This window comes from Neopsephotus bourkii, unplaced genomic scaffold, assembly GCF_033783945.1.
Source record: "Neopsephotus bourkii isolate Nb327-2 ecotype Australia unplaced genomic scaffold, CSIRO-AGI_Nbou_v1 NB_668, whole genome shotgun sequence".
Lineage (NCBI taxonomy): Eukaryota > Metazoa > Chordata > Aves > Psittaciformes > Psittacidae > Neopsephotus > Neopsephotus bourkii.
This window is the reverse complement of record NW_026901167.1, coordinates 748,824-883,402: the sequence shown is the minus strand read 5'-3', so window position 1 is coordinate 883,402 and position 134,579 is coordinate 748,824. Positions and strand designations below refer to the sequence as shown.

Sequence of the window (134,579 nt, the reverse complement as noted above, 5' to 3'; positions counted from 1 at the left end):
GCGTTTGCACCCTGGAGTACCTCCTCCATCGCTCATCTCAGCCTGCGTGGGGTGCAGGTTTTCACTCAGTGTTAAAGGTTCCAGTTTAGCAGACCTTGGGTTACCTGAGCTGGTATCCTCTCCTCCGTTCCTCTAACTCTTTTATCCAAAGGTAACTTTATTATCACAAAACATAAAGAAGACTGGAGCAGCTCCATGTAATGATTTTTTTTCCTTTAAAGCAGTACCATGTGGTAGTAAGCGGCTCTTCTGATCATTGTGTGTTTTCAGTTGTTCACTCCTAACATCCTCTAACAGCTTTCTTTTAAAGACAGGTTGAAGTTGTGCTCATGTTTACTAGCTCTTCACCTCCTACTGCAAGTATCCTGGGGGTTCTGGTTGCCTAGCCAGCAGACAAGAGGCAGGGAAACAGCGTTCAGCTGGTGAGCCTGTACTTCTCCATTCCTACAGGTATTTTTAGGACTAGCCAGCCTGTGAGACAGCTTTTCCATCCGCTCTCAAGCAGTGGCCTTGTTTCTCTGGAAGATGCAGTTCAAGCACTGGGATTATACCAGTGAAATTCAAGAAGGAAATGAAATCCAGCAACAGCAAATCTCTGTGGCGGTGTTATGTGAGTGAAGTGACCTAAGGAAAGGCATTACTGTAAACCTGCCCTCATTTTTCTCCTAAAAACAACTTCTTCATCTGTAGACTTAAACACTTTGAGAGAAATCGACATAGAAAATACCTTGGAATGATACAAAGGGAGATTCATTCCTTCAAAACCCAATGTGGAAGCTGTACGTCACCATGATAGGCCTCCCATGCCTGACGTTGGATTCTTACAAGGGAGTTTATTTACAGAGGGTCAGATACACTGTGCATGCCTCGCTTTAAAAGAGGCTGGTTGCATGCATCGAGTTGCATGTAATAGGCTATTTTTGCAGTGGTGCTGGTAAGAGGAGACAGCTTTCTTCCATAGAGTTAATGGCTATTTAATTTTCTTTCCTAATTCCAGACACTCACTTGCTGATAGTGCCGAGGAGGGGCTGAGGTTTTAACTACTGACCTTCTTAGGATGTAAACCTGCTCTTTTGACGTAATGCAGTTGGCTGACAAATCAGCTGCAGAAAACTGGTGCCTTTCATTGTCTGGAATCTTCTATCTCAGAAACCAGTTCATGCAAGTACAAGCAGTGAGAGTTTTCCTTTACCTCACCATTATTTGAGCTGAACAAGTTGAAATTAGCATCAGAATATTAGAAGGGAAGAAACCTTGCAGTGAGCTGGATGTGAGTCTTCATAAGAAGAGGTGAAGGTAAAGGAGCAATGGTAATTCATCTGAATGCACACAGCCCAGTCTCCCACATGGAGCACAAAAGGAACATTGTTTAAGAAGCAGTAAATGCTCCACAACCATGTTAAGGAGAATCTTAATGGAGACAACTCGTGGCAAGACAAATCGCTGCGTTGGATCTGGTGGAACATGCATTGAACAAACACAGCACAAGCCTCAAATGACACCCTTCACTCCAGTGTACAACTGGGACAACCAGGAGAGGTTACACTGGTGTCAGGACTTGCCTTTCCTGCATGGAGACCATGACCCCAGAGGCAGTGGCTGCGTTACTGAGCACACGTCCAGTCTGTGTGACAGATGAACCTCTGCACAACAGGAGTGCTCCTCAGCAAGGGCCCTGGAGACAGCACAGCTCCACGGACACACATGGATGTGTGGATGGAATCGGGAAAGCCACACATGCTTTGCTTTAACTTAGATTTTTGAGCCTTTACCTAAGGTTGGACTAACTTGGCACAGTCAAACTGGAATGTTGGCTCTTTCCTGTAAGGAGCATTGTTTAACAATCTGAACTAACAAATGGAGTGCTTATTCCTGCCGTGGGCAGAAGGACTGTGTGAGACTTTGCAGTCTGGATACCTGTATATATCCATTTCCTGACCCTCACTTAAGCAGGTATCTTCACTGCTCAGCACTATTTTTTTCCCTTGTAAGCATGAAGGAGTTTTCAAGCAAGCCCAGAGTCCTGCAGCTCCAGGCCTGGTCACTGATGGCAAATACCTGTTAGGTGCTGCTGTGCCCCGTTTGTCTGCACGGTGCATTTACAAGTGGGTTAAGGGTATTCTTGCCCTGGTTTAACCATCATCACAAAGTGATGGGCATCCTTCAGATTGAAAGCCACCCAAGCTGTTACTGTGCTGTGCTTGGCTTGGCAGTGGTCAAGCAGTTGTGTATCTTCCTTTATGGGAAACTCACTATAAATCAACCTATTTTTATGCCTTTCTCCCCCTACCCCCGAAGGTTTCTGCAGGTTCTGCCTCTAACCTGGCTGCCTGAAATGGCAGCAATGCAGGGGCTGGAGTTTTTCTTTTCTGTTGCTTAATATCCACCAAGAAACTTCTGCTGTAAAAATAGGAGTGGCAATTGACTTGGCTAACAAACCAACAATGATATCAGCTAAACTGCTTCCTACCAGCAACATGGCAACATCACACCTTCAGCAAACGGACTCTCGAGTGCTTGACTTAAAGAACATGCAGCCTAGTTAAGCTGAAAACAAGGCCAAAGACACTTGAGATCTGGCAGAAAGGAGGTTTGGCAGGGATCTGAAGGAAGGATGTTAGTCACTGGGTTTAAAAGGAGCTGCTGCTTTCAGGTCTGCAGAAACAGGCTGAAGTCTGTCTTAAGTGGAAAAGGAAGAAAGTGGAGAAGAATAATGCCGTGGGATTTAGCAAAAATCTTGTGGCCTGGAGCAGTTCTTCAGCTGTGCTTGTAAATGTGAATCTTGTGATCATTTCAAGGGAGGGAAGGCTAAACTGAACAGGTTGGACTTGCCTGACATTCTCCATTCCAGTTCAGCTGCAGCCTGATGTGTGGTTTCATCCTTCAAAGTAGACCCTTGCCATGGCTTCAGCAGTGGTGTTTGGGACTGTCTCTTGGTAGTGGGAACCCTGTTGTCCATCAAGCAAGGGAGCACAGGTAGGGGCTGTCGGTAGTGCTGGTTGGACAGGCAGCCGCCGCTTGCATGTGCTGAAAGCTGGTTCAGCTTCATCTGATCCACTTCAGAGCCTTCACATTAGAACTGTGTGAGATGCTCCTCAGGTAGAGCAAATCTGGTAACTCAAGAGTTCAGAAGCAGAACGTGCCAAGGAGGGAGTTAAACTTAGTGCAGCTTCGAGCTGAGCTCACCCAGTGGAAGAACATTGGTGCATGTGCCTTGCCTGGGTTGGCAGCCCCACGGGTGTGCCAGGAATGGTGACTGCTGGTGCCTTGTAAAGAAAACAGCATCACTTCTTACTTAGCATGAGCTGGGAAGCTACTGAAGAAGCTGCTGTGCATTAAGTTCTGAGCTTGGGCTGAAGCTCTGAATTCATGGTGAAGCCCAGAACAGCTTGGCCTGGGCAAGGCAGTGGAGTGGAAACCTCTGATCATGCCTGTGCTGAAGATTTATGTGTGTTTTTGAGAGCTTGAGGAAGCTTCATCTTCACATCTGCAGATGGAATTTCATGGCTGTTTCCTAGTCCTGGATCAGCTCCAGCAGCAGTAGAAGTAGCCGGATCCTTGGCATTTATATACGCTTGCTGTCGTCCCAGTCACTGTCACTCTGCTAATGCAGTCTTGCATAACAGCCCTTAAAATACTGGGCACCTCTGGCTATTTGCTGTATCCCAACGCTCCATCCCCACTGCTGAGCAGCTGGGAGGAAGGGATGAAGCTATTTGTGAAGCAGCCTCACGGTGGGTGCCCATTTAAAATACTTAAAGGCTCACAGAGAACGGGAGGTTTATAAAGCATCACAAGGGCAAGGCTCTGTTTGCACAGTGAGGTGGTTTCTGGTCATTTTCTCCCAAAGTGTGTGCATATTTTAAGGTTATATTAGTAAATATTTAATACAGAATATATCAAAGAGAGGTTCAGCCTGTTGTGAAGGACGGAGGTGGAGGGTTTCCGCTCTTGCTTCATCATGCAGCTGTGACCTCAGCTTGCACAGTCCTTGCAGAGAAGGACGCTGGGCTCTGGAGCCATTTGTGACAATAGGCAACTGCTTCCTGCTAGCTGGAGCTGGGCTTTTGCTGGCTGTGTGGACAGGCACATTCCATCTCTTGAGGTGCTGGTGGTGTGAGCAGCTGCTGTCTGGGGGCAACTTGTAAAGCTTAGGAACGTGGCAGTATATGTGGGTTTGGGTATAGACTGCTGAAGGTGTTCCAGTGAGTGTTTGCTGCTGTAGGAGCTCATCTCTTGCTAGTGGGTGCTTCAGGAGTCAAGGGTGCTTTCGTGAGCAGGACACAAACACAAACGAGCCCTCTTCCCCAAGACTGGAAAGTGATAAAACCACTAAAAAAAGGGCATTTTGCTGACTGCAGATGGTTACGATGCAGCTGCTCAGCAGTGACATCCCATAGCAAAATAGCTGTTTCCCAGTCTATGCAGCATATTAAACCCCTCCATGCACAGCTGGCACGTTTAGCTGTGCTGCTGATGTTGGAGGGACTGATCTGAGAGCAGCCTGGATCCCGTTTGCTTGCACAACGTGCAAATGAGGTTGTTCCAATTCACCTGCACTTGGTTCCTTTGGAAGACGGACAAAGCTATCTTGAGGACTGTGGCACTCCTCTGGGAGAGCCTTTAACGATGGATGGAGGGACTTACCCAAGGTCATGCAGTGTGTTGCTGGCAAAGATGGTTATGAAACCCATGCCCCAATTCGGACTTTAACACTGAATTATCTCCCTTGGTGCTGGAAATCCCACCTAAACTCTCTTGTGTGTGTGGTGGGCTCTTGTGTTCCCTGAGCAGCCTGGCTCTGGGGCATGAGGCTCCCTATGACTTGTTTCCATGCAGGGGTGGCTGAAGTGGGTGCCTTTGGCTGGAAGTGGAGCTGGAGAGAGCAGGAGCTTGGAAAGAGGGAAGTGGTAGGGCTGTAGTGAAGTTGCCTTAAGCGGGTAAGCACTTGTAGTGGTACTGCCTTGTCTTTACAATGGGGTTCTGGCTTCTGACCTGAGCTGCTGCAGCACCTTTCCTTTCTTAGCTGTGTAAAAGTGCATTTAAATGGCATCTTGGATACAGGGCTCCTGCCTCCACACACAAGGAGTGGGCAGAGCATAGAAGCTGCTATCCAAAGTGATTGCCAGTGGAAAGGGAGATGGTTGGGGGACTGATGAGCGCTGGAAGAGGCTGTTTCAAGTGTGTGACGTTCAGACCCTCCTGTGGGAGCGTTGCTGGAAAACAGGGATCTGAACGTGTGGCACTTGCAGTGCTGCAGCAGCAGCATGGGGCTGGCAGGGAGCTGGATGCAGGCTGGGCGTGCTGGGGCTCAGCTGCCATGGATGATGCTCAGGGAGCTGCTGCTGTGCTCAGGTCAAACGGGGTGAGAGCAGCTCCTGGGAACTGGCTCTGGATTCCCCTGCGGGAAGGCGGCTGCTGGTGAGTCACAGAACCCCAGCCTGGTTTGGGTTGGAAGGGAGCTTAAAGCTCCTCCAGCTCCAACCCCTGCCACGGGCAGGGACCCCTTCCACTGGAGCAGCTTGCTCCAAGCCCCTGTGTCCAACCTGGCCTTGAGCACTGCCAGGGATGGGGCAGCCACAGCTTCTCTGGGCACCCTGTGCCAGCGCCTCAGCACCCTCACAGGGAAGAGCTTCTGCCTAAGAGCTCAGCTCAGTCTCCCCTCGGGCAGGTTCAAGCCATTCCCCTTGCCCTGTCCCTACATCCCTTGTCCCAAGCCCCTCTCCAGGTTTCCTGCAGCCCCTTTAGGCACTGGAGCTGCTCTAAGGTCTCCCCTTCAGGAGCCTTCTCTTCTCCAGGCTGCCCCAGCCCAGCTCTCTCAGCCTGGCTCCAGAGCAGAGCTGCTCCAGCCCTCGCAGCATCTCCATGGCCTCCTCTGCACTCGCTCCAACAGCTCCAGGTCCCTCTTGTGCTGCTGCCCCAGAGCTGGATCAGGGCTGCAGGGGGGGGGTCTCCCCAGAGCACAGCAGAGGGGCAGGATCCCCTCCCTGAGCTCTGCTCACGCTCTGGGGGTGCACCCAGCACATGGTTGTTGTCTTTCTGCCTCCTGTGACCTTGCCTGGCCGGCCCTCAGCTGCTCCAAGCTCACTCCAGAAACACCCTGGGGAAGGAGGGGGAATTTTTTCCTTCCCTGTTGTTTCTCTCCCAAGTGCCTCCGGCAGATCCCGGGGAAACTGGTTCATCCAGCTCCAGCCCCAGCATGGAGCGCTCTGCCCAGCAGCAAGGGCTACACTGCGGGTACGAACTGGGACCAAACAGCCTGGTGGGGGGCTCTGTGCGTGTCCCAGGATCACCAGCATAGGGTGAGCCATTGGTCTGATGAGCCAAATGTCACCTTTGTAGTGGTTTTCTCTCTCTTTTCCTTGGAAAATGGCCTGCAGTCCATGACACAGCACAGCCTGGGTCCCTGCCAGCGCGCCCTGGGGCTGTGTTCCGGCTCCTGCTGCCTCCCTGCTCTCCTGCTTGCCTTCCTCGGCTGGAGAAGAGATTAAGTTAGCGAAGGGAAATGAATTCGCTGCCATTTTAAGGATGTAGCTTTTGTTGCACTTGATCGCTGAGACCAACCCGGGGCTGGTGTGAAAAGGCTTTGTACCTGCTCCCACAACACACTGACTTTCACTGTGGTTCTCCCCCAGGTGACTGCAGCTTCAAGGTGGACCTCAAGGCCAAACCCAAGGAGCGCTTTGCCTTCGCTGCCCGTGCTGGCCCTGGAAAGCTGGTACCAAAGGTTCTTGTTGCTTGTTTAACCTTCAAAATCACCTTTCCTCACCCTTCCCCTGTGCAGGCAGCGTGCCAGGGCCAGCAGGGAGCGAGCCACAGCTTCCCTGCCCTGCCAAGGCTGGGGGCTGAGGGATGGGGGAGCTCCCCATTGGTGCTGCAGGGGAGCCTCGGCCTTCCCCAGTGCCCTGGGGGCAAGCTGCTGCCTTTGGGCTCCAAGGAGGAGCAGAAACTGCTGCTCTTGAAGGGGGAGGGCTGTGTCCAGTTGGAAATATCCCCATAAGATGTGGTGGTGGAGATGGGAAAGGCAAGGGAACCTGGAGCATGGGAAGCGAGTGATGAGGAAGCCAGAGTTAGAAACAAATGGCCATTCCCTGCTTTCTCCAGGGAGGAGGCTGTGTTGGTGCTCCAGAGCACTGGGATGGGTCCATAAGCCACCAGCTATCCCAAGAAGCTTGAATCTAGCACTGGGCAGCAGTGGGAAGGAAGCACATGGGCCTGACAAAACTAATGCAGATTAAGGCAACAAATACAAGTTATCAGCACGTGTATTTTCTGTTACTGAATGCAGTAGAAGCATCCCAGCCTGGAGCCACAGTGGTTCGAGGCACCAGGGTCCTGCATGCTGCTGGGTGAGGCTGCAGGCTTCCTCTTCAAGCAGCTCTTGGCACAAGTGGTGTTTTGCTGCTGAAGAAGGAAGGGAAGCTCCTCTGAAGACCTGCACGTTGCATGGTGAGCACGAGGGAGCTCTGGTGCTGGGGAAGGTGCCCTTTGCCCTAAAACACTGATTTTGGGGGGGGGGTTGCACCCTCATGTTCAGTGCTGGGTGCTGCTGGAGTGCGGTGAGCACAGGGTGAAGGGTGCAGTCATGCTGTAAAGCAGCAAACTTCCCTAGTTCTTTGCTCACTTTTCAACCTCCCCCAGTGGAAAAGCAGAGCAGGGAGTGAAAAGTGATCTTGCTTCACAGACTTTAACCATTTCCAGCCCTCTGGGTAGGCTGAGAGCTTCCCCCAGCACCTGCTGCATTACTGCACCTTGCAGGAGCCTGTCCCCTGGGTTGGCAGGGGATAAGCACTTGATAGAAAAGCTTAATGCTTAATGCTTAAATGGAAGGCAAAATATGTCAGATCCGTTGACTAAGAATCTTAAAGACACACAGATCCCCAGTAACACTTCCCTCCTAAATGTTTTGCTTCCCTATTTGTAGGGATTTGATTCCTCTCCCTGATCTTTACCTCCCAGTAATGAACACAGTTGCTTCATGTCAGTCCTTGGGGGTCACTTTTAAGCACTGAGTCACCAGGGGTTTGCTGCTGCAGCAGGCTCCAGGCTGCTCAGAAATAACCACAACAACTCCCAGCCACTTCAAGGATATCCATTTTTATTGGGCATTGTGAGATCCATAGGAAAAAATAGCTTGTACAGCTCTGTGATAGAACCATTGCTGCTGGAGAGTCAGGTACGTGTCACGAGAAGAGACCTGATGCAGCCAACAGGACCTGTGCTGAGGTGCAGCTGATGTTCTCCACTCGCCCTGTCCCACAGCAGCCTTACAGTAGCACAAATGGGGCTTCTTAGATATGAAGGGTGAGCCCTGCCCCAAGAGACCCTTTGCCAACAGCTCCTGCCAACCTCAGCATCAGCCTGGTACGGTGGTACCTGACCTTCTGCTCGCTTCTCCTGCAGCTGATTCCTTTCTCTGTGCCTCCCAAGGTCACCTGGCCAATGCTCAGCCCCTTCCTCCATGCAGGGGCAGCAGCAAGCAGCCCTCTTCCCCAAGGAGAGAGCTGTCTACGGCAGAGCTGACCTGATACTTGCTATTTTTGAGGCCTTTGGTGACAGCAGCTGGTTTGTGACAACCAGGACACCTTAGGAAGTAACCCGGCAGCTCAGCCACTTTCAGGTGGCAGAGTAACCCTTTCTAACCAAAGCCAAATGCTCCAGAGTGACTGTGGAGCAGCAGCTGCAGGTGTTGCTCTAGCACTGGGGCACCCACTCCATAGGACGGGCAGAGTCAGAACAAGAGCCTTCAGTTTATGCAGTATTTTTGTTAAGCCTTTTGCCATTGACAGTTCTTAACAGGTTAAAAAGCAGAACCAGATGTTAGACAAAAAGCAGCAGCGAGACAGCCTCAGAGCAGGCGCAATTCTCACTTCCCCATCAGTATCTTGAGCCACCCTCCCTTCGCCATGCCAGGTAGGTGGAATGCCAGACCAAGAGAGATTGTAGCATCAATTCAGCCCTAAGGTGAGGTGAGAACTGAGGTGTCAGTAAGAGTTAAGGGCTGTGTTATCTGTCCTACTATGTGAAATCAAGACAGGAATCAACAAAAGGGCTCAGCTGGGTAAAGAAATCAGACTGAAAGGCTCTGTTGGCAGAGAAGGGGGTGGCTGTACCACAACTTGATTACCTGTACCAGTGCCAACAGCCAGACCTGGCTGCTGGTCCCTACCCCTGGGCCACAGCCAGAATGGGTATTTCTTATTGATACTTAAGTACAGCTCATAGAAGATGACTTGGGACTTGTATCTGGTGCCAACAAAGGATTCAGCTGTCTGATAAACACCCCTGTATTCACAAGCAGAGAGAAGAGCATTACAGTGGGCAATCAATCAAGCCAAGATTATCTTGTGTGTCTAGACATCTGTATATATCATGATATATGGTAGATTATCTATGTGATCAGATGTCAGCTGCCTCCCCCAAATCAACAGCCTCATCCCGGGCAGCTTGAGGCAGCACAGGCCAGTTTACACTTAACTGAAGGAGGGCAATAAGGAAAGACTGCCAGGATGGATAAAAAGCCCCAAAACCTTCACACAGCTTTCTCAGCATCATAGAAAAATAAAGATGAAGCAATCTCTTTGACTCCCCCTGCCCGCAGCGTGCAGGGCTCGCAGAGCAGGAGATGCTGCCCCTTTTCCTGCTGTTCACACAGCGTTTCTGAAGGCCTTCCACAAAAAACTGCAGTGCAAGCAGAGCAAACAGCCAGCACTCCACCATTCCCTCTTGTCAAAGAGCAGTAAATGCAGTGCAAACCAGCGTGCTTTTTTCTTTAACTGGAGTTAAATCAGCTGCAACTTGATTTAATAGAGGGCAATGGGAAGGTGGGTCGAGTGATTTACACCGCGTGGCCAATTCACAATGGAGTCGTTCTCATTAACCAGTGTACAAAGGTCATTAGTTTATATATATATACTTTATAAAGTCTGGAAGATCAATATAAATACTGCTCCAGAAATTAAAAAAAGTGTTTACATCCCCGACTTGAATATTACATCTCAGTGTCCTGGGTTCACCATCAGCAGCTGGGAAAGCCTCAGCGGCGCAGAGCTTCCAGCTTCCGGAATTTCAGTGCTGAGCTGGATGACAAAGCATCTTGGTTTGAAGAGGAATTCACTGTGTCTGGGGACTGGAACAATACTCTACCACGGTGATTAAATACATAAAAAGATGGATGGTTCCTTAATGTGTCAAACGTCCTTCAAAATATAAAGGTAGAGAGGCAGTGTTAATACTCTTTGAGACTCTTGCTTTCTTGTTATGTTTCCTTAAACAAAAACACAGAGGGAAATACAAAGGCAAGCATGAAGAACTAGTTCTACATTGAAACTAGATGATCTTAAGGTCCTTTCCAACCCTTCCTATTCTATTCTAAATACTCACTGCAGAGGTTGGACAAGCTTCACCTTCCTTAGGTTCTGGGGCAGCAGCACCAAACATGCCAGCTTCAGTTCAGCTGCCCCTTGTGTTAACACCTTGATGCTTACTGGGAGCTTTTCCTCCCTGTCTGTGCCTGAGGCTATGGGGTTTAGGTAAACGCTATGAAATACAAGACTGGCAACTTGTTGGCTTCCCATCCTCCCCTGTGCTCTTGGCAACAGCCAGACAGGCCATGTCTGCCCATCCAATTCCAAAATCTCCATCCAAAACCCCTTATTTTCCTCAAGTCTTTCAGAGATTCTGCCTTGAATTCAGTGTGAGGTACAAATAACTCAAACTCTTGTAAAGAAGCAAAGGTAGAGGGAGCCAAGCATATTGCCCATAGCCTGAGACCACCTCAGGACAGCCGCTTGTGGCTGCTGGGCTCTGACTTCCCATGCAGGCATTGCATTCCTCTTCCAACTCTGCCCAGCAGAAGTGTGGCTGAGGGTTAGGGAGGTGATTTAAGCTTTTCTGGTTATCTAACTCTGATATTAAAGACACAGCTGGCTTTCCCAGGTGTGACTGTTCACAGCATGCACTGAAGAAGACCCAAGCAGCAAAGCTCTTTGAGTGCTCAGAGAGCAGCAGATACATGTGGTTCATGAAGAGAAGAAATGAAAACATACTTATTTTTTAGCTCTGAAGTGGCATCCATGTCTTTAAACTCTCCTGCGATGTGTGCTATCCCATAGCACGTAACTGCAAAGGCTAACAGGGTCTGAAGAACTATCTGTAACAGAGGGAAGCACAACACAACACATACTTTAAAGTCTCTTTTCCTACATTACTTTCTATTATTAACTGTTTACCCCCCAAATAGCTCATCCCATGCTTTAGAGAGGTGGAAATCTGAGTAGGAATATCTGAGTAGAATCTCAGCAGGGCAACTGAGGCACAGGAAGGTGAGAAACCCCCATCTATTTAGTGTGGCAAAACAGTGATGGAGCCAAGAAGAGCTTCAGCTGCCTGACAACTGGATTGCACTGCATGAGCCGAATGGATTCACAGGGCTCCTCAGTGAGCTCCTTAGAACAAACCCCTGGTTCTTGTATACTTAAGGATCTAAATGCTCTCTCTGAGAGGTGAGCTGGCTGCCAGCACATGCTGTGCAGTGGTGGCAGCTGCTGCTCCGTCCTAATGCCATGCCCAGCTGTGGGTATTTGATCCCCTTCCCTTTCTGATCAAGCAAAACTGGAACAGAAACTAATTGAAATGGGATTTAAACCCCCAAGAAACTGAAGCAAATGAAAACGACCCCACCCTCCCCCTTCCTGAAGCAGGTTGTGCAGGCACACAGCCACGCTGGGTAAATGTCAGCCAGCAGAAGCCAGAGGGAGGAGGATGTTTATGCTGCAAAGCAAGAGATGGAGGCCAGAGCTCTCTGGGCTGAGTTCAGGGAATCCCTGGACAAGCTGCTTCAGGGGGATGCTAAAGAAGGGGAGCGAGGTCTGTACCTGGGTTTGCTCTGACAGAACACACCGCTGGGAGTCAGGGTGGAAACAGGGTTCTTACTGACAGGGGGAGCTCAAGTGAAAGCGCGGGTTAAAACCTGCTTTACCTTGTATTCATGCTTATCACGTTAAAATAACAAAGCAACTGAGGGAGGCTGCACAATCCACCCAGCACCTTACCAACGTTGTCACGGCTGAAACTTACATCTATGGGCAACGTTTCGTCTTCCTTTTCTGTTAACCTCATGTAGGAGCGATCTACAAAACGGAAACACGCACACGTCAAGCGCTCTGTGTAGAGCACACAGCAACACGGAGCGCACGGGGACCCGCTGCGGGGCTGCCACACGCCTCAGCCCCCACCGCCCCGGAGCAATGCTCCCATCCCCAACCCGAGCGCTCCCGGCCCCGCTGCCAGCAGGGGAACGGCACCGGGGGGGGGGGGGCGCATGGAAGGGGTGAAGCCGCCATCGGGCTCCGGGTTGCCCTTCACTTTCCCTTCCGTTCCCGTTCCCACCGCTGCGGGCCTGCCCGGGCCGAACCCCGCGCTGTGCCGGTGCGCTCCCGGCGGGGCCCAGCTCCGCTCTCCGTGATGATGGTGCCGCCGCGGCCCGGCCCGTGCCCCGTGCCCGCCGCTCACTCACGCTGCGCCGCCGAGAAGGCCGCGTGTGCGAGCGCGAAGAGGCCGAGCCCCACCAGCCCCTTCCACACCGAGCCCGCCGCCATCGCCGCCGCCGCCGCCGCCAGGGGCGTCCCCCCCCCCGGCGCACGCTGATGGCGTCAGCAAAGGGGCGGGGACAGGCCTCGCCCGAGGGGCGTGGCTTGTGCGGCAAGGGGCGTGGCTTCACCACCGCTTTCCCACGCTGGACTGAGGACATTGAGTCAATCCCGGAGTGGTTTGGGACGAAGGGACCTTAAAGCTCCTCCAGCTCCAACCTCTGTCACGGGCAGGGACCCCTTCCACTGGAGCAGCTTGCTCCAAGCCCCTGTGTCCAACCTGGCCTTGAGCACTGCCAGGGATGGGGCAGCCACAGCTTCTCTGGGCACCCTCACAGGGAAGAGCTTCTTCCTTGTCTCCAACCTGAACTCCTCCTGTTTCAGTCTGAACCCATCACCCCTTGTCCTGTCACTACAGTCCCTGATGAAGGCCCCTCTCCAGCATCCTTGTAGCCCCCTTCAGACACTGGAAGCTGCTCTGAGGTCTCCATGCAGCTTCTCTTCTCCAGGCTGAACAGCCCCAATGTTCTCAGCCTGTCTCCATACGGGAGCTGCTCCAGCCCCTGAGCATCCTCGTGGCCTCCTCTGGACTTGCTCCATCAAACCCAAGGGGTTGGGGTGACCTCGGGAGCCAGGCTTGGTCCCAAGGGGAAGGGGACCAGCAGCGCCGGGCCAGGCTGGTCCTTCCCAGCTGAAAGCAGAGCACAGGATGCCAGGGACAATTCCCTCTCTCTGCATGCAGGAACAAGGGCGCCAGGGGACACACAGGTCGGGAGCCTGACCCCAGGCCAGCGCCAGCCATCCCAGGCCCCCCATGCCCCGAGGTGCGCGGATAAGGGCCACAGAAGCAATTCCTTGAGGGTATCTCCTACAGATCCCCTTCCAGCTGATCCCTGCGGCGCTCACTGCAGCCCTCACCCCGCCCCCCGGGGGCACGAACCCCCCTTGCTCACCCTGACCCCACCTCGGGGCATGGGGTGCGCTCCGGCCCCTTTGCACCCCCTTTCCCCCGCGCAGCCGCCGCCCTTGTCCCTTTCCGCGCTCTCCCGCATCCTCCCCTCCTCTCCCCGCTGCCCCCGTCCCGCCGGCTCCGCTCTCCCGCCCCAACCCCGTCCCTATCCGGGCTCCCGGCAGCGCTGTCCCCGCCCCGCAGCGCCTGCGCCCAGCGCCGCTTCCTGGTGGTGGCGGCAGGGCCGGGGCCGGTGGCCGGTACCGGGGCGATGGCGGGGCCGGGGCCGGTGCTGGCGGCGGTGGCTGCGGCGGGGCTGTGGGCGCGGGGAGCGGCGGGCGGGGAGGTGGCGGCGGCGGCGGCGAGACCCGGGGCGCTGGAGGAGGAGATCGTGTCGGAGAAGGCGGCGGAGGAGAGCCACCGGCAGGACAGCGCCAACCTGCTCGTCTTCATCCTGCTGCTCACCCTCACCATCCTCACCATATGGCTCTTCAAGCACCGCCGCGCCCGCTTCCTGCACGAGACCGGGCTCGCCATGATCTACGGTGAGGGGCGCCGGGCACCCCCATCCCGCACCCACCCCCCCGTCCCCATCCCCTATCCGTGGGTATCGCTTGCTCGGAGCCGGTCCCCACCCGCCGCGTCCGTGGCACCGCCGCGGGTCCCTTCTCCGGTGGCCTCTTGCCGCGGGGGCGCGTTCCGTGGGCACCCTCCTGTGTGGGTGCAGGGGACACCCGTGTTCCCTCCCGGCTGCATCCCGTGCTCAGCGTTACCCGGGGCTGCAGCACTGGTGAAGCTGATGGCATCCGGGGCTACCATGGGCCAAGTGGCCCCGCAGCCGTGTCCCTGAGCACCGCTCCGGGGCTGGGAGCGAGGACCTGGGGCAGCACAGACCAGGCTTTGCCCTGTATCTGCACGCTGGGGCTGGAGGTTGTGTTTCCACCTTGTGCTTGGAGTGCTTGCGTTACCAAAAGGTGTCCATGAAGAGTGGGGAGGCCGTTTGGGGAGATGCTGTCACCCATTGCTGTGGGGGACCCCTATGTCCTGCTGCTCAGGGAGGGACCTGCGCGCATGAGCTCCTACTTTCGGGGTCCCTGCTGTGACGGGGTGAGGTGCTCCCACAAGAAGGGGAGCGGGTCTGTAACTGGTTGTGTTTTGAGGATGAGCTGGGACTTACTGGGGTGATGTGGCCTGAAGTTACTGCATGGAGATGCTGTATGTGGCTCTGTCCTGGTTATCCTGCATGGCTTGGAGTTCAACCAGAGCAGAGCTGGGGCTTGCAATGGGGCAGTGATTAACCCAACCACGGATCCTCCTTCAGACAAGATGTGTTGAGTTTGGGGTTGAGAAGGTGCCATTGCCGAGCGCTGTGGTCAGTGCCTGTTCTCTGTGCCCTGGCTCATTGGTGGTGACCAGACCCAGAGCAGTGATGTGACCGAGTCCCCTGCCCAGCAGGGAGCTTTGCTCCCAGGGCATTGACCCGCTGGGCCGTTGGCTTTTATGACCCTCAGTTCCAGTTAACTGGAAGAGTCCTTCCCAGTGGCGGGGAGGAGACGCCTGTGTCAGCCCAGAGGCACAGCGCAGCGCTCTGCCCTCATGGACTCCTGCAAGCCACCGCTGAGGCAGTGCTGGCCTCCAGCCCAGGGCAAGGGTTGTCACCTCCCCAGGATGGGAGCACGTGCTTCCAGGATGGGAGCTCTTCCTTCTCCTTCTGCCCTGGAGCTTATGGGCACACGGCCCTTCTGTTCCTTTCATGCTTCCAAACTTGTTCTTCCCCTGGCCTTTTCTTCCTCTTGGTGCTCTGTTCGCCCTGACCCACCTGGGTGCTCCCCTTGCTCTCAGGCTGTTTGGGTCTCCTGCTGATCCCTAAACCCCATCTTTGCTGCCTGCTCTTTTGCAGCCTGTGCTCAGGGAATTGCTGGGGAAATGGAACGTCACCCAGCTGCTCATGCAGAAAATCCCCAGCCTTTCCCCCTCCTGCCACCGCTTTTGGCATCTGCTTCTCGGGTTGTAACAGCTGCCATAGGAAAAGGGATGTGTCATTTACCAAGCAGGGCTGAGCTGCTGTTGTGTTGGAGTGACAACTTAAAAGCTGCAGGGAGCAAAGCAGGTGCTGCTGCTGCTTCGCTGTCCCTCATGCCTGGTGATGCTTTGGTTCCCCCTCTGATGCTCTGATCCCTCTATGATGCTCTGGTCCCCTTGGTGATGCATTGGTCCCCTCTGTGATGCTCTGGTACCCCTGTGATGCTCTGATCCCTCTATGATGCTCTGGCCCCCTTGGTGATGCTCTGGTCCCCCTGTGATGCTCTGGTCCCCTCTGTGATGCTCTGGTCCCTCTGTGATGCTCTGGTCCCCCTGTGATGCTCTGGTCCCTCTGTGATGCTCTGGTCCCCCTGTGATGCTCTGGTCCCTCTGTGATGCTCTGGTCCCCTTGATGATGCTCTGGTCCCCCTGTAATGCTCTGGTCCCTCTGTGGTGCTCTGGTCCCCTCTGTAGTGCTCTGGTCCCCTGGTGATGCTCTGGTCCCTCTGTGGTGCTCTGGTCCCTCTGTGGTGCTCTGGTCCCCTCTGTGGTGCTCTGGTCCCCTCTGTGGTGCTCTGGTCCCCCTGTAATGCTCTGGTCCCTCTGTGGTGCTCTGGTCCCCCTGTGATGCTCTGGTCCCTCTGTGGTGCTCTGGTCCCCTCTGTGGTGCTCTGGTCCCCTCTGTGATGCTCTGGTCCCCTCTGTGATGCTCTGGTCCCTCTGTGGTGCTCTGGTCCCCTCTGTGATGCTCTGGTCCCTCTGTGGTGCTCTGGTCCCCCTGTGATGCTCTGGTCCCCCTGTGATGCTCTGGTCCCCCTGTGATGCTCTGGTCCACCTGTGATGCTCTGGTCCCTCTGTGATGCTCTGGTCCCCCTGTGATGCTCTGGTCCACCTGTGATGCTCTGGTCCCTCTGTGGTGCTCTGGTCCCCTCTGTGATGCTCTGGTCCCTCTGTGGTGCTCTGGTCCCCTCTGTGATACTCTGGTCCCCCTGTAATGCTCTGGTCCCCTCTGTGGTGCTCTGGTCCCCTCTGTGATGCTCTGATCCCTCTGTGATGCTCTGATCCCTCTGTGATGCTCTGGTCCCCTCTATGATGCTCTGGTCCCCCTGTGATGCTCTGGTCCCTCTGTGGTGCTCTGGTCCCCTCTGTGGTGCTCTGGTCCCCTCTGTGATGCTCTGGTCCCCTCTATGATGCTCTGGTCCCCCTGCTCTCAGGCCCAGGGCAGTGCTGCAGCAGGGAAGCTTCAAACCAGACCCTGAAATCTGGGCAAGAGAAGCAATGTGTAAAAGCTTGGCTTTTTCTAATTAACCCCCCCCCGAATAACAAACCAAACCAACAAAACTAAGTCAAATGGAACTTCTGCACACATCTTCCTGCCAAACCCCACCAGAGTTCCCTTGGTGGCTGTGCTTTTAAGTGAAAAGCTCCTGCTCCAGGTGGGTTTGTAGCTTATAAATCACCCTGTCAGCTCAGGGTTGATGCTCAAGAGCTGTATGGAAGCCAGAGTCATTACACAGGGACAGACAATAGGTGTTTAGCAGCCCCAGAGCTCCATCTGGGTGTTTAAAACAAGGCCCTCACCACTGAAGATGATTAATTGAACCATTGTGTTTCAGTTCTCGTTGGGCTCTGGCCGTGGATGTGGCAGGAGCTTCTCTAGAAGCTGTTCCCTTGTTCCCACTCGCCCCCTGGCTCGCACATGTCTCCATTGCTCCTCATCAGCATGAGTTCAGCTGCTCGCTGTTTTCCTTTCCTCTCAGTGTCCATATTAATGCTCGCCTGGGGATGCTGTGTGCTTCCACTGCTGTTAAGTGCCTGCATGGCAATGTATTAGCGTTCATTTAAAACCTTCCCTCGGAAACGTCCAGCAGCACCTAAAAAGTCAAAAAGAAAGCCCATGGGCTCTGGTTGTTTCTAATGGGGCTGGGAGGAGCGCAATGGGAACGCGCCCTTTGCATGAAAGACCTCAATTAACTGAGCAGCTTTGCCTTTAGCTTCCCTGCTCCCTGCAACTTCGGGCTGGCAGCGTCCTCCGTGTCAGGTTCCCTGCATCAGCTCCGTGCTGCTTCTGGCTGCAGGAGCGTGTCCGTGCTGGCAGGGAGGGTCAGGGCTCACTGCTGGGGCTGCCCTGCCGGCGCCTGGAGAGCTGGAACCGTTCCCCAATGGTTCCTTACCCGCTCCCCTGGGCTTGGGCCAGGCAGCCTGAGCCCAGCGCTGGGGTTGGTGGCTGGAAAACCTTGGCATCCGAGTGGGGTTTGTTTCAGGTGCCTCCAGCGAGCATCGTTAGATGGGAGGGTTGGGTAGGGGATGCTGTGGGGCAGGTCTCTAGCCTGCCGTGGCGGGGGCATCTGCATGGTGACAGAATGAGCTGTGTGTTACAGGGAAGGGAACGTGTCTGATGTGGGGAGCCCCAAGCACAGGGCTCTCAGCAGATGTTGTAGCTCTCAGTCCCTTGTCTCTTACCCCACTCCAAGCCAGGGTGGGAATTTGGCTGCACCCGGAGCATGGCTGGGAGCAGCTGCCTGGGTGAGTGAGACACTGAGGACCAGCAGGGGTGCTATCAGGTGTAGCTCTGCTTTGGGATGGGGATGAGGGTGAATCAGGATCTCTTCTGAATTCCCAGCAGAAACATCCATGTCCATTGTCCCTCCTTGCTCCTACAGGGCCTCTCATCTCACAGTGCTGAGCCTGGGCAGTAAAGGGGTTGCTGGGTGGGTTTCCATCTGGGAACAGGCTCCAGCAGCTTCCTGTGTGAAAGGAACACAAACCCAGCTCTTCCAAAAGGCTTTAGAAGGCAAAGGGCGATGGGTTCAAACTGAACCAGGGGAAGTTCAGGTTGGAGATAAGGCAGAAGCTCTTCCCTGTGAGGGTGCTGAGGCGCTGGCACAGGGTGCCCAGAGAAGCTGTGGCTGCCCCATCCCTGGCAGTGCTCAAGGCCAGGTTGGACACAGGGGCTTGGAGCAAGCTGCTCCAGTGGAAGGGGTCCCTGCCTGTGGCAGGGTTGGGGCTGGAGGAGCTTTGAGGTCCCTTCAACCCAAACCAGTCTGGGTCCTGTGATTCCAAACCACCGCAGGCAGCGCTGGAGGGGCAGAGCCGGGTGCGCCTGGTGCTGCCTGCTCCATAGGAGCAGAGGAGCAGTTCTAAGGGCAGAAGGCAAACTGGGGGTGGGCGGTTGGGAGCTGGCTGCAGGAGATGCTGCATGGCCCCGGGGCTCCTGCCCAGGCTCTGCTCCTGGGGGATGGCGGCAGAGGAAGAGTTTGATGTTCCCTTCAGGCAGCGAAAGCCCGGAGCATGAAGAAGCAGGAGCAGCCTGGCAGGCAATGGGGAAGCCTTCTCAGGGCTGTGGGCTCTGTTTGGTCCCCACGTGTCTGAAGGCTTCTCAGGAACCCATGGTTCAGAGGTGGGCTCAAGATAGGGTTTCTGTGGTGCCTTCATCAAGGGGTTTCCAAACCCGTCTGTGCTGAAGCTTACCTGGAAAGGTGCCTTGTGGAGCATCCCTGCTGCCCAGCCTGCCCGTGTCAGGGAGCACAAGAGGCGGGTGAGGAGCAGCCTGCACCGTGTGGATGCCATCAGTGTGGATGGGAGAGCTCCCAGCTCCCCAGCCTGCTGGGAAAGTGCTCTCTGGAATATCCCAGGATACTCCTGCCCAGCAGTGGAGCTGGATGCTGGGGCTGCCCTGCGGCTGCTGCTCATGGTGCAGAGCTGATGCTCCCAGGGGGTAAGCAGCAGACCCGGGTGCTTGGCCTGGGTTGGGGAGCTAACATGGGTTTTACAGAGCAGGGATGGCTGCTGTGTGCTGGGGAAGCTCCTCGGTGCAGGAGGAGGAGGGATGGTGCTGCAGCATCTTCCGAAGGATGCTCGCTCTCCTCAAAGTGTTCGTTGTGTTCCTGGGTATAATTTTTAATCCTTTACCAAAATATAATGGTATTATGTATTTCTGTTTTCTATATTATATGTAATATAAGGGTATAATGTATTTCTGTAGTGGCAAAACGTGATGCTGGCAGGTTCTAAGCGCAACATGCATAGCTTAGACACACGTAAGCGGTGCCATGCCTGGTTCCCCACATGTGTGCCAGCAATGCCCTAAGAAAACCAGTGTGCCCACTGTGTCTGCAATTTGTCTCCTCTATGTCTGACTCATTGCTGGGGAACCAGAACCCATCAGGACCAGGCCATGGCCTGTGTTAGAAGGTCTGCACGAGCGTTTGCAGGTCCCTGGAGAGGACACCCAGGGTTTTATAGAACCATGGAATCAACCAGGATGGAAAAACCCTTTAAGCTCCTCCAGTCCAACCCTTACCCCAGCCCTGCCAAGGCCACCCCTAACCCATGGCACTGAGGGCTTTGTCTACATGGTTTGGGAACACTCGCAGGGCCGGTGCCTGCTGCCCTGCCCTGGGCAGCCTGTTCCAATGCCTGAGCACCCTCTGGGGCAGGAATTGTTCCTCAGCTCCATCTAACCCTGCCCTGGTGCAGCTTGAGGCCGGTTCCTCTTGCCCCTATCAGAGCCTGGTCCCTGCGACCTCAAGGAGACCATGGCAGGTCTCACGGACACGTGTCCCTCTGCAGGGGTCCTGGTCGGCGTGGTCCTGCGCTACGGCATCCACGTGCCCAGCGATGTGAACAACGTGACACTGAGCTGCCAGGTACAGACCAGCCCGGCCACGCTGCTGGTGAACGTCAGCGGGAAGTACTACGAGTACACCCTCAAAGGGGAGATCAGCGCCCAGGAGCTCAATAACGTCCAGGACAATGAGATGCTGAGAAAGGTGAGGGAGCCGAGCCATGGTCACCTCTGCGGGGACGCGTCCTGTAGCTGCTGCGTGACGTGGTTGTTTTCTCTCTGTGTGTATTTCACTTCGATCAGATTAGCATCAGCTTATAATTAGAACACAAGGTAATGAAACCCCAGTTTCAGCTGATCTTAAGCTGGTTCAGCTCTGCACTGTGTCTCCAAAAGATCCCAGAGGCATCCTCAGAGTTGATCCGCCAGCATCTCCTCCGGTGGGGGCGCAGGCTTTCCTCCGTGTGCTTTATGTGACATCCTTATCTGTGTGTTGCCTTGCAAAGCGTTTGACTGTTGGGTTTTTTTTCCTCTCTTAACAGGTGACTTTTGATCCTGAAGTGTTCTTCAACATTTTGCTTCCCCCAATTATATTTTATGCAGGCTACAGCTTGAAAAGGGTACGTGCCTTTGCAGCTCCTGTGTTTTCAGTTCCTCTGCCTCCAGAGCATTCTTCATACTTGAGTGTGCTTTACTGCTTGCTCAGCAGGCTGTGGAGATGGGGATGGTTTTCCTTGGTGCATGTGGGATTGTAGGAAGCAGGGCTGAGAGTGCCCCAGTCAGTCTTGTCCATCCCTGGGAAGGGTCAATGACTTCAACCTCTCCCAGTGCGGGTTTGGCACGGGTTTGGAGGTCAGCTCTGTCCCATTTCAGCCTCTGAAGCACATCAGAGGGTGGGGATTCAGCAGCTCTCTGGAATGCTGATTTGGAAACAGAGGAGAATGATCCTGCTTAGCTTGCGGGGGAAGGAAGGAGGAATGCTGCTGGGTTAGGAAATCAGTTCCCAGGACTTAGAACAGCACCTTATTAAATACCCAGGTGTAGGAAGATGATGCATTCATGTTTATTAATGCTGCATCAACATCTGCTGGTCTGGCAGTGTACACTGATGGGCACCATTCAGCTCATGGTGTCTGAGCAAGGTCCAGGTAGCTGCCGAGCCATGTGGTGCCTGTGCAGGCTTGAAGGAGGCTGTTAGCAAACGGAACTCTTCCTTTTAATCCTCCTTCTAGAGGCACTTCTTCAGAAACCTGGGATCCATCCTGGCTTACGCCTTCCTTGGCACTGCGATTTCCTGCCTGGTGATCGGGTGAGTAACTGGAGCTGCTCTGGTTCTTGTGGAGGGCTCTGGAGGCTTCCAGAGCTCTGGCTGCTAATCCCAGCCCTGAAGGATCACACAGGCTCCCTGCCCCTGCTGCTCAGCAGCAGCCAACAGAGCCATTCACCGGCCTGCTGTGGGCACAGGGTGATTGCTGTCTAGTTGCATAGCGCTTTCTCAGCATCCCATCCAGAGCAGTTACACACCTGGCAAGGGAAGTTTCACACGTCTTGAATCAGGAGCTTCAACCTGTTGAGAGCAGAGCCCTAACAAGCATGAGACACAGGCACAGAGGGCAGGATCATAAACCCATGTCCTGTCCTTACTTGCTGGAAGCAGGTGCCTGGTGAGCACAGATGGGGTGCCAGGTTATTCATCCCTGTGTGCAGAGGGAGCTGGAGGGTTCCTGCTCCGAACAGCAGCACGCAGGCAGGCGGAGGGAGTTTTCCATGGGGAGTCCAATGGATTCAAGCAGACTCAGCATCTGCATTAACTGTTCCTCGCTGAGGGTTTCGGGCATCCCAAAGTCAGGCCAAGGTCACCCCATTGAAACGTGCTCACTGAGACACTGCAAAGAGATCGGGAGACCCCATGAGCATGGGCGCTCCTCTTCCCAAGCCATGCCATGCTCATGGAGCACTTTCCACCTTGGTTCCTCAGGGAGACCATGTACGTGGTCCAGTGTGCGACCCAGCACTTGCCTCCCACACCATGGCCCTGGGGTTTCACCACACTCAGCTCAGTTCATCGGTGCCCTGGCACTTGGATAACTTTAGGGGTTAATCTGGCAAATTGAGGGGAATTGAGTCCATTGGGATGTCGTTTTAATGCACTGCAGGGATGAGTAATTGCCTCTTGTAATCACCAGCTCTGTCGTGTATGGCTGCGTGGCGCTGATGAAAGTCACTGGGCAGCTCGGGGGAGACTTCTACTTCACTGACTGCCTCCTCTTCGGTGCCATTGTATCAGCTACTGACCCAGGTATGTTAGATGGGGTTCTTTTCCCCTCATTTTACCTACATTTTGATCTGGTTTGAGTTGGGGTGAAGAGGGGCACCTGCAAGTGGCCTCCTTCTGAATTTTGGAGTTCAATGGATGTGTGACATTTAGAGGTCACGTTTGTCTCCATGCCTTTTGATTTCCTTCCAAGTACATGGAATAGACCTTCCAAACCTCTGCTGTCCCAGATCTTTGTTTGCAGTGAAGTCCTGGCCAGTCTCTTGACTTCACTGGGTGTTGGCACAGGTCCACCCTGTCTCTGCCATCCTGTGCCAGCAGCGGATGCAGCACGAGCACATGTGTCATGTTCAGTTGGCAGTTTTAGTTGGTTTAGGGGTAATCATAGACTGGATTTGGGTTGCAAAGCATAGAGCACCTCTTGGGTGTGATGGTGCTGTGGTAGACCTGATGGCAGATGGGCAGAGGCTGGGCAAGGACTGCAGGTAGAAGTAATGCTTGGAAGTGCTGCAGATGAGATGTTGGCATGGTATCCCTTCTTCAGGCTTCACAATAGGAACGTGAAGATGCCACAGGTAAAAATGGAACATTTCCCTGTGCATAAATGTGTTAAACCCCCTCCAGCGTGCACAGCTGAGCACCTGGATGCTATTTTAAAGGCCTTTGATTGGAATTAGCTCAGCCCTCTGCAGCAGCCTGGGCTGTGCATGATGCACCACGTGTTACATCTCGCTTGCTCTAGATGTTGTGATGCTTTTGCAAGGCTGAGGCACCAAACTTGCTGCGTTTTGGTTCCCTTCTTGGAGCTGCTGGATCACGGAAGGGCTTGAGGGTTCTGTGGTCTCTGCCGTGTGGCTGTAAATCACAAGACACCCTCTAATGCCTGGCTTCCTCCAGTTGGGTCTGAAATGTTCATACATCTGTGCTGGCTTTTCCACTGTGTCAACCTGTGCCGAATCCAAGGATTTCCTTTGGAGTATCAGAGATGGAAGGAGAAGACAGGCATCACCCTGGACAAGCCTGCATCCTCCTGGCAGGGTGGAGGAAGGCTCTCCCTTATGCACCATGCCAAAGGCATCATGAAAGCTGGGTGGCTTGTGTTAGCGTGGTACTGTGGCCCAGTCCACAAGCTCAGACCTTCAGCAAGCTCAGAGCAGAGTCTGCTTGTGTCTGCCTGCTGAAGACTCAATAGACCCAATGGCCAGGATGTGTTTAAAAGGAGCAGGAGGGAAATGATAAAGCAAATCCTCATGTGAAAGGGCGGAAGGAAGACTGGTGGAGGGAGCAGGAGGGGTGGCTGGCACCGTCGCAGCAGTGGCACAGATGTGCAGGAAGGCAGCTTTCTAAACCAGGGCGTTTTGTCTTTGATTGCACCAAAATAACGGCGCCTTTTTGAATGTCTCTCTTGTTCTTCTGTTTGTCAGTGACTGTTCTTGCCATATTCCATGAGCTCCAGGTTGATGTTGAGCTGTATGCCCTGCTCTTTGGCGAGAGCGTCCTCAATGATGCCGTTGCCATAGTGCTGTCTTCGTAAGTGTGCTCTGCTTTTACCTTCAGTTGTTATCCATGGTACGTGTCAGGTGCTGGGGGACCTCCTGAATAGGTGTTTGCAAGAGCAGCTTCCCATTTGGAGTGTCCCCAAAAGCTGTAGTGACCTCTTGACCACATTGGAGACTGCAGCTTGGGATTGCGGGCTGCCCTTACAGCTTCTCCCTGCATGATGGATAGTTTTGGTTTGCTTTTATGCCTGGTTGACCCAGTCAAGAGGAAGTTTTTCTGTCCCTCTGAAATGGGATAAGCATCACATCTGCTTTTAAGCCCCACTGAAACTCCTTGCTGATGGCTTTGCTCCTCCCTGCCTGCCTTCCCATCCAAATACCTGCATTGGGTGAGGTGGGAATGCTTTCCTTCCTCTCCCTGCTTTCTGTGCATCAAGAAGATGGTATTTCTTACCGAGTGAATGCCCTGCACTGAACACATGCTGCCTTTCTAAAGAGTGTTTGCTGTTCTTTAACATTGTCTGTCCTCTGCATGCAGGACGTATTTGATCTGCATTTTCACCATGTAGCCATCATGGCAATTTGTTTGGCACGGTATGATATCTGCAGTGGTGACAGGTCCACGTATAGCTCAGACTAATGCAGGAAATAGCCCTGGAATACTTGTCACTGCAGCGTGCTGCTTGTGTGGGTTTCCCTAAGGTGGAGGCAGCAAGGAGCATCTCGTGAGCTGCGTGTCCCCAGTTGTAGGCACAGAACTGAGTGCTTCTGGTGAGGTTTCTGGAGCTGTTTGTATTGCTCACTCTGGGCTTTATGCTGGATGTGTCCCCACTGGGATGAGGGTAAATGCTGCACAGCCAGGTCGTGTTAGAAAGTGATCCCAAGTGAGGAAGGGTTGGGGCCTTCCAGCCTGTGCTGGGAGGTTCTGGGTGGGTTTAGCATCAGTGTGGCGCATCTCCGCACATGGAGGTGACCGCATCACCTCTCGCGCTGTTTCAGTACCAGCTTTGTAGCTGTTGCTCTGGTTTCCTGCCTTCCTCTTCCCACAAGCTGAGTTCCATCCACCCCCTGCCTGAAATAAGGTAATTTGCAGCTCTGAGCTGCAGGCAGCAGTTGTTTTGCTGCAAGGCTTTAGTGCAGCCCAGCCCAGCAGCATGCTGACCCCTCCAGGGCTCCTCGCCAGTTAACCAGTGCCTGTTTCAGAGCTTGCCATGGGCTTTGTCTTTGGGGTCACTGTAAGCAGCATAGGGCAGCCCCATCAGCACGGAGGGTATTGGTCAATGCAGGTGTCTCAGGGGCAGCCGGAGTCACTTGGGCACAAGCACATCTTGGGTGCAAGGAGGGGATGCATCCTCTAAGAGCAGCCCCTGTGGCAAGGGAGGAGCTAGGACTGCTCCAGGAGCTGGGTGCCCACAGGGCTCCTCTCCTCCCTGCTTCCAGTCCTGGACAAACGTTCCTGTATTTGGGGAGCAGGATCCGCTGCTGGTTCCTGCCTCGTGCTGGTCTGGGGGCTGGTTGCAGGGTGAAGAGGAATTGAACACAGAACCGAAAGCCAGCAGGGAGCGAGGTGCTGGGGATGCGGTTTGGGAGCAGGGAGGTGAATGCAGCTGCAGGGTCTCTACCTGATTCTTCCCAAGGGAGGTTTCAAAGGGGCTGAATGCCATGGGCAGAGACAGGGGGCATAAAGCTGGCAATGATGTCTTATGAGTGATGCAGAAAGCAGAACCAGAAGGACAACTGCTAAGAGGTAAAAACACAAAGCCAGCATCCAAACAGTCGGTTACGAGGGGAAATGAAACCAGTCTGGGTTTATAAGAACAAAACCCCAAGCCCCAGAAGAAGAACATGTTGGTGAATGGGAAGTGTCAGATGGGATTGACAAACGCAGTTAAATCACAGTGTACATCTTGCAGTGTCAGAGACAATGCAGGAGAAGGAACGGTGTTAAAAGCAGGGAAGTTGAGCAAGGGAAGTGACCCCTGACGTTGGTATGTAGTTAAAGGAGAGAGCTGCAGGATGTGTGCTTGAGGCAGTAGCTTTCCTTTCCAGCAGAACTCAGGAGGTTAAACAGCAAAGGTTTAAAGTTCACATCCAAGAGTCTGAACGGAGCTGGCTGAGGGATGGCGGACTGGAAGTTAATGTTTTCTGCAAGCTTACATCCAAGAAAGGGGTGTGAGGGGTCCATAGAATGGTTTGGGATGGAAAGGACCTGAAGCTCATCCAGTTCCAACCCCATTTAGGAGATGGATAAAGGCCCCCCTGTATCTCAGCCCTTCCAAGTAAAACAGTGGGAGGGCTCAGCTCACCTTAGCTAGGAGGGAGCAAACCCATTTGCCATCCCACCACGAAGGCCTTTAGAAGCTTGGTGGGTGAAATGAGCGTGCTGCTGTTGTGAACCAGCCCTGTGCCCTTTGACTTCCTGCCCTGCAGTGTTTCACTTCAGAGCTCAGCACAGTGCCACATGAATGCAGTGCACGTTAAATGTGGTAAAGCAGAGTAAGTTATAGCTCTCCAGGGGATATTCACACCAGCCACCTCTGTGGAGTCAATGGAGGCTTCCCACTGGAGTGCTTTGTGGTTGCAGAGTGCCTGCCTTTATAGAGCTGGTGCCAAACCCCCAAAATCCCATCATAAATGATGGACTGTCACTTAAGCAAATGCATTTGGAGGAGATTGTGCGAGAGATGGGCTTTGGTTTGATGCTCTCTAATGCCTAGAGTGAGCAAGTGCAGAGCTGTGCCTAGGAGGGGCGGCTGAACAGCAGAAAGCTGGTCAGGAGCAAAGGGGATCCCCAATTCCCTGGGATAGGGTGGGAATGCTGCTGCTGCATGTTGCGATCCCAGAGGAATTGCGGTGTGGGACTTGGGTTTTGTCTCCCTGGTTTCTCAGGCTCGATGTTGGCTTATGTAGCTCTGTGGAGGTGCCTCCCCATCCACACTAAGGGCTGTTCTGTTCCTGTGTGTGCTTTCCCTCCCTCTTGTAGCTCAATAGTTGCGTACCAGCCGGCGGGTGACAACAGCCACACATTCGATGTCACAGCGATGTTCAAGTCCATCGGGATCTTCCTGGGGATATTCAGTGGCTCTTTTGCAATGGGAGCAGCTACCGGAGTCGTGACAGCTTTAATATCCTTTTGCTGTGTTTCCCCAAGTGCTTCCAAAGCTGCTTCTGTTGCTGTGCTGCATCTCACCCAGATGCAGCGCTGCATTGCCTTAATCCATCAAAGGCAGTGCCGTAGCTTCCTTAGGGGCAAGCTGTGTACTGCTGCTGTGATGCACAAGCGGATTTGATGTGCTTCTAGCCTGCAGTTCCTCTCCAAACTGTCCTTAACCATCTGCAACGTCACCAAGTTCACCAAACTTCGGGAGTTCCCATTGCTGGAGACGGGCTTGTTCTTCTTGATGTCCTGGAGCACGTTCCTGCTGGCTGAAGCGTGCGGCTTTACAGGCAAGCTCCAGCACAGCCCTGTGTCCGGGATGGAGATCTGCAGGGATGATGGGGCTGTTGAGTTCTGCTTCTCCCACCATTGATGGCAGCCGGAGCTCTCCCTCTGCTTTATTTATTCTGGGGTTATTGCATTAAATCCCCTGTGCCTTTCCTGATGAGGAGTCTAACGCGATGCTCTGCTCCCCAGGTGTGGTGGCTGTCCTCTTCTGCGGGATCACACAGGCCCATTATACCTATAACAACTTATCTACAGAGTCCCAGCACAGAACTAAGCAGGTGAGAGCTCTTTAGCCTCTCTGAGTATCCAATATCTTTTCCTCCCCTCTAGCCACAATGAGGTGCATCTGTCTTGCTACAGATGGGTTTTATAAGGAAGCAGTATTTACTGCGTGATGGATGGGCTCCTGTGTGTTCCTTGTTAAACCTCGGGTGTCTCACTCGCTTTCTATTTGGTTTTCTCTTTCAGTTGTTTGAGCTGCTGAACTTCTTGGCAGAAAACTTCATCTTCTCCTACATGGGACTCGCACTGTTCACCTTCCAGAACCACGTCTTTAACCCTACCTTCGTGGTGGGGGCTTTCGTATCCTTTGGAGCCCATTGCATAAGATGTAAATAGGAAAGGGAGAGGTTCCTCATTCCCAGGTTGTGTTTTTCTCTCCGATGTGTGGGGTTTTCCTCAGTCAGCCTGGCTTTATGTTTACAAGGGGATTTCTCCCATGGAGTGGTGCCTGTGCTGCTCACTTGAAGGAGATGGAGATTCTTCTCCCAGCTTTGCTTTTCATCCCGCTGTCTTCCCTCCCTTCAGATCAGCTGCTGCAGGGACTCCTGTTCGGTGTGAACATGGTCCGAAGCTCCAGGCTTTGTCATGCACCAGGAGTGGCTTTGAGGATGGGGACTGCCCATTGTAGCCATTTATTTCCTGTTAATGCCTTGGTTAACCCTGAAAAAAACTGCCTGGTTTTGGTCAAATAGCACAGTTAGGGCTACGATAGTGATGCTGTGAGGAAGGATTTCCCCTTCTACAAGCTGATGTGAATGGAAACAAGCTCTCAGCGCTGGTATGTCTCAGAAAACCAAGGATTTTGAAGGAGTGTTTTCCATATCTCAGGGAAGCCAGTTCAGGTGTGCAGGATTACTTGCACCCTTCACCTGCGCTGAGGTTTATGGTGCTGCGTGTGACGCTGTTATCTTTGCCAGTGCTGGCGCATGAGGCTTGCAGCGGGGTCTGCTGGGTTCCCCTGGGAGCCTGGGGGATGGAGGGAGTGAAGAACATGGGGAATGCCATTTGGGTGGTTAGGCTGAAATGGTGTCCTCTTGAGCAGGAACTGACTCACTGCTGAGCGAGCTCATTCATGAGAGGGATCGTGAAATGCATCTCTTATGCAAATGAATGATGCTCAGGACAGCACATGAAAGCTGGAAGCGTTTTCCATATTATTCAGAACTGCTCTGAATACTGGCTCCAAGATTATTTTTGCCATCTGGGTGCTGGTATTAAAGGAGACAGCTTCAGAGATAAAAAGCAATATAAAGGGGCTGGTGCTTCTCGTATCTCACGGGCTATGGGAACAGAATGAGTCTCAGATTCTCTTTTTTGTCCTTCTCAACTGCTGCTGCTTTCATTTTGCTGAATAATCTTTGGGAATGAGACTTGGCTTCAAGCTTCAAACCCAGCTGTGAAGTGTGGGGTGCCAGGGGCTGTCAGAGGAGCTGTGCTAGCAGTGATGGCCTGAGCTTCACCGAGGACACATAATTCTTGGGGTGGAAAAAGGAGCTGGCAGGGGGAAGCAGACAGTGGGGAATGGTGTTTTTATTCTCCTCTCACTCCTCTATCCTGTCCTCTCATCGGTCCCTTGTTTCTTCATGCTTGTCTCCATGTGATGTTCCTGACTGTGTGTGCTTTGCTGTGGGGAGGCAGCAGCACGCTCTGCCCACTCTGCTGTAGCACTCAGAGCAGGGTGGTTATCTTTGCAGCCAGAGGACCAGGGTATCTGAGGCTCCCCAGCGTTTCCGCCCGCTCTGTGTGCAGAGGTGGGTTGTGATGGGAGGCACAGGAAGAGCAATTTCCTTAATGTGTGCAAATACAGCTTGCTATCTTCCTAGGAAGAGCTGCCAATATTTACCCACTGTCGTTTTTATTGAATCTGGGGAGAAGAAATAAGATTGGAACGAATTTACAGCACATGATGATGTTTGCTGGTACGTTAGCGCATCCCTGCCTCCGACCGCGTGGCCCATCTGCACTTCCTTGCCCCTGAGCCCCTGGCAATAGTCCTTGTTCAACTCTTAAGTCTCTTACAGGCAGTGTCTGGAGGAGAGGTTGGTCAGGAAAGGGCTCCCTTTGGCTGGGTGGTGGGAATACCTTGTTGTGAGGTGTAGGAGTGAGCTCTTCATGCCTTGCGCTTCAGTGCACAGCATGGGGTATGAGGAGGGGTTGCCTTTCTGGGCTGGTGGTAACCCCAGCTTCACAGGGAATGCTTACGCTTAAATCATCACTGAAAGTGCTGTGGTCTCCTCCAGTGATGGATGTCACTGAATCGTGGAATGGTTTGGGTAGGAAGGGACCGTAAAGCTCATCCAGTCCCAACACTGTGCCAAGGCAGGGACCCCTTCCACTGGAGCAGCTTGCTCCAAGCCCCTGTGTCCAACCTGGCCTTGAGCACTGCCAGGGATGGGGCAGCCACAGCTTCTCTGGGCACCCTGTGCCAGCGCCTCAGCACCCTCACAGGGAAGAGCTTCTGCCTAAGAGCTCAGCTCAGTCTCCCCTCGGGCAGGTTCAAGCCATTCCCCTTGCCCTGTCCCTACATCCCTTGTCCCAAGCCCCATCAGAGGGGTAGGACCACTTGTGGGGCAGCACTGATGTAAACCCTGGGTGGGGACGGCTGCGATGGGGGCTGCTGTCAGTGCTGTGGGGCTCACACAGCTCCTCCACCATCCCTTCGCTGGCAGGGCTGCGAGGAGCCATGGCATTCGCCTTGGCCATCCGCGACACGGCCACGTACGCCCGGCAGATGATGTTCAGCACAACGCTCCTCATCGTCTTCTTCACTGTGTGGGTGTTCGGCGGGGGCACCACAGCCATGCTGTCCTGCCTGAACATCCGGTGAGTCAGGGGCTCTCTTGCTGCAGCACATCCTCTCCCTCGTCCCGCTCTCACATTAAGATGCTCAGTTCAAAGAGACGGGAGGAAGGACGCGATCCTCCTCTTGGGACCGCAGTGGGTACCCACCTGGCATCGCCTGTGCTAACCCTGTGCTTGTCTCCTCCGCAGAGTCGGTGTGGATGCAGACCAGGAGAACGTGGTGAGTGCAGTGCTGCTGGGCAGCAATTGGCAGGGGTTACATCCAACCGGTCCCTGCTCCGCTCCCTTCACCTGTAGGAGACTTTTTAGCCCCTCTGGGGAAGGAGTTTGCAGTCAGTGGGAGTGAGGATGTTTCTGTGCTCTCTCTGGTTATAATGAGCCTTTCCTTTAGTCACTTGGAAGGGAGGGCAGAGAAGCAACCCTGGACTTCTTAGTGCACATTACTGCTGGGAGCAATGCTGCCACATTGCAGGGAGAGACTGCACTAGATTCAGCCCTTCTCTGGCTGGGTTGGAAATAAACACCAAAATACGCCTGCCATGGAGGCTCTCTGCCTCATCCCGGTACCCAGAGCAGTACAGAAACACCATTTACTGCCTCGTTTCATGTAGCATCTTCTGCCCCACTTGTAAGCTTCCCCCCCCCTGTTTCCTATGGGTAGCTATGTGGCAGTTCAGGAACCACCAGCCACGCTGAGATAAATGCTGGAGCATCAGGAGTTTCCCTGCAGCCTGGTCATGCTGTGGCTCTGCTCGATGCCAGCGTGGGTTCTGCACCTTGGAGGTGCCTTTTACTCAGTCAGAGCCATTTATTGAGCTTTTCACCTCCTGGGCAGAAAGCATCAAATGCTGAAGGCAGCCCAGAGCCATGAATCTGAAAGCCAGATTTCTGTGGGATGTGTAATTGTGTTCCCAGTGCCCTCCAAGCAGTTCTGCATTCTTTACTCTCACTAAAAGGAAGGCAGAGGTCCCCATCACACGCAGTGATTTGCATACAGAAATCTCAGGCGAGGTTTGATGGAGATTGGACCTGTCAGTCACTATGGAACGTGAAGCCTGGATGCAGCCCCTGGCTCTGAGGCACTTTAAACCTCAGGGCCAGGACCTGGAAGGCTCTAGCAGAAAGAATGCTTTGATACCACGTCCCTAAGGCTGCTCTGTGCTGCTAAGTGCAGCGTGTGCTGGAAGCACCGCAGCCTGTTGTGGTGTGAGCATCCTTATGCTCTCTGCAGCCCATGGGTCTCTTCTGAAGGGGTGATGGAAGGTGTGTGTCTTCCTCCATCCCCCCGGGATAACCTGGAGCCTCCTGGCCCTGCTGGAGGCTGTGGCACGTTTCCCTGCTGCTCTTTAACGTTTGACTCTCCTGCAGGGCGTCCCAGAGAGCGAGAGGAGGAGCACCAAGGCAGAAAGCGCCTGGCTCTTCCGCATGTGGTACAACTTCGATCACAAGTATCCTTGTGTGCCCCAGCAGCTCTGCTGGCCTGGAGCATGGCTCGCTCCCTGCTCAGCGGAGGAGCCAGCCTTTGCTTTCCTCGTGGCTGTGGCTGTGAGAAACGGCCATTTCCATCCACCTTTAGTGGGGATGCAGCGGCAGCTCAGTGTCTGCAAGGCTGGAAGCACAGGGACCCTCGATCCTGGTGGCAGGTGGGCAGGAAGGGCAGGGGTCTTCTCTTGCTGGATCAGTTCCCTCTTCCCTTTCAAATGCTTCACCATCAATTAGTGGCGGAGTGATTTGCCACAATGAGAGGCATGGGACAAGTGATGCTGCGAGGCCTTTTCTTACCAGGGCTGTGTCTGGTCCACTCATGTCCCACTGTGGTTATATTCACACTGCTCATTCCTATGGTTTTTGTGCTTCCAGGGACTTCTTTTTCTCTCCTTCCTGTGATTTCCTGGAGACACAGAGTCCCTCCCTGCTGCCCCTGCATCCCACCCCTCGACTCGCCAACATCGCCCTATTCCTCTTTCTTCCTTAACCCCCTCTGTAGCTATCTGAAGCCTCTGCTGACACACAGCGGGCCCCCGCTGACCACCACACTGCCAGGGTGCTGTGGGCCCATTGCCCGGTGCCTGACGAGTCCACAGGCGTACGAAGTGAGTCTCTTGGTGTCCTTTCCGCCATGGGTGGGTGCACTTTGGCATGTTCGTGTTTCAGCGTAGCTTTTGGGTGCTGCTCTACAGCCTCGAGCTGAGAGCCTTGGTAGGGAGATCAGACTGGTGCTGAGGGATGAGCTAATACATAGAAACATGGAATGGTTTGGGTTGAAGGGACCTCAAAGCTCCTCCAGCTCCAACCCCTGCCACGGGCAGGGACCCCTTCCACTGGAGCAGCTTGCTCCAAGCCCCTGTGTCCAACCTGGCCTTGAGCACTGCCAGGGATGGGGCAGCCACAGCTTCTCTGGGCACCCTGTGCCAGCGCCTCAGCACCCTCACAGGGAAGAGCTTCTGCCTAAGAGCTCAGCTCAGTCTCCCCTCGGGCAGGTTCAAGCCATTCCCCTTGGCCTGTCCCTACATCCCTTGTCCCAAGCCCCTCCCCAGTAGGTTCCCTTTAGGTTCCCTTTAACCAGCACTTCCCCCCTGTTTGTTGCCCAGAATCAGGAGCAGCTGAAGGATGATGACTCAGACCTCATTTTGAACGACGGGGACATCAGTCTGACCTATGGGGACTCCACTGTCAACACCGACTCGGTGGCATCCAGCGGCACATCCCGGCGCTTCGTGGGGAACAGCTCGGAGGATGCTCTGGATCGGGAGCTGGCTTTTGGGGACCATGAACTCGTAATCCGAGGGACGCGCCTGGTCCTTCCCATGGACGATTCAGAGCCCCCATCAAACGTCCTGGATAACGCAAGGCACGGTCCAGCATAAGGTTGCTTGGTTTGATTGACAGTAATAGTTGCATATATGATCAAGAAATATGTACTACCTAAAGTCTAATGCATGTCTCGAAATGTCTAAGCTGTATAAATATTATTTATATGGTGTCAGAAGAATATAAATATTCTCTGCCAAGCACTTGTAAAGAACAAGCTGCAAATTTAAGTTAAAACTGTGTTGACTGCACTGTGTAGGGTGGAACTGTTTTAGCGTAAGAGTCTTTTGCACACAGTGAGCTTCTTTAATGTGTGGTTTGACAAAGGGTTTAGTTCCCAGCGGGGTGAGTAAAGGAGCTGACTCCCTGCTCACGCTTTGAGGCGGGGAGAGGTGAGCGGTGGAAGTTGCTTTCTGTTCAGATGAGGATTGTTACCTTTTATTTTGGTCTCAGATCTATGGGTCGTCGTGTTTGATGTTTGAGCCAGAAATAAGCCACGCGCCCTCTCACCGAGCAGAGCCGGTGCTAAACTTGTTATAACCTTGTTCACTTTGTGGGAGCCTGAGCTGGGATGTGGAAACCTCCTGCTTTCTGGTGCGCTGCTGCCCAAGCCCTGCTCTGTTTAGCAGGCTAATGGCACGCACTGGCCAAAGCTGATAGCAAGGGCTGTGGCTGCTCGGATGGGAGCAGGAGGGAGGGATGGTTTGTTCCTGTAGTGGTGTAGAGGAGATCCCACAGGTTTTAGGGCTGAGCCCATCTTTCAGCTGGGGCTCAAGCCACCACCAGCTCCTCAACTGGCAACGCCATTCCACGTTTTGGGAAGTGACCGTGTCTTTGTGTGCGCCACTCTCTCCTCCTGCAGTCACAGATGGAGCTGAGATGTGCAGGGCTGCGCCCCGGGGCCGTGGAGCTTGGCCAGCCTCAAACACAAGCTTTACAGCTACAGATTGACGTGGTACCTCCGGTCCTCTGCAGAGGCATTCACTGAGCATCGAGGTGGTACTTGAAGGGGAGTTGCCCATCCGTCCTCCTGTAGAGTCCAAACCCATTGCACTTTGTGTCCTAACTCCTTAGCATGCTGCCTGTCTGCAGGGCCCACCCCGTCTCGCTCGTGTCTCTTACCATTGAATGAGAAATGTTTGCAAGTTGATGGCTTTGGGTTTGAGTTTGCGTTTCAATTCTTCTTTACCAAGGAAGAGCACAGAACAATTGGCGATTCCACGCTCGTGTTAAAGGATTTACTCTGTCGCTATGGGAAGTGGCTAAAGGTGCAGTGAAATTAACCCTGACATCCTTCTTTTCCTCCTGCCAAGGGGGAATCACAGCAGTTTCCTGTATGTAACGTTGTTGTCTGGTTTAGCTCCAGTTTGGCTATACAAACCAGTCAGGGTTACCTGTGCACTACAGGCCTGTTGTGGAGTTAACCCTCTCCAGAGGGCTTCAACAGAGCTGTTTAAAAAGAGATGAGATGGAGAAGAGCCGGGTGAGTCTGAGCACTCCCATTAGGTTTCCTTGGAACAAACTGCACCTCTCAGGATGCGACCTTGAGACCTCACAGCAGTGTCCCCATGGCTGTTTTCCCCAGCACCACCTGAGAGCTGGAGGAGACAGGAAGTTTCAAGTGTGTGTGTATATATATACATATACACACTTGAAATGTATATATATGTATATATACACACACTATATATATATATAGTTGAGAAAAGAAACTTTCACTTTCTGTTTGCTTTTTCATTTTCTCAGGTCTCAGTAACATTGCCTTAAATTGACGGACGTGAAACTGAATGATTTTGGCAGTTTAACCCCAAGAAAATGCTTTCTTTTTCCTTCTGAACAAAACATCTCAGTGTTGCCATAGGACTCCTCTAAGAAGGGGGGAGGCTCTGTTAATATATAGATAGGACATCTTCCTTGCACCGGTAAGCGCAGTCTCGCTGTTAACGTAGCTGTTGGATTAGTGCTAGCCTCTTTGTTTCCTACTATGCAGGAATTCCATAAAGTGTGCGTTTTCTATGATGTCTGTAACTTAACTTCATGTGTTTAAAAAAAAAAAACACCCCAAAAGTGAAAAAAAAACCCCAAAAGTAAAGAAAACCACAGTAGGTACCTGTTGCCTTTAGGTTCACTGCATCACTTCGACATCCTGTTCCTTGTTCGGTTTGCCTTTTCACAGAGGTATGCTAAAGAACTACCTCTTGGTTTTTCCTGTAGCATCTGGCTGTGAATTCCATTTACAAAGCTGGTGCAGGATGGTTCTGCTCTGGTTCTGTGAACTTCAGATCCATAGAAGCAGGACTGTTGTGAATAGTCCTGGTGCAGGAATGCATCTAAGCTGAAATTCAGGAATGATTTAATAAATGACTTGGATTCCTCCTCAGCTGGGTGTTTCCTTTCTCCTGCTGCAGCAGAGAGCACTCGAGTGCCTGGTTTCCAGAGGCACTGATGGGTTATGCTGCAGGTGAAGTTAAGGGTACCCTGAACACCTTTTGCCAAATGGATAAGACAGCCCCGAGGAGGCAGTAACAGCACCCACAAAGAAGGTGCCCTTCTGTAAATTGAGTTTTCATGGCTTTTTGCACATGAAAAAGCATTGTAGGTAAAGTTCTGATTTGTCCTGGTACTGTCGATGTGTGTGCTAATGGCATTAACTCCGTAGTTGTGGTGTTTGTGCAGCTGATGTGTGATAGCTGATGATCACTCCTGGACCTTCTGTTTACACTGACTAAATCCTTTCCTGTTGCGTTGTACTGTGAAAGAAGGATTATGGGCTATAAAAGATGATGATGAGTGTTATTTTTTTTCTGGAATTGTGTGTACAGTTTCATTAATTCCCACGGAAATAAATCTGTAGCAAAGTGATGACGTGCTGCTTGGCCTTCTCAGCTGTTTGTCCATGTCCAACGGGTAAGGCACAACATAGGGTGTTTGCAAGCTCGAGGATGCTGAGCTCTCGTGGGCTTTCATGTCCTGTGTTCTTGTTGAATTTGCAGGTGATTCCAGCCCCATCTGAACCATACTTTTGATGCTGTGTGCTGTCAGAGCAGCTGAAGAGGTTAGTTGTTCAAATGCTTTACAATCCTTCAACATAGAAGGCACCTAAACCTGGTTTTGAGGCCTGTGATTCATAAAGGACAACCTTTGGCTTTTGGATGGTGTAAAAGTACCGTTGTTCATGGCTCTGTATCACTGCAGGAGGATAGCCCCTGAAGCCTCCTGAAACACTTGTCTCCCATCCATAGCAGCAGACAGTGAGGGGATTCAGTTCTGCTTTCCAAAGGGACCGTGGTCCTCATGTGGGAAGCTGAGTCCTGAGCTCTCAGGCTGGGCTTTGCCAAAGCCTTGACTGCAGCTCACAAAGGTACCATGAGGCTATGAGCGAGGGCTCGTGCAGCATCCTGCTGGTCATGGGTGCTCTGTGCTACTGAAGTCACAGGAGTGGGACAAGAGACAACGGTGTTATACTGTTAAATGATGCTAATCACAGACCTCTAAACCCTGGCAATCAGGGTAAACACCGTTAATCCCGCTGCACACACACTGTGCCTCGTACTGGGGCATGTAACTAAACCAAACGTAGTTTAGCAATGCCTTTTAACCTCTTCAACCTCACAAGCCCTCAAAAGAAGTGCATCACAGCCTTGGCAAATGAATTTTTGTCCTGAAATAAGGTATGATTCTGGCCCTTGGGCCCACCGTTGCTGAGGTGCTTTCTCCAGCATCCAAAAGGTAATTGGGACCAGAGGATGCAGGCAGGTATTCTCCGGGATGGGCTTGCTGTACCCATGTCATTTCAGCCATGGTAAAAGGATTCTGGATAGGTGCACTGGGAGAAGGAATGAGGCAGATCCCTGCATACCCTGGGGGGGGATGCGCTGCAGGTTGGTGGGTAGAGCCCCCACTTGCTGACTTGTCCCCATTACATCAGTTCAGCTGAGGTTGAGCTGACGAGGGACAGCTTCCAGTCAAGCTATCACACTGTGTGGCTCATGTGGGGATCACCAGTGCTGGGAAATGGGAGAGTGCTGGGTACCTACAGCCCCCCAAAAGCACAGGGCTGTTTCTAAAGTGATGCTGTATCCTCACACCCAAGGCATGGACAGCATTTGGCTGCTCTCTGCCTTTGTGCCATGCTGGGGAAGCATTTATGGAAGGGGAACTAAAGAAGAAGCAAGCTTTTGATTCCTCTTCCTTACCTCATGCAATGAGCTCTTGTCCTTGCTAGCTCCTCTAGGTGGCAATATTGGAGAGGACAGTAGTTGTCCATCACCACCGTGTCCCTGCAGGCCCTGTGTCCACCATCCAGAGGCCTTCTCCATCCCCTCCATGGTCGCTATGCCTTATGCACCATCCATCCCAAGGCTTTACCTGCAGAAAGGAGAAGAGACCCTGCTGCCCCACCTACTGCTCTTCCACCCCGAGCCCCTTTGCAGCCTGGAGGCAGTTGAGGTGATCTTGTGCCAAAGACTGTACATAGGGATCAAAGAAGAGATTGGGTTGGAAGGAGCCTTCAAAGATCATCTAACCAAGGTGCGTCTGGATGACCGCAGCTGTGGTGCTGCAGCTCAAGAGAGCAGAAAACAGGAGACATGCAGAATACATGAACAGGAATTGGGGGCTATATTCTGTATTCTTTTGCCTTTTGCAGCATCTAGATGCAAACTAATGAAGCAAAGGTCCCATCCGTGCAACGAAAATGAGGACTGAGCAACAAGAAAACAAAGGACATCTCCCCTGTGTTTCCCTTGAAGGCCAGCTGCTTGTTGGTGTTCTTTCCCCACTGTTAGGCTTTCAGAGTCAGGAGTTTAAGGTTAATGGTCACAAGCTCCTTGCAGGATCAGTTTTAGGCCCTCACAGGTGAGCTGCAGCCCTTGCTGGAGGTGCTGATGGGTATTGGAGCTGCTTCAACCCTCACACACGGCATCAGCATCAATGAAGAGGTATTGCTCTTATAACAACATCTGCACCAAAGGTGTGCCAAGGTCTGCCCCTGGTTTGGGAGCCAGGGGCTCTGGAGCATGTTATCTGGGACATGCAGCTCCATCTTAGTGCTCTTCCTCACTCCATGCTCGGCACTTAGAGCCTGGGTCAGAGGGTATAACATCCCTTAATGATTGCAGGACACTCTGTAAGGGTTGGGTAGCAGAGCCTGGAATTTGCTGTCCAGTATTGAGACATGCACATATACAGAAGGATTTGGTCTCCATTAATTGGCTTTTCATAGGGAATTCCAGCAGCTTTCCTCCTGCCAGCGACGCTCCAGCCCCAGGAGCCCATTTATGGTTGCAATCTCCTATCCCTGCGTGGTTCACAGCATAGTGTGGTCGTAGCTACTCTGAAGGACACGTGTGAACGCTGCTCCCTTTCCTGCATGCATAAGCTCCCAGGAATGCAGACAAAGAGAAGTTAAAGCCATCAGCTTTATGCCTCCTCTCAGCTCTTCCACCTGCAGCAGCAGCACAGTTGGTTATTGCAGCTACCCACATGGGCACTGTGCTAACTGGGAAGGCACCACAGTGCAAAGGATGCTTTGGGAATAGGAAAACACCACTTGGTCGAGCATCAAAGCATCCTGCAATGGGAATGTGCTCAGGCTGCCCAGCAGCAGATACATTTTCCCTTGCCCTATAAGCACGTGCTAAACTATGTCCAAGAGCTGCAGGTCCCCTCAGCCCTTCTTGTCCTGCTGCAGCCTGAATTCTGCCTGATCCTTCTGCCTGGGACATCTTTGCCTTCCTACCTCCCTCTGTGTCCTGGTGTCCAGAGCCCATGGTCAGCCCATGGGTGGTTAAATCTGTTTTCCTGTTATAGGGCTCCTGAAACTCCCAGGGGCACAAGAGGAAGGAGAACAACAGATGCAGCATCACTCGCTTTTCCCTTCTCCCAAGCACTGAATATTAATCATTGGTGCTTTTGAGTATATTGTGTGAATTCTCCCAGCCTTTGAGGTTCTGGAGATGTGTATTAAGAGGGAATTGGGAATGCCTCTGGATCTCAGTGACAGAAGGGCTGGATTTAATACAGACTTCTTCCCTTCTCCGGAGAGTCTGGCGTGCTCTTTAGCTTTGGAAGAGACACAAACATCCTAAAGCTGTTTAGCTAAATCATTGCGAGGTCTGAGGTCGCCGTTTGCATTGGTGTCCATTGCTCAAACCCCTCTGATGGGGCAGACCAAGTGATACAGCCCTGCAGATGCACATTGTATGTCTGGATCCCGGTTTCCACCCTGGAGCTTCAGAGCTGTGTCCGCTGCTCACACAAGAAGGTCCAAATCCTCACTGAAGGCAAATGGGTTTCTCTTGTGACCCCCTTTCTGCTTTGCATGGGCTGGTTCCCCACTGAGCTTTGCTGCTGGGAGATCTGCTGTGGATAAAATGCCTTTGCTCTGGGTCAGATGCCTTAAAGGGCTCCATGCTATTGTCCTGCTCGAGAGAAGCCAGGGCTGCTTGGCACGGTTACACGCCTGAGCTCAGCTCCCATCAGTGACTTGATGCTTCAGCTGAGATCTGTCTGTGCTCTGATGACAGAGCTGATAACAGACGGATGGCACTCGTGACAGGGTGGAGGGGTTGAGTAAATATCCCCTGGAAAAAATGGATCAGCCTGCCTTGACAGACATTTGATTTGCGATCCCATTGCCAGCACTGGGCCCCAGCCATGCTTGTGAGGCTGGATTTCATTGCCCTAAGGAGAGCCCAGCTGGGGGCCTGGCACTCCCGTCAGGATCACATTGAAGCTGATCCCAGAGCTGGCTGGGCTACAGAGCTCTGCTGATGAGGGAGTGGAGGGCAAATCTAACCCTGTGGCCAGGAGCAGGATGCACTGGAACCATTAGCTGCGATAAGGATCATCCGTTGCCCCCCCCGGGGGTGGATCTGATCCAGGACACCGAGACAGCGGGGATTATGGAAGTGCTGGCCCACACCAAGCAGGACAGTTAATACCTGGGCTCGTGGGGCTGGCCGTGCTCCTGGTGCAGCAGCAGGGGTAAAGCCGAGGCACAGGGTGTAAATATTGACAGCCCCGTTACCAGGGTTCATGTTTGGGTGTTTGTGGCTCCCAAGGATGCTCACGGCATCGCTGCAGGGGCAGGACCCTCTCTAAAGGGAGGCAGGGGCATCGCTGAGCAGTGGGTCCAGCCTGGCAGCACCCAGGGCACTGGGGGGTGTGTTGCAGTACCCAGAGCTGGTCCTGCCTGTGCCTTGTCCTCTGGGTGATGGCTCCAGGCCCCCTCGCTGCTGTGTGCTGCTCTCCCGAGAGAGGCTCCTTCATCTCTGCCTAACTCTCATGTTCTTCCTCACATCCAACGTCTCTAATGCCAATTCCCCGCTGTTGGTTCAGTTTCTTCTGTTCCCAGCCCTCGCCTGAGCTGCCAAGGGGAAAGAAACTCATTTCAGTTTGGAAGTGGCAGGAGCACAGCTCCTCTATAGCCAGAGATACAGAGCAGAGGCTTTCTCTTGGGTCTCTTTCAGCTTTGCTTTCAAACCGTCTTTGAATCCAGCAGAATTCAGCAGTGAGCACTCTCGTTTTCGCCTATGGGATATCCATTCCCAGAAAGCTCGGTTTGACCCAAAGGAAACACACCCGTGCTCCCCTCGTGCCAGCTGAGCTGAATCCATTGAACACCCCATCCGCAATGGAAGGAGAGCAAAAGTTGAGCACAGAAAATCTCCTCCATAGCTGGGTATTGTGTCCAGCCTGACAGCTATTTACTGCCGTCCCTCCAGCCCACCAAGCTCAGGAAATGGCATTCATGATTTCCTTGGTGTCAAACCGGTTTTAATGTTCCCATGATGATTCCTCTCTTTTGCTGCTTGTGAAACAGCCTTTTTTCAGCACACCCGTGTTCACTTTTTGCCTATGAAGCTAACACAAGCACACAGCTTAAGGGGATGCTGCTCACTCGGTTGGTTTGATACCAGGTGACAAAGGCTATCGGGAAGAGCATTATCAGTTTAACCCAATCCTTTTTAGCAAAGGGAAAATGGATCAGACAGAGAAAGCAAAACCACTGCTGGACACAAGGAACAAGCAGAGGAGACAGAGAGGTGTGACCTGGTTTGTATGCATTATCATCAGTGTAGACCTTAGCTGTACGTATCTAAACGGGCTACAGGAGACGTGGAGAGGGGCTTTGGGCGAGGTGTGCATGAGTCCCGTGTCAGCAGAGCAGACTGGAGGAAGCCGTGGCAGCAGAGGTTCATGTGAGTCCCCTGCAGTGCTGCCATGCCTTCACCTCTGCTTTTGGAACCTGCATCTTCTCCATGGGATGCTTTTGTGTCTGGAAGCTTGTCCTCTTTCACCCTGTTGCTGCAAAGCCTGCATTTGAAACAGAAGCCAAGGTGCTCACGTGTCTTTGGTAGCGTTCATCCCTAGGAAACACCAGGGAAGCAGAAGATGCTCTTGTGTCTTTCTGCACCCGCGGAAGCCGAGGCACAGTGGGACAAGGTGACCCCTCCAGCCTGCTGATGGACAGGGTGAAGGCAGCCACAAACCATTCAGTGAGGGGCTGCATGCACTGAGCACCACTGCTCCTGTCTGGACCATGGCCATAGCAGGGCCAGCAGCGCTGGGGCCAGGCAGGTAGCACCCGAGGGACTGGTGTTATGGGACTCAGCCAAGCCAAGCAAGAAGCTCATACCAGGATGAGGAACGTGGTCCCCTGATCTGCAGGCAATTGCTGTAAGTCCCAGCCCATGCTATGCCTATTGCTTTTCAGGTTCATTGCAGGATCTAATCCAACTGTGTGTGTTTCTTCATGGTCCTCAGCTTTCTAATTGATTTGATTTTAGCTGCAGACTCAAGCAAGATGAAATCTGTCACGCTTCGAAAACCTCTGCAATGAGAGCCCTGGTTTCACTGGTGTCAGCCTCTGGGCACCTTTAACTCCTTTCTTTCTGAGATTGAAATCTAAAGCTGAGATTAATAAAGGAGCCTAATTTCAGCGTGATGCCTGGAGGCCATCGTTTCAAACAGGGCACATGAACCTCCTGGTAAGCCTCATGCCAAAGACCACTGTTAGGCTAATTATGTATAGTAAGATAATGATAAACATGTTTTAGGTGTCTCTGACACATCCCATCACAAATCCCTTTGTTCTGTTAAGTGAAACCTTGTATTATAGTGCTATCACTTTACCTTATTCCTATTACAGTCCTGTTTGTTAAAGCTCCCTGGTTACAGACCCACCCAGTTGCTGCTGAAGACCAAGCTGACCAAATGACAGAACCAAGAACCAAACCTTGCCTCAATTTCTATCTGTTTTCCTTATGCAAACCCTCAAATATTTGATGGATTCTTCCCATACTGAACGGCTGGCCACGGTGTTTGCTGGAAGGGCCAGCCTGGAAACGCTTAAGCAAATTGTGATCCAGCACTTGAAGTCAATGGAAACTTGCTTGACTTCAGCAGATGGTGCCTGAAACCTTTTAGTCATAGCAATGGTTCTGCAGGAGCAAAGTTACGTATTTGCTCAGCCTGTTCCCCGTGCTTCGGTCTGCGGGCTCTGGTCAGGGTTAGGCAGGGTTTACACAAACCATGAGGCCAGGCAAGGCTGGTGGGCAGGGGGCTGGAGCAGCTCTGCTCTGGAGCCAGGCTGAGGGAGCTGGGCTGGGGCAGCCTGGAGAAGAGAAGGCTCCTGAAGGGGAGACCTTAGAGCAGCTCCAGTGCCTAAAGGGGCTGCAGGAAACCTGGAGAGGGGCTTGGGACAAGGGATGTAGGGACAGGGCAAGGGGAATGGCTTGAACCTGCCCGAGGGGAGACTGAGCTGAGCTCTTAGGCAGAAGCTCTTCCCTGTGAGGGTGCTGAGGCGCTGGCACAGGGTGCCCAGAGAAGCTGTGGCTGCCCCATCCCTGGCAGTGCTCAAGGCCAGGTTGGACACAGGGGCTTGGAGCAAGCTGCTCCAGTGGAAGGGGTCCCTGCCCGTGGCAGGGGTTGGAGCTGGAGGAGCTTTAAGCTCCCTTCCAACCCAAACCACTCTGGGGTTCTGTGGTTCCATGGATTGTCTCTACCCACGTCCCTGTAGGTGCATGCCCAGGTGAAGCAATGCCTGTGGCCATAAGCTGCCTGTTCCTTCCACATCCCTGCCTGTGATCCAGCAGGCAGCGGAAACACCAGGACCCAGGGCATGAATATGGATGGAAATGCTGAGGTTCAAATGACCGTAGAGCAGAAAACCTCCAGCTCAGTCCTTGGCAGAAACCTGCTGTTTGAACAGACCCCTGCGGGCTGTAGATAAATAGCAGTGACTGCTGCCAACATTCCTTGAACACTTTTTGTTGCTGGAAAGATGGTCGGAACCCTTTGCTTCCGTTGCCTTTTCAAAAGGCAGCCTTGTGGGGCCAGAGGGTCAAGAGATGGGGCCGGTTTTGCAGGGTCCTGGTGCATCATCTTTTATAAATGGGAGTCACCTTTGTAATTTTCCATTCACAGAAGGAGCAACTTGTACTGGGAGAAGCAATCTGGCCTGTGCCAACGGCCGCCGAGCGGGCTGACACGGCTGCTCCCCTTCATCTGATAGCTGAGCCATCCCCGCAGCTGCTTTCGAGAGGTGGGGACCGTCTCCAGCTCCATCCCTTCTCAATGGGCAGCTCCCGGTGTCACTCCGGAAAGTCTGAGCCGTGGCGATGCCTGGGGGAGTGAGTCACTGTGATTGCTCACAGGGGATTAGAGAGGGGTCTCAGCAGGTGCCTGTCCACTTCTCACAGCCTCTTTTGATCTGCGCATCCCGGTTTGCTGCTGGCACCGCAGGGCTATGCTACACTGCATGGTGGGAAGCTGAGTGGTTTCATGCATGTCACCCAGCACAGCCTCAATCCTTTGTCTGTCCTTGCTGTTCACCCACTGAATCCAGGAGAACTTCCTCCTTTATCCTTTGCTGGTTTGCACGGCTGCCCATGAAGGTGAATCCACTGATGCCTCTCAGCAGCAATTTAACCCTTCACTCCGTGCATGTGGTTTCCAAACCACACTGATAGGAAGGATTACAGCAGATTCAAAGCCGACTGATGGCTGCTTTCAGGCTCCCCACTGGGGATCGCAGCGCTCCTGTGCTCTGTAGCTGACAGGTTGAGATGCTCTGATTTACATCTGCTTGGAAAGCAGTGCGTGATGTGTTTAAACTCCATGGAAAAAGGGTTTGCATGGCTGAGGCTTTAACCACGCTGTTATAAACCTCCCACAACTCCACCCTCACCCCCCCAGAGGAATGACTCTGAGACCTCTCAGCTTTTCCATTACTTGGCCTGGATGGAGGCTGTTTGCTAATGGCCTGTGGGTCATTAGCCCATTGCAGGTGAGCCCCAGCTGCCTGCAGGGTGGGGGCCCAATCTGGCCCCAAGTTATCCCCCATGGCAACAAAATGGGAATGGTTAGCGGGGTGGAGGATGCTGGATCTCTTTCCTTGTTTCTTGCTTTACTTTCTCCTTCCTCTTCACTCAGACCTCTTGAGATAGAAACATAGAATAGTTAAGGTTAGAAAGGACCTTAAGAGCATCCAGTTCCATGGGCAGGGACACCTCACACTAAACCATGTCACCCGACACTCCATCCAGCCTGGCCTTGAACACTGCCAGGGATGAAGCATTCACAACCTCCCTGGGCAACCCATTCCAGTGCCTCACCACCCTAACAGGAAAGAATTTCCTCCTTATATCCAATCTAAACTTCCCCTGTTTCAGTTTTAACCCATTACCCCTTGTCCTGCCACTACAGTCCCTAATGAAGAGTGCATCCCCAGCATCCCTATAGGCCCCCTTCAGATACTGGAAGGCTGCTCTGAGGTCTCCACGCAGCTTCTCTTCTCCAGGCTGAACAGCCCCAACTTTCTCAGCCTATCTTCATATAGAGCTTAATATACATATATGCATATATATAGACATATACATACATGTGCTTTATATACATATGTAGTTTATGTGTATACATACATATATATATTGAACAACTGGTCCAGAACAGGGCACAACTCTGACTTCCACACACACAGGAATAACCCATGTGTGAGTCCATCTCTGCTGGGCAGGCTCCCCACCCTCAGAGGCTGGTGAAAGTGGGTGCTTGTGCTCACACTGATGAAGCCTGCCCATTAATTAGGCAAATAACAGGGCAGTGACCCCAGGGAAGCAGTGAGGGCTGGGAGACCAGAAGGTTTGTGGTGACACCTTGCCCTGGCAATGGCTACATCCCTCAGGCTGTGCTTTGGAAGGGTAGAAGATCCCTTCCTAATGTTGCTTGAGGAGTTCTGTCTGGATTGGTTAATGAGGGGAGTGGTGAATACCCTCACCTGGGGCTGATGAGGAAGTGGAGGCAGCTGAGGGAAGGGATGAGAGAAGAAGGGCTGATGTGGTGGCTTTGTGTGCTGAGAGGAAAGGTAGGAGGGATCTGAAGGGTTTGTGTTAGGATGGTTATGGTTCTCACTATCCATCATCATCATCATCTCTGGTGGTGTGTGGAGCTGCTGTGGCTTGTGCAGCCCTGATGTCCCACGAAGGACAGGTAAGTGGGGCAGCCCTACCTCCTCACCCTGCAGCCCTGGCATGGGGATGCCATGGGTGAACACATTACCTGCGGCTCCAGCCTGGCCCATGGAAACTGCCCTGGGGTATGTGGATGTTGCTCTGCATGGATTCACCCCACAATGCATGTGGCTTCCTTCTGCAGGGCATCAACTTGCCATAATGGCCCCCTCCATGTGGAAGACTCTTCCCCCTGGGTGTCTGCAAAGTGACTTCATGGAGACCCAAAGGAGGATGGAAACACCTCTGTCTTTGCTGTATGGACAAGCTCATGCTCTGAGGTGAGTCCTTTGCTTTGGGGTAGTGCCCTGCTCTGTGGGGTTTCTTGCAGGGCAGCCTCCCTGCATGATGGTGAGCTCCACCATTTCCAAATAAAGCTGCCTAGCAGTTAGATGGGAGTGAGTAATCCAACCGAGTGCTTTGCTCATGGCTCGCTTTGTTTGGATAACTGGGCAGGAATACATTGGAGCATTGGAATCCTCTTTTTCTTGTTGTAATTTACCATGTTTGCCAAAAGCCAATGCGCAGGGCAAGTGTTATCTTCATTAGCGAGCAGCGGAGATAGCACAGGGTTGACTCAGAGTTGCCTCAAGCCTTTGAAATGAGTTGTTTCACTCTTGCAGTTTATTCCTGTTTAATCCAGTGCTTTGGCAGAGATATTTATAGGGCCATATTGTATCTGTAATGCAGCAATGCACGAGGGCCTCTTCCTTGACTAGTTATGTGCTGCCCTTGGTCTCTGAATTATCTGCTTTTCCAGGCAGGATAAAGCTGCAGTTGTGATATGTGTAAGGTTAAGAGCTCTTAATGCTTCTCTGTTGGATACAGTGGTCATTTTAAGTCTGTATTTTTAAGGTCTGATCCTGCCATCGCTCTCACAGGAGCAGCAGGATTCAAAGTGGGGAAGAGTCATTCCTCTGTGCCCCATGCCTTTGCAGACCTTCATTCTGCTGCTGTATTGATGGGACCTTGTGCCCATGGGGCTGGCTGGGGAAGCCCAAGGGAATCTGGAGGATGCAGCAAGAGTAGGATCAAGCCTTGAGCTGTAATCCAGCAAGAGCCATGAGGTACTCAAATGACAACTTGTTCTGCTGTAGTCACTGAGAGGCATCTTAATAAGATCAACCTGTTATTTACCAGCTACTCCATTAGGCTGATAGACACAACTGCCTTACAGCAGGGCTTTCATGGGAGCTGCTGGTTGGGATTTGACTGTGTCATCTCTAGTTTGTGTTGTATGTGGAAGGTATCTAATGTTTTGAATGAGAGGCAGAGGATCCTGATAGCAGCATGATGATGTTCTCTTGTTATGCTGTTGGTGGGCTGCAGGTACCTGATTTTAGGCTTGCTTGCTGACAAGCACACTTGTGCTACCCCAAGGTGCACAATCATAGGATGGTTTGGGTTGGGAGGGACCTCAAAGCTCACCCAGCTCCAACCCCTGCCATGGGCATGGACACCTTCCACTAGAGCAGGGTGCTGTGGTTGTGATCTTCCAAGATGCATCTGCAAAGGTGCAAATGCTCCTATGGCAGGGGCAGTGACTGGTAAAGAGGCATTAACTAAGCTCCTCTGGTGCAGGTGCTCCTGGGTTCATGCTGATCTTATGTCTTTCTGCTTATGGCCAGAAGCAGGAAGGCTCCATCAGTTGAAGGCAGAAACCCTGCATGAGGTTGTTGCACAGTAACTTGTCCCTGGGGATGTTTCCCTGTACCTCTGCAACACTTAGATGGTCTTTACCCTACAACTCCAGTTTCTCCTGGAGCTCTTGGCTTGATTTATCTAATTGGGAATGTTCTGTCTGAATGCCCCTTCCTTGAGGGCTCTTGGTCTCTGCTATTTCTCATGAGCCCCAAAGCTCTGCAGCTGCAATCATAGAAGGGACAGGGTCTTTAGCTGTTCTTGCTGGTCTGGTGGCTGGTTACAGGCAGCCCCTAAAGAGCAGCTCTTGCTGATGGTAAAGAAGTTTCATGCTTGTTGGGAAATGTTGGAAATGGGTGTTTGGATTCCTCTGCAAATCAAATGTAAACTTGGGTTGATAATGATAAATAACAGTGGTGTTTCACATCTGTGCTTCATGCATGCTGGAAGTTGCTCTTGGCAAGTGGTGATGGACTGAGCCAGGGCAACCCAGTGCTCTGGATCCTGCTAGGGATGTTGTTAATAGGGATGATGGAGTGTTAGAAGGATCTGTGGGGTTTACCTGGTGGAAGTGTAGAGACATGCAGCAGTACAAATTCTTTTGTAACAAGGGGATGTTTGCTCTCAGACAGGGTTTGTTTGCTTCTACTGAGCAAGCACAGATTCCTTGGCCCAAGTGTAATGCTCTGCTTTCCAGAGACACCAGTGGTATATCCAGCATATACCCATCAGGACACCCAGCCTCTCCTGCCACCAGACAGAAGCTCTGTTGCTCTCCAAGGCACCCCAAAAACCTATTTGTGTAGTGCAAGAGCTCCAACCAAGCTATAAAACCCCCCAAACTCAATTGCTGGGCCATGTATCCGATAGCAGAAGCATTGAAGCAAGTAGGGCAAACTTGGAATCATTATAGTAGGAAAGAACAAAAATCCTCCCCAAAACGGGATAAAGGATGGAGAAAGGAGAGGGGGAAATGAGACAGATGTAAATGTTGTCAGGTTTGTCTGGTGTGGTGCAGCACAAGCAAGCAGGTTTGTTTGCCAATAGGGAAGACTTGCTACCCGATAGTGCTTTTTCTCCTGTCTACTTTGATGAAATACTCCTTTTGGCATCACTCTTGCAGCTTCTGACTCGAAATGCACCCCTTCTGTTTTCCATCCTGGAAACTGCCTCTGTGAACCTGAAGGTGACACATGCTGTAACAGAGCTGCCAGGAAAAGCTTTGAGATAGGGTGGAAGGGGGGAGCTGGAGACAAACCCACCCCCAAACAAAGCCTTTGTGCCACGTTTTCCTTATGTGGAATGTGGAACAGTCTGGGAGCACGACTTTGGAGACAGCAAGGCTATACCCAGCCTCATGGGTCCCATGTGCCCCAGTACCACTGCACTGGGGAAGCAGGGGATCAGCTCTGCCTGTCCAGCGCTGCTGCTGGTTGGGTTTCCCCCCATGGCCCAGTGCAGAGGCCCTGGGAGGAGCAGGCTGTTCCCTTGCAGCAGCTCCCAAGGCAGGAACGGTGCCATTGGCTGCACTCACTTTTATGTGCTTTTTTTTCCATCCCGCCTCCCTGCTATAAGTGGCCGAGCAGCCGGACAGCATCGCCTTCACCAGGCTGGGAGCGCAGCCCTGGACCAAAGCGCTCCCACCTCCCGGTGCTGAGGTCCATCCCTTCCCTCCTGGGCAGCAGCTCTCCCTCCGGCAGCCCGTAAGCACATGCCTCTGCCTCTCTCCCCCTTGAGCATCCCCTTAGCTGGGTGCAGGGAGCACTGCAGCATCCCACACTGTGGGTTTCGGGGCTTGTGCTTTGCCTTTGCTCTGCTGGGGAAGGGTTTGTGAGAGCAGGGTGGGGAGAAACGAGAAGTCTGGTGGTGTATTATATGTGTATATATGGTGTGTATGTGTACATATAACGTGCTTCTGAAATGCTCTTTCTAGCTAGCAGTTCTGTTTGGATCACTGTTTGGGAACCGTCTCTGTTTTATGGGTGCTTTGGGGTGGGATTTATCTAGGTTCTTGCTTCTGAGTCTGCTTGCATCCTCTTTTCCCCATACGTGCAGGTGGTGCTTTTGGAAGTACATTTGGGTCTAAATGGAGCTTTTCTCTTTGCTTCCCAGCTGAGTGGGTGCTTTGGGAGTGTTTGCAGGGGTACAAGCTGTGTGAGAGCTGTCAGCTTTCCCAGGCAGGTGATCCCATCTGCCTCCTGGAAGCTTTTAATGGCAGCTGGGGAGGAAATAGCTGAAGAAGTGGCTGTTTGTGGGCTCCCAGGTGATGTGATGCTCAGAGAGTGGGGAACAATTCACTCTCAATCGAGGGAGCTGGCAGTGACGGAACTGGGAATGTGGGAATGCTTTTCCCTGATAATTATCCCATCTTCCTGTTTCTTTCTGTATTATGGAATACGGGGCAGTTTGTGGCAAGCTGTCCCTATGTGACTGCAAACGCCTTTGTCTTTATAAATCACTGCACCTTTGGATCTATCTGGATGTGTGGAATCACTTGCATACTGAAACTGTTCTCCCTTGTGTTTACAAGATGGGTGTTTCTGTCACTAATCTTTAAGTGGTCAAAAGATAAGTTAATGCCTGTGACTGGTCCAGTTTGCGTTGTGTAAGCAGGAGCTAGGCTGTGGCTTAGGAATGGATGTGGCTGCTTTTCAAATCACTGAAATCCAGCTTGTGATAAGGGGGAGGAGGAAATGATCAAACTAATCCACCTACCAAACAGTCCTGTACCTTGTTTTGAGAGGAAGAGCATTTCTGTAACAACAAAAACCCTTCTGAAAGGAAACTGATTACATTCTTCAGCCAGGATGTACAAAGCAAGGAGCTGACCAAGCCACCAAAAATGGCTTGAAGATTATAACGTCTCTTTTCTAATGATGAAAGCATCCCCATCACTCCACTGACATCCTCCTCTCTTCCTCTTTTCCTTTTATTCCCCTAGGTTCAGTGTTCTTGAATAAAAACCAGTTCTTGATTTCTCTTTAAAGAGCTCAGGAGATAGAGACTCATTCAGGACTAATACCCACTCGTGTATTAGTCCACTTGGGTGATGGAGCAAACACCACAAGTGCCAAACCCCTCAAAAGCTCAGTGAGTTAACGGCTCAGATTTTGGGCTGTGGCTCTGAGGAACAAGCTCAAGGGTGGGTTTTTACAGCTGGATTAGGACCTGCACTGCTCTTACGGATTTTGGGTTTAGAGAGGTTTGTACGATTGGGTCCTTGAAGTGTTTCTATGAGGAAAAGTTGGTTCCTGCTGTGGCTGATGGCTTGCTCCATGTATAGATCTCTGGCTGATGTGAAGACCAGCAGCAGTTCAAAAGGAGGCAGGGTTTAGGGTACTCAGACACTTGGAAACAAACAGTCCCCAGCCCATCTGTGCTGGCCTTTAGTTTGGAAACAGCCTTTCCATCGATCCGTGAATGGGAAATCCAGGCATGGTCTGAAGCTGCTGTTAGGAGTCCTGTCAGGTGCCTCTCTGTGCCCATGAATAGGGATTGATGCTGTAGGATGCACTTTATCTCTGATCTAAACCTGTATCAGGTGAATATCTTAATGATCATAGAGGTCTTTTCTAACCTAGTTGGTTCTATGAATATGGACTTACAACCCACACCCATTGCATGAGGATGTGATAAATGCTTCAAGTAACTGCCCTCAAGAAGCAACTTATTCCCCTTTGTGTAATACCTGTGTGATGAGGTCCTTGTTCCATGGCACAGGATATCCCACAGCCCTTTCTGTGCTGGTGGAAATCTATGCTCCTTTGGTGTGGATTTTGGTGCCACGGCTGTGAATTATCTTCCCCAATTCCATCTTGCAGTCACTACCAGTAAATAGTGTCCTAGCACTGGGAAGGAACTGGGACATGGCTGAAACCTCCAGTGCTGCAGAGTGATGTAAGCCAGGAAGAACTTTGTTCCCTCAGTAGTAGCCTGTGGGAACTGCATCCCTTTAAGTTTACTCTCTGTCCAGGGGATGCACTGGGGATTTAGGTGTCAATTCCTTAAGGAACCTGGGAAAATCCCTCTGATCTTGGCAGATGAGAAAATCCATGGAAACAGACTCATAGAATGGTTTGGGTTGGAAGGGACCTCAAAGCTCCTCCAGCTCCAACCCCTGCCACGGCAGGGACCCCTTCCACTGGAGCAGCTTGCTCCAAGCCCCTGTGTCCAACCTGGCCTTGAGCACTGCCAGGGATGGGGCAGCCACAGCTTCTCTGGGCACCCTGTGCCAGCGCCTCAGCACCCTCACAGGGAAGAGCTTCTGCCTAAGAGCTCAGCTCAGTCTCCCCTCGGGCAGGTTCAAGCCATTCTCCCCTATAAAGTCCCTTAAGGAAGGAATGAGTTGCTCAGTGCAGGGAATTAGTCCTGTGGTGTCTAGAGGCAGTCACAAAGTTGGGCTAAAATGAGGTCTGTACCATGTTCTCACCCTCTCCAAACCCTGTAACCTGAAGGTCTCCTATGAGAGAGCTGCTGCTTGAGCTATTCCCCACAGCAGCTTTGCTCTGTCCAAGCTGTGATGTGGAAAGCACAAAAAAGCCTTCTTGGTGGGGCAGTGTTCACCCTTCCTGGGCATCCCTGCAGTGTATCCAGAAGTATGATTTGGTCCTTGACGCTCTGAGTGATTCAGGTGTGTGTGTGTGGTGCCAAGGGCGCTACCAGGGTGTATTCACACTGCTGGAGTGCAGCATGGTCCCAGGGGTGGGTGGATGGATGTATACTCCTGAGCTCCTCCAGCCTTTTTATCAACTTTGATGAGATGGAAAACAGGGTTTGTGTCCTACGGTAGCACAGGGCTAAAATGACATTTGGGCCTTGGGATCTATTTGCAAGCAGGGCATGGATTGTGTTACAGCCCTGTTGGAATGGGATAAACGGGGTCCTGAGGAAGCACGCTTTTAAAAAGCCTGACTTAAAGAGGTTGGAGAAGAAGGATGGGGCTCCTGGCAGTGGCAGGGCTTGGAAGCTGGCATCTTCCTCTGCTCCTGCCTGGCAGGGTGAAGGCAGAGTTTCAGTTCTGCTTTGGCGGCTGTTCCAGAACTGCCTTATTTCTGTGAATAGGAAACTCAAACCCTCCCATCCTCCCCCTGAGTGATGCTCCCACTCCTGCCACACACGTCCCATAAGGTGACCGATACAATGGGATGCATCCTTCTTCCTCAGCCGGCTGTTTGGCACGTGAGTAGGCAGCCAACAGCCGCTAACTGGGAGGGATGTGTGTGGCATGGATGCGCTTGTGGTCTGTTTGGATGAGAGCAGCAGTAGTCACCCACACCCCTAAGGAAGAGCAGGAAAAGCTATTCCAGCTGGGAACAAGCACTGCAGGGCAGCTTTTCAGCTCCCTTGTTTCTAGCATCTTTCCACCCTTGGGAAGGGGAAACTGGAGCAGAGTGGAAAGAGGAGCCTAAAACCTGTCTCACAGGAGACAGCCATAGAGGTTTAATGATTCAACCAGTATGTTTCAGAGCCCATTTCACTTGCTGAACTGCAGAGGTACAGTGAAATGAGTCTGTTCTGTGGTACAGAGGTGTAGATGGGGAGGAAGAACAGGAGAAATAGCTAATAATGATAACCAAAGGCCTTTCTTCCTGGGAAACCTCCTGCTTGTCTTGAAGACATCAGAGAACTTCATGCTTTATGCTGCCTTGAAATAGGGGAAGCTTCAAATCAGATGCTGGCTAGTTCTAGCAGTGTCTGCCTACTAAAATAGGTCTGAAACCACTGTTAACCAGCAATTGCACATGCTAGGTTTGCTGAAGACCTCCTGTTGGGGTCCTGGCTGGTACAGAGACCTATAACCCTGAACCAGCTGCCCAGATGAGTGTTCCACCAGCATCTAAGCAGCAGAGGACTGCAGAGCTTCTGGCAGAGCAAGAATTGCTCTTCATTGTTTCACTTGGCCAGAGATAGCAAAGCAGCCCCCTCACTCCTCCGAAGCTCTGCCTTATGAACCAGGGTGCTGCATGTGCCCTGGTCCTTCCTCTAAACCCATGGCTGGACCAGCCCACAGTGGTTGCCAGTTGGCTTTCCTGCAGGGAATTGTCCCCCAGCTCTTCCCCAATGCCTTCATGTGGGGTTATTCAGTTTTCACGTGCTTCCAGTGGTCCACCCTAAATAGCACTTCCCCAGTGGTGACAGGATGCTGGGGTGGGAGAAAAACAGATCCTTCCTCTTCAAGGAGTGCCTCAGGTTGTGGGAACCATTCTGACTTGGCAGGCCGCTTGCAAGGCATTTGCTGTTTGTTTAGCTTGGGACTGGCTGCCCCTGGCAGTTGTTACCATCAGCTGCATTTCTTATCTGCTCTTTCCTATAATAAACACTGGAGCAGAGGTTTGGAATTAGTCACTTCGGAGGCACTGCCTGTCTCCAGCTTCAGTCTGATCGTCTCGGTTGTGTTCTCTCGAGCCATTTCCACTTCGTTCTGTGCCTCTTGGTTTGCCCTTCTTCTTGTTACATTGGCACAGCAAGGAGGTTTGGGTATATCCCATAGGTATGTCGTTCCCAGCACTGCCTGCATCCCAGAAGACACACTGCCCTGGGACAGCTGCTGGGTGCTACAGGCATTTTCCAGTGTGACTTACCTAATCCATCAGATGGGCTGGATGAGCTGTTCTGGCTGGGGGCTGCTCAGATGACAGCACTGGAGGCAGTGCTAGGATCCTGGCAGCATCCTGCAGGCTTGGCACCGCATCCTGCTCTTTAGCACAGCATTAACCGCAGGGCAGTTGGTCTGAGGGATGCAGGCACCTCCAGGAGCACAGGTTTGTGCGCTCCTTATTCCACTCTGAGTCTTTCCTCCTGGTTTGCCCCTACCTCAGAATTCCCTGGTGGTCTCTAAGCGTTGCCTTGACATGATCTTGCCACTGTCAGTACTGCAGGAGAGCAGCAATGGGCAGCGCAGGGCGCAAGAATCTCTCCCTCTCTCTGGGCTCATCTCACACACAGAGCTATATATTTCACTCAGCACATGCAAATACCATTTCCTCTCTGCCCACTGGAAGCCAGGCACGCTCTGGGACAGCCTGCCAGGTAAATGGCACTTGATGTAGAACGTATTCCAGTGCTGGCTGTGGAAAGGACTTGGGTGGCAGCACTGGAGCAGGGGAGGCAGCATCAGAGCAGCCCATACTCAAAGACACTGGTGGGGGGGATGCAAGTCTGGTTGGTTCTGTCTGGATTTGTGTATCTGGATGTCATCCACCTCGTGCCATCATCTCCCCTTCTCTCTTACACCATTATCATCAATGATTTTTAGAGTTGTTCTGTCTTACCAAACCACATTCAGTTAAAAACCCACCCCAAAACAAAACCCCAACCCCTTTGGTCAATGTCAGAGGTGATCCAGGCAGTTCTGAGCTGTACCTTGCCTTGGGTCTAGGTGGGACAGGAAAATGAGCTCTTTCAAGGACTCTGCATGCTGCAGATCAGAGCAAGCAAAGACCCTGGGGTTGGTCCTGCTTCCCTGGCTTCTCAGTGCCCTTCGTGATGATGTGTGTGATGATGAATGGGAGGAAATTCCTGCCAAGAGCATAAGGAGGCAGCAAGCCACTGTCCTCATAGCCCTGATGTGCAAGATGAAGCTGATGGAGGCTGGTGTCAGTGGATGTGGTAGTGTCAGAGCCTCCCAGTACCTCACTCTGGCTGGAGACGATTGCAACCAGCATCTCCCTGGTTATCGGGATGTGCTTGAGGAGCCTATACTGGTGTTTGGGGTGGCAGGGGGCTGCCATTCAGGGTCTCCTGTGCTCCGTGTGGGCAAAGACCATGCCTTCAGCCTCCTTTTGCCACTTTCACCTTGCTGAGGTCAAGCCTGAAGCCAGCTTTCCCTCTGACCTAGCAGAGCCCATCTCCACGGTGCTGCCTGTAAATGCTGTCCCCCTTTCTTGCCCCCAGGCTATGTTGGTGCTGGGATGCTCTCTGTGTACTCCACCAGGCACTGAAGCAAACAACCAATAAATCTGCTCTAAACCAAGGAGGAATTTGTTTTGGTTACCAGGGAGATTGCCAAGGGCAAGTCCAACCTGAAATAGGGATGAGCTCATCCTCTGAGCAGTGGCGGAGCCTGAGCTGGAGCAGCCGGATGGAAAGGGAGCCAGCGCCGGCAGTGTCTTCTCCAATGACATCTGGATGCTGTGGGAGATGTTTTGCCTTGTAAACGAGGTCATGCAGGGGATGCTGTGTGAGGCTGGGTGCTGAGCATGGGCTTTGATAACTCCTGGAAGTGGTGATGACGTTCCTGATGGGATCATGGGCTGGGGGTTAAAGTGCTGCAGAGGTTCCCTTCGCTTAGAAACCTCTCCCTGTGCTGGGACTGTGGGGAATACTGAGGTGCTTGACTCATGGCTTTCCGGAGCAAGGGATGGAGGTTGCATCTATATAGAGGGCACTGGTTTCAGTGGGGGTAATTTGGAAGTCTTTTATTATGGTTTTACAACATGGGATGATTTGTAGCTGTTCTTGCAAGTCCTGCCAGGCCTAGGGATGGATTGCTCCCAGCTCCTTTCCTGGGTGGTGTTTGGGGATGGGACAGTCATCCCTGCAGCTCTGCAATGTCTCTTCTCCCCATAGAATTAACTAGGACCTTTAAGATCACCAATTCCAACCATTCCCCCCCATCCTCCCTAGCAGCTTGTCCCCACCCCAGTGCTCCACCTACTTGGTATCGAGGCGTGTTTGCTGTTTGGCTGTCTCTGGGTAACTGAAAACACTGCTGTGATTTCCCCATCTTGGACTTGGCCAGGACCAAGCCTATCCTTGTTCAGCGCTGGCACAAAGCAGGCAAGGCTTTTGCTGCAAGGCTTGCTAGCAGCCTTGCTTTAGCGCAGTTGAGAAGAGAATTTGGCTCAAGGGATGCAACGTTATCCAAGGGGCAGGAAAAGTCCTGCATGATTTGGAAACCTCACCCTTTCCCCATTGTCCTGCAGCATTCCCAGAGGGACACGGGTGATTGTGGGCTCTGGGCTGTGCAAGCTGGGTTGAAAGCCACTGTTTCACATCTGCGTTAGCTCTTTGACAGCTTTCTCTGGCTCCTGTGTGCAATCAGCACTGCTCTTCTGTTACATGGGGCCGAGCATCTACCAGTTTGCTTTGGACAGTAGCTCGACAGCAAGCAGCAGTTGTATTGGGAAGGGCTGTTTCCCTTTGCAGACTGTGGCTTCTTGTCCCTGCATTTATTGCCTTGAAAAAGAAACCAGAATCATTTCTTGGGCCTGGAGCCACATTGCAGAGGATGCATTGAGCAGACCCATCCGCGCCTGTACCAGCTCCGGTTGCTTTATTTCTGTCCTTAAAACCAAGCACTCTTCCAAGTGGTTTTTCTTACTCTAAAGCCAGTGGGTACCAAATGTAACAGCCCATAGCCTGTGCCCATTGCTCGCTGATAGAGATGCTGTGATGTGATGCCAGTGGAAGCATAGGACAGGAGAGAGGGGCCTTCTCCTGCCTCCCCACACCCTGGCTTGGCCCTATGGAGGTGGGGATGAAGGTATTTGTTGTTTCAGCAAATGAGAGGCAGATTCAGTTTGGCAGCTTAAGTAACCTCCGCTCCCCATCCTGCCTTGCTCCAGGCTGTCTCTCGCCAAGTTTACTGATCCCAGCATTTCCAAGACACCAGAGCAACATGGGATGTACTGGGATACCCAAAAACTAGGATGGGAAGAGAATTCCCCTGCCTCCCCCTTCGAAACCTGCCCATAGACTTCATCTGTGCAGATGAGGACACTCAGCTGGGATGTGGGAGCATGCAAGGATGCTGGAGAGGGACTCTTCAGCAGAAACTGTAGCGACAGGACAAGGGGTGATGGGTTCACATTGAAACAGGGGAAATTCAGGTTGGATATAAGGAAGAAGTCCTTTAGTGTGAGGGTGGTGAGGCACTGGAATGGGTTGTCCAGGGAGGTTGTGAATGCTCCATCCCTGGCACTGTTCAAGGCCAGGTTGGACAGAGCCTTGGGTGCCATGGCAGGGGGTTGGAACTGGATGATCTTAAGGTCTTTTTCAACCCTAACCATTCTATGATTCTATGAAGCCTGGGCAAAGGGGGAAGTTAATGGCATCAGTGTGAGCAGAGCAAAACCAGCTCCATCTCACAAGTGAGTGGTTCCTGAGTGGTTCCTCACCCCTCTCTGGTGTGTGTCTTCTCCTTGCCTTGTCCTGGAGCATGGCCACTCAATGCCCGTGTGATGTGGTGCCAGCAGAGCAGTTGTGAGTTTGAAGCCGCTCCAAGGTGAAGGGTTTTCACGTCTGCCCTTGCTGTTGTTGGTCCAATGTGGTCCAGCCTGGCCAAACCTTCTCTGTGGGGGATGCTGCCCCCATTCTTTCACCTTAAAACACATTTAAACTGGAGTTAAAATCAACCCCTCCTAAAGCAGAGCTTTCTGAGAATAACTTCAGTGACTAATCCAGCCCCCCGGGCCTCACTGCAGCTTTGGTTTTCCTTGCAAAGAATGCCCAGCATACATGCTGACAATTAGTCAGAGCACCCAAAAATACCCGTCAGCCCTGCAAGCTGATCTCCTTCTGCTCTTGGCGCTGAGACAGACACAGGGGTATGCACCGGGGGGCTTTGGGATGGGTTATTTTTACCGTGGCCACATAACAAGGGTGCTCTGGTCCTCCAGCCACCAGCACTGTTTAACAAGTGAAGGTGCACGCAGCCAAGAGCTAACGTTGCTTGAGATGACAGCCCCATGGCCAGGGCAATGGGCTCCTTGTCCTGCTCAACCCATGGGCCAGGGCTGGCTCCTGTCAGCAATAAATCACTGCTTGGGACACGGCCCTATGGCCTGTGCCAGGTGCAGGCAGTGCTTTGATGCTGTGCTGGATGGCAGGGAGTCTTCCCAACCAGCATACCAGTGCTTGGAAGGACATGTCCTTCTTATTGGAGCCGTGGCCTCTCTTTGCCTGTACCCAGGCAGGTGCTTCTGCCCATCCCTTTGCTGTGAAGCTTTTGCTTTACCCTCCTCTGACCGCCCGAGCTGGTTTCCTATCCTTGGTGTATCCCATGTGATGTGTTTCCAGAGGATGCTTTGCCTCAGTCCCAGTCCATCCACAAACAGCCCCTTCTCCTCCTCCCATGAGAATAAAGCCCCTTAAGGGGAGCACCTCCTTGGGCTTGCAGAGCATTGCTTGTGTGGGGTTTTGCCTTGACCCACTGCGCTGTGTGGGCAAAGGAGGGAGGTCTGCAGCAGCATCTGCCCTGCAGCTTCCCAGAAAACAGGGTGTTTTGCTAGGAAACATCAGTCCAAAAGCGTTCCCAGCCTTTGGAGGAAGACACTGGGCATAGCCCATAGCACCCACCTTGGGAGCCTTGCTCCCAGGTCCTTTTGAATGAAGACAGGAGGATGGCAGGGCTGCAGGAAACCCATGTGGGGATGCTGGGGAGCAAGGGTGTTGTAGCTGATGCCTGGGTAGCTGCTAGTTTAGGGCTTGTGGTGAGCAGATCTCCAGGGAAGGTGAATGACCCAGATGCAAGCTAACAGCTGAACCTCTTCATGTGCTCTCCTCGGTGAGCTGTTTAGCATCACTGAGAGCACCACCCAGCCAGCTGCTCTATGGGAAGCAATGGAAGGCAATGAGGAGTGTGAGGAGGCTGGGAAGCACATCATTCCAGTGCTGGCTCACTCACAGCTTGGTCAAGCCCTGACACAAGCTTTTATTGTGTGGGCATGGTGGGATTACAGTGCTAAGAGTGTTCAGACCTCATGGGAAGGCTGCGGTGCTGCCTGCCTGGGATCAGGGCGGTATTTGTTCGACAGGGACTTAAGTTGCTTTTCTCAGCTCTGAAGCCAGGGCTGAGCTGTGACTCTTGAACGGGCAAGAACCAGCTCATTTGTGCTCTTCTCATGGCAGGTGACCTCTGGGGAGGACTTCACATCTGGCTGTGGTGCACTGAGGCTGCTTTGCTCTGCTGGGTGGATGCATGTGGGGTGCATCCGTAAGGCTGCAGGGAAGGAAGAGGTGAAGGCTGTGCTTGGAGGCTTTTTAACCCAGTTATGGGCTTGATGCTCTTACACAGGATCTGAATCTGACCTGTCTTGGCAGTGGAATGTGGATCTTTCTCCCTAGAGGAGCAAAGGAAGGGTTGGCTGGTGTCCAGGCACATTCAGACCTGTGTGGTGCTGTGGGAAGGCTGCAGAGCCTCCCAATTCACTGTGTGCAGTGAGCCAAGGCACAAGGATGTGGGAGACTGAGGTGGAAGCATGGCCCAGGTTTAGCCCAGTGCTTTTCAGATGAATACATTTGTTCTTCTAAGAGATTTTAGAAGAAATTTTCAGCCTTTTGGGTCTGTCCCTTTCTGAGCTTGTACTGAAGGTCCGAATGTGATGGCAGGGACCGCAGCGGGCACTCAGCATCCTCCCAGCTGGAAGGTGCAGTCTTGGTACAGCAAAGAGCCACAGGGAGGAGGGAGCAGGGGCAGTAGCAAATGGACTTCCTAGTGCTGTCGATTCAAAGCCAGCCCTGTCTCTACCTACCCGGTGCTTGTGCAGCTCCTGTTCCCCATCCTGACACAGGCAGGAGTGGGGCCAGGACCTCAGCAAAGCCTTGGGTCTAGAAAGCAGCTCTTGATTTGTGCACCGCTGGTCCCCGAGGCCTTTGTGCCAGCCTGGGGATGGAGGCAGATGGGAACAGCCCTGTTCGCATCTCTTCCCCGTTTGCTGCTTTCCAGGTGTCTTTATTTCCAGCCCGGGTCTCTCTTGACCATCCTTTCCTGTCCCTTTCTATACCCTCATCCTGGTCTCTTCTTATCCTGCTTTATTTCCCCTCTTTGTGTCTACTCCCTGTATACCCGAGTTCATGAAGTGCTGCACAGCCTGTGTCTGCTTCCTTATAAACCCATTCCCACTTCCTCTATCCCTGCCTCCAGAGCTGATCCTAAAGCTTCCCCTTCATCCCTCAGCACACAGATGTGACCCAGCTGGGGAGACAGGGAAGTATGGAAAGCACCATATGTGCCTTTGCCATGTGCTGCCCGTTCCCTTCCCCACCATCCCTCTGAGGCCGTTGTGTTGCCTGGTGGCTGCTGTTTGTCCCCTCTGTCACTGTAGGGATGTCCTTGCTGGTTTTGCTCTGGATGTGGGTACATCCTGTGTGAAGCATAGGTTGGAAAAGACCTTTAAGATCATCAAGTGCAATGTGAAGCAGGGGGTCTCTGCCTTGTGAGTGCCTGCAGGATGCTTCAGGGGTGCGGAGGCTCATCCCTGTGTGCAGAACAGGAGAACAGAGCCAGGGCTGAGTCTTTTAAAGCAGTTTTGTGATGCTTCAAACAGAAACCATTCAGTTTTGAACCGAACCCTGTTTGAAAGGCCCGGGTGCCCTCTCTCCTCTTAACCCAGCTGCTTCTTGATTGGCTTCCTGCAAACCCTGTCTTTATGTTATAAAAAGCTCATCTTGTTCAGTTCCTGCCTCAGAAGAGCCAAGGGAAATGTAACTGGGGTCTGCATTCAGTTGCTGTCTATGGGAGAACATCTCATGCAACCCAAGATAGAAGTCAAGTTTAAACTAAATACATAAAAAGCATCGTCTGTGCTGTTACTTGGAAAGAAAGAAGCAGTGAGCATCTGTATGGGGAGGTCTGACCGCATCCATGCTGCAAATCACCCTGTGCTAGGGCAGCAGCAGCCTCCAGCCTGAACAAGAGGGTGGCAAGCAGCAGCACAGGGCTTTGTGTAATGGGCAGCCCATAAAGCGTTCCCCATTTGAGGGAATGGCCATTGTGGGTTTCTATGCAGGGTTACTGGGCTTTGCTGAGCAGGGTGCATGGGGAACAGGAGGCAGAGCGTTACCCCAAGAGCCGGGCAGGTGCTCCCTTCCTGCTCCTGTTTACTGCTGCTTTCTTTGATGACGGTGACTAAGAGCACATCAATGCCTGGGTTATATGGGCTCTATTTAGGACTTTCTGCCCCTTGAGTGACAGCAGGATGTGTGAGCAAGCTGAGACTCCCAGGCCTTTTCTGGCAGGATTGTTGGGGCAAGAAAATACTCTGGAAAGCACAATGTGAATCATTTGTCTATCCGAGCGGATGACACGATGGCCCAGCCATGCTGCTCTGCACTCAGACCCCTGTGGTGGGCTCTGTGTGTCCAGACCTGCTCCCTGGAGTCCTCAGAACCTACAGGGCAGGTTCAAAGGCATGAAACCCCGAGCCTGTGTTTCTGCTGTGCACTCAGTGTGTCTGCAGCACTCGCTCTTATGGGATTGTGGGTGCGTTGGTGCCTGCGCAGCAGAGAAGGGCTCAGCCAGGGCTGGCACCCTTTGTTTCATGGACTCAGGATGGTTTGGGTTGAAGGGACCTTAAAGCTCATCCAGTTCCAACCCCTGCCATAGGCAGGGACCCCTTCCACTGGAGCAGCTTGCTCACAGGCAGCCATGTCCCTCCTTGGCACTTGTGCTCTTCGTTGCAGTCACTTGGCTTGTGTGGACAAAGAGGGGCTTGGGAAGGAGATGGGAATTGCCCAAGCTCATGCAGCTGAAACCAGCCAAGAACCCAAAAGCAGCCTTATCCTCTCAGTCGTTCCTCAGCCCGTTCCAGCTGTGCTGGCCCAGAGGCCTCAGATTCAAACAAAATGACCTCTTTATTACAGGCTACACTGGGAAACCACCAGTGAGCTGTGCCATGCAGTGCTTCCCATGTCGATCCATGGTGAAGCTTCATGGGCATCAGCACGGCTGAGTCTTCCTCCTGTTTTGGCCATGCTTTCTCTGTCCCGTGCTGCAAACCCACGTGCATCTGTGCACATGAAAGGCTTTGGTGGCCAAATGTCCATCCCTCCTCTCCACATGCCTCTGCAGTGCTGCCAAACCACTGCTGGACCGGGACTGGTGGGAATGTGGTAGCTGCTGCCATGGCACAGCAGCGCTATTCCGCCTTCTGGGATGGGGAGCAAAGGTGAGGGTGTCTAATGGAAACACGAGGGTATTCTGGGGGGAGTAGGAAGTGACTGAGGGTGGGAAGGGTGCCAGAGCTTTGTGTAGGGAACTGGAAAGGCATGAGAACGGTTGATGGTGCAAACGCCATGTGCGTTGCCAAAAATGAACTCATGTCTGAATGCTACCCTGAGATTAGCACAGGAAAACACCAGTTGTGAGGGTTCCTGTTACCAACTGAATTATGCAAACAATTTGCCTGAGTTTATAGATGAGCTGGGGCAGAGCAACGCTGGGTCTTCCCTAGCCAAAGTGTTTCGCTGTGCTGGTAACTTAGCACGTTTCCCAGCCTTGATCTGCTCTCCAAGTGGATCCATGCTGTCAAGTGGGGCTTTCTCCAAGCCGTGGTGGAGATGCTGACGTTGTGTGTGTGATACCTGCTGGCCCTATGGTGGGTGTGGAGGCCCAGAGCATCGCTGAGCACAGTGCTGTGGCTGGAGCTCCTAGGAGCAGCGATGCTCCGGGTGCCTGGCTGTCGCAGGGATGGAGATGCCGGTTGCTGCTTGGAGGCCGGACCCACTGCAATGGGCTGGCTGGGAGGAATGGGAAACATTGGCTCTTCCCAGTGACTTTCCCACGGCCGTGCAGTGAGTCAGTGTCGAGGTGGGATCAGCAGCTGGGTGTCCCTGGCCCCCGGCCCTGAGCGCGCCTCGCCTCCAATTGCATAACCCAGAGCTGCTGCACCCCCAAGGGAGCCCTCAGCCAGGGCTCCCAGCCTGAACCCGCTGGAGGTAGATGGGTTGGTTGGAGCTGGGGTCTTCCAGGGAGGTCTGTGGGCACTCGGGAGGCACCAGGCAGTGTCCTCTATGAGCCACGTGCTGGGGAATGAGCCCTTCCGTAGCGTTAGATGTTGGAGAGCATCCTTAACCATGAAACCCAGCTTTCCAACTGCTCACTTTGTATCACTGATGCCTTGTGCTTCCTTAGGGGAGAAGCTGGAGATGGTACTTTCAGTGGCAGTAAAACTTCAGTGTGACTCTTGCATTGAGAGCACATTGACCCCATCCATGAACGTATTGTGGTACCCCTATGGACCGCCAGCTGCATCCCCAGCGGTACAACCCACACTCTGCTTCCTGGACTGCAGCCCTTCCAGCTCCCATGGGGCTGTGATCCACCTCTTCCCTTCAGCAGCACAGAACTGACATGGGGTCTGTAATTCAGCTCAGGACTGTTTTGAGACACAATCTAGCTCTAAAGCCAAGGCCAAATAGTACTAGCGTGGGGTCAGGTTCCTCAGGCGCACTCTGCCTTTGGGACTAATTTGGGTGCTGAGTAGCTGGGCAGGTATTTACATGTGGCCTACGGAGACCTAGAGGTCTCTGGGTCCTATTCTTCTCCCTTGGATCACCTAAAATGGTAAGAATTTTCAAGGGGGATTAAGGTTGTGATCCCTGTGGAGGGGAGTGGACATCTGCTAGGAGTCCTGTCTGTATTAATAGCCTCCCTTTACATGTATGTTATCAAAGGGGGCAGCTCCTCATCAGCCCAAGAGACTGGAACTCTGTTACCTAAGGGGCTGCTGGTGACTTTGGGCTCCTCATCATGGCTTTCCACAGGCACGCAGGTAAAGGGGATGTGGGGGAACCACCTGGACCGCTGCTCCATGGGCAGGATGGATTTGCTAACAGAGGAAGAGTTTGAATCCAGGTTCCAGCCTTGGCAATTTCAGCTTTACCAAATGATGGCAAATGGGCTTCTAACCAGTGTGGGGACTGGTGCTGGGAGCACGGTGGTGGTGATGCTCCCATCTATCCTGTAACGTGCATTAGGTAGAAAGTGCTTTTGTATTCGGTGCTGTGGTTAGGCTGGGGCTCAGCTGGTCTCTGAGGAAGGCTATAGGTGAAAACAGGGGTGATGCTGCTCCTTGCAGCAAGCTTGCTACAGCAGTGATTGCAGCGAGGAGGGGAAACCCATAGCAAAGGGGCCATGCAGAAATCCAGGGTGTGAACCCAGGTGCTTGTCCTGCTCTGGTGGGAAGGCTGTGCTTGCTCCCCTTGTCTTGTACACGAAACAGTCCAACCCTCCCCACAAATAGGAAAGCGTTCACTTTTCCTTCCCATTAACGCTGATTGGAATCCCCATGGCATCCCCATGGCACAGGGTGTGTTGTCTTCCAGCCCTGCCTAAGCTCCTCTAGTCCTCCAATTGCAGACAATGGAAAGCTCTTGGGGGGTTCATAGCAGCTTGTCTGGTTCTTAGAAGCTGACCCCGTGTCTGTGTGTGTGTGCCCAGCATGCAGTTACAGTTCCTACAGCACAAGGTACCTAGTACAGGGCCATCACATCTCTTGGTGAGATGCAGCCCAAGGGGTGGATGCTCCAGGGCAGAGGGTGTTGAGTCTGGGACGCAGCTCCTGTGGGCGCCCAACCAAGCTGGGCACAGCAGGAGCCAGGGGACAGTGATGCTCCTGGGACGTGGTTGGGAACCTAGAGGCTCTTTAGAGCTAGGGAGGAAAGTCACAGCGTGCTGTTTAAGCTCACACTCAGGCTCCCAGGTCAAGGCATGAGCACGGTGGTGTGGATGGTGTCATGCAAGGTATGTTTCTGAGTAAAATGTGCCAGCTGTGTCCTTCTCATCTCCCTTAGTGGACCGTTCTCTGAGGGACTGGGAGCTCTTCGTGCTCTCTGTAAAGTAACTTCCATGTTATCAACAGCCTCCTTATGGAGCGAGACCCGCACGTGCCCCAGCCTGGCAATGGGAGAGCAGCACTGGCAGCCCTCCCAGCGCATCAGTGCTTCCTTTCCTTTGGCATTGCAAACCCTTGTTGTGCCAATGACCCTGAGGTGCGGGCTGGGTGGCACCTCCTATTTCTTTTAAGGGAATTCCTTGGTATTTATAGCAAAGCACCCACAGAGGAATGCTAGGAACAGAAGCTGGGGTGACAGAGCAGGGGGTACCAGGTGCTGAGTGGAAGGAGGTGTCTGGATCAGCATGGGATGCTGAGGAAAAGAAAACTGATGGCGAGTCAAAGGGCAACCCCTCTTTCCTTCTGCATTGCTGGGTGATGCAGTTGTGTAGGGCAGAGGGAGCAGCTCCAGCTTCTGCAGTGGCAGAATCATCAGCCAAGGTTAAGCTCCAGTTTCCTTGGTTGGTTTCAGATCCCTGCTCCAAGTTCTTCCTTGGTGGTTTATCCCATTTAGCTAGCTGTATTCCCCAGGGATGTTAACACATATCCCGTGCTAAGTGCTTGCTTATCAGCTCTGCTTCAGCTCCCTTTGAGTGCTTCGGTTTCACTTCTAATGCAAACCGCTGGGATGCTGCCTTGTGGGATGCAGCTGAACTGGGAGGAACCAGAGCAGAGGCGATGGGGGAGGCAGGGCTGTGTGTTAATGCGATAGCTTCAGTGGGGAGGCACTGCTCAGGTCTGTACCCTGTACACAGAATCATAGCATCTGGAATGGTTTGGGTTGGAAAGGTTAAGATCATCCAGTTCCAACCCCCTGCCATGGGCAGGGACACATCCCACTACATCCCAAAGCCTGCAGGGTGTGCGGGCAGCCCTGACCTGTGACTGCTGCACTGCATGGGGTCAGGGTCACTTGGGGTGCATGGAAGCCAATGGAGCCCCAGTGCTTGGCAGATGGAAGGAGGAGCATGTCTAGGATGCTCCCTGGGGACAAGTGGCAACCGGGCCCCCCTGTGGGCAGGTAAATGCTCGGGTTTGGGTTCCAATGGCTCTTTGTGCCAAATACCCTGACACTCGAGAAGGCCACCGCTCTGGCCGGCCCCCTTGCACCTGCAGCCAGAGCCACCGGGGAGCTGTGTTTCCAGGGCTGGTGGCACAGGGACACCTTGCTAAAGGGGGGTTCTCCTGTGGAAGCATTGCTGGGTTTCTCTTGAGCTCTTGGCTCGTTGAGGGTCCTTTAGGCTACGTGAGGATGGGAATGTACTACCCTTACCTCTCTGCCCAGCTCCCCTGTGCGTGGAGCATGCAATGGTTTGGGTTGGAAGGGACCTCAGAGCTCCTGCTATGGGCAGGGACCCCTTCCACTGGAGCAGCTTGCTCCAAGCCCCTGTGTCCAACCTGCCTTGGAGCCCTGCCACAGGGGGTTGTGGAGCAGTTCCAGTCTGTCCTTACTTTGTATCCTACATCCCATTCCATGGCTCCAGAGTGAAGCCGGAATGGGGCTTGGGTCAGTGCCTGTCCCCAGGGTGTGTGGTTCTCCTGGGGTTAAACAGGAGCTCAGAGGCACCTTGGTGTGGGTGTGATGCTGCTGCCACAGCTGGGTGCCCTGGGCTTGTTGCAGGCGCATCGCTGTGAGCAGAAGCACAGAGGGGCAGTGCCTTGGGCTTTGGTGGCTGGTTTGGTCAGTGCTCACCCCAGCTCCAAGCTCTGCATTGCTGCAGCATGGCTGTGCCATTGGGGTGGCTTTTGTGGCCCCCGTGCCCCAGCCTCTGGGTGGGCTGTTCCCATGGGGGGGTGTAGGAGATGGAATGGGTGAGCAGAGATTGAGCACGCAATGGATGGACACTGCTCAGGGCATCTCTATTGCAGACAGAGGGGTGCCTTTCCTGGGTCTAGCGCAGGAATGCTACTGCTGAGGGCAGAAAGCTGGGAAAACTGGAAGCAAAGGAATCCCCTGGCCTGTATGTGATGCAAGGGGCACTTTGGTGTGGGAGATGGCAGGAGGCAGCAGCAGCTCTGTGTGCGTGGCTGCCAGTCCCAGCGCTAACTCATCTATGGGGCTGCTGTGATAAACGGGTGTCTCACGTTAGCGCAGGAGCATTCCATGGGGCCACAGGGTTACGTTACCCCCGGAGCCATATGTTCTCGGTTATGTGTTCTGGTTGAGAGCAACCCTAAACCCGAGAGCAGGAGCGTTTCGATGCCATGCGCCCCGGGCCCTGTGCGAGTGCACTGCTGCTAAATAAAGCCCCCCCTGCTCGCCGGGGCCTGCATAGTTTCCATGTTTCCCAGCTGTTTGTGCCTTGAACCGGCACAAACACAGCCCTCACTGGAGGCTGGCAGCAGGACGTAGCCATCTCCTGACCTCGCTCCCCATGGAGCCTCCAGCCTGCTCCCTGTTCAGGATGGGATCCCGGTCCTCACCCCTGCTCCAGCTGCCCTGTGCGATGCGATGGGATGCGATGCTCCAAGTCTGCCCTGCCTTCTGGAAGAGGAACGCTCCAGCTTGTTCTGGCCTGATGCTACTGGAAGGGTGACAAGGAAGGGAGATGAATCCTGCATTTTATGTGCGAAGTAACAGTGTGAGGCGCATCTCCTCCCCAGCATCTTCCCCTGCCTATCGGCAGCTCCCTGAGCCCTGCTGTGGGGCAGAATGGTGCTAAAATAACAGCAAAGCATCCACTTGCAGGCAGGCACCACCCAGGGCTGCTCGTGGTGCTGCTGGATCAATGGGAAGAAGACTTGGGTTGGCAAAGGAGGTGGAGGCAGCAGCCACCCTCAGTTCTTGCTGGTGGGGACCTGTGGGGTTTGATGCACACTGCTCCTCGGGGCAGCAGCAATGCTCCTCTGGTCCTCGTTCCAGCGTGGGGATTCCTCCTGCTCCCGGCTGGGCCATGCAGTTGGTGATGGAGACAGGGCTGCTGGTGCGGGCAGTAGGAGACAGTGGTGTGAGCCGGTCCTTGTGCTGCAGCAGCACCACATCCTCTGTGGCTAAGGGGGAGCCCGACAGGGCCCCACTGACCTCCTTGTGCTGTGGGGCACAGCCAGGAGCAGTGCACCCCATGATGCCCATGCCCTGTTCCCGTTCATAAGGGTGATGTGCTGGGGCTCGGAGCAGCCTGGCTGTTGTGCTGCTGGGATCTGCCGTAAACAGCAAAGCAGCCCCTAAACCCCAGGGCGTGGGGGGGATGGCCTGAGTGAGGCTTTTTCCCAGTGGAAAAGGACCTGGGGGTGCTGACTGATGGAGCTGAGCATGAGCAGCTTGTGCCCAGGGAGCCCCCGGCATCCTGGCCTGGATGAGCACCAGTGCGGCAGCAGGGCCAGGGCAGGGATTGTGCCCCTGCACTGGGCACTGGTGAGGCTGCACCTTGAGTCCTGTGTTCAGCTCTGGGCCCCTCACTGCAAGAGAGACATTGAGGGGCTGGAGCAGGGCCAGAGAAGGGAATGGAGCTGGTGCAGGGCCTGGAGCCCAAGTGTGATGGGGAAGGGCTGGGGAAGAGAAGACTCGGGGGGGGGACCTGATGGCTCAGAGCCATGGGTTAGGGGTGGCCTTGGCAGTGCTGGGGAATGGTTGATCTTAAAGGTGTTTTCCAACCTGGTTGATTCGATGGAGGGGGAGCCCTGCTCTTGTCCATTGGGTTTGACTCGATGTGGAAGCCTGGTGGAAGGAGGCAGCTGGAAGTTGCACAAGCCTCCAGCCCCGGAGACCTTGGAGGGCTGCAGCTGGGAACATGGGCTCTATGCTGCTGTGCTCATAACAGGGGGGATTTCTGCACACAGACTATGCAGCCGGGGCTGCAGCGGGTCCGGCCGTGATGAACCGAGTGGCTCTTGCGATGGAGCGGTTGGGTATCATCATCCCTGCCTGATGTCACATAGGATAACAAGCCCACCTGCTATCCTTCCTCTGCAGAAGGTGATGGGGACGGGCTAGTGTGGGGCTTTGCTCTCCTTGGCCACAGAGCCCACCCTGCCACTGTAGGCAGGTATTTTGTATCTTGGATGGCTGTTAAGGGGACCGATGGGGTTTGTGTTACTGTTGTATGGGGTTTGTGTGGCAAGGCTTTGGTAATGGGGGGGCTACAGCGGTGGCTCCTGTGTGAAGCTGCCAGAACTCCCTTGTGCAGTGGAGCCAGTGCCAGGCTCTGAGTCGGCCCCACCACTGGTGATGGTGATAACGTGGTTAAGGGGGGAGAAACACCTGCACAGGAGCAACTGCAGCAGAGGAGTGAGGATGAGGGGCACATCCTGCAGCCCCCAGCGCTGGTGCAGGAGGAGGGGACAAGCTGCTTCCCTTGTGTTGTGTGTTACAACCACCAAGCTGACCCAACCGCCCCATGGGTGCTGCTTTCTCTACCACCAAGCCCTCGAGGAGCCCGACACCATCACCCGCTCGCTGCTGAGCCGGAGCAGCTCTGGGGGTTCCAGTGCCGTGGGCTCAGGCTGGTTCCTCCTGCAGGGCCTGGCAGTTACACCGTGGGCACCATGTCCGAGCGCTTCGACTGCTTCTACTGCCGCGACTCGCTGCAGGGGAAGAAGTACGTGCAGAAGGAGGGCCGGCACTGCTGCGTCAAGTGCTTCGACAAGATCTGTGCCAACACCTGCATCGAGTGCAAGAAACCCATCGGGGCTGACTCCAAGGTGAGCACATGGGGATGCTGCTGAACCTCCTCGTTGTTGTGCTGGTTCTGGTCTGGTTGAGAGCTTCTGTGTCCTCAGCTGAGCCCCCCATGGATGGGCCATGAACTGGAGCTCTGTAATAGGGGTGCTCACAGCAAGGCTCATTTCAATTGAGCCACATCCTGAGCAGAGCCCTGCAGGCAACGCAGCCTGTACAGGATGTGTAGAAAACCCATCCCTGGGCAAAGCCCTTGGGAAGCAAGGGGCTGAGTGCTGTTTGCCAGTCATTCATTGCTCCATGCTTATGGCAATAACAACGTACACCTGGGCTAGAGGGAATGTGACAACCAGGGGACCCCATAATTGCAGAACCTCCAGTCTCAAAGCTGCTGGTTTGAAGCATCTTTTGCTACCCCAAAAGCCCACAGTGAATGTGACTGTTGTGAGCTTGGTTCAATGTCCTTGACTGCTTGCAGCTCCAAGCACTGAATGCAGATGTGCTCAGGTGCTGAGGCTGATGGCTTTAGGGCTGCTCAGTGAGTGAGAAGTGCTTATTGCTCCCTGCGTGTCTGCCCCTTCCAGGAGCTGCACTTCAAGAACAGGTACTGGCACGACACTTGTTTCCGCTGTGTCAAGTGCTACAAGTCCCTGGTGGATGAGCCCTTCATGCTAAGGGAGAACAACAAGGTTTGGTGCGGCGACTGCACCACCAACGAGGATGCACCCAAGTGTAAGGGCTGCTTCAAGCCTATAATTGCAGGTACTGGTGCTGGGATGGGGTGTAACTGCTCTAGGGCAGAAGCATGGTGGGGTGGCTGCAGTTGGGGGTGTGGGTATCAAGGGGGAAGGCTGGAGCACCAGAATATGGGGCAAGTTCTCAGCGTTGCTCTCGTTTGTCCATTTTATTCAAGTGCTGAAAGGCTGCTTTGGAAAGCTCACCTTAGCAGTTAAAACCATGTAGTACCAAAGGCTTTGCTCGGTAATCAGGGCCTCTTCTCCAGCTCCTGTCTGATAAATAGGATAAGTGAACCCAGAAGGTACAGAAATCCATCCCTTGTCCACATTACAGTTGGATGCATATGACCAGGTCTTGCCTATGGGTACATCACTGCATGGCGAGAGGGGGGGGGGTTTACCACAAGCCTGAAGTCCCATGTAATGAGTTACTTCTGCCTGTTGTAGGAGACCAAAACGTCGAGTACAAGAAGATGGTCTGGCATAAGGACTGCTTCACCTGCAGCCAATGCAAGAAAGTGATTGGATCCGGGAGCTTCTTCCCCAAGGGTGATGACTTCTACTGCGTCTCCTGCCATGAGAACAAGTTTGCCAAGACCTGTGCCAAATGCAAGAATGTAAGTCCTGCCCCCTGCAAAGGCAATGCCAGAACTCGCTGTGCCGTGGCTTTGGGAAGCTAGGAGAGTAGAACAGGAGGCAGATGTACCAATGCTGGTGTTCATTCCTTGAGGTACTGCTGCAAGCAGCTGGTGGTGTGATCCTGCACGAGCCAATGGTCCTTGTGCAGAGCAGCATCTGAGTAGGGATGGGGCAGCCACAGCTTCTCTGGGCACCCTGTGCCAGCGCCTCAGCACCCTCACAGGGAAGAGCTTCTGCCTAAGAGCTCAGCTCAGTCTCCCCTCGGGCAGGTTCAAGCCATTCCCCTTGGCCTGTCCCTACAGGCCCTTGTCCCAAGCCCCTCTCCAGGTTTTCTGGAGCCCCTTTAGGCATTGAAAGACTGCAGGATTCCAGGCCAAAGGATCTCCATTGTGCTGCACTAACTTTCATGAAGCCCCTGCAGCACCATCTCTCTTCCTCCCTGCCACCTCTAAACCCATCCCTGCTCTTTGCCCCCTAGCCCATCACTTCTGGAGGCCTCACTTACCAGGAACAGCCTTGGCATTCCGAGTGTTTCATCTGCTCCAACTGCAAGAAGCAACTGGGTGGGAAGCGCTTCACGGCTGTAGAGGATGAGTTCTACTGCGTTGAATGCTACAAGGAATGTGTTGCCAAGAAGTGTGCTGGCTGCAAGAACCCTATCACAGGTACGTTGGAGTAAATGCAGCTTGAGGGCAGTGGGGGCTTGAGGTCGGAACAGGGATCCCCACAAACCTGCTCACACCAGGTCCAGTATCCCAGGCCCAATCCCAGCCATTCACATGTGATTTAATGCTAAGCCACGTGTTCTTGCTGGATGGAACCTGAGCTCTTCACCCTTTGCATGCCTCAACTTTATCTCCTTCAGAACTCCCCCATCTGGAATGGTTCCATCTATGTCATTCTGGGAACCTCATGTCTACAACTGCAGTGTTTTATTGCCCCAAAGTGACATGTCCTTCACTTCCCATGTATTTTACTGGATTACAAAGCTCAGCCCTGACATGTGGGATTGCCTCTCCTGCCATTCCTAAAAGACTTAAATTCCAGTCTGAGCCCATACTAGCCAAGGAAGTTCAGCCCTACTGCTCCTTGCTCTGTATCCTTCCTTCAGCTTGACCATTCTCTGGAGACAGGATCCAAGGGGAAAAGCTTATTGTGGAAATGAACCCCACAGGTCTTAAGCTACTAAGAGCAGTGATACTGAGCAGGTAGCAGTGTAGTTCCAGTGCAATTCTGGCTACTGCTTTAGGCACACAAGTACAGCTTGTGAGACTGCAGGAGCATGGGATGCAGTCAGAATGGGAGTTGCTGCTTGATGGGCGATCCCAGCCACGGGAACAACTACTATCGCCGTCCTATAATTGTGTTCTCTCCTAGCAGGATTTGGAAGAGGAACCAGTGTGGTTAACTACGAAGATGAGTCCTGGCACGATTACTGTTTCAAGTGCACAAAGTGTGCCCGTGGCCTGGCCAACAAGCGCTTTGTTCGCCATAACGGAAAGATTTACTGTGCTGAGTGTCCCAAACGACTGTAAGGAGCAGACTAGGGCAGAGTTTAGAGCCCTGCTTTCCCAACCAGGCCTGCAGAAGGAGGTTTTTGCATGTTAAGCATTTAAACTTTTTCCATTTTAGTGTAAGAACTAAAATAGCCTCAGTAAGACTGGGTTTGACTTTTGAAGCTCCTGCAGTATAAAAGCATGTAGCGCTGCAAAGATCTAACCTTGTTTCTAAGTAACTCGTAATGACTTGAAATGCTGGTAGATTTAGCAATCCACATAGTGCATAACCTGTGTGTGGCTTAAACTAGAACAAAGCTGGTTTTAAAGTTGCCTGTTGAATGTTTAAGCCTGGCACTGAAATGAAGTGGGTTTGACAAGGCATGCAGTTCAGAAACAGAGATGGGAAGGTTGCACCTTGGCTCAGAGATGATGATTATGATGCTTTTACAAGTACATCACATACATGCGTTATTATTACATACATCACATCATTAATAGCAGATCAATAATGAATCCCTTAGCTTAGCTACTGCACCAAACTGCAGCACATGTATGGAATGGCTTCACCTTACATATAACAATGTTTTAGCAGTATGATTTAGCTGTAGTTAAGTTTCCATCAACTTGTTTTAGTCTTGCTTTCTGCATGGTTTGCCCCAAAGTTTTACTCCTCAGCTTTTTTATATCCTTGTTCAAATGAGGCTGTCCCAGCTACAATTATTAATCCATTAATATGAAGGAAATCATTACACCAAAATGCACATGCATTTAAGAAATGCCTTTAAAACAGCTCAGAAAATGATAGCTCTCCTATCAGTGTATGGTTTATGATTTAATAAACATGAGACTTGTGCCTGCTTGGAGTCCTGCAGTCTGGAAAATGGGTTTTTCACTTACACAGTTGACACCTCTTGGGGCTGAGCTATTGAAATCAAGTCTCGTGCATTGATACTGGCAAAGTCAACAGTCAGCTGTTGTGCCATAGCACCCTTAAAGAGCTGAGAACCAAAGCACCCATTTCCATATACTTCTCTTTTGAATATATAACTGACACTGGACCATCTGCCACTACCAGCCTGTGTGAAAAAGCCCCTTGGAGAACATATGTGCTGGGACTGTCCATACTACCCTTCAACACTGGGTAAGGTTGAGTTTCTTTCCACAGTAATGAGATGCAGGAACACTCATCAACTGGATGCTGCTCCAGTTCTTCATCCCCTTTTATTCACAGGCACCTACCAGAAACAAAGAGTCCTTGCAAGAAAACACAAGGCAGCACCTTGCTGTATTCTTGATGGTCACTGCTGGACAACCAGCCTGATGTGTTGGTGCTGCAAGTGAAAAGCAAGAGCTTATAGTGAAAAGCAAGTTAAAGAACTCAAGTTATGACCATGCCCTCGGCATGTATAAACACAGCAGGGTCAGAGGTGTTTGTTAGGCCAAATCACTTCCCAACCACACAAACACAATCACCAAAGAGGCTACTACTAGTTTAGGGACTCTGCAGTGTGCAGTATTCACCAGAGCACACCCCAAGGCAGGGATTGGAGACTCCTAGTCAGGTACCATTTAGCATTACAGAAATAAAGCATTGTTCAACTGCAAAGTTTATTTAACAGTGTGCATGTATTTACACAGAGCTGTAACAGACAACAAACAGTATCAGCACAGAGAAAAATCCCAGCATCTCTGCTGTTAAAATGATTGTCTCTGCCAGGGGAAACAGCTATTGTACAAAAATACATCTGTCCTTTTACCTAAGGCACTGCTCTAAAGGCTAAAACAGTTCTACTGCATTCAGAGGAGCAAAGAAGAGAGTAAGAAGGCTCAGTGAGGGCTTCCCATTGCAACTGCAACGTCAAATGTGTTTAGTTCCAGTGAAACCGTTTGTGTTTCACCATGCAAGCACAGCTGCCTCTTGGCTGCTTCATGGGAACTGATGGATCAGCCCATGGGTTAGAGCAGCTATCCTGTAATCACCTATCCAGTATCTCTTACAGGAACAAGGCTGCATTCTTACTTTTAGTAGCAATTTGTCAGGAGATGCTTAGTCAATCTCTTCAAGCTGTAAAAAAGCAGCCCAGTTGAGGTTAAACATTACTCAATGCAGGCTTTTGGGAAGGGAAATACATTTGCAGCTTGCAGCCACTGTTACAAAGCTAGAACAGGAACACGTCAAATAACTAACATGGACAAAACATGACTTCAGTGGTCTAATACTGTTATGTACACAATAAAATAATACTTCCATAAGTGTAGATAAATAAGGAATTCAAAAGGAAACAGTTGTAAAAGCAGGACATGTTAAACTGCACGATGACAGACATCTCTAGGTACTCAATGTAATACATTAGTGCACATGCTGTAAAATGTTCTGTTTGCCAATAGATTAAAACATATTAGTGATGGTCCAATGATACATTTGGAAACTGCCAGTATTTTCACACTAGGAAATGAGGAATTTAGCATCTCCATTCAAAACTGAAGACCTGCAGTTTTAAACAGCACCTGAACCAGTGAGGAACAGCATTGCTCTAGGATGCTGCAAGGGGTGTTCAGCTTTTACCACGCACTCAATGAGTCTTATTTCATCAAGTGCCAGTTTAGGAAGATGCAAAATGCAGCCAGGATCTAAGCAGCCTCCAGTGGCACACTGTTATACATGATAGGAAAACTAAACCAGAGACAGGTTACTGTGAAGGGAAACAAGTGATACTGGAACCAGGAAATCTCTAACACTTAACTAAATGAATGGAAAAGGAACATCAGCACAAGCTTCCCTGAACTGTTTCAAGGTGCAAAGCAGAGGTTTGGCATCCCTCTCCTGGTGGTTTTTGCAAACTTGAAGCTGGATAAAGGTAAAGAAGCAGCTTTTCAAAGCAAGGCCTTCGGTACTTGGTAACACACTGGGTTACTGAAGTGCAATCAGGTTAGTTCCAGGTCTCTAGTGTGTGTTCACAGTTCTGTCCAAAGAGCAAAGAGAAAAAAACCTGTAACCATCATAACTGTGTGCAAGCCACATGGTCTATCAGCACCATTAGAGGCTACACCCAGGCAGTGAGCACAGCCCCTTCGTTACTTACAGTCCAAAACCAGTGCAGTAGCTTTTCCTTTTCTATATATGCATTATGTATTAAACTATATCATGTCTAACCATTTTAAAGTTCACCTTTAAAAGGCAATGCTTTCTTTACTAAGAAGTTAATGACTGATCAGCAGCATCACACTGAATCCAGTTAGTCGTGGCCTCAAGAGAAGTCTCGCTAAGGCTGTGCCCATGGGATAACAAGACGCAGAGAGACAGAGGAGACTCAGGAAACAGTTCAGGCTAGAAAAGTGCTACACTTTAATCAGAGCCACTGCTACACATCACTGAAAGAACATGTGGAGAGCAAGTCTTGCTTCTTCAGCTACCATTCATTTCCACTGTTCACACAGTCATTTCTCTCCTGCAAAGAGATCTCCTGCTGTGAGCACATCCATTTGGGCTTTTGCTCCAACACTAGACAAGTTTAGTCCTACATGAACTAGCTTGCTGAAGCTTCTCTGACATGTTATACTGTATTGCATCAGGGTTTGGCTTCTCAAGTACATGTGGCTTCAGATGCAGCCCTGCTTCTTTCAGGAAAATCCAGACTATTGTGTGTGCAGTGTTACTGCTCCTCCCAAAACGTAACACAACCGTCTGTGGAGTTTAAGGTTGGTGTTACCCCTCCTCAGTGAAGGGAAAGGCTATTCTACAGTAAGCAGAGGACAGCTAATACCTTGCTAGAGACCTTTATAAGACCATGCAGGTCAGCATCATGAAGTAAGAGAACATGGCTAGGAGGGGAAAGGCCTTGTCTGTAGAGTTACATCAGACACCTTTCAAACTGTTAGCATCTTCAAAAGTAACGTGCCATTTAAGATATCTTAGAAACAGCCTAAAATACAACAGATGGGCTTGAGTGCTGGTAGGAGATACAGGAGCTTCACAGGGGCTCAGCTGTGTCTTTGGAAGAGCCCTAATGACGAGTCTTAGTTGCTGTCTAGACCAAGTCCCTAAAAAGGCATCAGTTGGTGACTCCTTTTGACAGGGTTCCAGTTACAAGCACTAAAGAAAGAGCTTTCCCTCCAGTCTACACAGTGGAAAAAGTGCCTTGAGAATAGGAAGCTGTAGTTAAGGCAAGGAGAGTAAAAAGCAAGGAAATTAATTACCTAGCCAGAGGAAGAGAGAGATAGGGAAGTCAGCTTGGATTACCTGATGAAGCATCTATAGGTTTGGTCAATGAATTCACTGCACCATCTTCCTCAAAAGCCAATTTGGGACTAGAAGGTATTGTAGCAGCATCATTCAAGTTTTGATTACAGTTACCAGCAGAGATGCTGTCCGAGCTCAGTTTGGGTGACTTGGAATGTACCCCAATGTCAATAAACTCCTCAAAAGTCCATGAACTGGCTTTGCCATTAAGGTTCTGAGTAAGTCCAACTGTATGATCAGCTTCGATAACACCCAACTCCACCGAGGCATCCATAACCATTTCTTTCGCAGGATGGCTAGGGAAAAGAAAGAGAAGGGATACTTGTATTATCATCTCTGCATGTTTAACCTTTAGATCGATTACAGGTCAGCCAATAGAAGCCTGCATGCTTTGCAGATCCCTGAATATCCTGAAGGGCAATCCCAGACAAGCTGCCACACAGGATCTCCCATTCAAGAGCCAATGGGGAAGAACGACTCACCAACAGAGCCATGTTTTACTATGCTGATAGCTTGCAGGTAAGGTCTGGCTCCAGAAACTTCCTATAAGCAAGCCCTGCACCATTAAACCTCTATTATAATAGTGTGATTTTTGACTTTCTGCTCCAGTTAAGACATTTGAAAAACAAAACTGAGCCTCAGAGGAAAATTTAAAACAGATTTAAAATCTGACCCCAAATCAGAGCGCTCCATTTTCATTCATTCTTCAGAAAATCAGGAAAACGGCTTTATATTGCACCACTGAAGGAACGAGATTCCTTTATCATCACTCAAAAGAGTTCACAATGTCATTTCCAAATCATTAGCATTTAGATAACCAACTGGGACAAGCACCAGAGGACAGATTTTCCAGTAGTAAATGGAAATGCTTTATGTTCAAGAAGATAAAATTTGGAATCCTAAAACCAATTCCAACTAAGGGAGGCTTTTATAGTGTATCTGGTGTTTCAGCACAACTGAAGATGTTCTACAAGCTTTCTGTAGCTTATTCTTCCATTTCAGGTTTGTCCCCTCCCTCTTGTTTAATGCTTTGTTAATGATAGAGGTGTGCAACATTTGAGGCAAGGCTACATACACCACATTTAACTTCAACAGAGGATTGTTTCTTGTGTGATGGAGAACAGCTCTGACGGTAAAGCAGCCACCTACATGGACTCACCTGGCATCCTTCAGTTCAGGAACAAGTAGAGACCTCTCATCACTTTTCAAATCACTGCCATTCATAAACACTTCACTGGCCTTCACCTCAGGCACCTCTTGCTCCTCAGACTCTGCAGAGATCAAGCTATGTGCAGTCTCTAAGCAACCCTCTGCCTCCCCCTTGACTTCCTGGAGCAGGTCAATGCCATTCAGCTTTCCTGGAAGTGGGGAGAAAACAAAGAAGAGTTAAAAAAGAGCTTCAGTAATAGAACTGCTACTCTAAATGAATAAACCCCAAGTGCCAAATGACCTTTCCCAGCCAAAACTTGAGGCACTTGGCTTCAACAAGCAGCCTCTAACAACATGAAATGAACTGTTCATCTTTAAAAATACACTTGTAGAACGAAAACATGTTGCCTGCATTTCACTCCCAAATCACTGTTGCATTCAATCCTTTTGCCTGTCTCTTGTGGCAGGGAACAGGCAATGATCTACTCTCTGTTCCAGCAGAGCCTCCCTGCCACTGCTGGGACGTGTGTCTCAGATGGTTACAGTGCTATTACACAAGTGACCTTTTAAACATCACTGAGACACTGACAGCTACTTATAACTGGCTCATCAAGTTTCCTTACCTGGTTGATCAGTCTTCTCCAGGCCCAGCTCCTCCTCCTCTTCAATATCCTCTCCCTCCATAGCCTCCGAGGCAGACTTCCCTTCATTCTGCAACTGAATTGCCAGAGTGGCACTCAGAATAACTCACTACCCTCTAGTGTTTCATAGACAATTCAACCATAGCTCCTGGGCAGGACCAGACCAAAGGTTAAGAGACACTCAGGTCACCCAGCAACACATGCTCTGCTGAGATAGAGCCTCCAAAGGAATGTGTGGGACCCACTGCCACCTCCTACCCACCAACTGTTCCCAAGCTCCCTTCCCCAAGGTGTATGCTAAATTGCCTTTCAGCTACATGAAGACTTGGGTCTTTGAATGTCCAGAGAAAACCGACTACTCCTCAGTGTAATATGCACAATTCAACACAAACCTTAGGTCACCACATTAACCAAAATATATCCATTAATAACCAGATTTGCTTAACCAATCTGCAACTGCTAATGTCAGGTCACATTGTATTGTATGCCTTAAACAAAAATGCAAAGACTTGGACAGAACAAGCAAAGCAGAAGAATGTGTGCAATGGGAGGCTACTGAAAAGTCATTTTGGTGCACCTGGACTTTGCACTTCACATGGAAGCCAGTTAGGGTAAAGGTAAGAAAGCAAGGCAGGGTACAAGGCAAAGCCTTCTCTGGGAAGTACCTTGGATTCATTTTGATCTGATTTTCGTGTTCTTTTCATTATTTCTTCGATTCTCTGTTAAAAGAAGGAAAAGATTCACAATGACACAGAGAGCTTTAGATTTCAGCATTCAGGGTTCAGGTTTCAATCATGCACTTTCCTATTTCATACATTTACTAGTTCATACATTTACTACTTTATTCCCCCTTTTTAAAGCTCACAAGCCAGAGCTGGCTTTTTTAACAAGCCCACCCGACTTCTATTTAAATTCACTTTAACACCTCAGCCACCACTTCAGGCTGAGGAAGCTCTCTGTGCTTTCAAAGCAGTCGTACCTTTTTCCTTTCAAGCCTTTCCTGCATATTTTGCTGCATAATTCTCTCTCTTTCCAGCCTTTGTCTTTCAGCCTCTTCTTGAGCTTTTGCTTCAGCTTCTTCTCTCTGAAAATAAAGCAAAAAGATGAGAGCACCCAATGCACAGCTCGCTCCCAAGAGTCAAAACCAGAGATTCTAGTTCAACAGAGACAGGATATCAGACAATCTCTATTTAATACTCCCATACACTGGAGCTAAATGCCAATTACCCAGCCACTGCCCTGAAACAGTGATATTACTATGACATTCAGAAACTCATCTGAACAGGAACATTATGGGCATGGCTGTATTATGAGTATGCAAATGTTCTGACTGCTGTTGAGCTACTCAGGTTTCCAACTATGCTGCAGGAGGAAGATTTGTGTCCAAGTGCTCAAGGCCAGGCAGGACAGAGCCTTGGGCAACACGGTCTAGTGTGAGGTGTCCCTGCCCATGGCAGCAGGTTGGAACTGGATGATCTTAAGGTCATTTCCAACTCAAACCATTCTATGATCTGCCTGAGAAGGATAATTTATAAAGTAACAGGACAGTGATTAAACCCTAAATGTGGCAAAACAAACTTAAAATTCTTGGCAGTCAGGTATTGCTACCAAGATACTTGGTGCTGAGCATCTTCTGTTCCTTCTACACAGGAAAATCTGTTCCAGTATGGTCAGAAAGACAGAAGCATAGTTAACACTGGATAATTGTTATAAACTTAAACACAAGCTTTTAAAGAAATGTTTAGACAAATGTCAATGCCACAGAGCTCTTGAAATACAAAGAATTTCATTGTAAAACTGCTTTAATTTTCAACATTCATCGTATTTAAAGAAAGCCCACTTGCTGTAAACCAGCTTCCTTCAGTTAGAAGTTAGTAAAGATATTAGTTGTGGAAGACTATTCAGCAACAGGAAAAGCAGACTTGGAAACACCACCCATCTTTCTTTTGAAGGAATGGAGCAAGCCAGATGACTTTCCAGACAGATAACCTCCTTGTAATCCACAGCAGTAAGCTGGTGAAGTGGGCTTAGTACAAATAGTATGTGTGCACTAAATAGCATCCCACATGGCTAGAACCCCTTCCCAAATAATACCTGCTTCTGCCCCATGCTTGAATTTATGAAATGCTGAAAGAAATATAAATCAGATCATATAGTCTAGAGGATGGAAATGACTTCAAGACATTCTCAAATCCATCTCAGACAGGATGAACTTTGCTTTACAACATTCCTGACAGGAGATGTGTCAAAGCTGTTCTGTGAAAGAGAATCAAAGGCAACCCCCTCGAAAATGCATCAGCAGCTTGTGTGAGGAGCACAGCTGGAGCCTACAGATAAGCAGACCTGGTGCTGGAGCTCTGCAAGTTTCTCCTGCTCTTCCTGCTCTTGGCGGATCCTCTCCTCTTCCGCTTGTCTCTGTTGTTCCTCATTAGCCAGTCTCTTCTCTTCCTCCTGCTTGCGCAGCTCCTCCTCCCTTCGTGCTTTTTCCTCGGTTGCTCTCTTGGCCATTTCTTCTTCTCTGATTCTAGGGTTCCCAAGATACAGGTTACCAAGGGGGTATTTATCTCTTGGAAAGTGTGCATGCACGTGAGAGAACAGGAAAGCAAAACAGTTCTAAGTTACCCAATCACTAAATACCTGCACAGGGATACTTGCTGGTGCGGATTTACAAATGCCACCATTCAGACCAAAGGAGAAAGCAGAATAAACTGGAAGAAACTATCTCTGAATACATAAATGCTGATGAAGTCAAGGTTGCTCCCATAACAGAAGTCTGACTGAGAACTGGATTAAGCAATGACTATTTAATAAATACCACCAGTACCCATGACATGAATGAAGCTTTTAATCACTGCCAAACACAAATTTAGTTGGATGTCCTGAAAGACAGTTTCTTCTACAGCCTGAATTCCAGAGAGGAATGCCTGGTCACAGACATATCTGATACAACATCCATAGCAGACTACATGCAAGTTTATGACAGCTTTATACCCATGAGTGAAACACAGACAAAACCTGACGTTCCACCTTGTTCACAGATGCACTGACTGGTGACTCTTGATCTGGAATAAGGTTAGTCAGCACAAAGTCAAAAATTGCTCTTTAACAACTTCAATGCAGTGAGCCAAATACCCACTGATTTATCATCTTGAATTACCTGGCTGCAACATTTCTGATTGAGGTTTTGGATCACTAATATGAGATTTAATGTACATCAAACCTCTGCCCGAGTCCATCAAAGGGAAGTTTAATGCAGAGAGGTTGACTACTTCAAGACAAATGCAAACAAAACAAACATCAGTGGTGTAAAAAGCACATTCTAGTTTTGAAATAAAGGCACCACCGGTGCCTGGAAGGAAAAAGCAGCAGTGATTTGCACAGGGCCTATGCATTACATGTATACTGAGATACAGATTAACTATACGCACAGCAACCTGCCCTACCTCCAACAGTGCTCTGTCTGCTTCAGGAACTGCATGAAGGCTTATAGAAACTTGAATTAAAGCTTAGAAAACACACAGCTGGAATGTCCATTCCAACTACAGCCCAGCACTGAAAGCATCCCTTCCTTCTCCTGAATGATTACCTTTCCTCTTCCTGTCTCTGAACTCTTTCTTGGTCTTCACGCTCTCTTTGCTCCCGTGCCAGACGCCGTTTCTCTGCCAAGATTTTAGCAGCTTCTTCAGCTGTGGTGGTCCCTGCTACTGTTTTGCTACTGGATTCTGCAAAGGTGAAGAGAAACTGCTGGTAAAAAAAGCCTCAGAAACATACAATTAAGATGCTAACACTGTGAGATGAGATCTTTCTTTTGGCCACTTCACTTATCTTTTCAATCAGTGCTCATCACTCAGTGAGTATACTCTATATCTAAGGCCCACAAGAGCCAAGAGGAGTCCTAAAGAGATACAGAACCACAGTATCTCACTGACACTCACGTAACAACACCTCATTTCAACTCCACTGATCCAGCCATTTTCCAGATGATACAGTTATTCTCCAAATACTACAGTACTTAAAACATGTTTTTGAAGAGACACATTTATTCTGTAACCCTTAAAACCTTTAAAGAAAACTGAAGAAAATACTGCATTAGGAAATGCACTTAACTGCCTTCTAATAAAAATGAACACACATGAGCAAATTATTTTCTTCTCTGGTTCCATAACATTATCATTCACGTCTTTATATTCAGAGTATCTTAGGGTGCAAATAATCACCATTTTATCCGGCCCTAAAGGCACACACTAATGACTTCAGTGATACTATAGCTCTACACATTTGAGCAACAAATCAATTCCCAATTCACATGGAGATTGAAACAGCTCCAACCACCAGGTTAGCAGCTATTTGGCCAGGCCTGCAGTTTCTGTTTCATCGCGTCCTGCCTGGTATTACGGTGTCTGAACATCAAAGATACTGTTATAAATTAACATTAAGAAAACAATAAACACACACTTTTGCCATTAGTGGCTCTCAATATATATTGAAGGAACTCTGATTTTTATCAGTTATTCCCACCCTCCAGAAAGTGTTTACTGTACAAACTCTATTACTGTTTGTAATGTGTCTTAAGAACTCATCTGAATGCCCAGAGAATTAGCTTTTGCTGTCAGTAGAGCAACAGCATCACAATGTTAGTGAAGACTTGCCTTGGTTCTTTTCAATATCTCACCAACCAGCACATGTGTGTTTGCTTAACACTTACAAAGCCTTCAAGTTAAGGTAATTTAATGAACAATGACATCAGGGTTTGATCAGTTATTTTGCTTCTGACCTCAAGGCAAATCATTCAAAACACAATGCCATCATTAGGAACTTTAATACCTGAAAAGCTGCTTAAGCCCCACAGACACGTGATCACTGCCTGCAGCTGTAGGGCATTATTACAGAGTAAACCCTCAGTGGCTGAATCCCAGCAGTGTTTTGTGCCTGAACATCCCTCCTGCAGCCCTAAGAAAAGCAGTCCAGCACTAAAGGAGTGCAGTCGCAGAGCTGTTTTCTACCATTTAGATTTATCCAATGCTGAAAAATCAGCACCTCCCCAGAACACACATTCTGATTTGGGCAAAAATACGGTCATGTTGGTGCAAACAGGAATCAGCCACAAGAGCTCCAAACCTGAACTCAGCCAAAAGGGGTCCTGGTCCTCCTCCCTGACCAGGAAGGGCCAGTTATAAGAACCATTAGCAAGATCTGCCTACTCAGGACTTGCATGTGCTTTTCTTCCCATGTTCTGCACCTTCCACTGTTATTTAAAGAGAGGTTTTATTCAGTGTTGTCAGTATAACCATGGAGAAATCAAGCTGCCTCTCTCCTCCTCTACCACTTGAGTGTCTTGCCAGTTTGGACAAGTCACTTTTTACAGCAGAGGTCATCTTCTACAGTGCACTTACACAGGAACCAACACAGCAGTCCTGGTTTAACACTGCTGCAATCTCAGCTGTATCAAAATTGGCTGACATTTTAAATGTCAGGTTTAATCTATTTTCCCCCTCCTCAAAACTGAACCTAAATAAGACAACTCAATGTTCAATAAAGGTTTTAGGCTTTTAAGTTACAGGGTTATAACATGATAATGATAGCTTGAAATACCTGGTATTGAAAACGACAGAAGAAAATTAGTCACAACTATTCAGAACACCTTGGATATGGAAAGAACAGGGGGCATAAAGACAAAAGAAAGGGTAGGAGACCTCAAGTCTATGGGGAACCTTCCCACTGCATGTTGACTTTTGAAGCTCTATGGATGTTTTCCATATGGTTACTTCAATAGTGCTTTCATTTCTAAGCACCCCTTGTACAGTCTGTTTCCACAGGGCAGGACATGGGACTTCCCCATATAATTGCTATCATGCCTTAAGCATTTTATACTCAGCTCTATTTCCCTGGCTCCCAGTTACTCCCAATCAGAACTGTCTTTCTCAAAAGACCTTTTAGTGATGGAAGCAGAGAGAGGGAAGCAGGCAAGAGAAATGTCTCAGAACAACTGTGAAATGTCCTATTAACTGGACGGAGAGAAGATTCCAACACATTTCAAGTCAAGTCATGTATTCACAATTAATCTAGGAATCATATTCCAAAACCTTCACTACCCCAATACAAAAAAAAGCGAGGCTCCATGATAGTTTATTACCTATCATCATGCATAAGGTGAGAGCTCATGAAGGAGCACTTCTTATGCTTTAAGTTGAAACAAGCCTTTTAACTCTGAGAGAAGCTGCGAAAGGCTGTGCCAGAAGTGACAACTGCTCCAAGTCACTGAAAAATAAGAAGTGTTTTACTGCAGAACAGCATATTTCAGTTGGAAGACACAAAACCCAAGACACAGACTTGATTGCTGTCTGTCAGCAACAAGCAATCAAGTTCAGTTTGAAGGTGAAGAGATGGTATGAAGGTACAAGTGCACAAAGCTGAAATCAGGTGGAACCTACAGCACCTAGAGACTGATTTGCCACATGCCATTCACCGATGTACTCTGACTTCAGAAGCTGCCTGGAATATGGTATTGCACCAACCCACAGGGTAAACTGCCTGCATAGAGGTGTTAAATGAGAATTGGCTTGAAAATTGAAAGAACTTTTAAAGAACAAAGATTTTTGCCTCACTTGGCAATATTTCAGTGTACCAAAGCATTCAAAGAGATAATGAAATCATCTCTATGTTGAAGAACATGCCCACTATTTCCTTATCTTCTGTGTGTCAAAGAAAAAGAGCTTTGCCAGCCCCAGTATGAATCACTACCAAGATGAGTAGCTTGAGGATTAGCAATAAAATAGAAACAGATAAACTGGGTTAGTACAGTTCCAGAAGTCAGTGTAGAGGAGACAAGGTGGGGCATCCAAGGAACAAGGACGGGCGTTCTTGTTCCAGAACAACTGGAAGTTACAGAAATAGGACATATTGTTATGGAGGTTTCAACCAACCAATGACATAGATCACAACTGATGTTGCCCCCTCTGAGGCATGCAAGACATTTATCACAGTCAACGGAGCACACTGAAGGATGAACAGTCTGACTGCAAAGATAAGTGATGTGACACTGAAGACAGATGTGCAACTTCATACAGACATCCACATTGGGCTATGACATCCAGGCTTCCTTCTAGACGAACACATGCTCAAAGAACTGTACCATAAATGAGTTCTTCAGCTGACTAACACCACTTCACATCCTGAGCAGTGTCAGGAAGAGCCTCAGAAATAACAGACAACTGCAGTAGCAGAGGAACGCACAACAGGAATGTACATGCAGTAACATGCAGCAAGCATGTGTTCCCACTTACCTGCTGTCTGAAGGATTTCCACCCCCAGTACTGCCCACTGGCTGTAACTTACAGTCCAGAGATTCCCTCCTTTTCCTCTTAAGTCTCCCCTAAGTTCTCCAAAGAGAAACCTCATCAGAAGGCTCTCCCAGATTCTGTTCTGGAGATAGTAGATGACATTCTTCCAGTAAAAGGGACAGAGGCTGTGCTTACTTGTCATGATGAAGAGGACTAAGAAACTAATTGCTTATCTGGAGTATGTCTCTCCTTAACCTACCATGATAATCTCTGTGTGACCTGTGAACTGGCCACTGTTTCCTGAGGCAGCAATGATTATAGGAACCAAGACTGAGGCAGCCTTGTAGCTTTGTGAGAACCAGCTCTGAGCCCATCATGCACCAGTAGCTGATTTCTCCTCCAAGCAGGTCCTCTACACAAGCAATTTTAACAACTACCAACCGGACCTTTGCATAGTTAAACCACTGACTTTGCAAACCTAAGCTAGGGGATCCCTCAGCCAGTGTAGCTGAAGTCCAAAAGGCAAACAGGATTTCTGCTTTCCTTAAGATTACAGTGCAAGCAGTAACATTGAAAGCTCCTGCCTTCAGTCTCCAAGTACTCCAACTACTGCACTAAAACCCACACCCAAATGTCAACCACATAAAACTATTGTATAATTAGCAATGAACAGCTTCTGCTTAAAGCATCCTTCCCTCCAGTGCTCTGCCTCACAAACAAATGATTTCACCAGTCCTAGCCCACAGTGAAGATGTCTTGAATAAGGTGTCAGTCATGGAGAAACACTCACCTTCTTTGGTCTTTGTGCTAGTTGCTACTGCATCCCTGTCCACGGCTGGTGAAACACCTTGCTCTTGTCCTGTTCCTTCTGTGCTCTTATCCTTTGGTTTGCTCTCTGCTTCAGTCTTCTTTTTGGTAATGCTCATGACACCAGGTGTGAGAGGTGGACGTTGGACGGGTGCTGATTTAGAGACTGGACTAGGAGAGGGTGGCCTCTGTTTCGACACGCCAGGGGAAGGTGGACGAGTCTTCTGCCTGTTGAAATAAGCCGTACTGTCCAGGGCTAACCCACAGCTGAGGCCAGAAGTCTACTTTGGCTAGTTTACATCACCTACCTCACTTCTAAATGTACATCCATACATAAACCACTGGTACTTTCCTCATAAACCACAAACACAGGATTCCAAAATACCCTGGGCACCCAGACTCAATATTCATGGGCCAAGATCAAATCAGGTTTGCAAGCCCTGATGTCTGTTTAACTCCACATCACCCTGTGATTCCACTCCATAGAACCTTTCTACACTGATAGAGGCAGATGAGTCTATTCAGAAGCTCACACGTTTCCCATTGCACATACTGGACAGAAAACTGGGTGCACAGTGTCTGCACGGAAGAGACAAAGGTTCAAGTAAGAGCTGCAGCCCGACTGCAGAAAAGAGAAATCAGACCAAAAATGAGGTGCTTAGGTTGTATAAGGCGGCATTGGTCATCCACATTCTAACTGCACATCTGTCTTGAGACAGGAAGCAGCCTTCCTTTGTTCTGAATAAAAGGAGATATTTAACCTGGATGCATACCTAACTGTAGAAGGTGATGGAGGACGCTTCACCAGGTTAGCAGGAGAGGGGGATCTTCTTCGGGCAGACACAGACGGTGAGGGAGGGCGTCTTAAACCAGAACCAGGGGTTGGTTTGTCTGTCTCTGATTTCTAAGGTGACACATCAAAACAAAACAATGCTCACTCTCTAGAGCACAGTATGGAGGAGTTGCTACCCCCAAACCCACGTAACTTCTCAACAAGATGCACTTTACATTTTCTTTGTGTCCCAACAGACAAGACCCAGTCAACATTTTAATTAAACTCTGGGAGCCATAAGCAGCAAACAGTATGCTTTAGGATACCAAAGAGATCAAGGACCAGAAAATCCCAACTTGACTTCAATACTGTGGTTCCTTTAAGTCACACAATCCCAGACTGGGTTGCATTGGAAAAGATCTTACAGCTCCAGCTCCAACCCCTGCCACAGGCAGGGACCCCTTCCACTGGAGCAGCTTGCTCCAAGCCCCTGTGTCCAACCTGGCCTTGAGCACTGCCAGGGATGGGGCAGCCACAGCTTCTCTGGGCACCCTGTGCCAGCGCCTCAGCACCCTCACAGGGAAGAGCTTCTGCCTAAGAGCTCAGCTCAGTCTCCCCTCGGGCAGGTTCAAGCCATTCCCCTTGGCCTGTCCCTACAGGCCCTTGTCCCAAGCCCCTCTCCAGGTTTCCCGTAGCCCTTTTAGGGCTGCCACTGAAGCTGCTCTACGGTCTTCCCTTAAGGAGCCTTCTCTTCTCCAGGCTGACCCAGCCCAGCTCTCTCAAATGCTACCAAACATTTCAGTAAGCAAACAAAGTACTGAAACAGGAGCCAATCTTGAGCTGTTTTCCCCCCTCCTGATTAATACAAACCTAATTCCTGTGGATTTTCAACAAACCTGGGTTGAATCTGGTGAACTTGCATCAGATGAAGATACAGAGGACTTCAATCTGTCGATGCTACGACTACGCACGGGCACTTTAGGAGCTGGGACTGGGGAACTGATGGAACTGGCTGAAGCTGAACGAGGACAGAGGTGAGATTCTATAAAAGTTAGGAATTTGACAAGACAAAACGAGAACCAAGTGCACAGCATGAGAACAGGAGAAAAGGAAGAGGGAGAAAGAGAGAAAGAAAGAATGTGTGTGTTAGAAACCATACAGAGAAACACCACAAGCAGCGCACATTGCAACGGGTCACAGACACAGATACCGCCACCACACAATTAGTACTTTGGAAGCAACAGCACCAAGAACCAAACCATTCTGAAAGCAGCAGTCTGGAGTAGATAAAAATAAAATGCTTTTCCAAAACTTGCCTGAATTTGTATACACCAGTGTTTAATCTTAGTCAGGCTGCATCTAATCACAAATACTTCTGTTTTAAGGGCTTAGCATTCCTTCTTTATGAGTTCTTCATGACAGGTTCAAATGTGAAGCAGGTTTCCCTCACTCAAAGAGGAAATCTTCCTTCTAATGAGTAAATGCTTGAGTAAATCAGTGTGATAAGGCAGCATTACATTAGGAATCTGGGCATTACTTTACAACCCTTCCTTGTGAAATAAGCGTTTGTGCAACACTGTCCTACTTTCCCTCTCTGATCCCTTTATCACTATCTATGTGTGTGCCCTTTATCCAAGTTAACAAATCAAAATAGGTGGTGTAAAAGAAACCTACTGAGAAGAAAATATCAACCATTAAACTAAAGTACCTTTCCTACCTGAAGAATCTTCACACATAAGACATTGAAGGCAACTGTACCTTTTAGTTGCTTTTTCACTAGCATGACATAGATAAGCATACATAGATGTAAAAATAGAGACTGGAGTTTTCTACAGCCTGAGTAAGTTGTGACAGATGCAGCATTTAATTCTGTAATTTGGAAAAAAACATTTTATTTTTATATGTATAGCATTTGTGCAATAAATGCATTCTGTGTGTGCAGAGCTTGTGCTAAAGCACAGGTACTTTCTACTGAAATGAAGAAAGTGCCTTTATGTAAACTGATGAAACCATGAAAGTGATCTTTAATTCAGCAAAAGTGAGTAAGTCACATGCTGTCAGTAACAGTGAACAAGATGGGATTTCCCCACATGACATAAACTGAACTATTCATGGTAAAATAAAAGTGGCACAGAGATGGGTGTGCAAAACCATGACCACTGACCACAAACCCGTACATGAAAAACTGATGATTACACAAGGGGAGCAGTGCAGAAACGGTCCTTGTTGGTACCAGGGACAAGTCAAGTGGCAGAAGACCAAAAATCAAGAGGGAGTAACATACTTCAGAGGAAACAAGCAAAACTGGAATGCAAGTTGTAAGGTAAGAGAGGAGAAAGGACTCCACATTGGTTCCAGGTATGCATTTACTGGGGCATTATTGCAACCAGTAACAATTATCAGACATGTGGGATGCAGCTAGGGCTTGCCCACAAGGGAAATTCCTGTGTTAGTATTAAGTTGAGCCACAGGGTGGGCTTATCAGCTCAGTCTGGACCACTATAAAATTGCCTGAGCCAACAAGGGCTTCTCTATGATACCTATAGTATCTTCTGCTAGTATACCTCTGCTTCGACAGTCAGCCTGAGTGAAGCCAGGCTCTCTGTTAAGATAACCTCTTTGTCATCCTCCTACAAGAGTTTCTCAACCCAAATAAATTTAGGCTTTGCCCTTATTCCTTGGAGCCTCCTTTGAAATGATACACTTGCTTGGGTTTTCCCCCCCCTTTCATTTCTTAGCACTGATGTCTGACCAGGATGTCTCAGATTCACCTGAGACTACACCCAAGCACTAAAGTCAGCTAAAAACCCAAACCCAACACCAGCATCTGGTTCTCTGCAGATCAGTTAAACTGGCACTGGAGTTTTAAAGCCAGTATTACTCTGTGGCTTTGTAACCTAACCATACAACATAGCATATGAATTGGTTATTATACTGACCAAAGAAAACCTTGGGTAAGTTGTATTACACATAACCATGTATTAAGTGTCTGATTCACACTGAGGTGTAGCACGGTTAGCAGCTATCATGCAAGTTCTTTCAACTGCATAGGACTTTGAGGCTTTGCTGCCCTCCTGTTACCTGAGGGATCCTGTCCATCAGCCGATAATGTAGCAGCACTTTTACTCCTAGCTAAAGAGGCCTGTGTAGGGGCGAGGAGGCGACTGAGTACGCTACTATCCAGAGGACTGAGCTGGGAGCGACGAGCTAAATGATGGGAACAAATCAAAAAGGATCCAACATGAAATCATATAATGAAAAAGACAAGCAGTACAAAGCAAAGGAAGGCTGTGAGCATCGCTGCAAATCATAACAGGTTTGGAAGGAAAATACTGAAGTCATGGAGAGGGAAATCCAAACTGAAAGCACAGGAGGGTTAAACGCTGCAAACTTATGTTGCACTTCTTGTCCTTGGCTTGCTTAACACCAGCGTGCAAAGACTGACATGTGTACAACAGAGGTGAATGCTGATGTCAGTCAAAGCACAAGAAGTTTCTGACCTAGCTTTTCAGAGCTATATGCTCTGAATGGCAGGAAAGGCTGCTCTGGCATCATGAACAGTAGACTTGCAAGTCAAAGTGCATGGCTATAGCCAGGCATTGTTTGCACACACAGATTCACACAGACAGCACCCATCACCCTCCCATACAGGAAAGATTCTAAAGCAGAGTTTCATTTCCACTGCTGGCAAGGGCTGCTGAAAGGAAGGTTTCAGAATTGTTAACCCAAAGGTAAAAACAAGTTAGAAAAGTTGCTAATCTTCAGCTTTAGGAAGAGTTCCTAGAAGAGAGGTTATCCGTAACCTAGTGAGGAATACACAGACCAAAGGAGACTGAAGTGAGAACAGGTTTCTTCCTTCACGTGCATGCATAAAGTTTACACCAGCAGCCGGGACAGAGAAGTTGCTTTTAAACTGAATAATGAAAGAGAGCTTAAAAGCAAAGGTAAGACTTAACTAAGAAGTGTACCCAGCAGTGACATCTTTACTCTTATATTTAAACCTATCAGCTTTCAGATACATCTCTCTCAAGCAGAAGACATTTTGCTATCTGCTTAACAGTGTCAGTTAACAAAGTCTTTGGTCCAAAGGGAGAAACTTATCCTTTACCATTGACAATTCTATCTTCACCACTGGGTAACTAAAAACCCATTAAAGAGTCCTAAAAACGTAAGAACCAAGGAAGGCAGTGAAAGGTAACCTATCCAAACTTTACTGTGAATGCCTTTAAGAAGAAGTAGTCAGCTTTAGGAAACAACCACCTGGTTTTTCTTCCTTTTTCACTTTTTCTAGTTCTGGAGAGGACTGGGGTTTACTATTCACTCTATTCAAAGATGTGCTCCTCTTCTTGTCTGTTCCTCCTAGAGACCAAGCGTAAGGAAGATTATTTGTAACAAGACATTTAGATATACGATTCTCTAAACTACCATTCCAATCCTTTGCTTTTGCCAGTCTAAACCCACTGCTCTAGCATTATGAACCACTGCTTTCTCACGAGTTAAATGGTTTGCCTACCATGTGTCTACTCTCCCCCCACCCTTCCACTCTCCAGAGGAATAATGCTGCTTTATAGACACAGTTACCCAGTATCTGGCACTGCAATGTGCATAACAATATTTATGCCACAGTGCACAGGCTACATGCAGAGCAATGAAAACCTGAGTAAAACCACTTACAATGAAACTGGGACATGGTTTAAAGTTAGAGAATCCCAGACTGGTCTGTGTTGGAAGAGAACTTACAGCCTCAGTCCCAACCCCTGCCACGGGCAGGGACCCCTTCCACTGGAGCAGCTTGCTCCAAGCCCCTGTGTCCAACCTGGCCTTGAGCACTGCCAGGGATGGGGCAGCCACAGCTTCTCTGGGCACCCTGTGCCAGCGCCTCAGCACCCTCACAGGGAAGAGCTTCTGCCTAAGAGCTCAGCTCAGTCTCCCCTCGGCCAGGTTCAAGCCATTCCCCTTGCCCTGTCCCTACAAAAGGGTCCAAAGCCCCTCTCCAGCTCTCCTGGAACCCCTTTAGGTTTTGGAAGACCTCAAATATCAAAACCATCAAATATCCCATTTACTGCCTCCCAATTCTCAAAACAAACTGGTTTCTAGCACCTTTCTGTTCCACCTGTGCACCTTTGAGTGCTGACTGCTGGGAATGTGAAGGAACTTTGTTATTCAGTCTGTTTAATGAGGCACTTCTCTTTGTGGTACCTGGAAGTGAAAGTGCATTTATTAAGCATGTTGAAAAGCCCAGAAGTCCCCTCCAGCACCTGCCCCACTTCCCTAAGAAACAGAGTCATTAAATCACTTTGTAGTATGAATCCTTCAGAAGCAGGAAAACTGGACAGGGGAAGAATTACTCTACATAAAGCATTCATTCTGAGAGTGAATCTTCTGTTATCTGATTTCAGCCATCTTTTACCAACCAGCCATATTTTCTTCAGTGCCAGAATCACTCTAACTTGTGGGGTGATCTAAATGACCCCTACATCCTGACCATGTGGACCAGTTGAAGTCCTGTGCAACTAGCTTGTCTTTCAGGCCACCCGGGATTTTTTCCTCCAAAGCAAATAAGGATTCAAAGGATTTCAAGTAAATCTGAAGGCAATCCCAATTAGTTCATCATTAGTGACTTTGTTAGCAGCTTCATCTGTATTTTACAGCCCTGTTTCTGACTCATACTCAGAGCTGAACCCTGCAGACACAGGATATATAAATATCATTTGAAATCAAAACCAGTGACTCAGAGCCCTTGCCAGTATAGATATAGTCACTGATTTCCCTACCAGGCCTACTGAGTAGGACAAGTTTTAATGCTGCATCAGCTTCCAGCATGAACCAGCAAAATCACTGTGAGCTGTGGCCATGGCAGGGATTCTTCCAGCACACCTCATTGGATTCAAGGCTGCAGATGGGCAGAACACTGCAGCACAGACCTACGTGAACCTGGTTTTGTATTAAACATCACTTAGCTTGATAATGCTCTGCATCATTTTGGAGAAATAAAACCAAAAGCATCTGGGATATGGATGAAACATTGGGAAGAATCCCCATAAGGAAATCTTAGGCTAAACCAAACTGGTATGTGCTCATATAAATAGTCTTTAGCTTTCTTAATAAGTAGACTAGGGCAATTCCTTGTGTTTCCTAATTTCTTTGGGGTTTTATCTGGAGAAAGCAAATTGCCATGATTTATAGAATGTACTGAGATGAGCACAGGGGAGAAGGCAGAGAGGACACACACACGTACAGGGTAGGTAAACCAGAGCTCTCATTCTCCACATCCCTGTTTAATTGTGTGGTGCTGTTTTAAACATGAGCTTCATCCACCCTGAAGCTGCAATTCAAAATGAGGCTGGAAATCACAGAAATTGGTAAATGATCTCTAGAGTACAAAAGCTCCAATAAAAGTAAAGAAATAGATGCCTTCCAGGCCATTTCTATTCCTTGGTAGTCACTGGCACACAGTAACCCACCCAGAATGCTTGTGAGCAGGGGTGTGCACTAACAGTCAATATGAGATTACACTCATTGGGCTAAGGAATGGTGTCAGAGCTGCATGCTACAGCTATAGGCATGCTAGAGCTCCAGGTCACAACAAAACAATCTCTCACCCAAAACACTTCCATAGGCATCAGGGGTTTTCCTGCATCCTCTTTGGTTAAGGTACAAGTGTAGTACGAAAGTGTGTGTCTACAGAGTACAGGACTGGTGCAAGAGAAAGATGTCAAACCCAAGCTGATTTTTAACGTCCCCCGGGCAATCAAATGACTGAAGCTGTCTAACAGAGGGCAGCAAACTTCAGTTGTGTACTATTTCTCTTCTGCTGAGATTTCAGGGTGTGATTTGAGGCATGCAAACCCCTAAAGATGATGTGAAATGATTCGTGGATCAATATTTCACCCGAATTTGACTCTAGTAAAACGATTCCAGATAGAAAAAGAAAAAGCCAGGAGTCTTTACCGTTGCTCTTCTCCTTTACCAGAGATTCACATCAACTGGGTCAAAGCCCTCAAGCTGGATTAACAAACTGCATGGAACGCATTTGAGATCAAGACATGGAGTGAGTTACACAGCAAGGGAGGAAGAGGAGCATCACTCCACCTCCTGCCTCCTCCCCAACGGCAGCTCCCCTGCCACCAGGAGCCAGAGAAGCACTTACTTTGATGAGAAGCGTTTAAAAGCGCTGCGGATGATGACAAGCGTTTATCCATGACAGCTTCTGCCTGTTTGAGGTTTGCTGTGGAGGTAGACCGCTTGCTGGCTGTGTGAACAAGTGCTTGCTTTAGCATTGAGCTTCATACGTCAGGAAGAGCCTTTCACACGTTGCTGGGAGCTCACTGGGGAAGTATCACATCCTGAAAGCCAGTTCCACTTTTGCTTAAGGAGAAGCACACGTTATGTGTTTTGATCCAAGCAGGGCCAGTTGTAACGGGCACAGAAAAGACATTTCAGAGGAGGCATGCCAGGGTTTTGTACATATGTATTAAATATAAATCTTAAACCCTGTGCTCCTAAGATATAAAGGCAAAAGCTACTGAGATTGTGTGTTGTTACCAGAGAAAGTAACAACGAAACCTTCATTCCCTCCGTGTGGATACGGTAAAACAGTTTTCCAATCACCAGTTAACAAAAGCAAACCAACTGCTTTTGGAGGGATAAAGGCAAACAGCACTCCCATTTCTGATTCCTTCTCAAGGGATGCTGTAAATATTTTAGAAATATCCAATTTTTCCCTGTTATCTGATCTGTAAGTTCGTGTTTTCCATTAATTTTGCAACTCTTTTGGAAAAAAAAGCCCTGCCACACCAGGCATTAATTGTTCCTTGGTATGTGTATGCACACAGACATATCTCCACATAGAAATCATCACCCACATGGCACTGTAAGCCAGATAAATACCTGCTTTTTAACATCAAATAATGTACTTTCAGGATGAACACTACTCCAGGGTGTAAAAGCCTTGCAAAAGCATATACCCGTCGCTGTGGGAACTCAATAAGCAGAAAACAGTAATGCACACAAAGTAGGGAGGACTTAGCAGGATAACCACAAGGAATTCCATACATCAAAAGCAATTAATCGATTTTCCTGGCACACTGCACAGCAAAGAAGATTAATGTGAACTCATTAGTGCATAAGTACTAAAGGAAAGGCAGCACTACTCACCACAGAGGCAGCACCTTTTCCCTTTGGCCAGCATGCTATAGCATCCTTACATCAAGCACAAGGACAGAGGATTCCTATGTACAGCCCTGTTTCTGTATAGTACTTTTGACACCCATACCCAGCCTTCCTGAGCCTGGGGCCTCCTGCAGAACCATGTCAAGTGAAAACCACATTTTAGAGCTGAAGCTACACAAGTGGCAAGCTCTTGGGCAGTGAACAAGAGCCAAGCTCCTACAGGACTTATCCCATGGAGAAATGGGGGATCTACTGAACCTAATTAAGAAATAAAGATCTGAGCTTAGCTTACCTTCCCACCACAACAAAAGGGGGCATTTTGGGAATGAAACCTGAGTACTGGGATAACTAAAACAGCCTTGAGAGGTTTTGTGCATACAAAAATCAGCAAGCTCCCAATCCATGGATATAGGTGTTTTGGAAGGTGAAGACTACCCTCTAGTGTCTGCTCTGAAAAGCAAGCCTGGTTCCTGCCTCAACTCAAGCGTGTGAGCCTGAGGCCTCCAAGCATCATGGAGATGCTTCATACAGGTTTCGCCTGGTTCGGATTAGTGCTTCTGCACTTGGCCTGAAATCTGACATTTCATCTATCCCCTGCTGAGACCCAGAGAGCACAAAAGTAAATCCTGCATTCAGACAAAGTACACTGAGCAAAGTAATTCTATTCCAGCAAGCTGTGGGGTGGGCTGTGCTGTGCTGAGACATGGAATGAAACTTCTAACAAAGTACCATAGAATCCCAGACTGGTTTGCGTTCGAAGGGACCTTAAAGCTCATTCAATTCCAACCCCCTGCCATGGACAGGGACACCTTCCATTAGAGCAGCTTGCTCCAAGTGCTGTCCAACCCGACCTTGAACACTTCAGGTTCATAATGGCAAGGCTTGCCATGGGGTAAGGAGCTGGGAAACGTGGTACCTTAAGGAAATCATCATGAGAGCAAGGAGCTCTCAATCCTAGCTTCTCACTGAGCTTCACTGAGAGAGGGTCCTGCAGTCCTCACTGAGGTTGGATAAAATGAGGCTAAAGAGAGGAAGATTAGCAGCCTCTCACTTCCTCCCAAACTTCTACTAGGACAAGGAAGCTCTTTATTTAGAAAGGAGAGACTCTAGCAGCCCAATTTCTATTCTAATGGCACATCTCCACTACAGATGCACCTGAACATCTCGTTCTGCCTAGCAGTCATCACTAAACCTTCCTCACTTAGAAGGGCTCTGTCATCAAAGATGCTTTATTCCCCAGCCCTGCCATTTCTCTCAGCAGACCCACACCCTGCATGTTTCATCTCAGCACTGACAGCAATGCCATTAATGTAATGGTTGACTTGGGGGCCTCCATCACTGGAGTACTTGGTGCAGTCTCAGTGAATCACATGCTGTACATAACAAAGAATGGCTGATGCCTGGTGAAACGTTCACTTTCCAGAGCACACTGCCTTTATCACCCACAACTGCTCCTTTACCAGTCCATGTTCCTAAATACTACTGCTGACACAGCCAGCTCATGGATTCAAACACAAATTCCACACTGTGTGGATGCACAAACCTTAAACAGATACTGTGGTGTTTGACTGTCTCCATGTTTTCCAGACTGGTGCCAAGTTATCCATACTGATCCACCACAGCTGAACGTATCTGCTCCTCCTATTGCCACTTTATGATGCACAAGGTACAGCTTAACTTTTTGTTTTTACATCAGGGGAATGTTTGTTGGAAGACACTTTGATGTGCTTCATAGAATGGTTTGGGTTGGAAAGGACCTTAAGATCATCCAATTCCAACCCCCTGCCATGGGCAGGGACACCTCACACTAAACCATGTCACCCAAGGCTCTGTCCTACTTCAGCAGCACTGAAGATCATCTTTCACAATCAAAAGGGCAGACAAGACTCATTTCCTCACATAAATTGAGAGAGCAAAGAACATTATGTGTGCTATAAAGCTTAGCTTTAAAATTAGGTAAGGTAGAAAAGAATGGAAGAGGGGAGAAATAAAATAGTGCTTTCTATACGTTAGGCAAATGTGATTTCCTAGATTCAAGGTTGAATGGCATTTGGTAATGCAAAATAAAGTAATTGGATTTGTGTACGTATCCAAGCAACCCATGCTGAACAGGTAAATCAATCCAGTCAAACTGGCTAATTCTGAGGAAAATTAGGGATTCATGCTGTGCAGAGGAAGCAAAGAGAGAAGTTAAATAAAATACACATGCTTCTGCTGTGTTGCCAGCATAAGCCACAGTAGTTAAATCACACTCAGTCAGACTTTCATTGCATTTTCAAGTCCCATATTGTCAGCATTAGGAGGCAGCTGGATTGAGTTAGTAATGCTGTAAGTATGCACACATTGTCACTATTTAGCTGGGTCTCAGCTATCATCTTAAACTAGCTGCAAGAACCAGTTTTGCTTAGTAAACATAGAGCCTCAACAGATACATCAGTGATTCAAAATGCTTCTCTGCACGATGCACTGGAAGTGCCAGAAATCCAATGAAAACACAGTTAATATGTAGAATGATGCTCAGGTAATGGACAGATCTGATTTGACATGGAAGGAGTACCAAACTGCACAAAGGGCCCATTCCCTTACATGAAGCTTCAGCAGAACACCATTTGATTTTGCAAATGTTACTTCAATTGCTGGTGAAACAGAGCAAAAGGAAACCAAACCAAAGCCTCCCATGTACTTTGTGCAAATCAGGAAACAATGAAAGGGTTCAGAATTGCCCTGAAAATAAATAAAAGCTGAAGACTACTGAGCTAATTTGTATTCAAATACATGCCACGAAGAATTTCACTGCTCCTCCCCCATGCTGCATCCAGGCATCTTGGAAAACCCACATGTGCATATCCTTTCCCTGCAAATTCCCTCAGGATGCCATGACTTAAGCTGTAGTTTAATTAGCTGGGAGGGGAAGTTCAAAACATAGGGGACTGCTTTCTGCTTAAGGATCACAGTTGCTGCACAGCTGGCCAGGGTCCAGGAAAAGATCTATAAGGAGATGGTTTTCCTTAGTTTCCGAGATACAAGAACTCCAGTTTAAAAGGTTAGTAGTGAGTGTAAAGCAACAGAAAAAGAACAGTTTGGAAATCAGTACCACCAGTTCCACCTTCAGCTGCGCTCTGTTGTTCTGCAGAAGAAGAAGGGTTGTAAGCAAAGTCACAAGGTCAAACAGGAAACAATACAAGTTAACCAAAAACTGGGGGAGCTGGGTATCCTAATTATAACTTATATCAAAGCACTTTCAAACAGGTTCTAAGTAAATACTTCAAAGTCAAGCAAGCAGACAGAAGACAACAGTACTAAAACACACTTAGTATCAATCCACCAGTTCAAAAGATAGGCTGAACCAAAGCATTTTATGTTTCATTTTATTCCTGGACAATAACTTGTATGAAGTTACTTTAGTGGGCTCTTCTAGTTAGCTAATAACAGGAAAAGATCCCTTCCACTGCAATCCTGATTTGCTGGTCTCATTTCAGAATGCTTACAAGCAGAAACAGTTATTGTGTGAAATAGGAAGCAATCTGAGCTCAAATAAAGGAGTGTTAAAATGCATCACCTAATCTAGAATAGAACCTAGTGTCTGGACCACTGCATCTCCTTACCCATTACCGGTCATTCACATCATCAGTGAGCATTTTGTAACTCTAAGGGTGTGTTTAAAACATTTTAAATGTAATATTACAACTGGGTAATAGTACAGCTGGGGTTTTTGTTCTGTTTATCATCAGTCTTATCACACCATCACACGTGCTGCATTTGAAGGACTCTATTTTAGCATTACACATTACAATTCCCCTCATTTGATGACTGAGGGCTGGCAACACAATGCTGCCAGGTGTTTCCCCATGTGGCTTCTCTCAAGCTCTTCCCAAAGTTAAAAATAGCTCTAAGTTAGAGCAGCATTTCAGGGCAAGCACAGATAGGATCCTTTCCCTGACAGCTACGCGCAGATCCTGTTGTAAGACCCAAGATAGGAAAGGATGCCCAGGTCCCTGTGAGCAATGCTGCACCTGCCAGTGTGGTTTTAGCCACTTACCCGTTTTGCTCTCTGAGTCTGGAGTTACAGATCCTCCCCAGGACCATCTCTTCTGTCGTGTTTCCAGTCGCTGATTCCGTTCCAAGGTACGATGCAGAACTGCTTCGTATCGCTCCTATCATCAAACAGCTCTATGAAGCTTGTAACTATAAAATACAGCTATGCCAGAAGACTGATTCTCCCCCTCCCAGTTTAATTTGAAATCTGTTTCATCTATAGTGCCTGCTAACAAGCTTTTGTTACAAAAACTATGATGCAAAGAACGTTAAGGGCAATTAATGGCTTCAAAACACTGCAAGCATGATTAGGTTGAACTGAAGCACAGATAATCTATTCTACTCTTGACTTAAAATAGCCACCCAACAGATTTCCTATTTGGAAAACAGCATGACTGATATTCTAAATAGGGATGAGCCCCAAAGTGAGCAAAAATAAGCACTTACCCTTTAAGCTATTTATATTGTGGAGTTATTTCTAAAAGGTGGCAATAATTCTCCATTATAAAATAACAAGTATAAGGTTATTTGTTTTTCAAACAATTACATAAGCACTGACCAAGTCTTAACAGATACTGGCATTAACAGACCAGAACCAGCAAGACATGAAGGCAAAGCTGTGTAAAAGGCCAGTCAACTCCAGGCCTCAGCAACCACTGCTGGCAGGACAAAGAGGATGGAAAAAACCTTTTGTTCCTAGTCTCCAGGACCAGGAGCTGCTAATGGGGGCACTGGAGCTCTGAAGGTGAGCTGTAACCATGCCAGATTGATTCTTCTCAGCCAGGTTTCCATACACATGTCAACAACAGATTTCTCTTCTGGAACAGTCATATCCCAAGTGATCTTTTGAAGCAGTATTTACTGCTGATACACTAATGCAAGATGCCAAGGGACTCGTTATCCAAACTCTTCTCCCTCTTGAGGACACAGGACTTTTGCCATCTTTCAACACCATTTCACAACACAAACTACAAAGCAAACTTGGAAGGAAGGGAGGAATGATTCTGTCTCCTGACAAAAGAGAAATCTGTCTGAAATACAAAGCTGAGCTTCCCCTCTTGCAGAAACCTGAACTGGAGCTAACCTAAGTGCCGAAGTACCCAGACATTAGGTAATCCATAGATGATATTTCTATGAAGGCATCTGCAGTGCGGTAATCTTCAAAGTCATAGCTAGAGACATAGGCTTCACTTTACAAACAACAGAGATCAGCCATCAGCTCAAGACACAGACATACTAAGTTGCACAGCTGTACAGAATAACTGAGTAACTGTTAAGACAGGTATTGCAATCCTAGTCAAGATTTTCTTAGGCAGAGAGCCACTTCTTTTTCCATAGGATTTGCTATTGAAAATGATTAACTTGACTTGGCTGAAACACCAAGCAAGAATGTTGGAGATTTATGTATTTTTTGATGCACTTCTATCTACTAAGTTTACAACTGCAGATGGCATCTTCCTGGCAAGTATTGCCCTAAGATCACAGAATTCTTAGGGGTTGGAAGGACCTCTGGGGATTATCTAGTCCAACCAGGGGGGTTGCCAAGGCAGGGCTACCTACAGCACAGCTTAGCTGTTTTGAAAATGATAGTTTTCTAGTGTCAGAATACCAAAGCCAAGATCTGCTTCCACTTTCTGGCTGAAAGCAAGGTTTACAGGTCAAGTGCACACTATTTTTCCCCACCTGCTCGATTCTTCATGTGTAACTGTATGGACAAGGTCAACTTCCTCCAGGGACTCGGTAGAAGACAAGGTTAACAGCAAACACTCATCAGCTAGCCCATGTCTTCTTCATCCCAGTGGCCACTTAAAACATACTCACCATCCTCCAAATTACATGAATAAATGTACTATATAGCCTGAGGGGTAACACGTTTTGAAGCAAAAGGGATGCTTTTTACTTGAAGTGGTTGCTTAAAGGGGTGAGGCTGCACTGGACTGGATACTGCAGTCAAGGCCCACCCAAACATTTCTGCTTGTTCCCCAGCAATGTGAACTATTCCATGAAGTACAAATGGAATATCAGCCTGAACACACCCTGAAGCCAATTACAGATAACCAACCACCAGTGTAGAACACTGCCAGTCAAAAAGGGTAAAACAGATGTATTGGTGGAACAATGCGACAATGGCTGGACTCCAAGGGCACAGCCAGGCCCTTCATCAGTGACCCACAGCAACTTCTTACAACCAGCCTATGAAAGCACACGTGCATGTCATGCCTTTATTGCTGACACCCTGGAATGAACCCTTTCAGCACCTGCATCACATTTAACACACACTAGCAAATCTACTCTTCAAAAGGGATGGCATAACTTCACACACTTCTTTCTACTTTCAGCTTCTACCAAACTGCAATGAACTCTGCAACTCAAATACCACTCTGGTGGTCCACATGCAGTCAAAGCAAAGGCAGATTGCTGTCAATACACAGATCAAAGCAGCAAATGGTAACTACACATATAATATATTAACTGCTCAATATATACAACAAATTGTAATTGAGAAGTGAAAGAACATGAGCCTCTTGGACCACAATGGGGCTCACCAGGAAGCAAGACAGAGAACTAACAAAAGCCTGAGACCTGCCAGGCATGCTGATTTACAAACAGGATCTACAAAATACACTGAAAGGAATTTAGAAATCTAGGAATGTAAGGTGAGAGTTTTGCTCATGTGAAAAATAACCAGTGGCCAAAAGCAGCTCCTGAAGGCCTGAGTGCCTCAGGTGTAGCTAAAGCTAGGCCTGGGATGGGGAAGGAGGACATATGTCTATACAGCCCACTGCACAGATATGCACATATTTTTATGTTCTAATACATTCCCCATTTCCATATCTTCCTATTTCAAATCACTTCAGAGCACAGTAATGTAGAAAAACAACAGAGGATTTTCTTTCCAACTACAGAACTTGGACACGCAGTACCTTTTCCTCCTCGATTTTTTGTTTCCTCTTTTCTTCTACTGCTGCCCTCCGTTGCTCCTCTTTCTGCTTCTGCTCTTTTAGCTTTCTCTGCCTTTCTTCTAGCTGTTTTTCATACTGCAGTTTTGCTTTTCTCTCCTTCTCCAGGATCTGCGTCTCTCTGGCAGCTGTAGGTTGTTAAGAAAGAATTAGAATCAAACGTGACTATTCATTGATATTACAACACAACTTACAGGCAAGAGGCTACCACAGAAAACTATCACCACTTAAAGCTAGAACATACAGCAAGATTAGCCTGCAGAGCTGGATGACACTGCACATGACAACAGGGGAGTCTAATTCTGTCTGCAGGTTAGGCTGGAATTAGAACCTTTCCTGCCATTAGACTTTACTGCCTAGACAGGAATGTCAGGATACACATATACCCTGTACTAAGCATGTATTTTTCTTCCCATCCTAATAGCAAAGTCTCTGTCACTAAGTAGTGAGTACCAAGAGGCAGAATTTTCTATGTTGTGCTTTTCCTTTCTTTTTATAGAACAAAATACAGTGGAAAGCTTTAGAGCACTGAGATAGATGGGAAACCCCCCCCAGTTACTGCATTTGAGGTCAAAAGATGGTGTCACTATTCTCCACAGCCTCCACCTAGGAGCAGCTGCGTGCAGTTCAACAGGAAGCTGCAAGCCCTGTGACAAAAAGCTCGTGGTTGAATACACACAGTGGAAGTATTTTCCATGGCTATGCAGATTAAACAACCCAAGAGACCAGATAATTACACCAACAATGCAGTATCTAGATATAAGATACAGACATAAGGCAGTATGTAGATACAAGGCACCCAAAATAATGAATTTATCAGTGTCCTAGTCCTATCCTCTCTCCATGTTAGGATAACTCCATCATTCTCACTGCTTGGCTTTCATGTTAAGAAACAAACGTACGAGCCAGAAAGAAACCACTCCTCACAAGCTGGGAGACCAAGAACCAGAACAGCAGGGCATCCTATGACCCTTTCATCTCTTGCTGCACATACATGCACTGATTCACATCACAAACAGCATAAAGCTGGGCAAGTTTATGCTCTTCTCTGGGTCTCTGATTCTTTGCTAAGATAAAGTGCATACTGCTGACACTCCAATCGAGGAGCCACTGCAGCGTGCTAGGAAACAAGGGAAACAGTATTCAAGGCAATCAGGGCATTCAGCTAGCTAAACCTTTTTGATCTACTCTGAATCAGTGTTCCCCAAACCTCAGTCTTTAGGGCTACAGGAAGGAGTTCTAAAAGTTTTACTTTGAGAAGTGTTCTTGGTAAGGCTTTCAGTAAGAAACTGGATAGATTTATTTGCTGGTCACTCAGAAATGGAAGCTCAGAAGTGACATGCAGCTTTAAGAAGCCAGAAATCTCTAGAATGTTTTCCTCTCAAATCTAATAGTTCTTCATTCAGGTTCACAGATGGTCACTGATGCAAGATCAAGAGCAGATCTTGCCTCTTGTCCCCAGCAAGCTGGAAAACATGACTGAACAAGGAGTAAGAAAGTTATTCCTTTAACACAGACATTTGAAATGAAACATGAAAATACCTTGTTGCTTTTCCCGCTCTTCTCTACGCTCCCTGGCCAGCCTTTGTCTTTCTTCTGTTCTTAGAATGGAACCATCTATCACTGTCAAAAGGGAAAATGGAACAGTCATTTCAAACGTTCAAATTTAAATAAAGATGGAAGTCTTCGCTGTCAAAAGGATAATGGAACTTCCCAAGAGGGACAGACAGCACCAAAGCACTGCACACTCTATACAGAGAGAGACTCAAGATGCAATCTGGAGATTTCACAGGAAGCTGAATATCCTCCTTTTTCCCTTTTCCATTCCCTCAAAACAACCAATCCACTACTCTTACTAGGCAGAGCAGAAAGTAGCCACATTATTAGAAGGCCCAATGCATACAGCCAAAAGAAAGCCTGAGCAGAAGTCAGGTGTGTGAGAACACACCCATTCCAAAGCCACTTCTGATCCTCATTCTTGTATATATTAATTCCTGTGATCAAGAATTACAGGAATCCAGGACAACTCAACCTGAGAACAGATAATTCACCCAGAATAACCAATTCAAAGTGCTGTGGGATAGCTAGTTTGCAGCCTAAGCAGAACCAAGATTCCTTAAGTCTTTGTAGGTATTAAGACTAAGATTTCAGCAAGAAGCAAACTGGTAACCTAAAGAGAGCACAAAACCAACCCCATTTATCTTTGTTGTTATGCTCTGCTAAGAAGACAGGCAACTTTACCAACTGAACTGTGAGCAAGCCACCAGCAAAGACCTTCCATGAATCCCTGAACCACTGATGAGGTGCTTTGTGCTCTGATGCCTCCTGAAGAAAGAGCATCAAACTTCTTCTTAAAAGGAGTTTTATTCATTCCCTTGTGAACCCAGTACTTCATTAAGAACAATGACCAATAATTATACCTGGTTTAGCTGCTGTCTTTATATTTATTGAGGTCTGAACTGCAACAGGGCTAATGCCACTTTGGCTTCTTCTTTCTTCTGCTATGGCTTGGGCTGCAGCAACTGTGAGAAAGAAGAATTCCATAGTAAGAAAAGCTCGACAACCAAAACCGATTAAATAAATAGGTAACATAAAGACATAAAATTCTATCTGAGGTTGCAAATACTTTTATTAAATAACTATCCTGGGGCTGATCAACCTGTAAGAGGAAAAAACATGTTAAATGAGACTTCAGACCTGGAACAGCTTTGCTATGTTAAAAACACCAGTTACAAACCCTTATGTCTGAAGATGTGTAGCAAAGAACTAGAGAGTTTCCAAACTTGTATATGGAAAGAAACAGTATTTAGCAGTTATGAGTCTGACTTACACTTAATAATAAAAGCTCTTTGCTTTTATTATCTTTGCTACCATACACGTATTCGCAGACTGAACACACAGATGTAGTAGTCGATTAGCGCTGGTGGAATCATCTTCTCATGAAGAGCTTTCATTATTTCATGCCATGAAACAGCAAGTGGCTTAGCTGCAGAAAGCAAACCATTAAGGGATGCTTACAGTGGACTTCTACACTGCATCTTCAAAAATAAACTCTAATTATAAATTAAGACTCCAAACCAGTAATTGGAGCATTTGTGAGAGACCCATTCACCTCAGGGCAGTTTCACCAAGGTGAGCACACTGAACTACAGCTCACAGCTCATCACAGAGAAATGAAATGCTGGCAATATAAATTCTGCTAAATAATTAAACCCATTATGAAGTCAGAGAGACTGATTTATACATCACTTTCCACAGATTTTCTCTATTTTGGCATCAGCTTTCACTTTAACTGATCACCTTTTAGGGTGGGAAGGTGAAGTGTGACAGGGAAAGCAGGCAGGGTAAGACAGCATCACCCCATTTTCCTGCACAACTTTGACTAGGAACATCCTTACAGCAGTGACACCTTGTCCTCACCTTGGCTGGCAGATATGGGGAGATCAACTTGATTCTTACAGGAGAAGCAAGAGAACACACCATGCAATCAGTGAACAAGAGAGAAGTTGATGCCCGTCTTAAACATAAAAGGCAACCCACAAAAGATACCTATAACATGCCAGGATTTCAACCATAATGTGAAGGAGGAATGGTGTTACTTTAAATGTAACACCAAATTCGACAAGGACAGCTCTGCCAGTGATCTCAGGCTTCCCTTTAATAGAGTTGTGCAGGATGCAAAGGAGGAAGGAAGAGTCTCCCTCTTCTCCATGCATTGCCATGACAACTAGTTGTGTCATGGTAATAACCCTTCCTAAGGCTGTGCCAAGAACAATCACCTCAAAGTGTTTAATCCCATGTGATGTCAGTGATAAATGCAGATTACAATCCTGATTCAGCAACTCTAAATTGTCACCCGCAGCTGCTGCCATGTCTTGAATTCATTTTTCATTGCAGCACCAAACTAAAGTCTTCCTCAGTTCCATCCCATACGTCTCAGAGCTCTTTTCAGACAAGTCAAGAGACCAGATACACTGCAACACACCAACTGGCAAAGAGAATAGCTAAAAAGGCTCACTGTAATTAGTCAAAAAACTGATTTCCTCACTGTTGCATGTTACATAGATGGGCATCTTGCCCAAAAATGTTACCAACAAAACTATATATTCTCAACACAATTAGATGTGAAAACAGCCTGAGAAAAACTGGCCTACTGCAGGCTTTTCTGAAAGCAAAACCATACAGCCAGGGCACTTATATCCAATGACACCTTTAGAGATCAAGAAAGGATGAAAGAACATGAGCTGCTTCAAATACCATTTCAAGTGAAACCAATCCCAGAAACCCGGCTGCATCTTCAGTGTCCAGCAGGAAGGGAGGAGACTGGAGGTGTACAGGGAGATGGAGCCAGCCTGACTGGGAGAGGAGCCCACACCTACACCAGGCTTAGTTAAGACCAACACTGGGATTTTGCCCCAGCTCTCCAAGTTTAAGCATCCAAATTGACCGCAAGAAGCAAGCTGCAATTTAAAGAGGTGTAACATTCACCTTACTTTACTTGCAGAGGCAGCTGATGATGAGAAATCTTGCTGAATGAACCAGTCGTAAAGGATGCAGGGATTATGCATTTATTTATTCATTTAAAAACAAACAAACACGTGACTAAGGAACATGATTAGAAGGCGCTCATTTAAAAATGTGCCATATCTGCAAAGCAATTAGGTAGCTCATCTTAATTAATTAAGGTTGCAAAAAAGTACTATAGAACAGGAAAGTGGGTTAGGGAAACAGCACAGCTCGCAAAGGACACAGAGGTGAAAAGAGGCTGCAACTACTTAGCCAAAGGATTTTGTATGTCAGGGGTTTTTTGTTTGTCAGTCAAAATAGTCTGTGTTCAATGCTTCATTATTTGCATGGAAACAAGGTGCTTACAAATTGGGAAGGAGGAGATTTAAAGGCACCTTCGTGTCACACAGAAGCAATCCATAAAGTTAGCATGAAAAATGAACTGGGCATAAGAAGAAAAGATTATTAAAAGGGGAACAGGGATCCCCCAAGATAAAAGAGCTCAGTTTCACCAAGTCTCGGGTCAGCAGACAGGTTTTACAGCCCTTGTCAATCTGATGGTAAATTGACAATACGAAACTCTGATTTCCAAACTCCACGTTCGCCTACAGTATGAGAAAATGAACTGCACACTGTTGCACTTTTCAACCTTGAAGAGAGATTTTGTTTTAGTATGAGAAAAGAAATCTGCATTTTTAATACATTTAAATATTCTTTGGCACAGATGCCCCTCATTTTTTTGGCCTAACTTTCTATAATGAAAGTAGCATTTTCCATAATGAAAGTAGCATTTTCCGTATCAAAAGCAGCATTTTCCATAATGAAAGTAGCAGCCTTCAACTGAGCAAAGCTTCCCTGCAAAGAATTCTCCACAAACTCTTACCTATCTCTGTAAAATAAGCCTAAGACTTCTGTAATTAAACAGGAGAGCCCAGGATGGGAAATCAGTTAACAGCCATTTCACTACAACCTGTATTACTGACGGGTGCCTGCATGGCCGTACTCAGTGAACTTCCTGAAGAAGTAAGTCTCTTAGAGGCAAACATAAATCTCACTTCTATTCTGAGCTGCCCCTCCCACAGCGGTCACTAAAGGCTTTCACAGCTATAATTGTGATCTGTATAATGTGTGCGCTTGTTTCACCATAGTCTACCTTTAAATATTGATATTAAGAAAAGTACAGGCCACACATGTGGCCAATAATAACATCTGTATTCATGCATAATAAAGCAGGTATATCAAATGGTCAGGTGATTTGGGAAGCAGTTTTCCTCCTGCACCCTCATCACTGTTTCGCACTACGTGTGGGGCCAAGCATCTCATGGACAAACCAAAGCAAGGGAAGCAGCAGGAACTGGCTGCAGCAGGAGGCAATGTGCCAGACAAAGCTGACTCCCAATTCCACCTCCTTTGCTCAGGCTCAGGCTGGAAGTCCCACGCAGGTACAGCAGTGCATCCCTCGCTGAGCATGACAGCACTTCCTTTTGCTGATCAGGTTTCCAATATGCCCTAAGAGACCAGTGCTAAAAATAAAACCTTATTCCTATTTCAGTCCTTGCACTGAGTTAATACCCTTGGCCCTTGCCAAGGCTGCCAAAGGACCCACACAGTTGCTGTTCTTAAACCTCCTTAAGGACTGAAACAGCTCCATCCCTTCATCTAGTGAGGTTCAGGGCTTCCATCTTGATACCCGCGACCCAGCCAGACACTGCTCCCCGTGCCAAAGCAGAAGGGAGAGCAGAACATGCTGACTTCCACAGCAATCCTTCTGGTTCTTTTGATTTAATGACTCATTATGCAAAGCCAACAACCAAAACAACCCCAGACTAAGCCTTTGAAACAAAAGGTAGGAGGTCTCCTGAATGCAAAGCACTGTTGTGAATCTAACTGTTTTCATAAAAGTTGAAAGCAGGTAACAAAAAGCCAATCAGAAATCCATAAACCAAAAGTAAGCTTCCAAGCAAAATGTCTCTTGATTTTATAGCAAATTGGTAACATTTTCAACTTGCTCCACTACAGCAGCTAATAACACTTGTCTAGACGACGGCAATCCTTGTCAGGAACACTGTTCAAATCCTTTTTGTTCCAGTCATTTTTGTCCATGCTTTCAGGAATGATGAGGGAAGTCAGCATCCAACTTGAAGATTTCTGTGTGCTGTCTTTTAAGCTGATTTCCACTCATTAATTAACACAGGTTAAGACAAATGGATGCAAGATCATGTCAGATGCTATCAAAATCGGGTACCGGTTTTACACCATTACTCCTTGTTTAAAGGACACCCTCGCGTAAGGTGGACACCACCAACATCCTAATGATGAACAGCAAAGCCCTCTCTGCATGCACTCCTCCCTGTTCTCCCTCTTCTTTCTGAGTTGATCCTCACATCCCATCTTGGGGCTGCAAGGACTGCCAGGATCCATACCCAAACACGTGAGCCTCCCAGTAGGCACCCTCTGACGGACCAGCTGGAAGGCAGATGGCTCTCCTGTTTTGTCTGGGCAGCCACCAGATGGAAAGCACGCGGATCTCCAGAAAGCAGTGCCTGCTGTCTCTCAGCTTCAGCAGGCCTGAAGAGCTTCCTGTTGTCTCATCCTTACGCCAGGCCCCGTTCACACACTTCCATTCTGTATTTATTCCCTGCAGGGGATACCTGTTTTGTTACCTTTATGTGCTTTTCTCTCTTTAAGCCAGCTGCTGCAACTACTTCTGTACAAGAATCTGGTTTCCTTCCCAATGTCTAAGGCAATCTGGGATGGTTTCTTCAGTTCATCACAAGTATCAATCCCACTGGAAAACTCTTTGACACAACCATTCCTTTGTAGTACATGAATAAGCAGCTCCACAAATAAGTATTTGAGACCTATTTGCACAAATGTGAGTTTTTACTTAAACATCCACACTCAGATTAAGAGCTGGAAACATTTAAGAAACCCCCACATCATCAACAAAACACACTGTATTTCCAAGAAGGAAGCCTACAAAGATAGAGCTGAAGCAATCTCAAAACCACATTACCATATTCATTCAGCCTAGGGCGCAATCAGAGAGGCACCAGGAAGGTTGCTAGTTAATTTGTGGGTTGATCTCTGTACACTTTTCCTTAGGGGGAGCGCATAATCTAAACCAGACTTGAATGTAACACAAGCACAGACCAAAGAATCACAATTTGTCCTTGGAAGAATCAGCAATCATCTCCAAACACTCTGTACAGTCAGAGATGCTGTATCACCGTCCAACAGCCACATTAGGTGAGCACCATCCTTAGTCCAAATGCTAGTCTCTCTACTCAACAGGAAAAACAACTGGGCCTTCTGCTGCATTCACTTTCCCCTTTGCCACACTCTTCTTCCCCAGGGTTCTTCCTCACCATTCCAAAGAAACATGGAAAGGCTTTGCATCATCCTGCAGGATCCACTGTTTGGGGTTTTTAATCTTTCACCATCTGTTTTGATGCGATCGTACCATTGTACGAAAAGGTCCTCCAAAGCAGCCACTTCTCCAACTCACACACTGCCAATTCTCTGTGAGCTTTAACTCAGGTCATTCCCCTGTTCTACCTGGCATTAGTTAATAATCTGTTTATTGCATTGCGCTTACCAAGCTTATCTGCAGTGACTCTGCTTAGAGCTGATGTTTCCTGCACAAAGGACATCCAAGCCTCACAGTCCTAAGTGTGTTCTTTAGCAGCCATGCACTGCTGTCCTGTCTTTGCCGTCTGGAAGCACAGTCTTAGTAAGACACAGCCACAGGGAAGCTGGAGCTTTGGAACGGTTGGAGCACTCATTATGTTTCCCAGTGAAAGAGCAAGGCACTGAGGTTGGGTAAAATTCTCCACCAGAATAAATTAAGGCTGCATTTTAGATGTAAAGAGAATTATTTCTGCACAGTTTCTGTGGGTTGGCAACTACAAACTCTTCTCACCAAGTGAAAAACAAACAGGAATTGCTTTCATCCACCTTGAGTGATTTCTTTGAAAGATGTATTAGACACTGACTGCAACACTGATGCAATATATAATGACTAAAACTCCCTTGTGAACCTTCCCAAGTGTAACATAAATCAGTAGTTACCTGCTTCTGCATAGAGGAAATTCCAAAGTAGCCTAATACACTGGACTGAAATGAAAGCAGTTTATAGAATAAATACGGTCTTACTTAATTTCAAATGGATTCACTGTGAAACTTAGTAATTATACAAGTTATATTCTTATATATGAGTGTATATAGATTAAACACTCCAAAACTGACAGAATTAGACACAGGTTTAACAGCTACAGAAGGATCAAGCAGGTAAAATGGTAGAGTTTTAAAGAGAATGGAAGATTATTAGTACCCACTCTGATGTACGTGTAATTTTCTTTCTTTAACACCACTTTCTGATGCCTCAGGAGTATGTGTTTTGTCCCTCACACTGCACTGGTTTAACACATCAGTGCAGTCTCACTTCTTACCTGCTCTGAGCAGTTTAGTTCCTACTACCATTGCAGCCCAAGGGTCAGCAAAGCTGGACAGACAGAAATCAACATTTCTGCTTTATTCCTCTAACACTGGAGGCTGCCTTCAACTGACTCCCATTCACCCTCCTGCACTGCCACTGCTTAAAGTAACTTCAAGGCAAACTCCTGTTCCCGTCTCCTCTTTCACATCTGTTTTCTCCATTGTATTTCTTTCTCTTATACTGCACTAGCCCTAACACTGAAAATCAGCTAACTTCTATCCACTACTTCCCCCTTTCCTGAGCAGCCTGATTGCTTTTGCTTGCTCCAAGCCTGTTCTTCTAAATGCTTTTGTCCTCTTTGTCTGCAGGCTGGCTATTGTTTAATACACACAGCCCGAACAGTGCTAGCAAAGAACACAGCCTAGCACTACAAGTCACAACGAACTTGAGACAAACTCTGTGAAAACACCATTTTGAGACTTCTTTAGCTGGAAGGATAACAGCTTCTTCACATGACAGCACTGAAAACTACTGCTTTTGCCTTCTACACTCAATGAATTTGTTAATGGCAACTTCAGAGCTCATTCAAACACTGTCTCTGCTTCAGAAGAGGGACCATGTTGGCATTTACCCCCAAGAGACCAGCCTTCAGACTCAAATCAAATCACTGAATGCACCAGAACAGTGATATAAGACACTGACAAGTCCGCAGCACACGTAATGCAGCAAACGCACTGTCTAAAGCAGAACAGTGATGCAAAATGGATAAAGGGCAAAAGAGACCAATAAAGAGATTCTATTTCTGCTTAATTCATTACCCACTGGCAGAGCTTTCAGAGAAATCTGAAAGTAAGGGGACACTTGCAGATCTGGTCTGGAGATGCCTGTCCTTGGTTTTGAATGTCCAGAACCCAACCTACACATCGCTGATTGGCACCATGCTGCAAAAACACAGCCCTTTAATACATGCTCTTGGGAAAACTAAGCAGAGGATAAACTTTCAAATGAATAAATGTGTTCTATTAAATATGTTCTTTAAGCATAAAGATTTCTATTGGATTTCTGTATTCTTGTAGCCAATCCCTCTTGGACTTGTGAGAACACTTGGAAGCTTTAAATCACTTGCCCAGAGAAGGCAATTCACAAGCCACTACAGTATCTTTGCTCACTCTGAAGATTCAGGTCAGTGCATTCAAACAGTAGAGGCTGTCTGTAAATTAAGAGCCAGTTAAGTACTCACAAAGCAGTATTTTAACAGTTCCCTGTGAAATACGAAGGCATAAAATACGGTGAGGAAAGACCCCTCGGCTAGTGGTACCCGTGTTCTTCAAAGCCAACTTCTGCTGTGGGCCCTTCACCTAGAAAGCAGAAGTTTCCAAGGGACTGGAAAATAAAAGTAATTTAGAAGAAAGCAAGTGTCAAGCAGCAGCCTTCCTGAAAAGCAAATGCTTGTGGCCATTTCTGTACACTGTGAACACCACAGGAACATGGGATGGATGTGCTGAGGCACTATGCAGGCAGCTGAGGCTTCTCTTCCAAACAAGAACACTTGGAGCAACATTTGATCTTTTGTATGTGAATCCCATAGTCCAAGTTCATCCCCAGCAACTAGAACAGTCTGAATTTACTGGCCAGGCATATCTGAACACATTGAAAGCCTATCATCAAGTAAGAATTACCTGGATGTAAGATACATAGCTGGAAGCTACATGGCACTAAGTTATTTGTGGCAGACCAGGAATTTGAAGACCCTGGTTTGTTTTTAAAATACCATCAGTCAGATGCAGAGAATATTAAAACATCATTAAAACTGCATGCTCAGAATTGTATTTGTCAGGGTATCCTTTCACAACAGGGCTGCAAGTATCTCCAAGTATTTAATGAGTTTAAAAACAGAGAGCAGCATTTGATACCCCTAATGACTAACCCAGAGTACTTCTTCTGTTTATCTCATAGTAACCCAGGGCTTTTATTCTTAACTCTTTTATCACTTTGAACCACTGAGAATTAATACTATCCTAAGTACTGATACATACTTTAAATACTGCTACCTGTTTTCCTTTTCTTTTATACACCAGTGTATAAAGAAGCAACAGTCCTTAATTCTAGTCACATTTTAAGGCTATCCACAAGCATAGTACAAGCCACAGTATCTCTGGGCTCTCACCATTAGAGTTATGAACCTTACAACTCATTATTTGTTGACTACTTCCACCTGAATTGAAGCATGGAATCCAAATTTATCTTCTGCAATTTTAACACATGAAGAACTATGTTGAGAATGGAACATTCTGTGTAAGTCATTTCAAAAAACAGGCTGCATATACACATGGTTTTGGTTTTTCTTTCCAGCAAGGAGGATAACCTTATCTTTCCTGGATGAAATTGGAGAAAACTCAAGAATTTAAGACTTTTCAATTAGAATAAAACCATTTTTATAAACCATTTACAACTGGCAGCAGACTTCAAAATGTTAAGCACCTAAGATGCAGCATACATCTTTATGAATCAGCATGAAATTATCCCTACTCTGTACTATTGCATTTCCATGAACAAGAAGAAAATGAAATTAAGGCTCATAGCCATCACAATTACATTAAGTTTTCAGCCTGACTTGGGAATGCTCTCTCTCACCACTGGGATCTACGTGAAACCCAGCTGCTGAGCTGTTCTCTGCACTGATCGCCTTGGCACTCTGTAAAGCACTCTAACTTCTACATGGGGGGAAAAAGACACAGCACAGAAAAACCCTAAAGACCTTCAACAAAGTTATGAGGAGGTGGACAGAACAAGAAACTGAAGCCAGACCTAGCAAATGCCAGTTGAATACCCCGGTCAATGGGCCCCCTTTGCTCCACAGATGGAATATGTACAAGTCATTCACACAAACACCACCAAGATGACAACTCGATGCCTTCTTTTCCTGTCAATTCTGCATGCATGTGTTTGGTAAAGAAGTTACCAGGAACTGTGCTCCAGGCAAGGCAGACAAAGCCAGTCTCGCTGACACAGGAAGAAACAACTGATTAGATGGAATGAAACTGTTATTTTATTAGCTAGCTTCCAACATAACCAGGCTAGGCCATGCAGGTCATGGGAATAATGCCTCCAGCTAGGTTTGTTGAAACAGGCACTTCATTTTTGCCCCATGTCCTGAGACAGGTTTCCCAAAAGATCATTTAGGTCTTGGAAAGGAAAACATACATGCAGCATTTTAACATACTCTTTTGAACAACCTTCACAACAGTGATGCAGTATCCGAGTGGAAATCCTAGCTACAGTACAGCCAAGCTCTGCAAAAGCAAGTACACATTCCCTACTGTTCATACAACAAAGGACATAATCAGAGATGGTAGTATTTCAGTGAATGTGAAGATAAAACAACAGATGTAGGCTACAACAGCTTCAATGAGAAGAGGTTTTATTCTGATTACCCACACTGTTCAAGAAAAAACACTGGGTAAACCACAAGTAAACACCTATTCCCCTCTTCTCAAATCTTGACAAGCTCTGCAGTGCTTATGGTATTAGAACGGGAGCAGAAATTCCTCTTCATCCCTGAAGGATGACAGCAGCAAGCACGGAGCACAAGAATGAAGTAAGCACCTGCTGTTTCCCCACTGCTGTTTCACAGTGTACAATCACAACTCATTGCTAATGTTAAGTGATGTTCATGCATCACTGACAGAAATGTTAACTGGCTTCTAGTTGTAGTAGGAACTGTACTCGTTGTAGAATTTATGCTTTTTGTTACCCACCTGAAGGAAGTAAGATTGGACAAGTGTGTAAGAGCAATTACTGCAAAGAAATCACAGACCTGACACAGCAGGCATGATTTGACCTGCAGAATCTTAATTACAGTTGATACTCAGGAAAGAGAAGCACCTTTTCCTTACTTCAACAGCAGCTTTAAATAGCAAGAAAAAGTCTCTTTAAACTTACTCCATTGGTGTGGAAGTTAGTAACAAGTGGCACCGTGGGATTCTACACTTTCAAGGCCTAGAATCCTCAACAAGCACCACATCAAACCAGTTATCAAGAGGCTGGTAACAGAGAGCGGGGGCTGAATGGTAGCATGGCCCAAACCAGGTTCCTCCTGCTGTCTCTTCACATCTCCAAAGAGCCGATATCAGACTTGGTTGCTGCTTGCAACCTCTCTAAACAGCAGCAAACACAGCAGCAATTATCTTGCAAATTCCACTGTTAACCACGGGATGGCAAGGACCATTTCTAAACATCCTTTGCTTTCCCCAGAGAGCGGGGGAGTGCTACTGACAAGCAGTCGGGAGCAGAACTGCAGCAGCCTGTACGCTCACAGACAGTATTGCTTCACATCAGCAGCCAGTTCATCCTCTAGCATGTAACTGCTAGAAATGCTTCTAATGTAAACTGAAGTTCAGATTCTGGTTCAGTGACTTCTACCCCCTCAGGGGAAAAAAATCAAGGATGCAGTGAGGGGGTTGGTTTTGGTTTCTAACATGATGTGCATATTAGAACATGTGCGTATCTAAAGGGAGATGGAGCTCAAGGAACATTTCACCTCTGGTTTTGGGACTCAATCAAGGTCATGACAACTGTCAGCAAACGTGGGTGTCCTCTTTTAGACGAGCTCAGGAGCACGCAATGCACAAGAGCGAACTCAGCAGTTCCAGCAGGCAGGATAAGGATCAAACAGACATGGCCTGTGCAGGTGAGCAGTGCTATCTCTTGGCAGTGCTCCTTCTGGAGCACTAAACTGTCTTCACTTTGAAAGAGAAACAAAGAGTAATTCAGTGCTATTTCTGACAGACAACACACTGAAGACGAAAGGCTGCCAGACAAGAGTTGTGCATTCACAACCTTTCGCCAGCGCTCTTCTTTATGTAATTACACAGGTACATTGAAAAGAATCAAGCAAGAAGCTATCAGAGCAGCTCCTGTACACAGTCCAAATTAGCTTAGATCAAACCACACTCCTCTTGCTTGATTTTTGTCTCGGATAAGAAAACGTTTATCTTTGCTAATGGCTCACCCACAAAGCTTAACGTGTGGAGATGTGCCATGAAATTATGCTTGGAACATGTATCAAGGATGCACAATACTCATTTATGATATTAAAGGGCCTAAAGTATAAACAGGCACATTAACACACCCAAAGCAAAGTTTAGCTCTCTTAAGACACCAGTTAAACAAAAAGGCAGGTATAGATATAAAGGGATTACCCAGCCTTTGATTAGGAATCAATGCCGCAGACTGCCCCTGCCTCGGACACCTGGGCTCGGAGCTGCCCCCGGCCACAGCGGCTGCAAACGCCGATGGTTTGCAGCGAACTCAAGAGCCCCCCCGAAGGAACCCGGTTAGTTCGGACCGCCAAGAAGCGCTGAAACCCGGGTTACTGGGGTAACGAAGCCGCCCTGCAGCCGCTCGCTGCTGCCCGCAGAGGTCCCAAGCCGGCCAGAGGAGGAGAGGAGGCTCCAGCGCCCCACAGCCCCGTCCGGGCGGGCGAGGGGCCGGGGCCGGGCAGCGCCTCTCCCTCACCCCAGCGGACACAAAGACCGGCGGCTCGCGGGCCCCACATCCCGCTCCCGGTGCCCCCGCATCCCGCCTCGGGAAGGGGGCCGGGCTCACGGCGCGGCGGAAGGCGACTGGGGAAGGGGAAGGGGGGGAAGACACACACACACACACACACACACACAACACCCGGCCCCAACGGCGGGCCCCGGGACCGCCCCGCCGGGACAGACCCCCCCGAGCCCTTCCCTGCCCGCTCTCACCCATCTGCTCCCGCAGCCCCTTCAAGGAGGAGGAGGAGGAAGAGCAGGAGGGGGGAGCCGCGCCGCCACCGCCGCCCTCCGCCATCTTCAGCGCCGGGACGCGCCAGTGCCGGCCGGGCAAAGGGGGACGCGGGAGCGCAGTGCGCAGGCTCCGCACCGCCCGGCAGCGCCGCCGCGGGGCAGGGCCGAGACAGGGCGGGGGACGGCGGGCGGGGCCTGCAGGGGTCCGGGAGTGCGGCCACGGGCTGCCCAACGGGGCCTCCAGCGGCGGCAGTGGGAGAGCGCCCCATCCCCATCGCCATCGCGGTCATCATCCCATCCCCATCGCCATCCCCATCCCCATCCCCATCGCCATCCCCATCCCCATCCTCATCCCCATCCCCATCCCCATCCCCATCGCCATCCCCATCCCCATCCCCATCGCCATCCCCATCCCCATCGCCATCCCCATCGCCATCCCCATCCCCATCCCCATCCCCATCCCCATCGCCATCCCCATCGCCATCCCCATCGCCATCCCCATCCCCATCCCCATCCCCATCCCCATCGCCATCCCCATCCCCATCCCCATCGCCATCCCCATCGCCATCCCCATCCCCATCCCCATCCCCATCCCCATCGCCATCCCCATCGCCATCCCCATCCCCATCGCCATCCCCATCCCCATCGCCATCCCCATCCCCATCCCCATCGCCATCCCCATCGCCATCCCCATCGCCATCCCCATCCCCATCCCCATCCCCATCCCCATCCCCATCCTCATCCCCATCCCCATCGCCATCCCCATCCTCATCTCCATCCCCATCCTCATCTCCATCCCCATCCCTATCACCATCCCCATCCCCATCCCCATCCCCATCTCCATCCCCATCCCCATCCCCATCCTCATCTCCATCCCTATCACCATCCCCATCCCCATCTCCATCCCCATCCCCATCCGCCTGGAGCTCGTCTCCAGCAGCGAGTGGGAAATGCCGCAGAAACAGGCGTCGGAGCTGTCGTGGTCCCGGCACTGAGGGGGACCCAGCACCCGAGGCCACCTCAGAGCACCACAGGGCAGGGGATGCCAGCTCACAACTGGCCCACATGCCGGTGTATGGCGGGTGGTTTATGGCCCCACAACAACCACAAATGTTACCCTGCCATTAAAGATGATGAATCAGCTTCCAACCACCTCTGGCAGCTGTCTGGGGCAATGAGACTCTATGAACGGTAAAGTCACTTGTCCAACAGAGGCTCAAGCAGAGGGGAAGCAGGCTACATCAGGTCTCAGCTTGGATGAGACTAAACCTGAATTAGCTTCTGCCTAAGAGCTCAGCTCAGCCTCCCCTCGGCCAGGTTCAAGCCATTCCCCTTGCCCTGTCCCTACATCCCTTGTCCCAAGCCGCACTCCAGGTTCCCTGCAGCCCCTTTAGGCACTGGAGCTGCTCTAAGGTCTCCCCTTCAGGAGCCTTCTCTTCTCCAGGCTGCCCCAGCCCAGCTCTCTCAGCCTGGCTCCAGAGCAGAGCTGCTCCAGCCCTCGCAGCATCTCCATGGCCTCCTCTGGACTCTCTCCAACAGCTCCAGGTCCCTCTTGTGCTGCTGCCCCAGAGCTGGATCAGGGCTGCAGGGGGGTCTCCCCAGAGCACAGCAGAGGGGGAGGATCCCCTTCCAGTGAGCTGCACCCGCTGTGTAACTGAGTGCTCACTGGCTTGCAACGGGGCTGGGAGTTGTGTCCTGTGTTTCAAATACCCCTGGTTTTGTACATGTCTCCATAAGACGACAAAAAACCCCAAGAGGTGAAGTGGTCCAGCCCACTAGGAAACAACATAATGAAACCTCACTGATGGAAACCTCAGATTCTATTCTGTTAACTTGAATTTGTCACTTAATTGTTGTGCTGCCTCGTTGGTTATCAGTGAATTCTGAATCTCTTCTCTTTTTGTCTCTGGTTTTCTGCTCCACAAAGGGTCAGGATAAAATGCTATGGTATGGCCATAGGAAGGGGTAGATTCTTTGGGCCTTGTGTGGAAAACTCCCTTTGCAATCATAAACGGGAAGTTTACCTGTCAACAAGCCAAAAAAAAACCCCAAAATGAGAAGAATCCAGGGAAAAGGAGCACTGAGGTCACTTTGTGCTTCAAGAGAGCAAAACGGAACCTTAGGAAAACTCAGAGCAGGGCTCCATTTTAACCTGAATCTTCAGAGCACAGATTTGCCCTCTTCTTTGTTTCTTGTTTGTTATATTGGCTTTCCCCTCTTTAACGTGTGTGTACGGAGACTCCTTCCCCAGCCTCATCCCCATCCCCATCCCCATCCCCATCCCCATCCCCATCCCCATCCCCATCCCCATCACTGTTCCTCTCAGTGTTAATAGAATGCCAATTATTAGTAGTAGTATTTAAAACAAAAGCTAAAGGGTAAAAAACCACTGAAGAGTTGGTGCCAGCTTTCCCAAGGTTGTTGTTACACTCTGCAGGAATAACACCTTCCCTCTTTGCAGTCTCCATGTGCCTTATACACATGCTGAAATGGAACTGCACCATTCCACGGAGAGGCATTCAGGTGTTATCCTCGTTTTACAGAGGAGAGAACTGAGTCACTGCAGTCAAAGTCTCCAGTTAGGTCATGGACAAAGCAGCACAGCAAGAAATAACCCCAGCCTGGATTCCTTGACTCCTTGCTCTGTAGCCACATCTTTTCCCACCTTCCTTTTACCCCCAGCTATCAGAAAATGCCACCAAAATGGTTTATATTGACTCTGTACAGCATGAAGTACAGTCAGTGAGGTACAAATAAATGGTCAAACTACCTAACAGAATGTAATCCTGATGTTTTTTGCAAGCCCCATAGGTAATGTGCAGTTACAACACTGTCCTTTCCCTATCTCTAACAATAAAGTGCTCAAGACTGGTTTGGGGTGCCTTTGAATTTTTATTAGGTTCCATCTATTTCCCTTCACTCACAGTATTTCTTTACCACACTGTGCAATGAAAGGTGCCAGTGCCTATTTATCCATTTTGGTTCCTCAGATTATAAATGAGGACAATTGGCATGGGAGCAATCACTGCTGAAGAGAACAAATAGAACGGGCCGCTACAATCAACCTTCACATGAAATGGCATTTGCTGTTCTTTCTGTTTCAGCAGACACATATCCAAGTGGCCTCAGTGTAACGCATCTGATATTCTGTACATGCAAAGCTCCAGAGCAGAAGGTATAAATTACAGGAAGGAAAATAAACCTGGTGCTGCACACTCGGGGTATTTGTGATAAGCCAGTGGAGGCTGCAGACTGAAAATATAAAGACCAAGCACATACAAATTCATGAGAGATAAAAGCACTCTGGATGTAGAAGTGGGGCACTGTCCCTTCCTGCTCTCCATACATATCCATATTGCTTGATATGCATAGCTTTTATCTCTAGGCACACGGGAACTGAGCTGGGAAGATCTGCCCCAGTGTGAGACACGTGTTATCTGGGTCTCCGATGAGCAGCTCAGGAAGGTTTGAGTTAATGTTTGAGCACCGGTGACTGTAACTTCCATCTTCTTTCCTGTTTAACCTTGGTTCATGGATTTTCGGTCATGCAATTACTGCTTATGCGTTTTTAGTGGAACTTCATTACAATTTTGACCTTGCAGTACTTGTAATCAGCTTTCAGTTCTGCAGTGTTCCCGGGTTTGATGGCAGGAGTGATTTATTCTAACCCTTTAAAGACTGCCTTCCCCCCCCCCCCCCCCATTGTCCCTGCGGAAAAGTGAAGAATTTAATTTCACAGTCATTTCTTCCGGCCTTTTGGTTTTCATATCATAGTTTGTGACAAATCCTTTCGCAATGTTTCAGGCCAAATCCCCGATTGGCATTATCACGATCCCATATTGGCATTATGAGATGAGAATCAATAGAGCCCTGGCACTGAGTTCACTCTGAGATTCCAGCGGTTCTATACAAGCCATTTCCGTTTAAGGAACACCAAAATGAGTTCAATTAATAGTAGCTGGAATAAGTCAAGCAGGAGCTTGCACATATGATGACCCAGATGGAAAAAATCAAGCTCGGAAACCACAAACAACAAAATGCTTACCACTATACTAACCTATAACCTATGGAAACCCCAACAACAGTAACTTAATCCTATACTAACCTATAACCTATTGAAACCCCAATAACAACAGTAACTTACTCCTACCCTAACCTATACCCTATCTCTACTCTATGGCTGTTCCTATCTACCTCCGCCTCCGTTTTGGGGCAGAGGGGCCACTGGATGCAGCAGCCCCGCGCCTGGTGCGGGTGGAGCGGGTGGCTGCAGAGGGCTGGGTGTTGTGCTGCTCCTCTGCAGCTCCTGCACCAGGCTCAGCACCACGCTGGTGGCTTCTCTGCACGGTGTCCTGGATGCTGGTGCTCAGGGGGGCTGCAATGGCCGCTCTCAGGCGCTCCATGGCGCTTTCTGCCATCCTCTGGATCTGCTGCAGCTTGGGGCAGTCCCGCTGGAAGTAGGGATGGTAGAAGAAGAGCAGCTACAAATGCAAAGGAGAGGAGTCAGTTGGCATCGGTGCAAGGAGGAGAGAGACAGAGAGCCGGTAACTCGGCATCTGCATCGGAAAAGGCAAACGCGGGTGTTCCAAAGGACTTTGTGGGGCATTTTAAACCTCAGCAGTTTTGGCTGAATGCAATGGTAGGGTAGAGTTTTGGTCAGTCAGAACCACCCTTGTGTTTCCAGCTGCTGGGAGCAGAGAAGTGTAGGGGCTTCAAAAGGCTAAAATCCAATGGAGAAGCCCAAACAGGTCTCATTTAGAGCACCTGAGTGTGGCATGGGCCTGTTGGGAATAATGGTGGTGCTGCCGTGTATCTTGTCAGCACTGAGCAGCTGCCACAAGGTGATTGAGGGTTCTTTTGTGTGCGGGGGAACCAACGTACCTGTCCCAGAGCAGGCCCTGCTGCTGTGACTGCCCGCAGCTCCCTGATGGGGATTTCCACTACCATATCATCCTTCATCCTACAGAAGCCGTGGAGGTGGAGGCGGACAAAGAATTCATTGAGGCTCTCAGCCTGGAGGGCCAGACGTGCGGTCCTCTTGCTGAGAACCTCATCTTCAAAGAGGTTATCTGCAATAACCACGCAGCTCCCGTTGTCTCCCCACCAGATGGAATGGAACTGGAAGCTGGAGACGAGGTTCCATAGGAAGACAAGGAAGGAGTCGGGTGCGAAGGTCTCTGAAACACAAAATTGCATGGTCAGGGCCCAGGGTTCATCAGGCAAACCCTGAAGGAGTTTTCTTTTGTGGGAGGTGCGGTGGCAGCAGCCCAAGGTGCTCCCGTGTCACCTCTTTGGGTCATGGCCCAAGCTGAGGATGCCTCCCCTGAAGAGGTCTCCAGAACCACTTGGTCCCTGCCCTTGTCACCAACTGTCCCCTGAGCAGCCAGGCTGGGTCCTGCTGCTCAGCAGACTGAAGGGGTGTGGCCCCAGCAGCCCCTCAAGTTCTCCAGCATCACTGTGACATCAGGGTTCCATGAGGGTTCCATGGGCGGTGCCCATCTCCTGGCAACAGCAAGGGGCAGCAGCAGAAGTTGCTAGAAAGCCTTCTCCAGGAGGGAGCTGTTTAGAGCTGAGAAGTGACCCCAACTGTATTTGCCTTTGGCCTGTGCTGCTGGGGCCGTGCTGCCTCCCATTGCCCCTGGGAACTGGTCCCCAAGGTGGGATGGGGAAGGCTGCAGCGTTGGGCATCAGAGTGCCCAGACCTGAAGGTTCTCCCTTGGGCACCTTCCCCCATGCAGAAATGCCCCAAGCCTCTTGTGTGGAGTAACCCCGCTGTGATTGCAGCAGCGCTGCTGCTGTCACAGCTGTGCATGTGCTGGGTGATGCTCTCAGCTTTCAGCAGGGCTCCGTGCTGCTCTGCAGGATGAAGTACAAGTGAAACACCACCTGCACTGATCCTGCATGTGAAATAAAGCGGTGCTCTGCACTCCTGTGCCTTTTGGGATGGGTTCCTCTGCTTGTCTCTGAGCCAGAACCGTTAGACCCAAGCCAGGACACTCAGTGATGTTCTCTCAGCCTTTTGAAAGCTGTCACCCCAGTCCTGAGTTGAAGGACCATGGCTGCAGGAACAGTTGTGTCAGCTGCAGGTTCTGAAGTCCATGGAGCCTGACCTTAGAGCAGCTCCAGTGCCCAAAGGGGCTGCAGGAAACCTGGAGAGGGGCTTGGGACAAGGGATGTAGGGACAGGGCAAGGGGAATGGCTTGAACCTGCCCGAGGGGAGACTGAGCTGAGCTCTTAGGCAGAAGCTCTTCCCTGTGAGGGTGCTGAGGCGCTGGCACAGGGTGCCCAGAGAAGCTGTGGCTGCCCCATCCCTGGCAGTGCTCAAGGCCAGGTTGGACACAGGGGCTTGGAGCAAGCTGCTCCAGTGGAAGGGGTCCCTGCCCGTGGCAGGGGTTGGAGCTGGAGGAGCTTTGACGTCCCTTCCAATCCAACCCAAATGACTGAATACTGCTTAATATAAAAGATACAGAATCAAGCTCTCAGTCTGTCCCTGGTCCAGTGTATTCATTAGTTACCTGGGTGACGGATGGAAAGCATTCCTACAACATTTGCATGCACAGCTTATGTGTTGGAGGGCAAGCTTAGAATTCAAATTGACCTAGAATGTTAGAAATGTAGTGCAGGAGAAAATGAGCATAAACAGGGACAGATGCACAATAAAGCATTTAGACAGGAATACTTAACTGCAGAAAGCCAAGTGAGAGAACAGCCTGGGAAACAGCAGATAGAGCAGAAAATGATCTGGGATGTCACAAGCTGAGCATGAGTCAACGGTGCCATGGTACTGGGAAAGGGGAAGCACCCTGCCTGTGAGAAGGGTAGCCTCTTGGACACACAGCAGTCCTCCACGCAGGAAAGACTTTAGACATGATTTTAATCAGGGAAGATTAATGCTTCACTTTAAGGAAAACATTATTAGGTAGGGATAGGGAAGCACGGTGGGATTAGATTGCCAGGGAAGAGGTAAAGGTCCAACACGGTCAACCTGTGTCTGGATGCCCAGCAAGGCAGGTCTGATCAGAGGGCAGGAGAAAGGACTGCCTGACCTCTTGAGGTCTCTTCCAGCTCTGTGTTTCTGCAGTCCTACAGTTCCTGCTTGGGGGTTTGGGGAATATTGGCCAGAACAAGCATTATTCAATGTGAGGATTGCAGAACTGCTGGCTAAATTTAGACAGAGCACACTAAGCAGTGACAGGAGATAAATGAGTTCAAGGGAAGACACTGTGATCATATAGGGCTACCTTGGGTAGCTGGCAGAAAAGATTTGACACTTCAGTGCATGACACCAGTTCTGTACCTTAGATCATCCTGTGTTGTATAATAGCTTTGCAAGGACAGGAGCCCAATTTGTACAGGAAGGAATAAAGTGAGAAAGAACATGCACATGTGATACATGTGGAAACAGGTCCACTCCTTTCCTGTCTATAATCCTGTGCATGCCCACCAGTTCTCATTTCATAGAATAACACCTCTGTGTTGCCTTAATGTATGTATTCCCATCCAAATGTTACCTATTACTGGGCTCAAAATGGGGATATAAAGGTTTCTTCTCATCCCTTTTCAGTGTTTCTGTATCTCCTTATTTATTCTATGGTTTTTCATCCAAGCAGAAGCTCTCTCTGAGACTGGCAGTTACTGTATTTATGTGTGTATCTGGTAGGATCAGCACACTGAAGACAGTGAGATAACAGTAAATAATAGAAGTTAAGCTGTTGGGCCAGTTTTGTGAAGGTCATGGCCTAAAGAGTGTGTGTAAAAGCTGCATCTGTGCAACTAAACTGAGTTCCTCTGTGCTCAGGTGCTCACTGTGTGTGTAAACACCTATTGCTGTAATCACTAGCTGTTTATTTGTATTACCAGTGTCTAGGAGCCTCCAGTAATAGCATCTAAACAAGGCAGTAGTCTACTCCCTGCCCCAAAGAGCCTAAATGTGCTCCAGAATGTGGGCTCTATAAAGAAGCTGGCTAATTGTTAGTTGTTTTATGGCTTGTTTCTGTCTTGTCCTGCTCTGATTTGGAGCACTACATTTCTCAAAGTAAAGACTAAAGTGAATCAGCTCAGTCACTTTTCTTAAGGTACAAATCCTATCACACTAAGCCATTGCACAAATGCCTCCAGCACAATCTGGTAATTATTACTGAATCACTTGAAATGATCCCAAATTTTGATGTGATTACTGTCAATGGCGTTAAGTAATACAATTCCAGCGAGCTCAACACTGATAGGGCAATCCTTATCACTTCTAACAGTTTAATCTGAGCATCATGTGCTGATGAGATGATCTGTTCCAGCAGTGCCTTTCTGTGGATGTTGTGTTGTTCCAAGTGGTGTTGAGATAAAACAGCATCGTTGTGGAGAGCTGCAGTATCATGCTCATAGTGCTGCACGTTTGACTGCGAGGACAACTTGGATGGCTTCTCAAGTCTATGCAATGATCTAAACATCTTTCTCATTGATCCCTGCCTAGAAGTGAGTACTTAAGGGAAATTTGAGGATACAGAATCGTTTTCCAGTTCTCTGAGGGTGAAAATACTTCTCCATAACTGAACGCTGTGCAGGTATTTCTCCTTCTAACAGCTCAAAGGTGGCTCCTGTTGGAAGATCAGCTTTCAAAGAAGTCTCCTTGGACACAAAAGAGGAGCACTCAGGCAGCCTGACTGTGCTATGTACAGGGCAGAGGAGAGTCCCTGAGAGCTGCCTCACTGCCTTTGGAAAAGGCCCAAATAAAGAGCAGGTTGTAGTGATGGTTCTTAGTGCAAGGATGGAGGCCTTGTCTGAACGCTTTGCTTTCCTAAGTTGATGTAAGGTGTTTGCTTGGAGTTTGAGTAGTGCCCATACTAAGAAGGAGAGTAGCTAAGAGCAGCTCCCATTTCTCAAGCTCCACTTAGACCTTTTGCTTGATATTGCCTCTTGCTCTTCCTAGATCTCTTGGCAGGCCTACATTTAATAGCCTCATTACATTGATCCCTTGTGCAGTTTCATTATAGGCAATGTTCACTTTCCTTTGGGAGCAGCCTTTGCCTGGCAAAGGAGAACCAAGGCAAGAACCCAAGGCAGTGATGCTTATGCTGCACGACTCACAAAGGAGAAGGGAGGGAAGAAACTGTTTCTAAGCAGCAATGACAAAACCCCTCCAAAACCCCCAAATCCAATAATGATTTTACTAACACACTGAATAGCTGGAGCTAATTTAATCCAAATTTCAACTTCCTGCAGCATTTGGCGATTTACCTGCCTGATAATCTTTCCCTTCTCCCAGTGCCATCAAGCTGCTGTTCCAAGGGGCTTGTAAGGGGAATCTTCCCTTAAACATGGGCACCAACAAGTTGTGTTTTAAGATGACTGCATCTAGTTTGCTTTCCTCTCTGTCAGAAGCCAAAGATGCTCTTGGTGTGAGATGGACGCTGTTAGGGCTGCACAGTGAGTGACCATATGTGTGTCTGGCACAGATGGGTGCTGGCTGCATTCACGGTGTCAAGAAGCTGTGCTTCCATTTCTTGTCTGGGACTTTCAATCTGTTTATTCTGCTGCTGAATTTGCCTCTCCCCATTCAATCGATCCAACTTTACCAAGTTCAATATGGGGTAAAGAGTGGGGTATCAGCCTTACCAAGAAAGAGCTTTAGCTCTCGGATTACTTAATCCATTTTCAAAGACCAATTTCACATTGAAATAACACTTGGGCCAACACAGTAGCTCCTTTTTGTTAGAAAAGGATTTAGAGAAGAGGCTTTAGGAGTATGGTTGTGACTGAAATCTACCGTGTTCCTTCCTGTTTTGGCTCGGAGATTGCTGCTTTGGCAATTCCCACTGGCTCCTTCCATGGCTTGGAAAGACCCTGCTCTCCCAGGCTGCTTCACCATAGACCCTACCTTGTCCTGCCGTGAAACGGGCCCTTCCTCCTGAGCAGCTGAACAAACTGGAGTGGGATTCTGCAGGGACACTGGGAGGCCCCTGCCACCGGTTTAGACTGTAACACTGTGAAGCTCCTGTGTTCCAGCACGGAAAGAGGGCGAGGAGATAAATGACTCCAGTGTTTGTTTGTTTGTTTTGCCTAAAGAAGCTTCTTTGTGTGCGTATTCCACATGAGTATTCTTCTGTCTGTGTAAAATAGACCCCTTGTGTCTGGATGCGAGCCTCTGTAGATTGTTACTTAGGCAATGGCTTAGAAATACTTTAGAGGCATTATCTAGGAGCTTTTCTGACTTCTCTCACATATTTCCTCTGCCTCCCTGCACCCACACATCCATGCACACACAGTGAGGGATGCGGGGCCCGATTCTCATCACACTTCTGCTCATTTTACACAAACAAAACTCTCTTTTTGCACCTTTTTTCCCACCCCTGAATTTAGCCCCAGAGGCCATTTTGGACCGAGCAGACAGCTCTTGGTAAACACCAGCCCAACAGGAGGAGTGATAAATGGCTAGACTTGGAGCTGAGAGCCTTAAAACACACGCATCAGCCCAGCTGTGGCTCTGGTTTTCTGGGAGTTAATGGCTTTCAGTATGACTGCTGTTAGCAAAGGGTTTCTACCAGTTTATTTGCCATGACTTGTGCTTTCCTGTGGGAAGGTTTCTGGCTCAGGTCAGTGATGGTGAGACTTAAGTGGTTTGAAATCCTGTGGTAAGTGGCCTAGGATAAATCACTGTGAACACAGTGTGATAACACCCATACGTTGATAAGCTCGGCTGCAAGCATGTTGGTGAGCTCGCATGGTTTGCCCAGTGAAGATGAAAGAGGGAGAGAAGTTTGCTCTGGGGGTGCAGCCCAGCACATGGGGGTGTTCTGGGCTCAAGCACACAATGAAGCCAGGCCGTGGGGAGCTTCTCCTCACCCAACACCCTCAAGTCCTTCTCCTCATGGCTGCTCCATCCAACCTCTGCCCAGCAAAGAAGCACCCAGTGCCTTGATGGCTCTGAGCATTTAGTGCTTCCTTTGCACCATCTGGTTCTTCCCAGTGTACTAGGTCAGTAGCCCTCAGTGGGCTGCTGGGGGCATGATTTCCACCACCCCACTGACACAAGGTGGTAGTAGGGCTGCATCACTCGTGTGAAAGGAAGTGACAAGTCCCGCAGTGGTAGGTAGCACTTTAGCTGTGCAGCTTCTGCCAGCAAGTGGGTGGAAGAGGATGGGGTTGGGTGGTTTCCATTTGAGGTTTCCATGTAGACAGTGACATTTGCCAGTTATCACTCTTCTGTTTGCATCTGAGCAAACCCAGTTATTTTGGTGTTCCACACCTGGAAATATAACTACTGTATTTTAGACCTCAGCGTAGGAAGTGTTGGCTGCTACTTGCTCTTCAGCGGTAGTTCCTTATCTGCTTAAAGGTGATGTCATGAACCTCAGTTAGTTAGTGGTTATATGGTGCTTTGAAATCTACACTACACTAGCTTTTAGTGTTATAATAGCTCTATAACACAGTGTAACAGTACACAGCAGCACACTCAGCTGCAAGCCTGAAATGCTTCCTAAGCGATAGAATCCAGGACACTGTGTCCCAGTGACACAAGGAAATCAAGGAAAATCTTCCTCAGTTCTAAATGTACCTTTAGAACATGGAAAGCCCAGCTCAGAAAACCAAGCATGGTACAAATAGCTGTGAAACAGAACAGTGATGGGTCTACTGCAAAGCTTAAGTACAATCTGGTCAGAGAGCAGAGTACTTTGCAGAGCAGGGCTGGAGGAGGATGGGGCAGATAGAGCATCATCAACCTGCTCTAGTGGAATGTGTCCCTGCCCGTGGCAGGGGATTGGAACTGAATGAGCTTTAAGGTCCCTTCTAACACAAACCAGGCTGGGATTCTATGATTTCCATGATGTATTTCCAATTACTTCCTTCAGTGTCCAGCCCAGGAGCTCCTGGCTGCTCTGAGTGTGACTGTGCAGTGCTATAGCTGCTCTTTTACATTGATGTAGTCCAAATCAATGTATTGGAGACAAGGGTGAATGTGACTTCCTCATTTTGCTCTCCAGCTAATGCTGCCAGTGGTGAATAAAACACATTGCTAAATTAATAAGTCATAAAGTTTTTGGGCTCGTGCCACTAAGCTGCCTCTCTGCTTTGCACGCAAGTATGGGAGATATGTTAGCCCGGGGATAGAGTAGCAGCTCCAAAAGGCTGCAGTGAAATGCAATCTGGTTCTGACACAATGCAGCCGGTCAGGCCATCTGTGAGAAAGAGCACCCAAAAAGGTAACTGGCAAAGACTGATAATCCCCAACTGAGCCTTGAAAACTCAAAGCACCCGGCCTAGCTGGGGCGGGGGGGAGCTTGTGATGTGCAAGTGTGAGAGTTGTGGCTGTGGCACTGAGGCGTTATAGTGATGGCAAGTGGTTAGCAATATGGGTATTTAGTTTGTATTTCCACTCTTAGTGGGGGCCACTTTTAGTCCTGGTCTTTCCCGATTCACCAGATAAGGAGATGTGTACGGGTGAACCAGAGCTGTCATGGAATAGGACTCTGGTGTGGTCCAAGCACGCATCTGTGCGGACCTCATTGCTCAAAGGATGCCCTGGCCATGCGGTACCAGCCCTTCAGTGTCTCTGAAGGATTAAATCAGCGGAAAACTGACCCTGTGGAACATAAAACCATAGAATGGTTTGTGTGGGAAGGGAGCTTAAGGCTCATCCAGTTCCAATCCCCTTCCACTGGAGCAGCTTGCTCCAAGCCCCTGTGTCCAACCTGGCCTTGAGCACTGCCAGGGATGGAGCAGCCACAGCTCCTATGGCAAGGGCACAGCTTCCCGTATCAGGAGGGGTGGATGGGGTGAGGAATGGGGATGAGGGACTAGTGACGATCCCCCCTCCTGGGTGCAGCAAGCTGTTGGCTTCCCTCAGCTGTAACCCCATACTCACTCACACCACTGGCTTGTGTCCAGCCCTCCCCCTGGCAGGGCTATCTATGCCTCACACCTCGGTTCCCACTGCAGTCCCGGGGACAACAGGGATTGATGGGGACCCACTGACCAGCTGGGGCTGGTACGTGGGATCCTGGGGCTGGAGAAGAGCCCACACACTGTGCAGCCCCTGGGGGTGTGCAGGTGAGCAGGGTGCTTGGCTCTGTGCAGAGCAGCACAACGGGCTTGCCTCTAAATACCCTTACAGTGTGGTTTCCCTACCTCTGTGTGCCTGACATTACACGGGTCCCTATCCAAGAGGGAAGGCTGCGCTGTTTCATCATTCCTCCCCTTTGCCCTTCATTCCTCTCCTCAGCTAAAGTGTTGATCCCATGCACTCTGCATGGAGAAGCTGGGCCAAAGCAGCTCTCACCATGAGACCGTGCCATGATCCGGCTGACGCATCCCCGCCATGCCCGGCTGTGGTGTTCATCGGCTCCCAGGGAGCAAAGCAGGGAAATGAGGGCCTGAAAGCAAGAGAAAATCCCTATTTTGATAGGGGAAACAAGGCTGATGGGGGTGTACAACGAGAAGCCTGCAGATAGGGCTGGGGACCGGCATGGAGCAGAGAGCTGGTGGAAAACATGCTGCATCACCTTAGTGAGGTGTACCCAACATCACCACCACCTAGGGATGAAGCTCACAACATACTCTGTTGCCTTGCCTACGCATCATTCTATACATACATTGTGATGTATATACTTGCCCCGTTTAGACGAGCTCAGATATGTCCAGCCCACTGAGGTCCAGTTCAGACCAGTTCAGCCACTCCAGCCCACTTCAGCCCAGTCTGGCCCACTTCAGCCCAGTTTAGCCCAGTTTGGCCCACTTCGGCCCACTTCAGCCCAGTTTAGCCCAGTTTGGCCCACTTCGGCCCACTTCAGCCCGGTTTAGCCCACTTCAGCACAGTTTAGCCTTGTCCAGCCCAATTTAGCTCAGCCCAGCCTCTTTTAGCCCAGTTAAGTCTAGTTTGGCCCAGTTCAGACCACTCCAGCCCAGTTTAGCCCAGTATAGCCCATCCCGGCCTCTTTTAGCCCAGTTAAGCCTAATTTGGCCCAGCTCAGACCACTCCAGCCCAGTTTAGCCCAGTCCAGCACAATTAAGCCAAGCCAAGAACAGTTTAGCCCAGTCCAGTACATTTTAGCCCAGTTCAGACCTCTCCAGACCAGTTTAGCCCAGTACAGCCAAACTAAACCCAGCCCAGCTCAGTTTAGCACAGATTGGCCCAGCTCAGCCCAGTCCAGTCCAGCTCAGTCCAGCCCAGTTTAGCCCACTTAAGGCCACTCCATTGAGCCCAGTCCGGATAAGTTTATCCCAGTTCAGCTCATTTTAGACCTGTCCAGCCAGGCTCAGACAGCTCCAGCCCAGTTCAGCCCAAGGAAGCCAAGGCCAGCCCAGTTTAGCCCAGCCCAGCCCACTTTAGCCCAGCCCAGCCCAGTTTAGCCCAGTGCACACCAGTCCAGCCCAGTTTATCTCACTTCAGACACTTTACCCCAGTTCAGACACTTTACCCCAGCCCACTTTAGCCCAGTTTAGCCCATTCCAGCTCACCCCAGCCTATTTAGCCCAGTTTAGCCCAGCACAGCCAACTTTAGCACAGTCCATTCTAGTTTAGCCCAGCACAGCCCAGCCCAGTTTTGCCCAATTCAGCCCAGTTTAGCCCTGTCCAGCCCAATTTAACCCAGCCCAGTTCTGTCCAGTTTAGCCCAGTTCAGCCCAGTTTAGCCCAATTCAGACCTGTCCAGAGCAATTTAGCACCGTTCAGCAGGGTTTAGCCCAATTCAGACCAGTCCAGCACACCTTAGCCCTCTTGAGCTCACTTTAGCCCACTTCAGCCCAGTTTAGCCCATGGCAAGGGTTGGTCGAATGGCACAGAGAGCATCTTTCTGCATTCAGGGTTCATCCTGCTTTCCTTTAAAGCCTTTGATGCAGTATGGCCCTTGAGAAACCATTCACTTGAACACGCTCCTCTGTTTAACACTAGGCATGAAGCCAGGTGCCAGCCTGTGGAGTGACAAATGTGGGATATAGACTAAATGTAGGGTAAAGGATGCTATGCAGCATCCGAGCTGGAAGCTATCTCCAGCAGGCTGGGGCAGAACAGGGTAAATCATGCTTCATGTGTGGTGGAGGGAGCATCAACTGCAGCCTTGGTTCAAGCTGGTGGTTCACTATCGCTGTGCTCTTGGAAACAGCACAAAAACCCCAATTCCCCCCTATTTCTGTAATGGCAGCGAAGGGTTGATGTTTCTCCTTGGGTTCCCAGCCAGAGCAATGGGCTGCGTGTCAAAGGCGATGGGTTGCGTTGCTGAGTAAAGGAGCCATCTAATGGGCTCCTGAAATAAGAGATGGACAACTCAAGGAGGAAGTTCTGCAGTGAGCCCAGAGACGGCGCAGAGAGGAAATGAGTCAGGCAGTTGCTAAGTTAAAGCAGTTCCCTGTTTACAGAGGAATTACAAGAGCTACAGGGGTGCCTTAGGAAATTCCGGGTCAGAACATGCAGAGCAGAGCGCAGATGGCATGGGGATGCACTTAGAATAAATGTGTCTGGATTAAACCATTGAGGTTACACAGTCAGCCACAGGCATTGATGGGAGCCAGAAGCCACAGGACAAACCCATTTCTACCCTCAGCATACACTGGTGGTGTGCTATAGAGCCAGCTCAGTCCAATAAGGCACAATCTTCTGTTTCTCCACTTGCAACCCCAGCCTGGAGGAACCTCTATTGGGAAGGGACAGGCATGGCTCATCTTTCTGGCTTGTGAAATGGGGAGTGATGGGGATCTGCAGGCAGAGCGGTGCACACCATCTGCATGAGAGGTGCACCAGCGTCTTCAAGGCAAGATGTTCCAATCTGCCCGGCTCTACCTCTGCATGGCTGCTGCTCATTCTCACCAGGTATAGGTGGTTAACTAGCTGCAATGGAGAGAAAACAACAGTTCTTCCTCCCACTCGCATCTCCTGCCCACAATTAATGGTCCAAATGCATTTCTTTCTGGTAAGCAAGAGACTAAGTAAAAAGACTCATAACATTGCTCAGTAATAGAATGAAATGTAGTAATAAATCACAGCCTGTATGATGTTACAGAGCAGGGCTGCTGCCTCTGTGGCAGTGCATTCTCCTGCTGTGGTTTGGGTACCTGACTGCACCACCAGGTCTAGTGTAAGCAGAGGGAGGGATTTACATCCACTCAGGTAACAATCACATCCTATTAAGAGCTGCAAAGCTTTTACAGCGTTTTGGTTCCTGGTGAGTGAAAATGTTGTTATTGCTTTAAGACATCCCCCAGTCACAGGGAATGAGAAAAGCAGGGATGATGTGACACTGAATCCAGGCTGTGGAAAACATCTTGGCTATGACACTCATCTGTTGGAGTTTCTGTGTCATCTGGACTTCCCCAGCAGAGCAGCTCACATAGCTCGGGCAGCTGGAGGGATGCAGTGGCTGCGGAGGAGATCCTGACACTGACGGGCTGCTCTCTTCCACATCTGCAGCCCTACGGCCATGGGTTGTGATGGAACAAGAGTTCCTCCTATTGCTTTTGTCTGGTTTTGGCCCTGGCTGACGGTCTGAAATAGCCTGTGATCACTGAACCGCCCAGGTTTGGTGGCTCTCAGGGTAACCACATCATAAACCATGTAGAAATCCTTGAGTTATGGAGGTTTCCAGCCTTTAAGGAACTTCTACATGGGGATCAGGGTTTTACGCCATCCACATGGATTGAGGGAAGCTCACTGGCCAGGTTGGACACAGGGGCTTGGAGCAAGCTGCTCTAATGGAAGGTGTCCCTGCCTGTGGCAGGGGGTTGGAACTGGATGGTCCCTTCCAACCCAAACCACTCTGTGATTCTTTGATAAGCTGTAAATGCAGGAGCCCTGTTTGGGAATGAATCCCAGCAGGAGCCCTGTTTGGGAATACCACTGATTAATGCCCTTCTGCAGCGTGGATGGAGCAGATGGATAGAAAGGGCAGGAGGGAAAGCCCCTTGGCATGTGGGGAGGAGCAGGCAGAGAGTGGGTCCAGGGCATGTTTCCAAAGCAAATGGGCCAATACAGGGCAGGGGATGCTTTATCCTGACCCCACAACCACCAGGCAGGAAGAAGTCAAAGACTCAGACCTCAGTGACTTGAAGAGAGCTCCTTCTACAGGCTGTTATCGATGTCCCCATCTTCCCGAGCTCCTCCTGCCTGGACATGAGTGCTCAGCTCAGATGAGAACCATTACTCCATCGTGCTTATGTGAATATCCCAAAGATAGGAAGGGGGCATCTCCAGTGTAACCTGGCACAGATTAAAGGCACTGGGCCTGGTTTGTGATTTTGGTGTTCCTGTGCAAGAGAGCTTCTGTCTCACTGGCACTAATGATTTTAAAGGTATTAAGAGATGCCTGAGCCAGGTTTATGGTTCGTACATCTCTTTGACAAGGGGTTCCAGCCTTGTGGAGGGACGAGTGAAAATGAT

The 134,579-nt window shown here is 49.4% G+C and overlaps 4 protein-coding genes across 7 annotated transcripts; 2 read left to right on the top strand and 2 right to left on the bottom strand.

Annotated features, from left to right (window-relative positions):
* Positions 1-9,897: 9,897 nt before the first annotated feature.
* Positions 9,898-12,635, bottom strand: MMGT1 (membrane magnesium transporter 1). The gene is made up of 4 exons (XM_061353202.1): positions 12,518-12,635; positions 12,079-12,131; positions 11,049-11,152; positions 9,898-10,199 (listed from the first exon to the last, which is right to left on the bottom strand). The coding sequence occupies exons 1-4, from the start codon at positions 12,597-12,599 to the stop codon at positions 10,037-10,039; spliced, it is 402 nt and encodes a 133-aa protein (XP_061209186.1). The 5' UTR covers positions 12,600-12,635; the 3' UTR covers positions 9,898-10,036.
* Positions 12,636-13,795: 1,160 nt separating this feature from the next.
* Positions 13,796-33,493, top strand: SLC9A6 (solute carrier family 9 member A6). The gene is made up of 16 exons (XM_061353201.1): positions 13,796-14,084; positions 20,134-20,333; positions 20,671-20,748; positions 21,361-21,437; positions 22,315-22,427; positions 23,828-23,933; positions 26,886-27,027; positions 27,244-27,349; positions 27,537-27,625; positions 27,816-27,929; positions 29,437-29,548; positions 30,299-30,452; positions 30,621-30,651; positions 31,800-31,879; positions 32,419-32,524; positions 33,023-33,493. Exons 1-16 carry the CDS (start codon positions 13,811-13,813, stop codon positions 33,296-33,298), a joined length of 2,058 nt encoding a protein of 685 aa, XP_061209185.1. The 5' UTR covers positions 13,796-13,810; the 3' UTR covers positions 33,299-33,493.
* Positions 33,494-48,947: 15,454 nt separating this feature from the next.
* Positions 48,948-73,309, top strand: FHL1 (four and a half LIM domains 1). 4 transcript variants are annotated; one of them, XM_061353216.1, is made up of 6 exons: positions 48,948-49,101; positions 69,413-69,594; positions 70,156-70,333; positions 70,756-70,925; positions 71,426-71,612; positions 72,325-73,309. In XM_061353216.1, the coding sequence occupies exons 2-6, from the start codon at positions 69,439-69,441 to the stop codon at positions 72,480-72,482; spliced, it is 849 nt and encodes a 282-aa protein (XP_061209200.1). In that variant the 5' UTR covers positions 48,948-49,101; positions 69,413-69,438; the 3' UTR covers positions 72,483-73,309. The 4 variants fall into 4 exon arrangements, with proteins under 4 accessions (XP_061209200.1, XP_061209201.1, XP_061209199.1 ...); XM_061353217.1 differs by lacking the exon at positions 48,948-49,101 and adding an exon at positions 63,562-63,683; XM_061353215.1 differs by lacking the exon at positions 48,948-49,101 and adding an exon at positions 63,738-63,891 and having other exon boundaries at positions 72,328-73,309.
* Positions 73,310-74,035: 726 nt separating this feature from the next.
* Positions 74,036-117,371, bottom strand: MAP7D3 (MAP7 domain containing 3). Its single transcript, XM_061353212.1, has 20 exons — positions 117,200-117,371; positions 104,923-105,024; positions 104,045-104,125; positions 102,467-102,630; positions 99,547-99,661; positions 98,602-98,634; positions 94,486-94,587; positions 92,436-92,534; positions 91,596-91,694; positions 90,417-90,542; positions 88,232-88,377; positions 87,337-87,467; positions 86,547-86,791; positions 82,063-82,198; positions 80,820-81,000; positions 79,456-79,560; positions 79,142-79,195; positions 78,459-78,552; positions 77,846-78,044; positions 74,036-76,982 (listed from the first exon to the last, which is right to left on the bottom strand). The coding sequence occupies exons 1-20, from the start codon at positions 117,282-117,284 to the stop codon at positions 76,673-76,675; spliced, it is 2,607 nt and encodes an 868-aa protein (XP_061209196.1). The 5' UTR covers positions 117,285-117,371; the 3' UTR covers positions 74,036-76,672.
* Between the last annotated feature and the right edge of the window lie 17,208 nt (positions 117,372-134,579).

Excerpts from the sequence above, each read along its gene's own strand:
- MMGT1 (XM_061353202.1), bottom strand. The coding sequence starts at position 12,599 with ATGGCGGCGGGCTCGGTGTGGAAGGGGCTGGTGGGGCTCGGCCTCTTC. Across the intron at positions 12,132-12,517 it reads GGCCTTCTCGGCGGCGCAGC|ATCGCTCCTACATGAGGTTA; the intron begins GTGAGTGAGCGG and ends TCCGTTTTGTAG. Across the intron at positions 10,200-11,048 it reads ACTTCAGAGCTAAAAAATAA|GACGTTTGACACATTAAGGA; the intron begins GTATGTTTTCAT and ends TATATTTTGAAG.
- SLC9A6 (XM_061353201.1), top strand. The coding sequence starts at position 13,811 with ATGGCGGGGCCGGGGCCGGTGCTGGCGGCGGTGGCTGCGGCGGGGCTG. Across the intron at positions 27,626-27,815 it reads CCCAGCACAGAACTAAGCAG|TTGTTTGAGCTGCTGAACTT; the intron begins GTGAGAGCTCTT and ends TTTCTCTTTCAG. Across the intron at positions 30,652-31,799 it reads ATGCAGACCAGGAGAACGTG|GGCGTCCCAGAGAGCGAGAG; the intron begins GTGAGTGCAGTG and ends ACTCTCCTGCAG.
- FHL1 (XM_061353214.1), top strand. The coding sequence starts at position 63,870 with ATGGCTTTCCACAGGCACGCAG. Across the intron at positions 69,595-70,155 it reads CCATCGGGGCTGACTCCAAG|GAGCTGCACTTCAAGAACAG; the intron begins GTGAGCACATGG and ends TGCCCCTTCCAG. Across the intron at positions 71,613-72,324 it reads CTGCAAGAACCCTATCACAG|CAGGATTTGGAAGAGGAACC; the intron begins GTACGTTGGAGT and ends GTTCTCTCCTAG.
- MAP7D3 (XM_061353212.1), bottom strand. The coding sequence starts at position 117,284 with ATGGCGGAGGGCGGCGGTGGCGGCGCGGCTCCCCCCTCCTGCTCTTCC. Across the intron at positions 98,635-99,546 it reads AGACTCAGAGAGCAAAACGG|AACAACAGAGCGCAGCTGAA; the intron begins GTAAGTGGCTAA and ends CTTCTTCTGCAG. Across the intron at positions 76,983-77,845 it reads CCTGAACTGAAGGATGCCAG|CCATCCTGCGAAAGAAATGG; the intron begins GTGAGTCCATGT and ends TCTTTTCCCTAG.